General features: G+C 38.1%; 5 protein-coding genes, 1 long non-coding RNA gene and 1 other non-coding gene across 8 annotated transcripts; 2 read left to right on the forward strand and 5 right to left on the reverse strand.

Annotated features, from left to right (window-relative positions):
• Nucleotides 1–8933: 8933 nt before the first annotated feature.
• Nucleotides 8934–11076, reverse strand: LOC139949596 (uncharacterized). The gene is made up of 3 exons (XR_011787558.1): nucleotides 10984–11076; nucleotides 9374–9467; nucleotides 8934–9025 (listed from the first exon to the last, which is right to left on the reverse strand). It is a non-coding gene; the product is annotated as an uncharacterized lncRNA (long non-coding RNA).
• Nucleotides 11077–11886: 810 nt separating this feature from the next.
• On the reverse strand, nucleotides 11887–33195 carry LOC139950160 (cytochrome P450 3A29-like). Its single transcript, XM_071948782.1, has 14 exons — nucleotides 32880–33195; nucleotides 28029–28131; nucleotides 27182–27234; nucleotides 26033–26129; nucleotides 24651–24767; nucleotides 24157–24245; nucleotides 23053–23198; nucleotides 21318–21445; nucleotides 19559–19705; nucleotides 17948–18168; nucleotides 16680–16817; nucleotides 15747–15846; nucleotides 14866–14928; nucleotides 11887–13279 (listed from the first exon to the last, which is right to left on the reverse strand). The coding sequence occupies exons 1-14, from the start codon at nucleotides 32996–32998 to the stop codon at nucleotides 13202–13204; spliced, it is 1599 nt and encodes a 532-aa protein (XP_071804883.1). The 5' UTR covers nucleotides 32999–33195; the 3' UTR covers nucleotides 11887–13201.
• Trnan-guu (transfer RNA asparagine (anticodon GUU)) lies at nucleotides 20591–20663 on the forward strand. Its single transcript has one exon. It is a non-coding gene; the product is annotated as a tRNA-Asn (tRNA).
• Nucleotides 33196–34141: 946 nt separating the features above from the next.
• LOC139950161 (cytochrome P450 3A24-like) lies at nucleotides 34142–62982 on the reverse strand. The gene is made up of 14 exons (XM_071948783.1): nucleotides 62626–62982; nucleotides 59494–59596; nucleotides 58623–58675; nucleotides 56690–56786; nucleotides 55544–55660; nucleotides 55046–55134; nucleotides 53980–54125; nucleotides 50650–50777; nucleotides 49017–49163; nucleotides 47561–47781; nucleotides 45771–45908; nucleotides 44838–44937; nucleotides 44066–44128; nucleotides 34142–42494 (listed from the first exon to the last, which is right to left on the reverse strand). Exons 1-14 carry the CDS (start codon nucleotides 62742–62744, stop codon nucleotides 42417–42419), a joined length of 1599 nt encoding a protein of 532 aa, XP_071804884.1. The 5' UTR covers nucleotides 62745–62982; the 3' UTR covers nucleotides 34142–42416.
• Nucleotides 62983–63085: 103 nt separating this feature from the next.
• Nucleotides 63086–67000, forward strand: LOC139949645 (acyl-coenzyme A diphosphatase NUDT19-like). The gene is made up of 4 exons (XM_071948098.1): nucleotides 63086–63196; nucleotides 63751–64591; nucleotides 64979–65186; nucleotides 65994–67000. Exons 2-4 carry the CDS (start codon nucleotides 63848–63850, stop codon nucleotides 66230–66232), a joined length of 1191 nt encoding a protein of 396 aa, XP_071804199.1. The 5' UTR covers nucleotides 63086–63196; nucleotides 63751–63847; the 3' UTR covers nucleotides 66233–67000.
• Nucleotides 67001–67813: 813 nt separating this feature from the next.
• LOC139949644 (dolichyl-diphosphooligosaccharide--protein glycosyltransferase subunit STT3A) lies at nucleotides 67814–83298 on the reverse strand. Its single transcript, XM_071948097.1, has 15 exons — nucleotides 83175–83298; nucleotides 81449–81568; nucleotides 80613–80795; nucleotides 79846–79991; nucleotides 78628–78825; nucleotides 77804–77995; nucleotides 76894–77050; nucleotides 76127–76279; nucleotides 74967–75049; nucleotides 73868–74032; nucleotides 73152–73340; nucleotides 72226–72342; nucleotides 71334–71436; nucleotides 70651–70839; nucleotides 67814–69521 (listed from the first exon to the last, which is right to left on the reverse strand). Exons 2-15 carry the CDS (start codon nucleotides 81555–81557, stop codon nucleotides 69376–69378), a joined length of 2130 nt encoding a protein of 709 aa, XP_071804198.1. The 5' UTR covers nucleotides 81558–81568; nucleotides 83175–83298; the 3' UTR covers nucleotides 67814–69375.
• A 370-nt stretch (nucleotides 83299–83668) lies between these two features.
• Nucleotides 83669–112037, reverse strand: LOC139950029 (kynureninase-like). 2 transcript variants are annotated; one of them, XM_071948660.1, is made up of 15 exons: nucleotides 111828–112037; nucleotides 111026–111285; nucleotides 110329–110449; nucleotides 109834–109916; nucleotides 108358–108419; nucleotides 106944–107015; nucleotides 105297–105371; nucleotides 94207–94353; nucleotides 92998–93096; nucleotides 91868–91941; nucleotides 91009–91061; nucleotides 90061–90146; nucleotides 89202–89377; nucleotides 87538–87628; nucleotides 83669–86582 (listed from the first exon to the last, which is right to left on the reverse strand). In XM_071948660.1, the coding sequence occupies exons 2-15, from the start codon at nucleotides 111264–111266 to the stop codon at nucleotides 86430–86432; spliced, it is 1533 nt and encodes a 510-aa protein (XP_071804761.1). In that variant the 5' UTR covers nucleotides 111267–111285; nucleotides 111828–112037; the 3' UTR covers nucleotides 83669–86429. The 2 variants fall into 2 exon arrangements, with proteins under 2 accessions (XP_071804761.1, XP_071804762.1); XM_071948661.1 differs by having other exon boundaries at nucleotides 111818–112037.
• Nucleotides 112038–130220: the final 18183 nt, after the last annotated feature.

The raw sequence follows: 130220 nt of genomic DNA on the forward strand, positions 1-130220 counted from the left end.
CTTGTTGCACTTTTGGGCAAAATTTGAGCAAAATAAAGCCTTTTTGCATTTTCAGGCGAAATTTGATAAAAACGCAAGGCTATAGCCTTGTTGCACTTTTGGGCAAAATTTGAGCAAAATAAAGCCTTTTTGCATATTCAGGCAAAATTTGATAAAAACGCAAGGCTATAGCCTTGTTGCACTTTTGGGCAAAATTTGAGCAAAATAAAGCCTTGTTGCATTTTTTAAGGCAAAATTTGATAAAAACGCAAGGCTATAGCCTTGTTGCACTTTTGGGCAAAATTTGAGCAAAATAAAGCCTTTTTGCATTTTCAGGCAAAATTTGATAAAAACGCAAGGCTATAGCCTTGTTGCACTTTTGGGCAAAATTTGAGCAAAATAAAGCCTTTTTGCATATTCAGGCAAAATTTGATAAAAACGCAAGGCTATAGCCTTGTTGCACTTTTGGGAAAAATTTGAGCAAAATAAAGCCTTGTTGCATTTTTTAAGGCAAAATTTGATAAAAACACAAGGCCATAGCCTTGTTGCACTTTTGGGCAAAATTTGAGCAAAATAAAGCCTTTTTGCATTTTCAGGCAAAATTTGATAAAAACGCAAGGCTATAGCCTTGTTGCACTTTTGGGCAAAATTTGAGCAAAATAAAGCCTTGTTGCATATTCAGGCAAAATTTGATAAAAACGCAAGGCTATAGCCTTGTTGCACTTTTGGGAAAAATTTGAGCAAAATAAAGCCTTGTTGCATTTTTTAAGGCAAAATTTGATAAAAACGCAAGGCTATAGCCTTGTTGCACTTTTGGGCCAAATTTGAGCAAAATAAAGCCTTTTTGCATATTCAGGCAAAATTTGATAAAAACGCAAGGCTTTAGCCTTGTTGCACTTTTGGGCAAAATTTGAGCAAAATAAAGCCTTTTTGCATATTCAGGCAAAATTTGATAAAAACGCAAGGCTATAGCCTTGTTGCACTTTTGGGCAAAATTTGAGCAAAATAAAGCCTTGTTGCATTTTTTAAGGCAAAATTTGATAAAAACGCAAGGCTATAGCCTTGTTGCACTTTTGGGCAAAATTTGAGCAAAATAAAGCCTTTTTGCATTTTCAGGCAAAATTTGATAAAAACGCAAGGCTATAGCCTTGTTGCACTTTTGGGCAAAATAAAGCCTTGTTGCATATTCAGGCAAAATTTGATAAAAACGCAAGGCTATAGCCTTGTTGCACTTTTGGGCAAAATTTGAGCAAAATAAAGCCTTTTTGCATATTCAGGCAAAATTTGATAAAAACGCAAGGCTATAGCCTTGTTGCACTTTTGGGCAAAATTTGAGCAAAATAAAGCCTTGTTGCATTTTTTAAGGCAAAATTTGATAAAAACGCAAGGCTATAGCCTTGTTGCACTTTTGGGCAAAATTTGAGCAAAATAAAGCCTTTTTGCATTTTCAGGCAAAATTTGATGAAAACGCAAGGCTATAGCCTTGTTGCACTTTTGGGCAAAATTTGAGCAAAATAAAGCCTTGTTGCATATTCAGGCAAAATTTGATAAAAACGCAAGGCTATAGCCTTGTTGCACTTTTGGGAAAAATTTGAGCAAAATAAAGCCTTGTTGCATTTTTTAAGGCAAAATTTGATAAAAACGCAAGGCTATAGCCTTGTTGCACTTTTGGGCAAGATTTGAGCAAAATAAAGCCTCTTTGCATTTTCAGGCAAAATTTGATAAAAACACAAGGCTATAGCCTTGTTGCACTTTTGGGCAAAATTTGAGCAAAATAAAGCCTTGTTGCATATTCAGGCAAAATTTGATAAAAACGCAAGGCTATAGCCTTGTTGCACTTTTGGGCAAAATTTGAGCAAAATAAAGCCTTTTTGCATATTCAGGCAAAATTTGATAAAAACGCAAGGCTATAGCCTTGTTGCACTTTTGGGCAAAATTTGAGCAAAATAAAGCCTTGTTGCATTTTTTAAGGCAAAATTTGATAAAAACGCAAGGCTATAGCCTTGTTGCACTTTTGGGCAAAATTTGAGCAAAATAAAGCCTTTTTGCATTTTCAGGCAAAATTTGATAAAAACGCAAGGCTATAGCCTTGTTGCACTTTTGGGCAAAATAAAGCCTTGTTGCATTTTTTAAGGCAAAATTTGATAAAAACACAAGGCCATAGCCTTGTTGCACTTTTGGGCAAAATTTGAGCAAAATAAAGCCTTTTTGCATTTTCAGGCAAAATTTGATGAAAACGCAAGGCTATAGCCTTGTTGCACTTTTGGGCAAAATTTGAGCAAAATAAAGCCTTGTTGCATATTCAGGCAAAATTTGATAAAAACGCAAGGCTATATAGCCTTGTTGCACTTTTGGGAAAAATTTGAGCAAAATAAAGCCTTGTTGCATTTTTTAAGGCAAAATTTGATAAAAACGCAAGGCTATAGCCTTGTTGCACTTTTGGGCAAGATTTGAGCAAAATAAAGCCTCTTTGCATTTTCAGGCAAAATTTGATAAAAACACAAGGCTATAGCCTTGTTGCACTTTTGGGCAAAATTTGAGCAAAATAAAGCCTTGTTGCATATTCAGGCAAAATTTGATAAAAACGCAAGGCTATAGCCTTGTTGCACTTTTGGGCAAAATTTGAGCAAAATAAAGCCTTTTTGCATATTCAGGCAAAATTTGATAAAAACGCAAGGCTATAGCCTTGTTGCACTTTTGGGCAAAATTTGAGCAAAATAAAGCCTTGTTGCATTTTTTAAGGCAAAATTTGATAAAAACGCAAGGCTATAGCCTTGTTGCACTTTTGGGCAAAATTTGAGCAAAATAAAGCCTTTTTGCATTTTCAGGCAAAATTTGATAAAAACGCAAGGCTATATATAGCCTTGTTGCACTTTTGGGCAAAATAAAGCCTTGTTGCATTTTTTAAGGCAAAATTTGATAAAAACACAAGGCCATAGCCTTGTTGCACTTTTGGGCAAAATTTGAGCAAAATAAAGCCTTTTTGCATTTTCAGGCAAAATTTGATAAAAACGCAAGGCTATAGCCTTGTTGCACTTTTGGGCAAAATTTGAGCAAAATAAAGCCTTGTTGCATATTCAGGCAAAATTTGATAAAAACGCAAGGCTATAGCCTTGTTGCACTTTTGGGAAAAATTTGAGCAAAATAAAGCCTTGTTGCATTTTTTAAGGCAAAATTTGATAAAAACGCAAGGCTATAGCCTTGTTGCACTTTTGGGCAAAATTTGAGCAAAATAAAGCCTTTTTGCATATTCAGGCAAAATTTGATAAAAACGCAAGGCTATAGCCTTGTTGCACTTTTGGGCAAAATTTGAGCAAAATAAAGCCTTTTTGCATATTCAGGCAAAATTTGATAAAAACGCAAGGCTATAGCCTTGTTGCACTTTTGGGCAAAATTTGAGCAAAATAAAGCCTTGTTGCATTTTTTAAGGCAAAATTTGATAAAAACGCAAGGCTATAGCCTTGTTGCACTTTTGGGCAAAATTTGAGCAAAATAAAGCCTTTTTGCATTTTCAGGCAAAATTTGATAAAAACGCAAGGCTATAGCCTTGTTGCACTTTTGGGCAAAATAAAGCCTTGTTGCATTTTTTAAGGCAAAATTTGATAAAAACACAAGGCCATAGCCTTGTTGCACTTTTGGGCAAAATTTGAGCAAAATAAAGCCTTTTTGCATTTTCAGGCAAAATTTGATGAAAACGCAAGGCTATAGCCTTGTTGCACTTTTGGGCAAAATTTGAGCAAAATAAAGCCTTGTTGCATATTCAGGCAAAATTTGATAAAAACGCAAGGCTATAGCCTTGTTGCACTTTTGGGAAAAATTTGAGCAAAATAAAGCCTTGTTGCATTTTTTAAGGCAAAATTTGATAAAAACGCAAGGCTATAGCCTTGTTGCACTTTTGGGCAAGATTTGAGCAAAATAAAGCCTCTTTGCATTTTCAGGCAAAATTTGATAAAAACACAAGGCTATAGCCTTGTTGCACTTTTGGGCAAAATTTGAGCAAAATAAAGCCTTGTTGCATATTCAGGCAAAATTTGATAAAAACGCAAGGCTATAGCCTTGTTGCACTTTTGGGCAAAATTTGAGCAAAATAAAGCCTTGTTGCATATTCAGGCAAAATTTGATAAAAACGCAAGGCTATAGCCTTGTTGCACTTTTGGGAAAAATTTGAGCAAAATAAAGCCTTGTTGCATTTTTTAAGGCAAAATTTGATAAAAACGCAAGGCTATAGCCTTGTTGCACTTTTGGGCAAGATTTGAGCAAAATAAAGCCTCTTTGCATTTTCAGGCAAAATTTGATAAAAACACAAGGCTATAGCCTTGTTGCACTTTTGGGCAAAATTTGAGCAAAATAAAGCCTTGTTGCATATTCAGGCAAAATTTGATAAAAACGCAAGGCTATAGCCTTGTTGCACTTTTGGGCAAGATTTGAGCAAAATAAAGCCTTTTTGCATTTTCAGGCAAAATTTGATAAAAACGCAAGGCTATAGCCTTGTTGCACTTTTGGGAAAAATTTGAGCAAAATAAAGCCTTGTTGCATATTCAGGCAAAATTTGATAAAAACGCAAGGCTATAGCCTTGTTGCACTTTTGGGCAAGATTTGAGCAAAATAAAGCCTCTTTGCATTTTCAGGCAAAATTTGATAAATACGCAAGGCAATAGCCTTGTTGCACTTTTGGGCAAAATTTGAGCAAAATAAAGCCTTGTTGCATTTTCAGGCAAAATGTGATAAATACGCAAGGCTTTTATAAGCCTTGTTGCACTTTTGTGCAAAAATTGAGTAAAATGAAGCTATGTTGAATTTTCAGGCTAAACATGGATAAATATGCAATGCTATATATAGCCTAGTTGATTTTTTCGAGCAAGATTTGAGCAAAATAAAGCCTTGTTGAATTTTCAGGCAAAATTGGATAAATACGCAAGGCTATAGCCCTGTTGCACTTTTGGGCAAAAATTTAGCAAAACAAAGCCTTGTTGAATTTTCAGGCAAAATTGGACTATGCAAGGCTATATATAAGCCTTGTTGCACTTTTGGGCATAATTTGAGCAAAATTGAGCAAAATTTGATAAATACGTAAGGCAGCCTTGGGCAAAATTCAAGCAAAATTTTAAAAATACGCAAGGCTAAATAAAGCTTTGTTGAAATTTTGGGCAACACTGTGCAAAAACTTGAGCAAAAAAGGATAAATTTGCAATGCTTTTTGTTAAATACGCCATGTTGCATTTTTGGGCAGATAAATTCAATATTTACCAAGCATTATTTTATATACCGTAGCCTTGTTGAAATTTCAAGCAAAATTTGATAACAAATTTGGTACAAACATCAGTTGTGTTCATGTTCATGTTCATATGTTGAAAATTCCAAGGCTGCAACAGGTGTCAGCGCTCCATTCAGTGGAGCTTGAATCTTCCTGGGTTCTTTCATTCAGGCCTTGCTTCATTCATTCAGGCCTTGCTTCATTCATTCAGGCCTTGCTTACAAACTGACACTGTTGACTTAGGTGCTGCTTCATGGATGACATGGTTCCTTGGAAGATGCAGTTGTTTATACCACCTCGCAGTTGGTTCCTACGTAAAAGAAAAAACAATTATTCTTGAATCAGTCTTGTTTTAACAATCTGATTGAACAGAGTATGATTCTAGTGCAATCTTGTTATTAGGTACACCATTGCAAGCATAATTCAGTTTGAGATTTGGCCTATTCATCCTTGTGAGGTTTGTTCAATTAGCAGGGCTACCAACTTGCAGGTCCCAGGATACCAGCCCCAACACCAACCCCTGCACTAAGCTAATCAATCACAAGAACCAAATGCTTATGGTCATGTGAATAACCACCAAGATATTTCTTCGTGTATCTTGCACAGGCATGCACCTAAGGTGATACGCTTTGTTTTACCCATAACAACAGTAGGGCAGAAAAGTAGCAGAAACAATTCACCCATTTTGCCTTATCCCCAGTTCCAGAACTTTTGTTGTCCGTTTGTTATGTGTGGCAAGAGAGACAAGAGAGACTGCCACAATAGTTTATCATTGTATTTGGCTAAATAGAAATGAAAGTATTCTGGGATTCCTACATTATACCCTGGCAGATTATTTATTGGCTGTGGATAACGGCAGAGGTTCTGCGATTCATGGTCAGTGCCTTAATAATTTTCTCCCTTTGTCAAGTTAAGGTTTTATTGGGCAGTTATATTTTCGTAGGCAATCCCTTGATTGGGCAGGATATTTTGGGTTGAATACTGACCTAAAGAGGTTTTCGTTGATACAGAAACCCCCCCCCCAAAAAAAAAAAAAAAAAATAAATAAATAAATAAATAAATAAATAAATAAATAAATAAATAAAAAAATAAAAAATAAATAAATAAATAAATAAATAAAAATAAAAAACAAAATAAGAAGAAGTCCTGTAATATCAAGACTGGCAGCACCATGCTGCATCAAACAACCCATTTTGTGGGTGCAATGTTCATATAAATCAGACCTCACTCTTATAACAAAGGCCAACAAAAATAATTGGTATGAATTAGTAATTACCTTTTGAGTTATAGGCCTACTTCATATTCAGATCATTATGAGCTTGTTACTGGTGCTCTCTTGACATCTTCATGACTGTGGCTTACAAACACTACAAAGAAAAAAATTTTAAAAAATTTGCATCTCAAATTACAAAAATTACAAGTGGTATGTCCAGCAGTTTTCTCAAATGTGGACCTAAAATTGAAAGTCAGCTGTTTTGTTGAATTTGGGCCTAAAAGCGAGAAAAAAAAATCAGTGTGACAGCAGTGTTATCGAAAATGGGCCTAACATTGAAAAAATCACAAGGGGTAGGTAAGTCCCACAGTTTTATCAAATTTGGGCCTTAAATCGAAAAAATTACAAGGGGTAAGTCCAGCAGTTTGATTAAATTTGGGCCCAAAATAAAAAAAAATCACAAGGGGTAAGTCCAGCGGTTTTATTAAATTTGGGCCTAGTTTTCTTGACTTTGGGCCTTAACTTGAAAAAAAAAACACAAGGGGTAAGTCCAGCAGTTTTATTGAATTTGGGCCTAAAATAAATAAATAAATCACAAGGGGGGAGGTAAGTCCAGCAGTTTTATCCAATTTGGGCCTAAAATCAAAAAATTCACAAGGGTTACGTCCAGCAGTTTTATCAGATTTGGGCCTATATTTGAAAAAATCACAGGGGGTAAGTCTAACAGTTTTATCGAATTTGGGCCTAAAATTGTAAAAATCACAAGGGGTAAGTCCAGCCGTTTTTTCAAATTTGGGCCTAAAATCGTAAAAAAACACATGAGGCAAGTCCAGCCGTTTTATTGAATTTGGGACTAGTTTTCTTGAATTTAGGCCTAAAACCGAAAAAATCACATGGGAGGGGGTAACTTAAGTCCAACAGTTTTATTGAATTTGGGCCTAAAATTAAAAAAATCACAAGGGGCAAGTCTAGCCGTTTTATTGAATTTGGGACTAGTTTTCTTGAATTTGGGCCCAAAATCAAAAGAATCACAAGTGGGGGGGGGGGGGGGAAGTTCAACAGTGTTACTGAATTTAGGCCTAAAAGTGAAAGAATCACAAGTGGGGGGGGGGAATTCAACAGTTTCCTTGAATTTAGGCCTAAAATAAAAAAAAATCACAAGGGGGGTGGGGGGGGGGGGTAAGTCTAACAGTTTTATCAAATTTGGGCCTAAAATCGTAAAAATCACAAGGGGTAAGTCCAGCCGTTTCATTGAATTTGGGACTAGTTTTCTTGAATTTAGGCCTAAAATCGAAAAAATCACATTGGGGAGGGGGTACTTAAGTGCAACAGTTTTATTGAATTTGGGCCTAAAATAAAAAAAAATCACAAGGGGCAAGTCTAGCCGTTTTATTGAATTTGGGACAAGTTTTCTTGAATTTGGGCCTAAAATCGTAAAAATCAAAAGGGGTAAGTCCAACAGTTTTCTTGAATTTGAGCCTAGTTTTCTTGAATTTGGGCCTAAAATCGAAAAAAAAACAAGGGGGGGGGGGTAATCACGGGGGGGGGGGGGGGGGGGGGTAAGTTGAACAGTTCTATTGTATTTGGGCCTAAAATAAAAAAATCACAAGGGGCAAGTCCAATCGTTTTGAATTTGGGCCTAGTTTTCTTGAATTTGGGCCCAAAATCGAAAGAATCACAAGTGGGAGGGGGGGGGGATAAGTTCAACAGTTTTCTTGAATTTAGGCCTAAAATCGAAAAAATCACATTGGGGAGGGGGTACTTAAGTGCAACAGTTTTATTGAATTTGGGCCTAAAATAAAAAAAAATCACAAGGGGCAAGTCTAGCCGTTTTATTGAATTTGGGACAAGTTTTCTTGAATTTGGGCCTAAAATCGTAAAAATCAAAAGGGGTAAGTCCAACAGTTTTCTTGAATTTGAGCCTAGTTTTCTTGAATTTGGGCCTAAAATCGAAAAAAAACAAGGGGGGGGGGGGTAATCACGGGGGGGGGGGGCTAAGTTGAACAGTTCTATTGTATTTGGGCCTAAAATAAAAAAAATCACAAGGGGCAAGTCCAATCGTTTTGAATTTGGGCCTAGTTTTCTTGAATTTGGGCCCAAAATCGAAAGAATCACAAGTGGGAGGGGGGGGGGGATAAGTTCAACAGTTTCCTTGAATTTAGGCCTAAAATCGAAAAAAAAACGGGGGGGGGGGGGGGTAAGTCCAACAGTTCTATTGAATTTGGGCCTAAAATAAAAAAAATCACAAGTGGGGGGGGGGGGGAAAGTTCAACAGTTTTATTAAATTTAGGCCTAAAATTGAAAGAATCACAAGTGGGGGGGGGGGGGTAAGTTCAACAGCTTTATTGAATTTACGCCTAAAATTGAAAGAATCACAAGTGGGGGATAAGTTCAACAGTTTCCTTGAATTTAGGCCTAAAATCGAAAGAACCACAAGTGGGGGGGGGGGAAGTTCAATTTTAGCTACATTATGAATTATGAATGTACCTTTTAAGTTATACGCCTACATCATATTCAGATCATTATGAACTTTGTTAATGGTGATCACCTGACATCTTCATGATGGTGGCGGACAAACACTACAAAGAACAACATTTTAAAGGACAACAATAAGTGTGCATCTAAAATAAAAATAAAGGGCAGGTCCAGCAGTTTTAATCGAATTTGGGCCTAATATTGGAAAAATCACATGGGGGTAACAGCAGTTTTATCAAATATGGGACCATATAAAATAAAAATATCAGGGTGCAAGTAGGGCAGTGTTTTCATACTTGAGCCATTAATTATTTTAGTAAAATACATTGCATTGAAGCCTTTTTAGCTAGATGTAATTAATCTGGGCGCTAGCTCTTTTTGATGTGGAGTTCCATTTGCCAACACATCCTTCAAAGGCCAACAAAAACTGTTGTTAAGAATTATAACTTTACCTTCTTAGTTATAGGCCTACATCTTATTCAGATCATTATGAGCTTTGTTAATGGTGATCTCTTGACATCTTCATGACGATGGTGGACAAACACACTACAAAGTAAAGCATTTTGAAGGACAAAATAAGTCTGCATCTAAAATAAAAAATCACAATGGTTAGTCCACCAGTTGTAGCCAATTTGGGCTTAAAGTAAAAGTAAATTCACGCGGGTAAGTCCAGCAGTTTTATTGAATTTGGGCCTTAAATTAAGAATAATTGCAAGAGGAAAGTCTAGCAGTTTATGTTATGGTCTAAAATTGCAACATTTTGATGGATCACAATGGGTAAGCGAAGCAGTAAAAACAATCGCAAGGGGTAAGTCCAGCAGTTTTAGCCAGTTGGGCAAAAAATAAAATTGTAGTTGTGGACAATTTTGGCCTAAAGTAAAAAAAAAATCATAAGTCCAGCAGTTGTTTTCAAATTTGGGCTTAAAACTGAATAAATCGCCAGTGGCAAGTCCAATAATTTAGCCAATTTGAGCAGAAAAATAAAAAACATTGCAGCTTAAGCCAATTACGTCATTTAAAATAATCTCAAATCTGCCAGATCGAGTTTCATTCTCCTTCAGTTTCTAGATAGATAACCTGATGTGGCCATAGGGATTCTATGACATGCCAATACGAGGGAAAACAATTAAATTTTAAGTGAAAATGAAAAGAAAAATTGTTTTTTTGATTGCGGACTATAATAAATTCTGATAAACGTAAAAAAAAATAATTCATTTTATCGTGTAAGCGATGGCATTCTTTATACATATTGCATGCTCCCTATTGGTGTTAGCTCTCATGAGTTTGGGGGAGACTTGGTATTCAGTCTAGGTTTTTCCCTATTGCTTGCATTAACATGATGGTGTGTTGTGTGTGTGTGTGTTGTTATGTATGGTTGTGTTGGGTATTCAGCAACCAATGGGAGCGTTGCTTACATAGGTTTGTGTTGGTTTGGTTTACATGGTTGGCCAATAAGGATTGTTCTTGCAATTAATTGGCTGAAAGTTTGGCAGGAGGATAATTATTGTCACTTTGTCACAGCTTAATTGTGGAGTAGGCTATGTTACATGTATAGTCTGTAAGTGTAATGTGTCCATTGTCCAAGTATAACATGTCTACATTTGACTGATTCGTCTATTATCTCCTGAAACCAAACAATGCTGGTCTGAATCTTCGGATTCTAATCTAGAAGGGTGTACTTAGTAGTAGGGTGTCTTAGGACCACAATGTAATTAAATTTGTTTAATTTAATATTAATTAAATGAGATTTTGATTTATTTTGCACGCCATGTACTAGCTTCTGAATATTCAATAAAATACCAACCAATATCAGTAATAAAAACATGACATCGCTCTACAGTCTCGCATGCATTAGCACTGAAAATGGCGGACTATCCCGTCGCAATGTAAACCCAAAACTTTCAACACACGATTAAGTGCAAGTGTAATTGTAAACAAGTTTGGATAGATGATCAAATCAAATAAAACAGAAATCAATTAGGTTTTGATTGTGGACAATTTTCTGACTATAGTATCCCATAACACCAGTCAAAATTATCATTATCACAATCAAGTAACTCACCATTACACTTTTATGGTAGTCGTGTCTTTGGAAATCCCGTAAAATCTTAAATTTGTTGGACACTAAAGTACCATCTTTCGAGACGTGTTGACGCCGTCCATTTTGTCTTTGAAGAGCTGTGCATTGTGGTGGAGTCACGTGATCATCGATTTCAGAACAGTTGTTTTCATTGGTCAGTCTTTTATCGGAAGTGGAAGTTTCAATAGGCCTACCCCAATACAAATTAATAAAGTAAAAAAATCAAGTTTTGTTTTATTTTATTAAAATATATGGCACAACGTAAATAAACAATAGAGTAAGATGATCAATTGGAAATGCCTTTGATTTTTTTTTGCAGAATTAGAAGGTAGCTTATCGCATTATATGTCACTTTATTTTGGTCTTAAAATCTCAAATTATGTCCTGATTTTTTTCTGAAAGAAGGGATTTGTGTTTCTCTCCGAGGTTGACACTAAAAAAAAAAACCCAAAATGAACAAACCTTTCATTCAACCACTCATTATGACAGCAATTTCGTAAACCATGATTTCGATGCTTCAATCATGGTTTACAAACCATATTTTTTAAATGCCTCGATTTTCATGGTTTACAAACCATTAATTGTAGATATTTATTGCATGTTCATGGTTTATATACCATAATGTTCGATTTATTATGGTATTTTTACCCATCCACCCATTGGGGAGGGGGGGGGGGGGGGGTATTCTTAATTTCCTCTAAATAAAGCCAGGAATTTACGTTTATGTAGTTTGTGATTTGTTTTATTACAATCATCATAAAATATACATCAGGTCTACGCTACTGTAACAAAATACTGTGATCTTTCAAAGAATTTGATAAACAAAAGCAATAATTGTATAGGCCATAAAAGTTGTTTAAAACTAATGAGAAAAAACCTGCTGAATTGAAATTGATAACTCCATTAAGCTCTGCCCTTCATACATTTACCAATCACAAAAAAAGACTCCACCATTTTTATTCTGCGCAGATACATCAAGTGCACTGCCATGTGGGTGGTGTTGACAGAAGGTTGCTACAATATGTACCGATACACAACTTTCACCAATATAAGTTATGGGATAAAACATAATTTGCTTTCACCTGATTTAACTTATTGAACTTTAAAATATTGTGGTAATGATGGAATTCATTCTTTCGGCGAGTTTGACTAAACTAGCTTAACTAGTGTTTTTCTTTTTAACTATTTATAAATGGCATCTGCATGTAAATGTGCATAAATTAACACTGCAAGTAATGGACCATCAAATAGTCACATGGTACGAGCATGGAGCTCCTTTTTATAGCTCCATGGTATGAATACATTGTATTTTTAGCCTAAGTTAATAAGTATTTAATCTGCAAAGGTTGTAAACATTTTCATAAACAGTTTACCAAATTCATATATTCATCAAAAATAGTTTTTAAACTACAAATTCTCAGGCCCGTCTAATCCTTTGATATTCACAATAAAAGTATGATTACATTAATTTTAAGGCTTCATAGAAAACACAAATTTAACTATAATTATCCTGTGATATAAAAAATATAACTGTTGTTGAGAAAACGTGAATTTTAGTGTGCATTTAGATGGTTGATTTCGAGACCTCAAGTTCTAAATCCGAGGTCTCGAAATCAAATTCGTGGAAAATTACTTCATTCTCGAAAACTATGGCACTTCAGAGGGTGCCGTTTATCACAATGTTTTAAACCATCAACCTCTCCAATTACTCGTCACCAAGAAAGGTTATATGCTAATAATTATTTTTAGTTATTACCAATAGAGTCCACTGCCTTTAATAGCTGCGATCATTTGATATTTACACATATGTAAATCTCAAACTTCATTCAAAGGAAACTTAGCATTTGTATACAAATTGGATAGACTAATAATTTGTTCCATTTTCCCTTGGCTGCGCCTCGGGAAGATAGAAGTTTTAACCATAGCACTCGAAGCAGTCAATATTTGTATACTATCTTCAAGCAAACTTGAGTCCTAAATTCTGATTGGTCGATGCATATCAACAACAGTGTGATATAAAACCATATTGGATAGACCATCACACCCTGCGCATTGCACTGTTCTAACTCTTGAGTATTTTCAGCTGCTCGTAGAGTTAAAACATCAATTTGTAATAAAATGTGTGCTCCAATGGATATGTAAACTAATGATTTAAATCAAAATATAGGAGCCACAATAGTCTGGTGCATGGTTCTTGTCTTTAAGAGCGTGGGACTGCAGTCAACTTCACACCATTAGGAGGAGACAGGAATCCAAACTTGCCAAGTACAGGAGGAATCTGCAGCAAGGAAAAAAGAGTATAAATGTTTACATCAAGTGGGCGACAGCTAATAACAAGACGTCATCACTGCTCTATCGGTGACTGTCTTCAGGTCACACATCTACACCCATGAGTTTCAATTATAACACACCTCTTGCTTGTTCTGTATTCTGGTTGGCTGAAAACACGGTCACGTGGGATGAACTAATATAGGCTAGTGATCGCGCGCGAGTGTTTTGCAGGAATAGTACCAGAGCGGGCAATAGTCTTTGAATATAGTGCCCACGATAACAGCGCCCTCTCTTGACTTGAACCGTGAACAACAACTACAAAATCCTTTTTCTGTTCTTATTTGACATTAAAGACCGAGCTGTGTTATTAAACACATATTGACTGGCATAATTCGGTAACTAGTATACATCTATTCCCCCTCGGGCCTGTGAGTGACCAGAAGAGGGGCCTATTTCCCAAGGCCGAAGGCCGAGGGAAATATGTTGCTCCTCTGGTCACTCAAAGTCGCTCGTGGGAATAGACGTATACTAGTTACCTCGTTGCCAGTCAATATGTGTATACTAGTGTTGTTTTTACTTGCACTTATTTTCTAAGCACAACATTCCACCTGTTTCATGCACACCTAGTCTTCACCTCAGCTTTCACATCCAGAAGTGGACTTTGCTGAGTACCAGCGTAGATGTAGATGTAAGGAATAAAAGAGCTGTATGAGGTCTTGAATGTTCTTTTTAAGGGAAGGTACACGTTTGGTAATTACTCAAAACAAATATTAACTTAAAAACTGACTTGGTAACAAGCCGTGGAGAGCTGTTGATAATATAGCATTGTGGGAAACGACTCCCTCTGAAGTAATGTAGTTTTTGTGAAAGAGGTAATTTCTCACTAAAATAATAAAGTTCCTATATAAGCACACAAATTTGTCCAATGAGGGTGTTCTTTCTCTCATCATTTTGTCGCAACTTCGACGACCGATTGAGCCCAAAATTTTCACAGGCTTGTTATTTTATGGTTATGATGGGATCCACCAAGTGAGAAGACTGGTCTTTGACCAAACGTGTACCCTCCCTTTAAACCTTCACGGTCTTGAACGTTCTTTCGCAGGGTTTCGGCCGTGTGATAAAGGACCTCACCTGTTGGTAGTTACTCATAATAATTGTTGGCTTAAAAACTTACCGGTATCTAGCAATGGAGAGCTATTGATAGTATAAAACATTTGGAGAAACTGCTCCTTCTGAAGTATTGCAGTTTTTGAGAAAGAGGTAATTTCTCATTCAAATAAAAAAAGACTTCAGGTCTGCAACCCTTTTTAGACATCTGAAAGCACACAAATTTGACAAATTTGTGCAACAAGGTTGTTTTTCTTTCATTATTCTCTGCATCTTTGATGAACAATTGAGTCCAAATGATCACAAATTTGTTATTTTATGCATATGTGAGAATACTGGCCTTTGACAATCACTAAAGGTGTGATTGGTGCCCACACATTTTTTGTGCTTAGCATAGCCATAGAAACTTGCTAAGTAGTATTTTTCCGCTTTATGTAATTTGGCCCAGATATTCATAACTAATCAAAGCAATGATTTTTTCCATACCTCAGTTTCAGAACATGTCTCAAGGCGGAAATTCTGCAACATGCGCACCAAACCCATCTTCACCTAGAAATACAAAAAAAGAAATTCACAGCAAGACATAAAAATGATGACGATGGTATATCACTATAAAGTTTAATTTATTGTTGCAATAGATAATGCTTTTGTTGTAAGAAAAATTCACATTTATTTCTGATTTGTCAACAACAATACCCAAGAAATGAATGAAACAAGTGCCACCTTGAAGAACAAATTCTACCCACTCGGTCTTTGCTCTTTGTGTATATTGTAACGAACTAAAGTTTGGGTGAGACTGAGCTTGAGCTAATATGCCGCAACGATATAATAGATGTTAAATTTGCATCGGGGATAAAGAATATTAACTTTGGTTTTTACCCATACACCAAGTAACATGCCTGTGATATTTTTCACAGGACTCGGGAAAAGTACTGAGTATACAGTGCTAACACACATCGGTGTATGGGTAAAAACCAAAATTAATATAGGTTAATTATGCTTGGTGCACTGGAAGGATGCCAGTTAGGTTCACGCTATTTCTGTGTAAGATAAGATTGTAGTGATTATTGTTCAGTTGTGGAGTTGATCATGGAGGAAGGAAAAGATGAGTTCTGTGTTATTAGACAGACAAAAATGCCGAGTTCAGTGAGTGAGCATTGACGAAGTTGTTGTCGACGAATGAGGGTGCGTTCTATTAGCTTGCCCAGGTCGACCCCGCGGGCAGACTGGGTTGACCCAGGGAAGCTAATCGAACGCACCTTGAATAAATCAGTGTGTTTCATATAGAATGGAATGTGGGTTCATTTTTGTTTTTCTGCCTGCATTTGGCTTTAAGGACCCATTGACAGTACTTTACAATATCTTACCTGCAGCAGAGCGAATCTCATCCCAACACAGTTACGTGGCCCCACACCAAATGGCAACCAAGCACAGGGGTGGCGATTCTCACGATTCTCAGGAGAAAACCTGAAATTGAAATACAAACAATGATTCACGAGCCAGCTGAGAAAAAAAAAATACTTGTACAAGGCTAGACAAAACAAGTGACTCATGTACAGAGCGCCTAGAAGGAAAAAGTTTTCATGAAGGCACCACGACTTTTTCATTCGCTATGAAATAATATAGCATCTAATTTTGTTTACCTCATTGAAATATCCCTTTTTGTAAAAATGAGTGAAAAAGTGGTGGCGCTAGACTCCCTGAGAATCAAAATGAGCATAGCAATGGAGCATGAAATTTTGATGCAGTGGAGACTTTGATCATGTCTTCAGATGTATTGTGAATAACTATGAATATGCCTGAAAGAACAAGTCTAGTGGGTTGAAATCCCATTATTTTAAGCAATAACACAACATGGATTGCTATCATTTATCAACTAATGTAGCCTTATCAACTTAAAATTAATAATAAATTTTTAATAGTGCCCACACCCAGCAATCATCAGTGACGCTTTGGGCGCTTTAAAATTCAGTATTTTTCTGCAAAATGAGGGACTACGTTTGATTTACAAAAGAGATCTACTCCTTTAAAATAGCACCATGTAATGGTTTACAATATGCAGCCAATCAAACCAGGGTGAACCCCTTTTCTTTTCGAAAAGTGCACTGGGTTCTTTTACTTGGCTTTCGTCCCATCCGAAAGACGAAGCAACATGGTTAAGTGTCTTGCTTGAGGACACAGGTGTCACGGCTGGGACTCGTTCCCGCACTCTGCTGATCAGATACACCAGAGCTTGTCGGTGCTCTTATAATGCCATGACGAGCCACAAAATACACAGTTAGCAAATGATAGAAGCTTACCTGTCAGGGTTGAATTTTTCTGGCTCTTCCCAGATCTCAGGATCGTTATGGATTAACCAGATGGAAAAGAAAACATCAGTTCCCTTCGGAATTGTGAAGCCATCATATTTAACATCTTCACCTGCCTCACGAGCAGAACTGTAATTAAAGGAAGAGAATTGGTCAGAAATTAACTCGTCTAAAGATCACAGATTTACATCAAACTTACATGGTCTAATGATAGTAATAGAAGAAAACATAAATATTTCTATCTGAAATGTCATAATTTGATAAATAAAACTTATGTCCAGTTTGGAATTTATCGCTCAATGAGCTCCAACTCCTATGAGCAAGTTCCAGTGTGCATCATGGTTAACTAAAGGTTGACTATTTTGACTCGAACCCAGGCTGGTCAATCATAGGTTGACTATACTGTGGTCGACCATTTGGAACCAGCCACACAAGATCATGGTTTCTTCACTGGTCTCAACACTCAACAGCATGTTCCATGCTAACTAGAGTAAAGCTGGCCTCAGGTCAACCTTGCGTCAAAAAAAAAAAAAGTCGGCAACTAACTTTTCAGGATCACACTGCGACCTGAGCCTAACTGCGATGATTTTAAGACAATCTGAAACAGTCGCCGCTCGAAAAAAAATAACAGTCGCAAGAGTAGAACAATTTCAACTTGTACGACGTGATCCCGACGGTCGGGAACCTATGCTATGTCAGACTTTTGGCCCCAAACATTAAAAAATAGATTTTTTGAGTGAATGGTACTTCAAAGAGTATCACCCGCTCTGACGAAAAAAAGTTTAACTTTTACTTTTAATGGTCAGGAACCATGACAAAAATTTAAAACGTTTGTTATAAAACACATAAGAATTGGTCATGTGATATATTGTCGGGATCCCGACAAAAACTAATTTTGAGCACTTTATTTCACTGCTACTAATAATTGGCGGACTTTTTCGAGCAATGGCTCAAATGAAAGCTTGTAACTTTCTCGACCCCCATCAAAATACCTATTGAATTTTAAATCAAAATGTTTGGGTCAAATCGGCTAAAAATCTGACACAGCATCTTTAACTTGCTGGAATACTCATAAAATCTTAAAAGTACAGCTATGGTGCTGCTGGCTGCTAGATGTAAACTGAGAGAAAGATAAAAGGTTCAGCCAGCCTATTTAGTGTAGCCCTACAGTCATGGTTGATCACACACTTGATGATGCTCCAAAGAAATAACTCGCTGATTTAAATATCACAGAAACTAAGGGCTACTACAGGACTTACACTACGGCAGGGGGATAGACACGCAGGGTTTCACAAATGAACCAGTCTAGGTAAGTCAACTTGGTGATGGCCTCGTAAGTCAAGTCTTCAGCTCGTGGAGCAATCTCATCAATCTCAGCAATCAGCCTGTCTTGGACTTCAGAGTTGGTCGCCAAGAGGTAAGAGGCAAGACTAAGAGTTGTGCTGGATGTCTCAAAACCAGCTAAGAAGAATATCAAACCCTACACGGGATAATTATAACAACAATTAAAGGGTGTAGTGGCCGAATGGTTTACATGGTTGAGAGCTTCAACTTCAAGATCAGGGTCCTATTTCAAAGAGCTGCAAAGACACTAGACACCTTTCGTAATTGTCAAAGACCAGTCTTCTCACTTGGTGTATCTCAACATATAACATGTATAAACAAACCTGTAAAAATATTTGAACTCAATTGGTTGTCGAAGTTGCAAGATAATAATGAAAGAAAAAACACCATTGTCGCACAAGTTGTGTGCTTTCAGATGCTTAATTTCGAGACCTCAGCTGAGGTCTCGAGTTCAATTCAAACATTTCAGTGAGAAGTTACTTTTTTCAAAAAAAACTACCTCAGAAGGAGCCGTTTTAACAATGTTTTATACTGTCAACAGCTCTCCATTACTCGTTACCAAGTAAGTTTTTATGCTAACAACTATTTTGAGTAATAGTGTCCAGCCGTCGATTTCACAAAGAGTTAGGACTCGTCTTATCTCGAGTTAGGACGAGTTACTCATCCTAACTTAGGATTAATCTTAAGGTCTGCATGCTACAGTGCAGGGCTGGGACTCGTCCTAAGTCATAAGATTAATCCTAAGTTAGGAAGAGTTTTGTGAAATCGACGGCAGTGCCTTTAAGCACAAAAAGTAGCTAAGCATAACAAAATTACTCTTACCAGAATAAGGTTAACAGCTAAACTACCAAGTACTTCCTATTACTTTTGAGAGCTAACACGGCCCGCTACTTTGTCGAGTCAAAACTTGACTCTACTTAATGGCCTGCCATGTTAGTTCACGATGTAAAAGAAAAACCATGCAGTTCCTAGGCATATTTGTTTGGAATATTTTATCCTACCTTTAAAACGTCTTTCTAACTACATGCATTTCATAACAAACGATTTTCAAACACTTTTCATAGACCAACTCACCCGATCAGAGATAACGTGTCCCTTTAAAGACTTTTCATAAAATGGTCAAGATTGAAGGCACTTGACACAATTGGTAAACACTCAAAATAACTGTTAGCATAAACACCTACTTGGTAACAAGCTATGGAGAGCTGTTGATAGTATAAAACATTGTAAGAAACTGCTCCCTCTGAGGTAACATACTTTTCGAGAAAGAAGTAATTTTCCATGAACTTGATTTTGAGACCTCAGAATTAGATTTTGAGGTTCCGAAATCAAGCATTAGAAAGCACAAAACTTTGTGTGACAAGGGTGTTTTTTTCATCCATTAGTATCTCGCAACTTTGACAACAAATTAACTTCAAATTTTCACAGGTTTGTTATTTTGTGCATATGTTGAGATATATTTAGGAGACTGGTCTTTGACAAATACCAATAGTGTCCAGTGTCTTTAAGACATTGGTAAACATTACCTGAGATTTGATCTCGTCTGGTGTCAGGGCCCTTTTTCCTGCTTTCTCACGATGTGCATGCTCCTGTTTTTCCTCCTCAGTAGACTGAGCTTTATCAGCCTCAGATAATTCCTCAGCATCCAGCATGAGCTGCAGGAAGTCAACACTCTGAGGGAAGGATAATACGACCAGAGAGAAACATCAGTAAGTCATCTATAAATGTAATCTAAGCTGGTATGATCTTATTCTAAATTTTTACACTTTTACTATTATTACCGAGTCGTTTTGGTCCCAGTCCAACATGTCAAAGTTATGAGTCATTTGGGCCAAGAACATGTCAAAGTCCTAGGTCAGTTGGGCCAAGTCAAGGTCGCCAGCCATTTTGGGCACAGTCCGGGGGGTCGATTTCACAAAGCAACAAAATTCATCGCAAGACAAAATATCAATGTTACAATAGTTAATTGTATTGTGACATCACACTTAACTTAATAGCAACTATGATTGGTTTGCAGTCTTAGATCTTTGTGACATCGGCCCCAGGTCCCAAGTCATTTGGATCAAGTCCAAGTCCTGGCCCAGTCCCATCGTCATGAGACATTTCGCTTGAAATATGACACAAATTTTTACTCCATTTATGACACAAAAATTTACTCCATTTATTTATTGTAGGGGAAAATATATATGACTCCCTCCTTATAGTCATGATAGCCAATTCTAAATCAACAGAGCAAGAATTTGGCTAACGAAGCTCAAGTCAAGTATGGAAACTGATATCAATACAAACCACAAGGGAAACTGACTGGGTAAATTTTGAATAAAGAATTGACTAGAGTGGGATTCGAACCAAGGCCTCCGGATTAACGTGCTGGGAAGCAGCAGCCAGGGGATCACCTTAAGGGGATGCAACTTTTTGTTTCAGATATCAATATAAATCACAAAGTTGTATTATAATTTAGGTGTGATCCCTGGCTACACGGCAGTTAACGGTTGTATTGCTTCTGACTGGCACTCCCAAACAAAGATATTGACAAAATAGGGACACCGCCAATATAGGGCTAGATAGCTCAGTTGGTAGAGCGCCGGCACGTTAATCCGGAGGTCGTTGGTTCGAATCCGACTCTAGTCAATTCTTTGTTCAACCCCAAAAATCAAAACTTAAACCAAACAAGAAAATAGTCCACGAGTTTTCAAAATTTCATTTAGAGAGGACTTCCGGCGTTTCAGAGATATTTGGGGCCTTTCTCAAACCTCGGCTTGGGTTCCGGCTCCAGCCCTGTCTGATGTTTGAACCACCAACGCATGCAAAATACATGCTTCTCTACAATGAATGTACAGGCCTGAAAGCCGGTTCAGGCGTGTCATGGCTGAGTGGTTAAGAGCACCGGATTCAAGCTCTGGTGTTTGAACAGCAGAGTGTGGGTTTGAATCCCGGTCCTAACACACGCCACTTAAAATTGGGGAGGTAGTGCTCTCTGCTCTACCGGCCAGGCTTCGGACGAATGATACCCAAGCCTACATCCGTACGTATGGACTGCAAAAGGGGTAACTCTGTGTCAGCCCTAGGAGTAGGTGGCAATGGCCTCTGGAAAAAAATAATTGTAGCCCACACCTTGAAGTGGCCTTCAGGCCTTGTGTGTCTGGCGAATTGCATAAAAAAAAATCTCAGCATCTCCAGTGCACGCAGCACTCTGAGCCCAAGCCAAAGACAGAACCCAAGCCGAAGACGGAGCCCAAGCCGGGGTTTAAGAAAGGCCCCTGATTCTATACCCCCACCCTTTACCTTCTTGTTTCCAGTTTTCCGTAGCTCTATAGCCTGATCCATTATGTTCTCAAAGTAGTCCATTGTTTTACGACTGAAGCTGCTGATGTTGAAGTAGTTCAGAATGGGCGAAAGGAAAGACGCAAAAACTAGAGAGGAAAAACAAATAAATTAGAACTTGAATAAGGGAATCAATGTGTGGTGAAGAGGTTTTCAACAAGTGGTTTAATCCCAACGAGGCATGGTTCTTGATAATTTTACCGAGACGAAGTCGAGGTAAATTATCAAGAACCAGGCCTCGGCAGGTTTAAACCACTATTTAAAAACCGATTCAACACACTTTGATTCCCATTTATAAATACTTTTTGGTTAGAGGGCGTAATAAAGTAAGAAACACTGTAAAACTTATCAGTTTCTGAGTGCTTGAGCTCTGTATGTTTCCACCTCCATGGTATGTTCAGTGTACGAGTTGAATGGCATATACGATGTCCGTACACGCGCGTGTTTTCTGGTTCCGTTCGTGCGCATGCGCATTTAGTCTTGGTGCATATTAGCTGGTTTTCCTTTCAAACACAGCGCGGCCAAATCATCGACAGCACCTGCACCGCCCGTAAACAAGAAATGTCTTGCATTAAGACTAGCGCGGACAACCGGTTATAAACACTGGTCATTATCAACGGTTTAAACACCCTAACATGACGCGCTCTCCACCAATAGGAATAACAAAATTGTCTGAGGTATTTATGAATGTTTGTTTAAACCACGAAGATACACTGTTCAAGATTTGAATGAAGGGTGCTACATGTACACGTATGTATGTGCCGTTATGAAAAACACCCATTGGTCAATTCACAGGTTAGAGCTAAAGCCATTATACACTTTCAGTAAACAGTATTGTCTAAGTCCCACACTTCGTGTATCACAACTTAAATATAAAATAACAAACCTGTGAAAATTTAGGCTTAATCGGTCATCGGAGTCGGGAGAAAATAACGGGAAAACCCACTCTTGTTTCCGCGTGTTTCGAAGTGTCATGACATGTGTTTAAAATAAATCCGTAATTCTCGCTATAGAGAATTGAAATTGTTTTAATGTTTTCTCAAAAAGTAAAACATTTCATGGAACAATATTTCAAGAGAAGTCTTTCACCATTACCTTCTGTAAACATTACCTTCTGTAAATTATTTGTAAATCTGTGAACTTTTTGTTTTGTTTTCTGTACCGAAAGTGTATAATGGCTTTAATTGGTTTATGCTGTCTCCAAAGTAGGGCTCGAGAGTAAAAAAAAAAACGCATACATTTATGTCAACCTGAAAGGAACACGTTGCCTTAGATTGGTCAAGTTGGTCGGTGAAAAGCGTTTGAAACCGCTTGTTATGAAATGCATATGGTTAGAAAGATACTATTAACGTAGAATTGAATGATCCACACAAGTATTCTTTTTACGTCGCGAACTAACATGGTCGGCCATTTTATGGAGTCAAAATTTTGACTCCACAAAAAGGCCGACCGTTTTTTTTGGGGCGACAGAAAAAGGAAAAACATGCAATTTCGAGGCATGTTTGTGTGGATCATTATAATCTACTTTTAAATTCTCTATCTAACCATTTGCATTTCATTACAAACAGCTTCAAACGCTTTTCAGACAACCAACTTGACTGATTCAAGGCTGCAATGTGTTCCTTTAAGGTTTCACATGTCTGAATATAGATTCCTATCTAAGATAAAGACATTAAGAAGCTCTGATATTACTTACTAAGTACCAGAACTGCAAAATTGAATTTAAATTTGAAGATATCTTTGGCATTTTGGAGGAATGTGTCATCATCATTCTCTTGGGAGTTTAGGTCGAGTCCAAAGGCGCAACACCCGATGCCGTCAATCAAAAATCCTCCATAGATACTGCATCAAAACAAGCATCCAGTTTAAAGGCAGTGGACACTATTGGTAATTACTCAAAATAATTATTAGAATAAAACCTTTCTCGGTGACAATTAATGGGGAGAAGTTGATGGTATAAAAGAGTGTGAGAAACGGTTCCCTCTGAAGTGCCATAGTTTTCCAGAAAGAAGTAATTGTCCACGAATTTGATTTCGAGACCTCAGATTTAGAACTTGAGGTCTCCAAATCAACCATCTAAACGCACACAACTTCGTGTGACAAGGGAGTTTTTTTCTTTCATTATTATCTCGCAACTTCAACGACCAATTGAGCTCAAATTTTCACAGGTTTGTTTTTTTTTCTGCATATGTTGAGATACACCAGCTGTGAAGGCTAGTCTTTGACAATTACCAATAGTGTCCACTGTCTTTAAAGGCATAATAATCACTACTTTGTAAATGATTATATGTAAGGGTTTTGGTGCTTTTTGTACATGTAGATCAAATGTATGGCAATGACATGGATTCCTATACTCACTGAGAATGAACATGCATGTAATATTGCATCTAAGCTTCATTAGTCTTCAAGTTTAAAAAAAAATAACACAGAGCAATATTTTCAGCTAAGTTGCATGATCAAATAAGTTGTGTCTTTTTGTGGCAATGTTTTACTCATTTAAAAAAAAACCTATAAAGCACCTCAGCAAGTAACATTTTAGAGACAGCTTTCTACAATCATCCTCAAACCATGTAAGTTGAATGTATCTGTTGAAATTGTTTTTTGTGTCAAAAAGTACTCAAACTATTTTTAAAAGTGCATGTTTTGTTTATGAGCTATAGGAATTTGTATTTGACACACTCTCAGCAATTAACAATGTTTAAACAAGATAATCTTTAGCTCTTTGTGGTGTAACGACAGTGATGGGTTATGGGGGGGGGGGGGGGGGGGGGTTGGGAGCTGAAGGTTGAGAAACACTTACTCTTTGCACTGGATGCTTTTGCCCTCCTCATGGTGCTTGTTGACCTTTCTTACCATCGTGTCCAAGCAGTTATTGATAAGGGGAGCCATCTGGTTCAATTCAATCAAGAAAGCAGACTTAATAAAGAGTTAACATTAATATATATTTGGTTTGCAGTATATATATTTGGTTTGCAGGAACACCATGTGTGTATCTTCTTGCCAGGTAGAGTTTGTTCTTGAGAGAGCTGTCTTGCTATATATTCTCCTACAATGGAGTAGATTTATCCGATTGTTCAGGAGACTTCTCAGTTCTAAATTGCATGACTTGTAATCTGCTTTTGTCTGTAAGATCGCAGGATACGACATCTGGCATATTTGAGGGTACTTGCGCTACCTTTAGGTGTTCTTAAAGTATAGAAAGCCGACCGAACGCTGGCGACACAGTACACAAAACGAACAGTCACGGTCTACCAAATAGGCCTACATGGGTATTTGGAACAAAGCTTTACTCACCACTTTCATTTTGGATCCACTGAATGTTGGGCTGAGAATACCACGGACATCTTTCCAATGATCATCTCTCAGTACAGACAATGCTAAATGGAACGGTTTGTTCTCAAGTGGAGATGGCTAAAGTATAAGGATGAATAGTAATAATATCAATATAAGTTATCACACAAGCGCGAGTGGAATACGGAAAAATATAGCGCTTCTGCGTCCCATATCTAACGAGGCCGAAGACGCGCTATATTTTTCGTACTTCCACGAGCGCGCATGTGATAATGTATTTATCTTCAAGCAAACTTGGCATAGAACACACAAGACACAGGTAGTGATAATAGCTAAGCAATATAGGTTTTTATCACCACTTCATTCTTTGAACCTGATTGGAGGATGAGCGCGTACTTGAAGATAATATCTTATATAGCGCACGTATCTACCCAACAAGGTATTCAAGGCGCTTAGTATATATATACACAAACTTTCAGAAAGGTTATTGCAGTGATGAACTCTGAGACCAATTTATGTAGCACCTTATAAAGGTGCTACGGCACAAACAGCAGCCACAGCCAGGAACACCGGGGCAAACCCCTTCTCTTTTCGATAAGTGTACTGTTTTTTTTTTTTACATGCGTTTCACATGGAACCAACGGCTTTATGTCCCAACCGAAGGGCAAAAACGAATAGGGGGCACCCGGATTTGAACCGAGACCTCTCGATCTGCAGCCGAATATTCTACCACTGAGCTATACCCCGGCGGATTGGAAGAGCTTTGGAAGAGCTTTTCAAATTAATAGTTATAGTTTAGTAGTTTAGTTTTCTGTAGTATCATCAAACCAGATATCTGTACAAATTTACCACATTTCAAAGCCATGAGGAATTACCTGTCCCTTTTGAGTACCAAACCAGCAGGACCGGTGTGTGCTTGATGCTGTTTCACCTTTTCACTCTTTTACTGATCTCCATTTCCATTACTGACTAAAGGTTGTACCGTAAACTTGGATGTGATCCACAACAGTATACAATCTCGCATCAGAACACTGGACACTGTTTCGTCATTCAAAAACCACTTAAAAACCCACCTGTTCCCAGTTACTCTTATTGATCGCAACTGAATTGTATTTGTTTTTCATTGCCTGTTGTTGCTGAGCGCCATGATCTAGATGGAATGGCACTATACAAATCTGGTTATTATTATTATTATTGTTCAATGTTAAATGACTTCTGACTGGCACCCCTGATCAAAGATTTGGACAAAAAGAGAACAACCTCCACATAGGGCTAATAGCTCAGTTCTGGAAGAGCCTATAAGAACATTCATCTGGAGGTCGCAAGTTCAAAACGTGCTCAGAGAAAATTTGTCCATGAGTGAAATTAACACTGAAATTATTTACCTTTCGATTGACAAAGGAGGAGAAATCCTTGATGCAAATTCTTCTCACCAAATCGACATCTGCGACCATAATTGTTGGATTTCTTCCAAAGTAGAAACTACACAAAACGAATTCATAACACAACTACAAGTATGGGTAAAAACCAAAACTAATATTCTTTTTTCCCAGTGCAAATTTAACATCTCTTATAATTGTTGCGGTACCCACTGCCAAAACATAGGATTCAAACTGCCTCTAGCTACCGGGCAACCTCGGTAGTCTAGTTGGTAAGACACTGCTCTAGAATTGCAAGGGTCGTGGGTTCGAATCCCAACCGAGTAACATGCCTGTGATATTTTTTGGGGTTTCCCTCATACTATTTCGGGAAGAACACACCATTGTGTGTTAAAGACAATGGACACTATTTGTAATTGTCAAAGACCAGTCTTCTCACTTGGTGTATCTCAACATATTTCGAGACCTCAAGTTCTAAATCTGAAGTCTCGAAATCAAATTCATGAAAAATTACTTATTTCTCGAAAACTAGGTTACTTCAGAGGGAGCCGTTTCTCACAATGTTTTATACTACCAACCTTCCCCCATTGCTTGTTACCAGGTAAGTTTTTGAGCTAAAAATTATTTTGAGTAATTACCAATAGTGTCCACTGCCTTTAAGCACCATATACTCATACTTTCCTAAATGTGTTAACAACCAAATCCACAGGCAAATCACTCTGGGGGGATTCGAACCCACAACCTTTTGTAGAGCAGATATCTTCCACTAGACCACCATACTGGCCTGTTATTGCCCAAAAATATTGTCCACTGTGCATCTGAGACAAAGTGAGTATCAAATGTCATAGAAAAAGAACAGTGTAGTAAAAATGCCAACTAAACTTATTGCATGGACCCATATCTGCCATACCGGAAAACTCTGGAAATCTGGCATTAAGCCCAATGAAGCTTGTAACGGCCCCATAATTAAACATGATTTATTTTGTTGATCCGCTCAAACTAATAGTGCACATGTCCAAAGACCAAGTTTGATTTATATCCCACCACTAAAATTGAACTAGCTACAACCCTGAATACATACAGGTCATCCCTCCATGTGCTGTTATAGATAAAATTATGTAACTTTTATCAGAAATACTTTTAAAAGCTCCTTACCCAACGACCTTTCCGTATTTGGCCAAACAGGTTTGATGGAAGCCGACTATTCCCTGTAACAAAAAGTGAAAAATGGTGAGGTGCACCCGTATGGTATGCTAATTATTCATACCTTTATTATTAGAAAGTGTACTTTAAAGGCAGTGGACACTATTGGTAATTACTCAAAATAATTATTATCATAAAACTTTTCTTGGCGACGAGTAATGGGGAGAGGTTGATGGTATAAAACAATGTGAGAAATGGCTCCCTCTGAAGTGCCATGGTTTTTGAGAAAGAAGTAATTTTCCACGAATTTGATTTCGAGACCTCAAGTTTAGAGCTTGAGGTCTCAAAATCAACCATCTTAACACACACAACTTCGTGTGACAAGGGTGTTTTTTTATTTCATTATTATCTCGCAACTTCGATGACCGGTTGAGCTCAAATTTTCACAGGTTAGTTATTTTATGCATATATGTTGAGATACACCAACTGTGAAGGCTAGTCAATTACCAATAGTGTCCACTGCCTTTACACAAAATAATTGTTAGCATACAAATTTACTTGGTAACCAGCAATGGAGAGCTGTAAAACATTGTATTGTGAAAAAACGGCTCCCTTAGTTTTTAAGGTAATTTCTCACTCAAGTAAAAAAGTTCTGGAATGACAAAAGGTTGTTGGTTCGAATCCCATCTGAATACATGTATGCCTGTGGTTTTTTTTGCTTTCACATGAATTCAGGAGACCGTTGCATCGATAATTCAATGCACACAAACTGTGGAACGGACATGAGCGCTATAAGAAGCCACTATCATTATTATGCTTATTAATTATAATTAGGCTATTTATTATTATTATTAATTACCGTTTTATTGAACATCCAATCCATTGTGTTGCCAATGTAAGGTTTGGGCCATGGTCCTCGTATTCCATTGCGAGCAAGAACCTGGTGACACCACCAATCATACCTGCCAACAAGTTAGAAACAAGTATCTACAGTATAACTAATGCCACTTCACTCTGCAAAGTAATGTACATGCAGCTGTACACAATTTACAATCTTTCTTTTTAAAATTAACTTTAAAACAAAGATGACACGATGTTCCGGTAAGCTTTTCAATTGACAGCTCAAAGACACTGGTCCAGGTCAATCATGGAGGAAGAAAATAGATCCTCCATGGGTCAATCAAAGAATTCTCAGATGGGATCAGATGCCAATTATCTGAAAAGATGTGTTTTAAAGAGAGTTTTGGATGTGAGAAATGTCATCTCTCTTGTCTTATAATAAGACATTGAGGCAGAGAGTTCCAGAGGCAGGGGGCAGTATTTGAGAAGGCACTATCACCATTAACAGTCAAGGCGAGTCCGGGGAATAAAATAGCATGCTGACCAACGTGACCTCACAGACCTGGACCTGACATGCTGCATGCAACATGCTCTGAAGGTAGGGAGGGGCTGAACCTTTGAATTTAATATTAGTAACTTGATTTTGGTACTGAATTTTCAACGTAATTTTCATCAAATTTAATGAGAGGTAAACATCAATTTTCATGTTACTACAAAATACACTATTGCCCTTCTGACATGATGTACTTAAGACACCATAGCCTAATCCGTTCTGTAAATAAAAGACACTCAAATAAAGAACAAAATGGGCGTGTGATGGGCGGCAAAGTTAAGGAATAAGGGACGGAGATTTGTCAATTTGTGTAAATGTTAAGATTGGACCTGAAATCTTAAAAAAATGATCCATATGTTAAATTTTCAAAATACTTATGAAACAATCCTCCTAAAATAATCTTCTATTATAATGGTTTTTGAACAGGAAGGTACAAAAGTTTTAAACAAATGTTTTTTTTCTCTCCATCAACTACGCATTATCTGAATAATTACCCAAGACGATGAAATTACAATGAACTCTTGTCCAGTTGCACTAAAATTCCATCCTGTCATGTAAATTACTTTTTTCTTGAATGAAAACTGTGTTACTTCAGAGGGATCAGTAATTACTCACACTGTTTTATACTATCAACAGCTCCCCATTGATTGTTAAAGACACTGGACACTATTGGTAAATGTCAAAGACCAGTCTCCTCACTTGGTGTATCTCAGCATGCATAAAAAACAAACCTGTGAAAATTTGAGCTCGATTGGTCGTCAGAGTTGCGAGATAACTATGAAAGAAAAAACACCCTTGTCACACCAAGTTGTTTGCTAGGGCCCAACTCTAAAAAGTGTTAATATCCTCATTGCTGTAGTGTATGACAAAGAAGGGGTTGGGTTTTTAGTGATCTGCAGCACAGGAGGATTTAGAAGGCTTTGGGACACTATGAGTTTGTATGAGGATGAGATTAAGAAGGACTTGGGCTATTGGGCTGTTTTTACAAAGGAGGATTTTGAAGGTATCAGGTCTCATGTAGCTTGGCCAAAATAGGATTGTGAAGGTTTTGGGCTCTTACCGGTGGAGACATATTTTTTTGTTTGGCAACTGAAATTTTCTTTGTTAGCTGTTTTTTTAGGGTTCACAGGCATAGTTTATTGTATACCACACAGGCTTTGTAAACACACCATTCATGCCATTGGAATCTTTGGAATTTCTCAACAAAAGAACAAAAAGAACCTATTCAAAATGGCGCAAATATCAAATATAATACACCAAGGGCCCTAACAGAGCTCCTAAACTAAATCATAAACAAAAAAGGATTTAGAAGGATTTGGGATAATATGTTCATTTACAATAAGGAGAAGGATATTGAAGGACTTGGACACTTTAGGTATACGACAACTTCAAACTGAAGAATATTGAAGGATTTGGGCAGTTTGTTTCCGAAGGGTTTGGTCTGTTAGGGTTTTAATGCTTGATTTCGAGACCTCAAATTCTAAACTTAAGGTCTCGAAATCAAATTCGTGGAAAATTACTTCTTTCTCGAAAACTACATTACTTCAGAGGGAGCCGTTTCTCACTATCAACCTCTACCCGTTACTCGTTACCAAGTAAGCTAATAATTATTTTGAGTAATTACCAATAGTGTCCACTGCCTTTAACGTAAGTAAGTTTTTATCTTCACAGTGATTACCAAAAGTGTCCTGGGGTCGATTTCACAAAGGTTTTCCTAACTTAGGACTAGTCCTAGGCAATGCTAAGAGATAGGACTGGTCCTAAGTTAGGACCAGTAACTCATCCTAACTTAGGACTGGTCCTATCTCTTAGCATTGCCTAGGACTAGTCCTAAGTTAGGACTACCTGTGTGAAATCCACCCCTGCCTTTTAACATAATTTTCTTTTAAATGCATATATGTACTTGGGGTGGATTTCACAAAGGTAGTCCTAAGCAATGGTAAACAGATTGTAGTCCCATTATGCAGTATTTTAATGTACGAATTGATACAAAATTTGTAATTAATACAAATATTTTCTACATAAAAGTTCCAATTTATAAACAGACATTACTATTGATTCCAACTTCAAAAAAAAAAAAAGATTTGGAAAAGAACTGTAAAATGACATCATCTACCATCATCTACCAAGTAAACATGGATCAATAGCTGGCCTATCAGAATGCAACCACCTGTGGAGTCCTCTACATATCATTAGCATACAAAGAATAACATTGATTTAATCAAGCCTCTGCACACAGTCTCTATTGACATTGCACAATATTATAAATAGTTGTGCAACAGCACAGCATGCAAATATGATGAATAGCCTAAATATAGAAATGACTGCAGAGGACACTACTTTCATGTGTGAGCCCACTTCACAAGGATTTTCTCTATTTCTACTGATAAAAACGCAAACCATGGGCTATACTTGGCCCATGCTTGGCCTAAGATGATTTTAAAACTAATTCATAAATACCTCAGACAGTTTCGCTATTCCTACTGGTGGAGAGCGCGTCACGTGGGTGTGTATAAACCTTTGTTTATGACCAGTAAAAAGTGTTGAAACATGGGCGTGACACGCGAGTTTGCACCTGTGCTTATAAGACAGTTCCTTCATTCCTATTGGTTGAGAGCAACGGCCGAGACAGTGTGCCACATCACGCGATACGCACGACGCGCACAGAATTCCCTTATAAGGTGTTGTTTACCCGAGGACCTTGACTTGGGTTTAAAGAAATCATTGAACATATAGGCCTAATTTTTGCATTTATTTTACTTTTTGACCATAGTGTTGATGTTTTTTTACCGTAAAGGTATTTATGAATGGGAATCAAAGTGTGTTGAATCGGTTTTCAAGTGGTTTTAAACCTGCCGAGGCCTGGTTCTTGATAATTTACCTCGACTTTGTCTCGGTAAAATTATCAAGAACCAGGCCTCGTTGGGATTAAAAAACCACTACATTAGTTGAAAACCTCTTCACCACACATTGATTCATCAAGTACAGTAATTTTATTCCAATAATTATGGCCAACAGTGTTAGTCAACGAGGTAAAAGAAAAACCATGCTATTTCGAGTGATACTTGTGTATCGTAGGAGGTCCTGTTTTCGAGGTGTCCCTAAAATCGTGGCAAATCGTTTACCTCTCTGTGCGCGATGTAAACACTTCCTAGATAAAAATTGTGTGGTTTTATTTGTCAAGCAAAGAGTCTCCTCTCCCTTGACCAAAACTTAGAAACACGTAAGGCTCCACTGGATATTTGCACTTGTTTATGCAAAATGTTTGGTATTTTAGGCATTTCTACAAAAATATGTCATAATGTTGAGGCCATATAAAATTATTTCCCACCGAAAATATTTCATCAAACACTATTTCAATTTACAATCCATGATGATCAAATCATGTGACTGAATATTTTGCTGAGCATTCTGGAAAAAAAAATACAGCTCGCTTAAAGAAGCCATGTGCCTTAAATCATTTTCTAATATTTTTGGAGATTTTTCTTTAATTAATATTAAAATTTAAACAATCAGCTTGTTGTTTCAATTATCACTGTTAATTTATACACTTGGTAATTTAAAAATTTCATTAAAACATATTTTGAACTGCTGGCTATAGAGTCATACACAGAGTCTGAAAGAACACTTGTAGTCACTGTAGATATTTCTTCCTTGTATGGTAAGACTATGGCTTCACTCGGAAACCATGCTTTTTTGTTTCCTGTGAAAACAGGAAAAACTCAAAACAAATGGGGCCAGTTGAAGTCATCGAAGAATGGTGTGTAGTGTGAACATTTCAATGTCCATCAAGTTTTAATATATGCTTGCATACTTCATGTTAACAAAAGAAGGTAATTAGGGCATCGGTTGATACATGGCATCATTATTTTTTTCCCAATTCAAAGAAAAAGGCATAATAGCGTGAAAACTGGTAAGGGGAGGATATATTCATTAAATAGGCCTTGATATTTTACTTTTAAATTATCTAATGCATTTTATATAACAAACAGTTTCAAACACTTTTTATAGACTAACTCGTTCGAGGCAAGGCAACGTGTCCCTTATTAAGACAATACAATGTTAGAGCATGATTGAATGAAAGGGAATGAAGTGGCAATCTGAATTATGCATTTTAATTTTATAACTTTCTCTCATCTCTGTGTCTGTGTATAGAAATTGAATGAATTGAATAAGACTGTGTACCACGTTATGTCATGAGTTAAATTAAATTAAAAACAATTATAATAATAGCAGTCTCTGAAATTATTTCTTTGATTTAGCCTGTATAAATTGTGCTCAATATCATTGTTGATAGACAATGTTTCGCTCACTTACACAAGAAACAGGATTCCAGCTGAGAGGAGTAAAGTCCATGTTGATGTTGAAAATAATGGAGGTTGCCAGCCGTCTTCAGATGGCAGCAGCGGTGTGGCAGTGTCGTCCAACCCGTCCATAGTTAGAGTGTCGAGTCTTGAACTAGCTTCTGGCCGGTCTATATCTCTCAAACAGTCTCAACAATTGATATGATGTCAGCCGTAAACCAATGCTACCTTTTTAAAGTTAAGTAGGCAGCAAAGTAGTAAAACAAACACATGACATCACCCATCAAACCAAGTCGATTATCGTCAGCGAACGCGACGTCGTCTGCACGTACCAAAGATCGTATAGCGCCGCCTAGCGGCGCAAGATAGATAACTCAACGCAGACGCAGTGCAAGGGGCCAGCGGACGCCATTCTGGCAAGGTTGAGACATGTGAAATGTCCCGGATGTTGATGTAAACAAACGCGAAGAGTGACTGGGTGCATGTGCACGATCATCTGATCTCACTCTTTTTTTTCACATCAGATGGCCAAGAAGTACAAATGAAGATTGTTTTTTAAGGTAAATGTCAACTTTTCGGATCCATTAATGGCTGCCAAGATTATAATAATATCGCCATTTTATATCGGCATTTTATATTATGCTTTTAGAAGAAATTTTGGAACTTCACAGTTACATACATGACTATGATTATCCTTTGATAGCTCCATCCATGGTTTAAACAATTATAATACAATGACAAGCCTGCCTGCAACTATTTTATTTACAAAATTGTTGTCAGTTGTCACAACAAGGACTAAGATAAGACTAGAGTCTCGATAAAAATGAAGGACATACAAATCGATAACAAAACATAAAGGCATCAGAGAACAAAATGTATTTTGGTGTTTAACAGAGGTGTGCAATACACATTTATTATGATGTTTTCAAGATTTAGGGTTCATTTATTTTAGAATACATCTTTACAGTTAAGAATAATATAAGGTTAAACAAATATGACACTCTCTGTGGGATCCACATTAATTAGCAGAGATTACAAAGTATGGTTCCTAATGAAATGCACTTGCATTGAGACAGAGACAAATTTTAAGTGAACCATGGAGGTCCGTGGTAAACTCAAGCCACTAATGAACAAAATATATTAAAAGGTCTCAATGCTCGTGCATGTTAATAAAAGTGAATTAAGACGCTTGTACAAATAGACGGAGGACAAAGCAAACAGCAAGTACAGTACCGACAGAAACTGAGTACCCAGCGTATTTAAAATAAATTATCACCTGGTTAGACAAATTAATAAAGTCTTAAAATTTATCTTTTATCAATCCGCAACAATTTTGTATCCAATCTAACAATCCGCAACAGTTTATTTTTAACAATCCTCAACCATTGAATCCTTAATGAACAATCCTCAACAATTTAATCCTTAATGAACAATCCTCAACAATTTAATCCTTAATGAACAATCCTCAACAATTTAATCCTTAATGAACAATCCTCAACAATTTAATCCTTAATGAACAATCCTCAACAATTTAATCCTTAATGAACAATCCTTAACAATTTAATCCTTAATGAACAATCCTCAACAATTTAATCCTTAATGAACAATCCTCAACAATTTAATCCTTAATGAACAATCCTCAACAACTTAATCCTTAATGAACAATCCTCAACAATTGAATCCTTAATGAACAATCCTCAACAATTTAATCCTTAATGAACAATCCTCAACAATTTAATCCTTAATGAATAATCCTCAACAATTTAATCCTTAATGAACAATCCTCAACAATTTAATCCTTAATGAACAATCCTCAACAATTTAATCCTTAATGAACAATCCTCAACAATTTAATCCTTAATGAACAATCCTCAACAATTTAATCCTTAATGAACAATCCTCAACAATTTAATCCTTAATGAACAATCCTCAATAATTTAATCCTTAATGAACAATCCTCAACAACTTTATTCTTGTAAACAATCTGCAACAACATACTCTTTATCATTATCCATAGAAATAGATTATGCACACGCGCTTAGAAATAGATTATGCACTGTTACTAGTAGCTATGAATTGCATTCTGCGGGATAATCTTGCGCACCTGACACATGGAAGCGAGCCGGTTATAAACACTGCTCATTATCAACTGTTTAAACACCCCGACGTGCTGCGCTATCCACCAATAGGAGTAAAGAAAAAGTCTGGGGTATTTATGAATATTAGTTCTGGTTTATAAAAAAATCTGCTCGTCGTGCCGGTCATGGTGTTTATACTCACAACTTTTGAACAAGGTGGTATCAACATCCATGGCTTTTAGTGGACACTATTGGTAATTACTCAAAATATTTATAGCATAAAACTTTACTTGGTAACGCGTAATGGGGAGAGGTTGATAGTGTAAAACACTGTGAGAAACGGCTCCCTCTGAAGTGGAGTAGTTTTCGAGAAAAAAGTAATTTTCCACAAATTTGATTTCGAGACCTCAGAATTAGATGAGGTCTTGAAATCAACTTGCATCTGAAAGCACACTACTTCGTGTGACAGGGTTGTTTTTACTTTCATTATTATCTCGCAACTTCGACGACCAATTGAGCTCAAATTTTCACAGGTTTGTTATGTATATGTTGAGATACAGCAAGTGAGAAGACTGGTCTTTGACAATTACCAATAGTGTCCAGCGTCTTTATAAAGCAAAGATTTTATGCTCTTTTCAAATGGATAAAAAAAAAAAAAAAAAAAAAAAAAAAAAGTCTACCTGGGTTGGCGCTCGACAAATGACTCAGTTTGCTTGATCGCAGAATTTATTTAAATAATATTCAATGAAAACAGCATTGAATTTGACCTTTCAAATGAAACTTTCTCCTTGACACTGCACTGCATTTTACAAGCTCAATCAAACAAATAATTTTACTTGAGACGATTTTTTACAGAACCTGTAGTTAGTATCAGTTACAAAATTATTATCATGTTTCACCGGTAAACTAAGAATTTATAGTATGTTGTTGTAAGTTTCAACCTTGGTGTTCGTTGCCTTTACTTGTGCATTACTTTTTGTGCTTTCCTGTCTTTTCTCTTTAGAGACATATCTTTGAGCTCTCTGTTTTTGAATTTGAGTGCATATTGGATGCGCATACTTACAAAGATTGCCACTATCCGAGCTCGCATACCTTCAGAACACACCCCAAGCTCTGTGTACTCACTTCGCTTGCAAATGGCATTCTTTATGACACTACTGATCTTGTTTTGAGTCATGCCTTGTCTATCAAACTCGGCTCTGAATATTCGTTCGCACAGAGCACAGAAGTGAACAAAAGAAGTTGTGGGGAGCTTTAGTGCACCGAAGTCAGATTGTGTTGTGTTATATGCCTTGTTATGAATGAACAGTTGGGATGATTCAGTCAGATATGTGTCAGGAGACAGAAGTGCTGCTCTACAAGTATCGCAAGGAGATTGAATTTCGTGCCTTGTCATAACTTTCCTACATAGGTACCCAGCAATGTAAGAAATGGTATTCTGCTCAAATATGTTCAGGGCACTTTGAGTTACAGGTACATACTGAAAGTTGCAAGACACGTTGGTTGATTTACCCTTTGTTCTAGTTTTCTTTGAACTACTTAAGCATTTCAAACTCAACAGATGTGAATCGGAGTCAGGTGCACAATTGGCACCAAGGGCTGGCTTGATGAGTTCAGCCACCATGACCATTCTCAAAGCGTATCTGAACTCAGAGGCTGAAGGGTTGTCCCTAAAACCACCCTTACGCCTGATTGTGGAAAAGGTATTTTCCACAACATCCTGGTTGAACCTTCCTGTGAGAAGAAATTTTACTTCACTTTTGGATTTCATTTCTTCCCACAGTTGAGTCACACAGGCTATGCCCAATGCACAGTATGTTTCTAGACCCTACATAATGAATACTCTTGAGCCATGGAATGCACTCATTGTAAAATTGAAGGTGCTCAGAATTCTTAGAGAGGGGTCTTTGAATTTTCTTCTTCTCCTTAAAAACTTCTGCAGTTGAAAGAATCAAAGAGCTTATCAATCCTTTGTACAAACTCTGCTGTGTAAGCAGCTTCAGCAGGCATTTTCCCCACTGATGTGTAAGTGTAGATGCCTGCAGCAACAGTGTGACTCTGAACTTGGGCTGCTGTTTTCACCCTCATTTTACTGAAGCTAGTTAACTCAAAATGCCCCCTTGTCAACTTTGGAGCCATACGAATTGGTAGGGCGGAATCGTATTCAAAGAACTGTTGAAGATAGGACCATTTAGCACGTTTTTGTTTCCCATCTGTAGCATCAAATCTTACTTCATACTTTAACATGTTCGATCGTGTGTTTTTTAGAAGGTGAGGTGGGTCATACATGCAAAATACCTTCTCACCATCTGACATGAAAAATGGCTTCTCTGTTGAAACGCCCAACAGTCTGAAGGTTTTGACGTTGTTTGATCCTTGATCACAAACAACTAACTTTGGGTACAAACCAATTTCCTTCAATTTGGCCAAACAAGACTTCAACAGTTTAGCCTGTGTGCCAGCTGATGAAGCATCCTTTGAAAGGAAGTATCCAACAGGTTGCTTCCAATGGGAAAGCATGCCCCTAACAAGGAAAACTAGTGCATGATTAGCTACATTGTTGGTTCTGCCAACTTCACCAAAATCCTCAAAACCTTCAACCCTGTCATTGCTTATATCATATGTTAGACCAGCACGGATGCTCATCTCATCGAAAGTGACTACACAGTATTTGTCTCGCTCTTTCATCGAGGAGACTTTGTGCTTCATAACCTCAAAGATGTTTTCATTGAAGCCAGGATGGACTTCTATACTCTGTAGCCACTTTCGAAGAGATGAAACTGAAGGCAAGGTAAATATTCTAGAGCTATGTTGATAGGCACGAGGACCTTGGTGATAGAGAGACAATGCAATGACTTTATCAGTATATGACCATCGCCTACCCCTAGCCTTAGTGCGTCTAGATGAATTTCGGAGCTGTGATGCAAAGAATGACAACACTGGCTCATTCAGGTACTTGGTTGCTCTATTGATGACCTGCTTGACGGTTTGTGCACCAGACGTCATGTTGCTTATCACTGTCTGAAGATGCTGCACTTTCTTTTTCAGCCTGGTGGTCCGTACCCTCTCTCTGCGAAGAGCCTTGCTTTCGTGTGAATTCTCATGCAGCTTAGGTGGAGCGATATCATCTGCTTGTTTGCAGTAGCTGTGGTCAACGTGTGGACTGTGCACATCAGGAGAAACTACGCAAAAAGGAAGATAATTTTAAATAAATTATTTAATTTTTCTTGACTGTAAAAAGATTTTTTGGAGACACATAAAAGACCAAAAGAAAGACAAAATATGAGAAACAAGTATGTCAAAACTAAAAACAAAAAACTCTAAGCCTGTTTAAGTAGGCCTACAAGTACTAGAAACAAAGTTTTAAAAATGCATCTAAGAGACAACTACCTGCAAAATACAATAGTTAAAATGAATGAATGATACAAATACATCTTAGAGACAACTACCTGCAAAATACAATTAAAATGAATGGATGATAAAAATGCATCTAAGAGACACCTGCAAAATACAATAATTAAAATGAATGAGTATTACAAATACATCTAAGAGACATCTACCTTAAAAATAAAATTAAGATGAATGGATGTTAAAAATACATCTAAGAGACAGCTATCTGCAAAATACAATTAAAATAAGAGGTGTTCCGGGCTGTTGGCCCGAACACCTAATGAATGAATATTAAAAAAAAACATCTAAGAGACAACTACCTGCAAAATACAATAGTTAAAATGAATGAATATTACAAATACATCTAGGAGACATCTACCTTAAAAATACAATAGTTAAAATGAATGAATATTTGAGGGGAGAGGTTACCAGTAAATACACCCTTGGCCAGCACTATAATGTTGAATGATACCTGGAGACGTCAATAGAGAGTGGGGCTTGTATACCATAACGTTCGATTTATTATGGTATTTTTACCCATCCACCCACTGGGGAGGGGGGGGGGGGACATTCTTAATGTTCTCTAAATAAAGCCAGGAATTTACGTTTATGTAGTTTGTGATTTGTTTTGTTACAAATTTATCATCATAAAGTATACATAAGGTCTACGCTACTGTAACAACAACCTGTGATCTTTCAAAGAATTTGATAAACAAAAGCAATAATTGTATAGGGCATAAAAGTTGTTTAAAACTAATGAGAAAAAAACCTGCTGAATTGAAATTGATAACTCCATTAAGCTCTGCCCTTCATACATTTACCAATCACCAAAAAAGCCTCCACCATTTTTATTCTGCGCAAGTGCACTGCCATGTGGGTGGTGTTGCAAAAGGTTGCTACAATATGTACCGATACACAACTTTCACCGATAAAAGTTATGGGATAAAACATAATTTGCTTTCACCTGATTTAACTTATTGAACTTTAAAATATTGTGGTAATGATGGAATTCATTCTTTCGACGAGTTTGACTAAACTAGCTTAACTAGTGTTTGTTTTTTTTCTTTTTTTTCTCTTGATGTGGAGTTATACTACTCCGTTTATTCAACAGCAATTATCAGCAATAGCACACATCAATACAACAAGCTCCAATACATACTGCTATTATATAACAGATTAAATGAGCTACAGGTTGTAATACATAGAAATTAAAATTGATAACATACAAACAAGAACAAGAGACATAAATATTTATATATACATTTTAGCGTGACCTAATCACGGTGATCGAGAAAAACAATGGGTAGAAATTATTTTAGACAATCAAGGTTAATAAAACAAAAATAAATAAACAAAAAGGTCATAAAAAGGAACACGGTGACGGCCTTTGGTGAGAAAAGCAATTAGTAATTGAAATTGACATCATCATTAACAGTGAAACACCGCATTATTTCTAGTGTAAATAGTTTCAAAAGATTCTGGGCTCAATCTGGTCTTTTCCATACGGAGAAAGTATTTCAATGATTTTTTTAACTGAATGATTATGTCAATTTCTGCTGGTCTGGAATAACTGTTGAACACCTTTTTGCATCTTATATTCCAGATCAGTCTGAGCAGTTTAGCTACGACAATAGCCTGAACTGGTTCTAAATTATAACCAAGAATTCTATTAGAGTCATTCAAGTAATAGTGTTTGTTACCAGTAATTTTCTGAGCAGTCTTTCCACAAAGATCCAAGCCTCCCACGTGTGGGTACAATAAATAAAGATATGTTCGTGAGTTTCATTGTTAACGTTACAAAGCGGGCATGTTAGTTCTTTAACGACACCTATTTTCAGCAAAACGTCTTTAGTTGGTAGAATTCTATGTCTAAGTTTGTACATAAACTGTTTGTCATCCGGATCCATTAACCCATTTTTCCAATTATTCATCCAAACTGAAGCCCAAGGTAAGTCTTGTCCTAGGTGAAAAATGTGTTTCCATTTAACTTGCACCTTGGGAGAAACAAATTTACACATTATGCAGTTCATATAATTAGACTTCACATTAGTTTCACAAATAGGAACAGTTTTGCTTTGATGATCACAAATGGCAAGCCAGTTACTTGTGTGCACCGCCGGTCCTTCTCTTTTCTCATTGATTAACGTATAATCTATGTGTTTTTCAATTCTCTTCAAAATTCTACCAGCATTAATATGTTTAATTTGACATGCTCTGGCAATATCTTGAAAGGAAAATAGTTCTCCGTGTCTGACAACATCACCCACATTAAAACAACCCACAGATTTTAGAAGAGGGCTCTTTAAAAGTGATTCATCCCTAGTAACCTTGACATTATTCCACAGTGGAACTTCCATGGCTTCCCAAATGCTGGTAAAATTGCATAATAGCTTCCCTCCTGTGTACTTAAAAGCAACGATAAGTTCATGGTAAAACGGGGTGATTTGAAGATTCTTACGAATGTTAGCAAATATGTACCATTCTAAATGATCGTCTGCTCCGGCACATTTCAACCAGTAATCAAAATACATTTTCCATTTACCTTCAGAGGATGGGTACCGAACTAACCATTGAAGCTTAAGACTCATTAATTTACTCTCAATATCCAAAAGGCCCATTCCCCCCAATTCTGGGGGACCTATGATGGCATTTCTCTTGAGTTTCTCCATTTTCCCACTCCAAAAAAATTTCCAAATACGATCATTCATCTTTTTGATCCAGTAGTTGGGACATTCAAGCACGCTTCCCAAATAGTTAACTATTAAATTTTTTAACTATTTATAAATGCCATTCTTTCGACGAGTTTGATTATACTAGCTTAACTTGTGTTTTTCTTTTTAACTATTTATAAATGGCATCTGCATGCAAATGTGCATAAATTAACACTGCAAGTAATGGACCATCAAATAGTCACATGGTATGAGCATGGAGCTCCTTTTTATAGCTCCATGGTATGAGTACACTGTATTATCAGCCTAAGTTAATAAGCATTTAATCTGCAAAGGTTGTAAACATTTTCATAAACAGTTTACCAAATTCATATATTCATTAAAAATAGTTTTTAAACTACAAGTTCTCAGGCCCGGCTAATCCTTTGATATTCACAATAAAAGTATGATTACATTAATTTAAAGGCTTCATAGAAAACACAAATTTAAGTATAATTATCCTGTGATATAAAAAAAATAACTGTTGTTGAGAAAACGTGAATTAAGGAAATTCAGATAAGTTGCATTGTCCAGCTGTACTAGATCAGCTTAAAGCGAAATCATTACTGCTTATTTTTAAGGCAGTGGACACTATTGGTAATTAAGACTAGCCTTCACAGTTGGTGTATCTCAACATATGCATAAAATAAAGAACCTGTGAAAATTTAAGCCCAATCGGTCATCGAACTTGCAAGATATAAATGAAAGAAAAAGACACCCTTGTCACATGGACGTGTGTGCGTTCAGATTGTTTTGATTTCGAGACCTGAAGATCTAAATCTGAGGTCTCGAAATCGAATTCGTGGAAAATTACTTCTTTCTCGAAAACTATGCCACTTCAGAAGGTGCCATTTATCACAATGTTTTATACCATCAACCTCTCCCCATTACTTGTCACCAAGAAAGGATTTATGCTAATAATTATTTTGAGTTATTACCAATAGTGTCCACTGCCATTAATAGCTGCGATCATTTGTAAATCTCAAATTTCATTCAAAGGAAACTTAGCATTTGTATACAAATTGGATAGACTAATAATTTGTTCCATTTTCCCTTGGCTGCGAAGATAGACAATCCAGAGATCACCTCGGGAGTTGTAGTTTTAACCATAGCACTTGAAGCAGCCAATATTTATATACTATCTTCATGCAAACTTGAGTCCTAAATTCTGATTGGTCGATGCATATCAACAACAGTGTGATATCAAACCATATTGGATAGACCATCACACCCTGCGCATTACACGGTTATTTTCAGCTGCTCGTAGAGTTAAAACATCAATTTGTAATAAAATGTGTGCTCCAATGGATATGTAAACTAATGATTTAAATCAAAATATAGGAGCCACAATAGTCTGGTGCATGGTTCTTGTCTTTAAGTGCGTGGGACTGCAGTCAACTTCACACCATTAGGAGGAGACAGGAATCCAAACTTGCCAAGTACAGGAGGAATCTGCAGCAAGGAAAAAAGAGTATAAATGTTTACATCAAGTGGGCGACAGCTAATAACAAGACGTCATCACTGCTCTATCGGTGACTGTCTTCAGGTGACACATCTACACCCATTAGTTTCAATTATAACACACCTCTTGCTTGTTCTGTATTCTGGTTGGCTGAAAACATGGTCACGTGGGATGAACTAATATAGGCTAGTGATCGCGCGTGAGTGTTTTGCAGGAATAGTACCACAGCGGGCAATAGTCTTTGAATATTGTGCCAACGGTAACAGCGCCCTCTCTTGACTTGAACCGTGAACAACAACTACAAAATCCTTTTTCTGTTCTTATTTGACATTAAAGACCGAGCTGTGTTATAACACACATTGTGACTGGCATAATTCGGTAACTAGTATACGTCTATTCCCCCTCGGGCCTGTGAGTGACCAGAAGAGGGGCCTATTTCCCTTGGCCTTCGGCCTTGGGAAATAGGTCGCTCCTCTGGTCACTCAAAGTCCCTCGTGGGAATAGACGTATACTAGTTACCTCATTGCCAGTCAATATGTGTATACTAGTGTTGTTTTTACTTGCACTTATTTTCTAAGAACAACATTCCACCTTTTTCATGCACACCTAGTCTTCACCTCAGCTTTCACATCCAGAAGTGGACTTTGCTGAGTACCAGCGTAGATGTAGATGTAAGGAATAAAAGAGCTGTACGAGGTCTTGAATGTTCTTTTTAAGGGAAGGTACACGTTTGGTAATTACTCAAAACAAATATTAACTTAAAAACTGACTTGGTAACAAGCCGTGGAGAGCTGTTGATAATATAAAGCATTCTGGGAAACGGCTCCCTCTGAAGTAATGTAGTTTTTGTGAAAGAGGTAATTTCTCACTAAAATAATAAAGTTCCTATATAAGCACACAAATTTGTCCAATGAGGGTGTTCTTTCTCTCATCATTTTGTCGCAACTTCGATGACCAAATGAGCCCAAATTTTCACAGGCTTGTTATTTTATGGTTATGATGGGATCCACCAAGTGAGAAGACTGGTCTTTGACATTTACCAAACGTGTACCCTCCCTTTAAACCTTCACGGTCTTGATCGTCTTTCGCAGGGTTTCGGCCGTGTGATAAAGGACCTCACCTGTTGGTAGTTACTCATAATAATTGTTGGCTAAAAAAACAGCTATTGATTGTGTAAAACATTTGGAGAAACTGCTCCTTCTGAATTAATGTAGTTTTTGAGAAAGAGGTAATTTCTCATTCAAATAAAAAAAGACTTCAGGTCTGCAACCCTTTTTAGGCATCTGAAAGCACACAAATTTGACAAATTTGTGCAACAAGGTTGTTTTTTTTTCATTATTCTCTGCATATTCAATGAACAATTGAGTCCAAATGATCACAAATTTGTTATTTTATGCATATGTGAGAATACTGGCCTTTGACAATCACTAAAGGTGTGATTGGTGCCCACACATTTTTTGTGCTTAGCATAGCCATAGAAACTTGCTTAGTAGTATTTTTCCGCTTTATGTAATTTGGCCCAGATATTCATCACTAATCAAAGCAATGATTTTTTTCATACCTCAGTTTCAGAACATGTCTCAAGGCGGAAATTCTGCAACATGCGCACCAAACCCATCTTCACCTAGAAATACAAAGAAAGAAATTCACAGCAAGACATAAAAATGATGACGATGGTATATCACAATAAAGTTTAATTTATTGTTGCAATAGATAATGCTTTTGTTGTAAGAAAAATTCCCATTTATTTCTGATTTGTCAACAACAATACCCAAGAAATGAATGAAACAAGTGCCACCTTGAAGAACAAATTCTACCTACTCAGTCTTTGCTCTTTGTGTATAGTGTAACGAACTAAAGTTTGGGTGAGACTGAGCTTGAGCTAATATGCCGCAACGATATAATAGATGTTAAATTTGCATCAGGGATAAAGAATATTAACTTTGGATTTTACCCATACACCAAGTAACATGCCTGTGATATTTTTCACAGGACTCGGGGAAAGTACTGAGTATACCATGTATACAGTGCAACACACATCGGTGTATGGGTAAAAACCAAAATTAATATAGGTTAATTATGCTTGGTGCACTGTAAGGATGCCAGTTGGGTTCAACAAGCAGGGCACTGGGGGCTGACTTGGTTGAGCCCCCTGGAATGACGTCAAAGCTTTTCGAATGTACCGGGGGCAGACTGGGTTGACCAGGGGAAGCTAATCGAACGCACCTTGAATAAATCAGTGTGTTTCATATAGAATGGAATTTGGGTTCATTTTTGTTGTTCTGCCTGCGTTTGGCTTTAAGGACCCAATGCGGTACTTTACAATATCTTACCTGCAGCAGAGCAAACCTCATCGCAACACAGTTACGTGGCCCCACACCAAATGGCAACCAAGCACATGGGTGGCGATTCTCACGATTCTCAGGAGAAAACCTGAAATTGAAATACAAACAATGATTCACGAGCCAGCTGAGAAAAAAAAAATACTTGTACAAGGCTAGACAAAACAAGTGACTCATGTACAGAGCGCCTAGAAGGGAAAAGTTTTCATAAAGGCACCACGACTTTTTCATTCGCTGTGAAATAATATAGCATCTAATTTTGTTTACCTCATTGAAATATCCCTTTTTGTAAAAATGAGTGAAAAAGTGGTGGCGCTAGACTCCCTGAGAATCAAAATGAGCATAGCAATGGATCATGAAATTTTGATGCAGTGTAGACTTTGATCATGTCTTCAGATGTATTGTGAATAACTATGAATATGCCTGAAAGAACAAGTCTAGTGGGTTGAAATCCCATTATTTTAAGCAATAACACAACATGGATTGCTATCATTTATCAACTAATGTAGCCTTATCAACTTAAAATTAATAATACATTTTTAATAGTGCCCATACCCAGCAATCATCAGTGACGCTTTGGGCGCTTTAAAATTCAGTATTTTTCTGCAAAATGAGGGACTACGTTTGATTTACAAAAGAGATCTACTCCTTTAAAATAGCACCATGTAATGGTTTACAATATGCAGCCAATCAAACCAGGGTGAACCCCTTTTCTTTTCGAAAAGTGCACTGGGTTCTTTTACTTGGCTTTCGCCCCATCCGAAAGACGAAGCAACATGGTTGAGTGTCTTGCTTGAGGACACAGGTGTCACAGCTGGGACTCGTTCCCGCACTCTGCTGATCAGATACACCAGAGCTTGTCGGTGCTCTTATAATGCCATGACGAGCCACAAAATACACAGTTAGCAAATGATAGAAGCTTACCTGTCAGGGTTGAATTTTTCTGGCTCTTCCCAGATCTCAGGATCGTTATGGATTAACCAGATGGAAAAGAAAACATCAGTTCCCTTCGGAATTGTGAAGCCATCATATTTAACATCTTCACCTGCCTCACGAGCAGAACTGTAATTAAAGGAAGAGAATTGGTCAGAAATTAACTCGTCTAAAGATCACAGATTTACATCAAACTTACATGGTCTAATGACAGTAATAGAAGAAAACATAAATATTTCTATCTGAAATGTCATAATTTGATAAATAAAACTTATGTCCAGTTTGGAATTTATCGCTCAATGAGCTCCAACTCCTATGAGCAAGTTCCAGAGTGCATCATGGTTAACTAAAGGTTGACTATTTTGACTCGAACCCAGGCTGGTCAATCATAGGTTGACTATACTGTGGTCGACCATTTGGAACCAGCCACACAAGATCATGGTTTCTTCACTGGTCTCAACAGCATGTTCCATGCTAACTAGAGTAAAGCTGGCCTCAGGTCAACCTTGCGTCAAAAAAAAAAAAAAGTCGGCAACTAACTTTTCAGGATCACACTGCGACCTGAGCCTAACTGCGATGATTTTAAGACAATCTGAAACAGTCGCCGCTCGAAAAAAAATAACAGTCGCAAGAGTAGAACAATTTCAACTTGTACGACGTGATCCCGACGGTCGGGAACCTATGCTATGTCAGACTTTTGGCCCCAAACATTAAAAAATAGATTTTTTGAGTGAATGGTATTTCAAAGAGTATCACCCGCTCTGACGAAAAAAAGTTTAACTTTTACTTTTAATGGTCAGGAACCATGACAAAAATTTTAAATGTTTGTTATAAAACACATAAGAATTGGTCACGTGATATATTGTCGGGATCCCGACAAAAACTAGTTTTGAGCACTTTATTTCACTGCTACTAATAATTGGCGGACTTTTTCGAGCCATGGCTCAAATGAAAGCTTGTAACTTTCTCGACCCCCATCAAAATACCTATTGAATTTCAAATAAAAATGTTTGGGTCAAATCGGCCAAAAATCTGACACAGCATCTTTAACTTGCTGGAATACTCATAAAACCTTAAAAGTACAGCTATGGTGCTGCTGGCTGCTAGATGTAAACTGAGAGAAAGATAAAAGGTTCAGCCAGCCTATTTAGTGTAGCCCTACAGTCATAGTTGATCACATACTTACTTGGTGATGCTCCAAAGAAATAACTCGCTTATTTAAATATCAAAGAAACTAAGGGCTATTATAACAACCCTTGCAAAGATTCTGCCTGCTCATTGGTTTAGAGCGCATCACATGACATGTCTTAGTTTTGCTACACAACGGTTTGCCATGCGCTAGTCCGAAGACTAGCACATGGCGCCGTGCGCTAGTCCGACAGACTCGCACACGGCGTGCAGTACCCAGACGTCCGTTGCGTGTACGAGGATGCTAAATTAATAGTCTGTAACCATTTCGGATTGCACGACACGACATGCAACACATTCAGCAAAAGTGTTTGCAATCTGTATTCGCGTCGTCCGTGGATTGTAGCATTCAGGTCTGTAACTTAATAATAATAGTACAGTATTTAGAAATGTTTGGGGTGTTATAAAACAAATATTGACTGCTTTTACTCGTGCAATGGTTAAAAACTATGACTCCCTCGGTGATCCCCGGAGCGTTCTATTTTCCCTCGGCTTCGCCTCGGGAAAACAGAACGCTACGGGGATCACCTCGGGAGTCATAGTTTTAACCATAGCACTCGAAGCAGTCAATATTTGTATACTACAGGACTTACACTACGGTAGGGGGATAGACACGCAGAGTCTCACAAACGACCCAGTCTAGGTAAGTCAACTCGGTGATGACCTCGTAGGTCAGGTCTTCAGCTCTTGGAGCAATCTCATCAATCTCAGCAATCAACCTGTCTTGGACTTCAGAGTTGGTCGCCAAGAGGTAAGAGGCAAGACTAAGTGCTGTGCTGGATGTCTCAAAACCAGCTAAGAAGAATAGCATACCCTACACGGGATAATTGTAACAACAATTAAAAGGTGTCATGGCCGAATGGTAGTTTAAATGGTTTAGAGCATCAAGTTCAAGATCAGGTCCCATTTTCATACAGCTGCTTGAGCACAAAAAGTAGCTGAGCATAACCAAATTACGCTTACCAGAATAAGGTTACCAGCCAAACTACCAAGTACTTCCTATTACTTTGAGAGCTAACACGGTCCGCTAATTTGTGGAGTCAATACTCGACTCTAATAAATGGCATGCAGTGTTAGTTCTCGATGTAAAAGAAAAACCATGCAGTTCCTAGGCATATTTGTTTGGAATATTCTATCCTTGTTTTAAAACATCTTCTAACTACATGCGTTTCATAACAAACGGTTTTCAAAAGCTTTTCATAGACCAACTCGCCCGATCCAAGACAACGTGTCCCTTTAAAGACTTTTCATCCAATGGTCCAAGATTAAAGGCAGCGGACACTATTGGTAATTACTTAAAATAATTGTTAGCATAAAAGCTTACTTGGTAACAAGCAATAGAGAGCTGTTGATAGTATATAACATTGTGAGAAAAGGCTCCCTCTGAAGTAATTTTCCATGAATTTGATTTCAAGACCTCAGAATTAGATTTTGAGGTCCCGCAATCAAGCATAAGTAAGCACACAACTTCGTGTGACAAGGGTGTTTTTTCGTCCATTATTATCTCGCAACTTTGACGACCAATTAACTTCAAATTTTCACAAGTTTGTTATTTTGTGCATATATTGAGATACAGTGAGGAGACTGGTCTTTGACAATTACCAATAGTGTCCAGTGTCTTTAAGACAAGTGTAAACATTACCTGAGACAAAGACTTTTCATCCAATGGTCCAAGATTAAAGGCAGCGGACACTATTGGTAATTACTTAAAATAATTGTTAGCATAAAAGCTTACTTGGTAACAAGCAATAGAGAGCTGTTGATAGTATATAACATTGTGAGAAAAGGCTCCCTCTGAAGTAATTTTCCATGAATTTGATTTCAAGACCTCAGAATTAGATTTTGAGGTCCCGCAATCAAGCATAAGCACACAACTTCGTGTGACAAGGGTGATTTTTCGTCCATTATTATCTCGCAACTTTGACGACCAATTAACTTCAAATTTTCGCAAGTTTGTTATTTTGTGCATATATTGAGATGCAGTGAGGAGACTGGTCTTTGACAATTACCAATAGTGTCCAGTGTCTTTAAGACAAGTGTAAACATTACCTGAGACTTGATCTCATCTGGTGTCAGGGCCCTTTTTCCTGCTGTCTCACGATGCGCATGCTCCTGTTTTTCCTCTTCAGTAGACTGAGCTTTATCAGCCTCAGATAATTCCTCAGCATCCAGCATGAGCTGCAGGAAGTCCACACTCTGATGGAAGGGTTATACGACCAGGGTGAAACATCAGAAAGTCATCCATGAATGTAATCCAAGCTGGTATGATCTTATTCTTAAAGTTTAGTTCAAACATCTATGTATTACTGAGTCATTTGGTCCCAGTTCAAGTCCTGAGTCATTTTGGCCTAGTCCAAGTCTTTGAATTGAATTGAAGTGAATTGCTTTATTCATATAAAAAATACAAGAAATTTAATAATAATAGTAATAACAAATTCTTACATAGCGCATTTCACAATAACCATGTCCAATTGCACAGCAGCAGATAAAGTATTGAGTAATTTTGGCCCAGTCCAAGTCATGACTCACTTGGTCCCAGTAAAAGTAATGAGTCATGGGCCCAGTCCAAGTCCCTGGGTCATTTGGGCCCAGTCCAAGTCATGAGTCACATGGGCCCAGTTATGCCAGTCAAAGTCATGAGTCATTTGGGCCCAGTCCAAGTCACGAGTCATTTGGTACCAGTCAAAGTCATGAGTCACGGGCCCAGTCTAAGTCATGAGTCATTTGGGCCCAGTCCAAGTCATGAGTCACTTGGTCCCTGTCCAAGTCACGAGTCATTTGGTACCAGTCAAAGTCATGAGTCACGGGCCCAGTCCAAGTCATGAGTCACTTGGTCCCTGTCCAAGTCATGAGTCATTTGGTACCAGTCAAAGTCATGAGTCACGGGCCCAGTCTAAGTCATGAGTCATTTGGGCCCAGTCCAAGTCACGAGTCATTTGGTACCAGTCAAAGTCATGAGTCACGGGCCCAGTCTAAGTCATGAGTCATTTGGGCCCAGTCCAAGTTATGAGTCACTTGGTCCCTGTCCAAGTCATGAGTAATTTTGGTCCCAGTCCAATTCATGAGTTATTTGGACCCATTCCAAGTCATGAGTCATTTGGTCCCAGTCATTGTCATGAATCATGCTCAGTACAAGTCCCCGAGTCATTTGGGCCTGGTCCAAGTCCAAAGTCAATTGGCCCAGTCCACGTCCCGAGTAATTTTAGCCCAGTCCAAGTCATGATTCATTTGGTCCCAGTCCAAGTCATGAGCCATTTTTTACCAGTCCCATAGTCTTGAGACATTCTTTTGAAATAAGACACAAATTTTTCCTCCCCATAAAGATAATAAAAAATCACCCAAAATATGTATTTACTCCGTTTATTGTTGGGGAAAATATATATCACTCCCCCATGAGTCATGAAATCCGATAACCGATTTAAGTCTGGAAACTTAAACCAATCAAGAAAATACTTTTTCCAAAATTCCACTTAGAGAGGACTTCCTGCGTTTGGGGCCTTCTGATGTTTGAACCACCAACGCATGCAAAATACATGCTGCTCCAAAATGAATGTACAAGCCTGAAAACCGGGTCATACTCTCAGCATCTCCAGTGCATAGCCAGCACGCGAAGCCAAAGCCGAAGACGGAGCCCAAGCCGGGGTTTAAGAAAGGGCCCTGATTCTGTACTCCCACCCTTTACCTTCTTGTTTCCAGTTTTGCGTAGCTCTATAGCCTGATCTATTAAGTTCTCAAAGTAGTCCATTGCTTTACGACTGAAGCTGCTTATGTTGAAGTAGTTCAGAATGGGCGTTAGGAAAGACGCAAAGACTAGAGAGGAAAAACAAATAAATTAGAACTTTAATGTTTGTTTAAACAACGAAGATACACTGTTCAAGATTTGAATGAAGGGTGCATCATGTACATGTATGTATCTGCCGTTATGAAAAACACCCATTGGTCAATTCACAAGTTAGAGCTTAATTGGTTCATGCTGTCTCCAAAGTAGGGTTTAAGAGTAAAAAAAAAAAACCATACATTTATGTCAACCCGAAAGCAACCTGTGCCTTAGATCGGACAAGTTGGTCGTTGAAAAGCACTTGAAACCGTTTGTTATGAAATGCATATGGTTTAAGAAAGATATTATTAACGTAGATTATAATTAATAATGCTCTGAGACAAGCAGTTGAGGCTGTCCCTCAGCATCACTTTCAGCATCACTTTCTTGCCATCCTTGGTGACTTCAATGCCCGTCTGGGACTGGGGGATGCTCCTTTCACCTACCATCAAGTTGCCAATGACAATGATAAGCTTCTGATAGAGCTGATTGAGGACTACCCTCTTCTCGCCAATAACACCCAGTTTGAAAAGCGTAAGGGAAGGCTCTGGACATGGTTGTCTCCAACAGGTTCAAAGGCCCAGATTGACTTCATCCTTACCAGACGTAAATGGAGGAACAGCGTACTTGACTCTTGTGCCCACAATACTTTCTCTACAGTTGGTTCAGACCATAGAGTTGTGGTGACAAAGGTGCGCCTTAGTCTTAGATCTCCACGTAAGGCAGCCACTGGAAGGGTTCAGTATGATTGGGGGAAACTCCGACAGTAATCTACAGGAGAGGTACGCCATTGAAGTCCACAATCAGTTCCAGGTACTGACTGAGGATGAAGAATCTGCAACCTGCCGCTACGGCAAATTCATTGAAGCAAATAAAGAGGCTGCAGAGATCTGCATGGACAAGGTTCCTAAGGTGAAAAAGAGGGCAAAAGCCTCAAGGGATCCTCGTGTCGTCATAGCAAGAGAGGAGATGCAAGTAGCCGATAATTCACTAGTAGCAGATTACAGCTGCAACAAACAAGAACAATGTGCTAGCAAGAAAAAGGCTTTAGCTGAAACCTACGACCTTACAGAGGAGGAGGTACTATTCCAGAAAATCAGTGAAGTGGAACAGGCTCACGTTAAACAAAAACATGCATTGAGCTGGAAACTGATCAACGAGATCACTGGTAAAAAGGCATCCAAGCCCCCTCAGATCAAGGGAGACACAGATGAGCAACGGGTAGACGCATGGTATCGTCACTTCAAAAACCTACTTGGAGACGCGCCAGCAGTGCTTGAAGCTCAGGAGGAGGTAGAACAAGTGTTCATTGATCTTGACATAGAGGATAGTCCCTTCAGCCAGGAAGAGTATGCCAAAGCACTGAGCAGTCTCAAGAGTGGAAAAGCCTGCGGGGAGGATGGTGTTGTCCCAGAAGTCCTAAAGCATGTCCCCATCAACGACATTACGTTGATTTCATCAACTGTGCATATGAGAAGGGAGAAGCACCAGATCAGTGGAGCACAATCAATATCATCCCGGTTCCAAAGTCTAGTGACCTCACTTGCACGGACAACTACCGAGGAATAAGTCTCACCTCTTCTGTCTCCAAAACCTTTAACCGCATGTTACTTAACGGGATACGGCCAGTGCTAGACCCGCTCCTAAGGGCAGAGCAGAATGGGTTCCGGCAAGAGAGGTCAACGGTGGGGCACATCATCGCGCTGAGGAGAATCGTTGAAGGAGTCAGACACAAACATCTTCCTGCAGTCATCACCTTTATCGACTTCCGTAAGGCGTTTGACACAATCCACCGGGACAAGATGATGAGCATCCTCACTGCCTATGGGATCCCAAACAGGCTAGTTGAAGTGATCGGGTCAACATACGCAAACACCAGAGCAAAGGTCACTTCACCAGATGGGGTCACCGATTTCTTCGACATCCGAGCTGGGGTACTCCAGGGTGACACCTTGGCCCCCTTCCTCTTCATCATTGTCCTTGACCATGCCCTGAGAAAGGCAATTGGCGGTAGATAAGAAGAGCTGGGTTTCACCTTAGTTCCCCGCAAGAGCCGACGTGTGCCTCCTGTGACAGTCACTGACCTGGATTTTGCGAATGATATCGCATTGGTGTCAAACACGATTGAGCAAGCCCAGGACCTGTTACTGTCAGTTGAGGAGGAGTGCCTGAAAATTGGCCTACAGCTGAACACAAAAAAGACCAAGGTGATAGCTTACAACATCAGTGACCCTCCTGTCCACACGAGGGACGGCACAACTCTTCGTTTTGAATCTGACTTCAAATACCTTGGATCCTGGATCAACTCCAGTGAAAAAGACCTGAAGATACGAAAAGGACAGGCGTGATCCGTGCTTCACAGCATGAAAAAAGGTGTGGTCATCAACGCTGAGTGCCCGGTTGAAAAGATCACTATTTGTCGCAACAGTGGAGTCGGTGCTTCTATACGGAGCTGAGACCTGGACCCTCACCACCAGTATGGAGAAGTCTCTGGATGGTTGCTACACCAGGATGCTGCGTATGGCCCTAAACATCCCCTGGCAGGACCACATGAGAAACTCCAACCTGTATGCTGGCTGGCCAAAGGCCACAGAGAAGACCCGTGAACGCCGACTCAAGCTCGCTGGGCACTGTGTCCGCCACTCGGAGCTTGCCGCTTGCCCAACCATCCTATGGGAGCCCACCCAAGGCAAGGCCTCGCGTGGGAGAAAATGTCTCTCCTTTGTTGACACACTAAAACGAGAAACCGGCTTGACCAGCGCTGAGGAACTTCGCTCCTGCATGCTGGACCGGAACATCTGGAGAAAAATCACTGGGCAGGCTCGAGCTTCTAGATGGCGCTCGACATGATGATGATGAGATTATAATTATCCACACAAGTATTCTTTTTACGTCGCGAACTAACATTGTCGTCCATTTTATGGAGTCAACATTTTTACTCCACAAAAAGGCAGACCGTGTTTTTTCGCGACAGAAAAAGGCAAAAACATGCAATTCCGAGGCATGTTTGTGTGGATCATTATATTCTACTTTTAAATTTTCTATCTAACCATTTGCATTTCAAACCGCTTCAAACGCTTTTCAAAGACCAACTCGACTGATTCAAGGCTGCAGCGTGTTCCTTTAAGGTTTCACATGTCTGAATATAGATTCCTATCTAAGATAAAGACATTAAGAAACTCTGATATTACTTACTAACTACCAGAATTGCGAAATTGAATTTAACTTTGAACATTTCTTTGGCATTTTGGAGAAATGTGTCATCATCATTCTCTTGGGAGTTTATGTCGAGTCCAAAGGCGCAACACCCGATGCCGTCAATCAAAAATCCTCCATAGATACTGCATCAAAACAAGCATCCAGTTTAAAAGGATAATTATAGGGAGTCGTGGCCGAGCGGTTAGAGCACCGAATTCAAGCTCTGGTGATTCTGTGTAGCAGTGTGTGGGTTCGAATCCCGGTAGTGACACTTGTGTCCCTGAGCAAGACACTTAACTATTATTGCTTCTCTCCACCCTCTCCACCCAGGGGTAAATGGGTACCTGCGAGGGCAGAGGTGGTTCTTGTGATTGATTTAGCCGATTGATTTAGCACCAGGCTGTATACTCCCCAGGGAGCTGAGATGGTTTAAGGAGTGAATAAAGGCCCAGTGACCACGGGTAATAATTTGAAGCGCTTTGAGACACTCGTCCGGGAGTGAAAAAGCGCTAAATAAACTCAAAATATTATTATTAATCATTACTTTGTAAATGATTATATGTAAGGGTTTTGGTGCTTTTTGTACATGTAGATCAAATGTATGGCAATGACATGGATTCCTATACTCACTGTAAATGAACATGTATGTAATATAACCTGTTGCAATCTTAGCTTCATTAGTCTTCAAATTTTGTGAAAAATCACAGAGCAATATTTTCAGGAAAGTTGCATGATTAAATAAGTTGTGTCTCTTTCTGGCATTGTTTTACTCATTTCGAAAAAAACTAAAGCACCTCGGCAAGTTACTCTTTAGGGAAAGCTTTCTACAATCATCCTCAAACCATGAAAGTTGAACGTAAATCTGTTGAAATTGGGGTTTTATGTGAAAAAGTACTCAAACTCTTTTTAAAAGTGCATGTTTTGTTGATGAGCTATAGTGATTTGTATTTGACACACTCTCAGCAATTAACATTGTTAAATAAGATAAATCTTTAGCTCTTTGTGGTGTAAGGACAGTGATGGGTTCAGGGGGGGGGGGAGCTGAAGGTTGAGAAACACTTACTCTTTGCACTGGATGCTTTTGCCCTCCTCATGGTGCTTGTTGACCTTTCTTACCATCGCATCCAAGCAGTTATTGATCTGGGGAGCCATCTGGTTCAATTCAAATCAAGAAAGCAGACTTAATAATCAGTTAACATTAATATATATTTGGTTTGCAGTATATATATTTGGTTTGCGGTAACACCATGTGTGTACCTTCTTGCCAGGTAGAGTTTGTTCTTGAGAGAACTGTCTTGCTATATATTCTCCTACAACAGAGTAGATTTATCCGATTATTCAGGAGACTTCTCAGTTCTGAATTGCATGACTTGTAATCTGCTTACTTGTCTGTAAGATCGCAGGACGCGACACCCGGCATATTTGAGGGTACTTGCGCTACAATTAGGTGTTTTAAAAGTATAGAAAGCCGACCGAACGCTCGCAGCACAGTTCACAGAACGAACAGTCACAGTCTACCAAATAGGCCTACCATGGGTGTTTGGAACAAAGCTTTACTCACCACTTTCATTTTGGATCCACTGAATGTTGGGCTGAGAATACCACGGACATCTTTCCAATGATCATCTCTCAGTACAGACAATGCTAAATGGAACGGTTTGTTCTCAAGTGGAGATGGCTAAAGTATAAGGATGAACAGTTATAATATCAATATCTTATATAGCGCATGTGATCTACCAAACAAGGTACTCAAGGCGCTTAGTATATACAAACTTTCAGAAAGATAGGTTATTGCAGTGATGAACTCTGAGACAAATTTTTGTAGCACCTTATAAAGGTTTACAAGGTGCTACGGCACAAACAGCAGCCACAGCCAGAAAGACTGGGGCAAACCCCTTCTCTTTTCGATAAGTGTACTGGGTTCTTTTACATGGGTTTCACATGGGACCAACGGCTTTACGTCCCAACCGAAGGGCAAAAATGAATAGGGGGCACCTGGATTTGAACCGAGACCTCTCGATCTGCAGCCGAATATTCTACCACTGAGCTATACCCCGGCGGATTGGAAGAGCTTTGGAAGAGCTTTTCAAATTAATAGTTATAGTTTAGTAGTTTAGTTTTCTGTAGTATCATCAAACCAGATATCTGTACAAATTTACCACATTTCAAAGCCATGAGGAATTACCTGTCCCTTTTGAGTACCAAACCAGTGGGACCGGTGTGTGCTTGATGCTGTTTCACCTTTTCATTCTTTTACTGATCTCCATTTCCATTACTGACTAAAGGTTGTACCGTAAACTTGGATGTGATCCACAACAGTATACAATCTCGCATCAGAACACTGGACACTGTTTCGTCATTCAAAAACCACTTAAAAACCCACCTGTTCCCAGTTACTCTTATTGATCGCAACTGAATTGTATTTGTTTTTCATTGCCTGTTGTTGCTGAGCGCCATGATCTAGATGGAATGGCACTATACAAATCTGATTATTATTATTATTATTATTATTGTTCAATGTTAAATGACTTCTGACTGGCACCCCTGATCAAAGATTTGGACAAAAAGAGAACAACCTCCACATAGGGCTAATACATGTAGCTCAGTTCTGGCAGAGCCTATAAGAACATTCATCTGGAGGTCGCAAGTTCAAAACGTGCTCAGAGAAAATTTGTACATGAGTGAAATTAACACTGAAATTATTTACCTTTCGATTGACAAAGGAGGAGAAATCCTTGATGCAAATTCTTCTCACCAAATCGACATCTGCCACCATCATTGTTGGATTTCTTCCAAAGTAGATACTACACAAAACGAATTCATAACACAACTACAAGTATGGGTAAAAACCAAAACTAATATTCTTTTTTCCCCGATGCAAATTTAACATCTCTTATAATTGTTGCGGTACCCACTGCCAAAACATAGGATTCAAACTGCCTCTAGCTACCGGGCAACTTCGGTAGTCTAGTTGGTAAGACACTGCTCTAGAATTGCAAGGGTCGTGGGTTCGAATCCCAACCGAGTGACATGCCTGTGATATTTTTTCACAGGACTCGGGAAAGTACTGAGTATACAGTGCTAAAACACATCAGTGTAAGGGGAAAAACCAAAAATAATACAAATACAAGTTTTGATTTAGGGGTGAACCATGTCAACCAAGTTAATATCTTTAAAATTGTGTATTTATTCGCATCAGCGGTACCTGCTGTTAAAATAGGATGCAAATTACCACTAGCATGTAGCCATTAGGTTAGCTCAGTGGTCTAGTGGTTAGAAACCTGCTTTGGTTTGCCAAAGGTCCTGGGTGACAATCTTATTGAAGTGATTCCTGTGGATGTTGTTGTCCAACAGGATTTAGGAAAGTGTTATTATTACATCTGTGTAGTTATTTTGGTTTTCCACATACTATTTCGGGAAGAATACACCTTTGTGTGTTAAAGGCAGTGGACACCATTACATGTACTTGGTGACGAGTAATGGGGAGAGGTTGATGGTATAAAACATTGTGAGAAACGGCTCCCTCTGAAGTGCCATAGTTTTTGAGAAAGAAGTAATTTTCCACACATTTGATTTTGAGACCTCAGATTTAGAACTTGAGGTCTCGAAATCAGCCATCTAAAAAGCACACAACTTCGTGTGACAAGGGTTATTTTTCTTTCATTATTATCTCGCAACTTTGATGACCAATTGAGCTCAAATTTTCACAGGTTCGTTATTTTATGCATTTGTTGAAATACACCAACTAGTGAAGGATAGTCTTTGACAATTACCAATAATGTCCACTGCCTTTAAAGACAATGGACATTATTGGTAATTGTCAAAGACCAGTCTTCTCACTTGGTGTATCTCAACATATGCACAAAATACAAACCTGTGAAAATTTGTGAGATATTAGTGAAAGAAAAAAACACCCTTGTCACACGAAATTGTGTGCTTTCAGTTGCTTTTAGATTTCGAGACCTCTGAGGTTTCGAAATCAAATTCATGAAAAATTACTTCTTTCTCGAAAACTAGGTTACTTCAGAGGGAGCTGTTTCTCACAATGTTTTTTACTACCAACCTTCCCCCATTGCTTGTTACCAGGTAAGTTTTTGAGCTAACAAATTATTTTGAGTAATTACCAATAGTGTCCACTGCCTTTAAGCACCATATACTCATACTTTCCTAAATGTGTTAACAACCAAATCCACAGGCAAATCACTCTGGGGGGATTCGAACCCACAACCTTTTGCAGAGCAGATATCTTCCACTAGACCACCATACTGGCCTGTTATTGCCCAAAAATATTGTCCACTGTGCATCTGAGACAAAGTGAGTATCAAATGTCATAGAAAAAGAACAGTGTAGTAAAAATGCCAACTAAACTTATTGCATGGACCCATATCTGCCATACAGGAAAACTCTGGAAATCTGGCATTAAGCCCAATGAAGCTTGTAACGGCCCCATAGTTAAACATGATTTAATTTTGTTGATCCGCTCAAACTAATAGTGCACATCCAAAGACCAAGTTTGATTTATATCCCACCACTAAAATTGAACTAGCTACAACCCTGTATACATACAGGTCATCCCTCCATGTGCTGTTATAGATAAAATTAAGTAACTTTTATCAGAAATACTTTTAAAAGCTCCTTACCCAACGACCTTTCCGTATTTGGCCAAACAGGTTTGATGGAAGCCGATTAGTCCCTGTAACAAAAAGTGAAAAATGGTGAGGTGCACCCGTATGGTCTGTTATTGTTCATACCTTTATTATTAGAAAGTGTACTTTAAAGGCAGTGGACACTATTGGTAATTAATCAAAATAATTATTATCATAAAATTTTTCTTGGTGACGAGTAATGGGGAGAGGTTGATGGTATAAAACAATGTGAGAAATGGCTCCCTCTGAAGTGCCATGGTTTTTGAGAAAGAAGTAATTTTCCACGAATTTGATTTCGAGACCTCAAGTTTAGAGCTTGAGGTCTCGAAATCAACCATCTTAACACACACAACTTCGTGTGACAAGGGTGTTTTTTTATTTCATTATTATCTCGCAACTTCGATGACCGGTTGAGCTCAAATTTTCACAGGTTAGTTATTTTATGCATATATGTTGAGATACACCAACTGTGAAGGCTAGTCAATTACCAATAGTGTCCACTGCCTTTAAAGGCAATGAACACTAATTGCATTACACAAAATAATTGTTAGCATACAAATTTACTTGGTAACCAGCAATGGAGAGCTGTAAAACATTGTATTGTGAAAAAAACGGCTCCCTTAGTTTTTGAGGTAATTTCTCACTCAAGTAAAAAAGTTCTGGAATGACAAAAGGTTGTTGGTTCGAATCCCATCTGAATACATGTATGCCTGTGTTTTTTTTGCTTTCACATGAATTCAGGAGACCGTTGCATCGATAATTCAATGCACACAAACTGTGGAACGGATATGAGCGCTATAAGAAGCCACTATCATTATTATGCTTATTAATTTTAATTAGGCTATTAATTATTATTATTAATTACCGTTTTACTGAACACCCAATCCATTGTGTTTCCAATGTAAGGTTTGGGCCATGGTCCTCGTATTCCATTGCGAGCAAGAACCTGGTGACACCACCAATCATACCTGCCAACAAGTTAAAAACAAGTATACTAATGTCACTTCACTCTGCAAAGTAATGTACATGCAGCTGTACACAATTTACAATCTTTCTTTTTAAAATTAACTTTAAAAAAAAAGATGACACGATGTTCCGGTAAGCTTTTCAATTGACAGCTCAAAGACACTGGTCCAGGTCAATCATGGAGGAAGAAAATAGATCCTCCATGGGTCAATCAAAGAATTCTCAGATGGGATCAGATGCCAATTATCTGAAAAGATGTGTTTTAAAGAGAGTTTTGGATGTGAGAAATGTCATCTCTCTTGTCTTATAATAAGACATTGAGGCAGAGAGTTCCAGAGGCAGGGGGCAGTATTTAAGAAGGCACTATCACCATTAACAGTCAAGGCGAGTCCGGGGAATAAACTAGCATGCTGACCAAAATGACCTCACAGACCTGGACCTGACATGCTGCATGCAACATGCTCTGAAGGTAGGGAGGGGCTGAACCTTTGAATTTAATATTAGTAACTTGATTTTGGTACTGAATTTTCAACGTAATTTTCATCAAATTTAATGAGAGGTAAACATCAATTTTCATGTTACTACAAAATACACTATTGCCCTTCTGACATGATGTACTTAAGACACCATAGCCTAATCCTTTCTGTAAATAAAAGACACTCAAATAAAGAACAAAATGGGCGTAGTCCTCAATATTATATTAGCATACAAAGTATAACATTGATTTAATCAAGCCTCTGCACACAGTCTCTATTGACATTGCACAATAGTATAAATATTTGTGCAACAGCGCAGTATGCAAATATGATGAATAGCCTAAATACAGAAATGACTGCAGAGGACACTACTTTCATGTGTATACTTGGCCCATGCTTGGCCTAAGATGATTTTAAAACCAATTCATAAATACCTCAGACAGTTTCGCTATTCCTATTGAATTGGGAAAAAAATAATGATGCCTTATATCAACCGATGCCCTAATTATCTTCTTTTGTTAACATGAAGTATGCAAACATATATTAAAACTTGATGGACATTGAAATGTTCACACTACACACCATTCTTCGATGACTTCAACTGGCCCCATTTGTTTTGAGTTTTTCCTGTTTTCACAGGAAACAAAAAAGCATGGTTTCCGAGTGAAGCCATAGTCCATACAAGGAAGAAATATCTACAGTGACTACAAGTGTTCTTTCAGACTCTGTGTATGACTCTATAGCCAGCAGTTCAAAATATGTTTGAATGAAATTTTTAAATTACCAAGTGTATAAATTAACAGTGATAATTGAAACAACAAGCTGATTGTTTAAATTTTAATATTAATAATAATATTGATCGGAGGGTTTAAAGAAAAATCTCCAAAAATATTAGAAAATGATTTAAGGCACATGGCTTCTTTAAGCGAGCTGTATTTTTTTTCCAGAATGCTCAGCAAAATATTCAGTCACATGCCTTGATCATCATGGATTGTGAATTGAAATAGTGTTTGATGAATGTTTTCGGTGGGAAATAATTTTATATGGCCTCAACATTATGACATATTTTTGTAGAAATGCCTAAAATACCAAACATTTTGCATTTACAAGTGCAACTATCCAGTGGAGCCTTACGTGTTTCTAAGTTTTGGTCAAGGGAGAGGAGACTCTTTGCTTGACAAATAAAACCACACAATTTTTATCTAGGAACTGTTTACATCGCGCACAGAGAGGTAAATGATTTGCCACGATTTTAGGGACACCTCGAAAACAGGACCTCCTACGATACACAAGTATCACTCGAAATAGCATGGTTTTTCTACAAAAATATGTCATAATGTTGAGGCCATATAAAATTATTTCCCACCGAAAATATTTCATCAAACACTATTTCAATTCACAATCCATGATGATCAAGGCATGTGACTGAATATTTTGCTGAGCATTCTGGAAAAAAAAATACAGCTCGCTTAAAGAAGCCATGTGCCTTAAATCACTTTCTAATATTTTTGGAGATTTTTCTTTAAACCCTCCGATCAATATTATTATTAATATTAAAATTTAAACAATCAGCTTGTTGTTTCAATTATCACTGTTAATTTATACACTTGGTAATTTAAAAATTTCATTAAAACATATTTTGAACTGCTGGCTATAGAGTCATACACAGAGTCTGAAAGAACACTTGTAGTCACTGTAGATATTTCTTCCTTGTATGGACTATGGCTTCACTCGGAAACCATGCTTTTTTGTTTCCTGTGAAAACAGGAAAAACTCAAAACAAATGGGGCCAGTTGAAGTCATCGAAGAATGGTGTGTAGTGTGAACATTTCAATGTCCATCAAGTTTTAATATATGTTTGCATACTTCCTGTTAACAAAAGAAGATAATTAGGGCATCGGTTGATATAAGGCATCATTATTTTTTTCCCAATTCAAAGAAAAAGACATAATAGCGTGAAAACTGGTAAGGGGAGGATATATTCATTAAATAGGCCTTGATATTTTACTTAATTATCTAATGCATTTTATATAACAAACAGTTTCAAACGCTTTTTATAGACTAACTCGTTCGAGGCAAGGCAACGTGTCCCTTATTAAGACAATACAATGTTAGAGCATGATTGAATGAAAGGGAATTGTGAAGGTACTACTTTATATACACACAGCGCAGTAATATACCGTGACCTCAATACGTCACTAGATGACTGGGTCAATCCAGGTACCTCTCTCCAGTAAACAGTAATCTTGTATATGGTATGAATCAGTCACGTCAATAATAAATCATTACATTACTCCAGAATATATGTCTACCTATATAGTATTATTACAGGAATGAAGTGGCAATCTGAATTATGCATTTTAATTTTATAACTTTCTCTCATCTCTGTGTCTGTGTATAGAAATTGGTTAAATTGAATAAGACTGTGTACCACGTTATGAGTTAAATTAAATTAAAAACAATTATAATAGCAGTCTCTGAAATTATTTCTTTGATTTAGCCTGTATCAATTGTGCTCAATATCATTATTGATAGACAATGATTAGCTCACTTACACAAGAAACAGGATTCCAGCTGAGAGGAGTAAAGTCCATGTTGATGTTGAAAATAATGGAGGTTGCCAGCCGTCTTCAGATGGCAGCAGGGGTGTGGCAGTGTCGTCCAACCCGTCCATAGTTAGAGTGTCGAGTCTTGAAGTTCAAGACTCGAGTCTTGAAGTTCAAGTTGAACTAGCTTCTGGCCGGTCTATATCTCTCAAACAGTCTCAACAATTGATATGATGTCAGTCGTCTACCAATGCTACTTTTTTAAAGTAAAAGTAGGCAGCAAAGTAGTAAAACAAACACATGAAATCACCCATCAAACCAAGTCGATTATCGTCAGCGAACGCGACGTCATTCATGCATGCTAGACTGCACGTACACACCTAAGACTGCCAAAGTTCGGGGGAGGGGCGTGCCCAGCAAGCCGGGGGAGGCAACCATCTTTAAAGCGCGCCCTCTCTTGTTGTTAGATAAAACTTACAAGGTATTGTTTTTCACACACGGTCGTCAAAAAGTGGCTTCCCTTATCGTGGGAGAAACCCGAGCTGCTATTTCATTGTACATTGTACAAAATCTTGTATTGGTAAGCGAATATTAGGGGGATCTATTAGTATTAGGGAAATGGGAAATACTCTATCCCCGGAGATGCTTTCCACCATACATGGGAAACTAACAAGGGGGCTGATGAGGGGTGTGGGTGCTTCGAATGGGGTTGTGGGGATGGGATGGGCTGGCCATGGGGAGATTTTTGGTTGGCATGGAAGGGGGGGGGGGGGCTTATTATTAAATAAGCTTATGTAGATAGCCCCCCCCCCCCCCGGCGTTCTTCCGGTATTTATCCATATGTCCCTTGAAAGGCTGAACGTTGTAGCTGCAATTGCCTCTCAAGTCAAGGGAGATATTCCAGTGCAGTAGTTTACCCCTCTGACTCTGGCTAAACCAGAACTTCCTGGGGTTGAAGTTTGATCTTGATTTGTACAGTTTCAGCTGGTGGCCCCTGTGCTGCATGGTTGACAAATCAAAGAAGTGTTCGGGTTCGAGGCCCATGAGTATCTTAAAGGTTTCAATAAGATCTCAAAGCCGCCTGCACTCCAGAGTGGTCAATTTCACAACAATATGTGTTCGTTTTTTTTCCAGATAACATAGCATCTGCTGAACTAAGCTTCTGAACGGTGACAACTAAATTTTCCAATCATATTTAAGTCACCAACTCCCGTGAAACTGGTCTTGAGCCATGAAGCACTGGAAGGAGGCAGCCACTGTCATCTTAGCTGCCAGCATAAGACAAAATGGACGAGTTAAGATGCCGATAGCAGCGACATCCAAAATACAACCCAACCAAGAGAGTCCCAATGTCGCTCCATTTGACTATAAAGTACTAATGCTACAAAGGACCCATCGGAGCTCATTCTGTGCTGGTGCTCAGGTGTTTCCTGGTGGGGGTATCGACGAAGCGGATTTCTCCCCAAAGTGGATGGAACTGTTTGCTGAAGCCGGTATAAAAACGCTTGCAGATTTTGGGCCGATGGTAAACATCAGTCAACACAGCAGACCGCCGATGATCGCATCGCACAGAGAGTCACCCGTACCCAGTGACATAGCATTCAGAATCTGCGCTATACGAGAAACATTTGAAGAATCTGGGGTACTTCTTGTAAAACCTTTCAGTCATCTTACTACTACTAAGGCACCTTCAACAGTACAGTTTGGACAGCACAAGTTACTTGGGACCCCGGAGGCAGCAAACTTAAAAGTTAGCAAAGAGTGGCGACAGCGGGTGCATAAAAACGCCAGCGCCTTCTTAGACTTATGTCGTGAGTGTAAGAGTCTTCCTGATGTATGGTCATTGGCGGAGTGGTCTAATTGGCTAACACCATCTGATCTATCCAAGAAGCGTTATGACACAATGTTCTATTTGTGTTGTATGGAGACTTTGCCTGCAGCTAATATGGATAACAAAGAGATAATTCAGTCACAGGTACAGACATCAACTGTAATTTTTGTAAAGTTTTTCAAGTTTTTTTCACAATGCCATCTCAGAAAACCAACCCATGCCTCACTATGTAACTGTGGCAGGAGATTCTGTGTCCCCCTGGAGATTCTGTGTCCCCCACCCCCCCCCCCCCATACGGCGAACTGTGTAATAAACAACTATGGATAGCGCCCTCCCTCTTTTAAAGCATCCACCTTCAGTCTACATTAATTACCCCAGAGATTCTGTCCCCCCTCCTCCCCCCATATACTGCGAACTGTGTCCTAACAACTTTAGGTGGCGCCCTCCCCCTTTTGACATGTTCACCTTCAGCCTACAGTAATACGCAATATGGAGACTATCACTTAAATATGACCAATATTTTCTCTCTAGTGGTTAACGCCGAGCCAATCTCTAACGCAGTTTGTTGAAGAGGAATACTTCCTACCACCACCCCAGGTTTACGAGCTTCAACGGCTATGTCGTTTCCAAACACTTTCGGAGTTATTCAGTTTTAGTCAACAGAGGGCGCTGTTAGGGTGTCTACAGTATCTCCCTGTGAGGATGAATTGCAACGATGGTGTAGTTTCACTCTTACCAGGTAAGTATACCCCCGTTTTATGGTATACGATAAAACTGATTGACATTTTAACCCTTTAGAATACCATATTGGTCAGAAACGGTTAGTACCAAAATGCCCAAAGCAGCACAAAAACAGCTTTTGCCAAAATACCCAAGGCAGCCAGAAACAGCTTGTACCTACATGTATATATGCCCAAAGCGGTTGAAATGGCCACAAAACTGACCTACTTCCTCTTGACCAAAAAGGTCAAAATAAAGATCTTGACCTAAGCTGAATTGACCTTGAGCTGACATTTTCCAATGCTTTCAACATGTCCAATGTCAAAATAGTATCATATGGTCATGTTAGTAAACTTCTTTTGACATAGTAAAACTTGTTTTTGACTCAGAAATGTGTAATTAAATGTGAAAACAAATGTGTAAAGCAACTAGTTTTGATATACGAGTCTGAAATTGAATTTTGAAAACAGGGATGTTCACTACTCTTTGTGTGACTTTGATGACTGATTCAGCTTAAAACTTTCACAGGTTTGTCAGGCTTAATATAATTGGTCATCCAGAGTATGGATACAGCAGCCGATTTCACAAAACATTAGGATTGATCCTATCTCGGGTTAGGACGAGTATAAAACTCGTCCTTACTTAGGATTAATCTTAAGGTCTGCATGTTACAATGCAGGGTTGAGACCCGTCCTAGGTCCTAAGATCAATCTTAAGTTAGGAAGAAGTTGGTGAAAGCGACGGCTGGTTTCTGACAATTACCAGTTTTGGCTGCATGCACAAGTACACATGATCTTTAACTAGTGTTTCATTTACATCCTTACAGGAGATTCTATGTATCCCAAGAAGCCAGTCTTTGAAACCATTCAAGGTGAGAATATTCCAGCGCTAGATGAGTCGATACAAGACAACACTGACCAGAACTCCAATCATCTCAATCGTCAGACCTTTGCATTAGGTAGTGTACCAATGTGCCGCTCTATGTCTAGTATAACACACCCACATGGGCACTGTTCGCCATTACCGCTTGACGAATGTATTGATTCAATCAAATCAAAATTATAAAAATTAAAAAGATTGTTAGGATTTCAAAAGACCGATCCATTAGGCTCCGGCCACAACGAGCAAGAACACGCGAGCCTCTCCAATACCTTCGCCAAGCATATGCACACGCATGTCAGACTTTATTTGTCGGACCTATGTTGCGTTGTGATTGGTCAATACGGGAACGGGGCGGAGCTTAATGGATTGGTCTATTGGGTGGTTCTGATAAGAACTGGTGGTGTAGCAGCTCAATAAAACTCAATTCAGCCTCCTTAAGGCTGTGAAGCTTCTACTTGTGAAATAAACCAATCATTAATAACAATAATCAATGTTTCTGATCAGTACGCCTCAAGCTGTCTCCTGGATTTATCTGTTTCTATTCAATATGCTCCAGATTGTCTTTGTCTTCCTTCTGTAGAGAATAGGAGTGTACTGATCAGAGCCTTGAGTTGTTAACCACTTGTTCTATTATTTTGGAAACACCATAACTGAGAGACTATTTTCATGTACAGGGTATTCCTTCAAACCTTACTACTGTAAATTGTATCTCCATTATGCAAAGTTTTAAATCCTTCTAGGTACATGGTGTTGTTATACGGCAAACCTTGTGGGCATAACTACAAGTTTTTTTAATTTAAATATCCATCATTTTCACTTTCTATAACGATTTTCTGGAGAAGTGCACATTTTAAATCCATATCATTATTACTATTATTATTAATAACTATTGTGTTAATGTGAACTGGACCGCTTGACCACAACGTGCTACATATGTTTAGCATGTATAAAGCAAATATTTGTTTTTTTTTAAGTTATATTTTATTATAATTTCAAATAAAACTTATACAAGAATCATATAAACCCAAATAAAATGTATTTTTGGATCATTTATTGATTTAGACAAAGACTGTTGGGTTCCTACTAGCCTTGGTGGTCAGTGCATTAAGTAGGAAAAAGTATTGACAAACAACTTCAAAACAGCAACATTTTGCACTTAAAAATGTTATGCAGATGTCTCCCCTTCCCGATTATGCATCGACTTCATCATGCTGATTTAATAACAGTGGAAACGCACAGTGCTTTTTAAAAATGCAAAAAGTTTAAAGCGAATTTAAAAATGTTGTGTGTCAATTTTTTAACCCAATTTGATTCCGGTCTTGTGGAAAAAAAATTTGGTCCAGTTAAAAATGTGAAACACAAGTCAACAGTAGACTTGTCCAAAAAATCTGAGCCCTGCTGGTGATTTCACCAAACTCTTCCTAACTTAGGATTAATCTTAGGTTTTAGGACGAGTTAAATCCCCTTTCCAAAGACATTTTGACGCATTGAACCCATCCTAAGTTAGGACGAGTTACTCATCCTAACTCGAGACGGGATTAATCCTAGCGTTTCCTAAAATCAGCGGCTGGCTATATATGCCGTGTGCACAGGATTGGCCAATAAGAAACATGGTGATTGTAACCACAGACTTGGGGACATAATTACCATATTCACATTTTCTAAATAATCTGCACATCACAAAGCGACAAGCAATCTAACAATAAAAGATACATTATCAGAGCTGATATTTTTTAATAGCTGTCACACAGAGACTTCTGCTTGACATGATTTATTTTCTAATCAAAAATTTCCGGGGTACCAGTCAAGTATTTAGCTGGTAATCAAGTATTATTGACAAACAAGCTATTACAATCAATGTTTTATAAAAGACCTTATGCACATGACGTCGCCATGTAGAGATCAAACGGAGGCTGGTGATTAGCGATTTGATTGTTTCATTACCCGTAAGATGGCGGATGGATGACGTCAATGCATAAGGTCTATACCTGACCCAGAAGCCAAGTCTGAATCAAGTGACTTACATGTACTACGGCTATGGCTGATGGCTCCAATGACAATATTGAAGCACAGGACTTTTCAGCAATAGCCACCGATGAAGCCATTATAATTCAGTCAATGGCTTCTGACCAAATTAACACAAAACCAACGGGAGTATTCTAGAACAACAGGTGGCAGCAGACTAGCCAGATGCACCCATTGTTCTTAAACATGGCAAGTCTTTAAACTATTTCCCATCGCGTAAGCTACCCCCTTTTAGAACTAATGTTAGTCATTGTTTCAATGATTCAATGAATAAAATTTGTCACCCATAAATGGATTTTTATTTCATTATTGTACAATTTATTGAGGGTTGTTGCATTTTAAAAAGCAATCGTCACCCCATGAAAAGCATGAATCTTCAAGTGGGAAAAACCCCCAAAACAAAATCAAAAGACAAAGTAGTTTTAATACTTCAGAAATAACAACTTAATTTTGAGCCTTCACCAATAAACTAATCATAACTAGGAATAGATCATGTAGATCAATGACTAATTGTTGCAATTGACTGAGCCACCTACGGCATCTTATGATGAGTATGTCAATCATTGCGCATCTTCAAAATATCTTGAGCAATGTTGCAAGCCAAAATGTGTTGACCTTGGAAAAAAAATAATCCAGACGCACTCCAACGAAGAAGAAAAAAAGGAGAAAAAAAAGAGCAAAATTTCATAAAGCCTGCAAGCAAAAAATCTTGCTAAGCACAGAAAAATCTTGCTTAACAGAAACTGGTTACCAGCCAAAACTCCATTAAGTTTGCATTATTGCAACTGGTGATCCACTTATTGTATGCTTAACACAGAAATTCACAAAGCAGTATGTTTTGCTTAATAGCTTTAAGAAATAGGGCCCAGGATAGATTGATATGGTTATACATGATAGTATCTGCCTATTTTCAAATGCAAGTAAAGCAGCCTACATCTAACGCCTACTTGTGGTATGAGGTGGCACAAAAATTTGTATAGACCGTATTGAATATCCCCTTTTTTGCTATGAAAGTCGCCATCTTGTAGGGCAAACCGTATGTGCGTCCAAACGCATACATGTACATCAAAGAAGCACGCAGCGCGCAGCATTCCCGGTTTGATTTCTACGGCACACGCGCACAGACGCCATCTTGTAGGTCAGATATTTGAACGGTGATGTCATATTCAACAGGTCTATACCAACTTTCAAGTGTAAAGCAACAATTTTAGTTTTCACTGCATGGTTAGTTGGAATTGTAAAAAACTTAGAAGTGTAAAATCCTAGTCTATTCTATGTTGCGAGGCTAAAACAAGGAGTAATTACGCGCCACGGTTCTGTAAGTCTTTGACTTTGTAGATGCGAACCAACCAATGTTCTGTAGTGTAGGCTTCTTCTAGAACATCTAATTCAAAATCTTTGTTGCCGATCTCTGCGTTGCGGACACGGTCGTATCCTGTTGGCTTGCCTGAAATACAAAAAACAACACATCTGTAATTTTGGAAACTTACTTGTGCATCTATACACTTATGAGTTTCAATTTAATAAACAAACCGGACCTGCAGGAGAATCCAAAATTGAGGAAGATTGTTAAATGACGAAGTGAAATAAATGTTTGTGTTTGGATGACGTGCCTAGTTTCTAGGCAGCCCAAACTAAAAAAACACCATCCTGACATTTTTTGTTACCTTTTGATATGAAGAATATGGTCACATCTCAAACACTTATTCAGTTGTAATTTCTCTACAGTTCTGAGTTTTCAGTTGAAGCTACGATACACAGTTTAAATTTGATTCATATAACAGCCTTGCCTGCCAGGGAATGGCCCCGAATGTAGAGTGTCATTTTCTATCAATTGTGGAATGTATCAGACAACATCTAAAATTCTATGCATGCTGCAAGTACTTAAGTTAAGATATGACTGAAGTTACTATAGCGAGGTTGAAAATCAGACCTTGTCATGGCACTGTGAAAGTGCTAAAGGCCCGGAGTGTTACTCGCATTTGTGGGGTCTTCCAGGTGTTCCTAGTTTGATTGGCTAAATATTGCGCCATGGCATTTTGTAAACCATTCCATGGTGTTATGTAAAGAAATAGGTCTCTTGTTTCACCGTCCACAATACCTTTCAGGCAATTACTCATTACTGAAGCGCCTTGAGTGTCACTGAGTGACTGATATGAGCGCTTTATAAGAAGCTACTTTTATTTATTATATCATGTACTAATAAATTACTGTTTACCCAACCTCACCACCCTTGATGTTGTCCTTTGTGTTTCCATCCTCTTGCTTGTGGTCAAGCCAGTCCCTTCCCTTCAACCCCCCCTTTTTTTGTCCCCCTATTCATTGTTTACCCCCCTGCTTTTTTATGTATGCTTTCTAACCCCATTCATGTATTTCCACTTCACTGCTTATGTTTCACTTAGTTACCTGTTCATGTTTGTTGTGTTGTCATTTAGCCTTCGAGAAAGACTCTGCTAGGGTCGAAACGTCAGGCCATTAACTATTTTTTGCATTTATACTCTCGGTCCATTTGGTTGGTAAGTTGTTTGCAACAGCTAATTCTATTTTCTCATTATTTATTATAGAGTGAAACCTACCTGATTCTGTGTAGACTTTTCCAAAGCGATAGTAGCACATTTTATACATGAGGCAGTTGAGCAGTGTGGGTGAGCCTTCTCTATCGACACGGAACTCTCCTTGTGGTGTGTAGTAGTCAGTCTCTTTGATGTGACGTCCTGTGTCTGTGCTGCCACCAATACGCACCATCCATAGGAACTTGTTAATATCTGAAATACGGCAAACAATACCCATCATTGATAGTCATTAGCAAGGCTTAGTTGCACATTCCGGAGAAAAAAGTGAACGTGCTGGGTGACGTCGCCGCTTTGGGTTTATTGCATGCTCCATCTGACGTCTGCGCGCACGTACGTACTTGATGTGAAAGATGCTAGCTTCACGTAAGCAAGAAATGACACAATTTCCTGACGTTCACAATCACGCTAAATATGCAGCTAAACCTCCCTCTTATTACAGGACACAATATCCTGGCTCGGAATACCCACTGGACCACACACTAACCTGTCGACTCCCAAAATGGCAAGCGTGACATGGTCACTGTACGTGTCATGCGTGTCATGCGTGTCATGCGTGTCATGCGTGTCATGCGTGCAAGGGGTCAATAAGTATGCACAATGCTATGTAGAAGCAGAACTAATGCGCTTTCTCTTAAAACTTAGCCCCTATAAACTAATGTGTGGCTTAAAGGTCTTTCTATACTTACCATCTGAAGAGTAACCAGTCAGGCCACCAAATATAACCAGCACGTAGTTCACGTCAAGCTCTCTCATTATCTCATATGCTTTATCCTCTGTAGAGGCCATAGCCTGAAATGCATCAACAAAATTATTCAGAAATTATACTTTAAACCTCAATAAAACTACACTAATAAAGATCATATAACTCAGAATATCAAACACTTTCGATCTTGGCTGCCTTGCATGCCTGCTTCTCGAACACGTTGCCGCGTTCTTCTCATTTCAGCTCTTAGCTGCGAGTGATAAGCATAAGGATGATAAGCCCCCCAAATAATTATTATAATATAGTATGTCTGCGATTTATGCTGCAACCGAATAAATCAACATATTGAAAGGCCAGGAAATGCACGAAGTCATTTTCTATCAAACAGACTGTTAATTGTGGAATATATCAGACAATTTTTACAATTCTTTGCATGACGCAAGAACCAAGTTAAGATATGACTGAAGTTACTATAGCGAGGTTGAAAATCAGACCTTGTCATGGCACTGTGAAAGTGCTACAGGCCCGGAGTGTTACTCGCATTTATTGACGTACACAAACATATAAACAATACAAACAAATAAGCACTTATCAAAAACGCAATCAGAAATGCAACGTAGGAACTTGTGACTGTCTCGGACAGTTATTATACATTGAAATACCAGAGCAATAACAAAAAGTTTATCATTTATTGGCTGTCGTCAGTAAAATTGAATTGGCTGCTACAGCTACAGCTATGACTAATGGGTGTCCAATACTTCCAACACTTGATGGCACCAAAATATAGCTTCAGCCATACATGTAGATGTAGCCGCTAATTCGGACACAGCCCAACATACAATGTAGATGAAGAAAATTGCAAATGTGTAATTTACCTGTCCAACACGTGATATATGCGTATTGTTCCAAGTGTTGTTATCCACTAGGATGGTTCTGTTAGCCATGGCCGTTATCTGATACCCATAATCCCACCATGACATCACTTTGGCGTCCTGCAATAACCATCAAATTCACATCAATATAATTCATGTGGTTATACATGTACATGTTCTATTCTTCACGATATCATAATAATAAGACATTTGTAAAGCGCCTAATGCAAAAGGGTCTAAGCGCATAAAAGAAACAATAAAATGAACAATTAGAGAAAGGTACAAGATACAAATAGGCAAATTTATCTTAAAGAGGCTTGCAGTAACAGCATGTGAATAACCCTTTTTGAGTAGAGTTGATTCTGAAAAGAATCTGTGGTTAACTACTCACTGTTTCGATACTGAAAAAGAGATATTCACATGGTGTTTACTTCAAGTAACCCAGCTGATTTTATTTCATGAGGGAGACGGTTCCAAAGGTGTGGGACACATTCCCCAGCAGCAGAATGCACCTTTAGAACTGCTAAGAGATTACTGTCTGAACCAGTGATAGTTTCATTCTGACGAGTGGCACTACTTGACTTTTCTCAGTGGGATTTTTTTTAACACTGCATCGCAGTTACATCTGTGAATGGGTGCAGTTTACATTAATGGACCCTTCCCATGAAATATGCTATTTACATTCCGGCATATGTACAGACCCTGTTTGTTGTCAAACGCCATAGAGCTGTGCACTAAGCAGACGTGAAATCACGTCTGTGCGACGCACCCATTAACCCGTGTACAAAACACGCGATGTTCCCTCAATTTGCCAACCAAAACGTTAGTGCGCACGCGCTTTGTGCAATTTACATATTTCATGGGAAGGGTCTAATGTCTGTGATACAAACGCAAGAATAACATCGAAACTACTTTAATTGAGTGGTCACCTCTTCAGTGTTGTGTCTGAGCCAGTAGTAAGCCTCACGGAAGTCATCAAAGATGATCCTGCCTCCGTCTCCGGCCCTGGCTGATAGGACGATGGATGGAGAGGAGTACGCTTCAGATGTTACCCAAGTACAATGGAAGGTGTAGGTGATTAAGAACATTGTCATCATTAGAACCACAGCCGTCGCAACCTGTAAAGAAAAATCAAGTAGGATAAGTTATGAATCCTAACCCAGGATTACCTGCGACGACCTGTCGCTGGTTTAAATGTATCCCTTAATAAGTTAAAGACTACACGGCCACAGTTTTCAGAATGGGAAATAGGACTCTTGAGAAGGCTATTGCAGGTTTTTTTGTTATTTGGGGGGGGGGGGGGGGTGGGGAGGAAACAATTACCGAATTAGCATGCACATATAAATTTATCAGCAAAATAAATGGTGCATAAAGAAGGTAGTAGGTAATTTTTCTAATTTATTTGTGTAAAAGCAAATTTGGAAAACCGACTAAAATAGGAAGAAAATCATGCCGTTTTTTTTAAACGTTTTGTCATTTGTATTGACTTCCAGTTGGCTTATAAATTTTCTCTTCAGGCAGTGACTTAACAGAATAGGGAAACAATAAACTAGCCAGGTTACTCAGTGAGCATTTTGAATGGTTTTCTGGTTTTTAACTGCAAAAAATCCCACTATGAATCAAATATATTGACTGTATGACTAACCTCGTTCTTGATGGGGTAGTTGGATGCTTCTGCTTTCTTGGACTTCTTATCGCTCTTGTTGATGTCTAGATTCTTGACGTAGGTGGTCAAGATGGAGGAGATGCCAATGCCTGACAGGATACACATGACTGGAGCTAGGACCAACATCAGACGTACCATCACACCCTACGCATCATCAATAGAGCGGATTAATATTCATATCAGGTTTACAGTTTATAGGATTTGAGGCATTGCATGGTGAGGTATCAACCTATACTTGGTTTGCGGTAATACAGTGTGTGTAACTACTTGCCAGGTAGAGTTTGTTCTTAGAGAACTGTCTTTTTTTATTCTACTACCGCGGAGTAGATTTATCGGATGTTCAGGAGACTTCTCAGTTCTGAAAAGAACTGTCTCGCTTTTTAACTACTATCCAGGCGGAAGGTATAAAAAATTGGCCGGAACTACTACTTTAGCTTATAACAGGAATGGGGGATCATAATTAACTTCACAACCGCGGAGTGAGTTCTAGAATTGGTCTCAACATTTCGACTAGCTTACTCTAGTCATTGTCAGGAGAGGTTAATAGTTGGTTTTGAAATTTTATCATTTCATTTCAGATATCAAATAATAAACCACAAGGGAAACTGATAGGGGAAGTCTTCAATAATCTGGGGTTGAACAAAGAAACTACAGCAGAACTGACTAGAGCAGGATTTGAACCAACGACCTGCGGAAACATGCTGGCGCTCTACAAACTAAGCTGACGATCTAGCCCTATGCAGGAGGTGCCAGTCAGAAGTCATTTATTATCTTTTTACAAAACAACATTACTTCAAAGTGAAATAATTCGCAAGATGCTTTTCACTATTGAAAGCTGCTGTAGGCTTTCTACCAAAATATTTTATTGCCATTTACTGTTAAAAGTAATTTCAATTGTATACCTTCCCTCAAGCCCACACTCTGTTGATCAGAAACACCACAGCTTAAGACCAGTACGCTTAACCACTCGGCTAAGAAAAGCCATACTTTCATGCAAAGCTTCAAATCTGTTCTTTTAACTACCAAATTTTATTACTACAATTTTTTGAACCAACAGACACCATGAAATAAATCTTACCGAGAAGTAGAGACTAGTAACTCCATACAGTATGATGAAGATGTTAGCGTCAGTCAGCTTAGAGAAGCAGTAGTACATACCAACTAATGAAAACAGGAAATACACATGGTTTATCACATGGATCATAACCATCAAGGGAGCAAGCTATTTGTGTATATAGTTCGTCATAATTTGGCCCAAGTATATCTCCAAGACCTAGTAGCCCTTTGTTCATCTTCACTATCATTAGCTACCCGACAACTTCACTCTTTTTCCATCGCTCATTTCCAGCTTTCCCCGGGACCCCGCATCATGACACACTCTGGCGATCATGCTTTCTCAGTCATAGCTCCAACACTTTGAAACAAGCTACTCATCCACATTCAAGCGGCACCTACATTGGACACTTTTAAAACATTACTTGAAACCCATCTGTTTGTTAATCTGAATAGTCTGGTTATGGCTTTTGAAAACATAAGTATTAAGCGCTCTATACATGCTGTACATATTAAATAAGGCGTAGTGACAAACCTGAAGGGCCAGTTAAAGACACTGGACACTATTGGTAATCGTCAAAGACCAGTCTTGTTACTTGGTGTATCTCAACATATTCACAAAATAACAAACCTGTGAAAATTTGAACTCAACTGGTCGTTGAAGTTGCGAGATAATAATGGAAGAAAAAACACCCTTGTCACACGAAGTTGTGTGCTTTCAGATGTTTGATTTCGGGACCTCCAAATCTAAATCTGAGGTCTCGAAATCAAATTAAAATATTTTAATGGAAAATTACTTCTTTCTCAATAACTATATTACTTCAGAGGGGGCCGCTTCTCACAATGTTTTATACTATCAACAGCCCCCCATTACTCGTTATCAAGTAAGTTTTTATGCTAACAATTATTTTGAGTAATTATCAATAGTGTCCAGTGCCTTTTAATGACAAGCTAAAAAGTCACTTAAAAAGTTAAAGGGCAAACCCTGCTATAGAAGTTTTGTGTGTAAATGCTATATCAAATTCTATATTGAATTCTGTAACTATAGTAATAAAACAATTTTTGTTTGTCAATAATTACAAATCATGTGTAATGTTTCACAAAGTATAAATCTACAGGTGGCACTACAATTTCACAGGAAAATTTCAAAGGAAAACCCTGAAAAGTTTGGTTTGAAATACTCACCAGGGAACATGAAAACATGCATCTGTAGATCAAAGTAGAATGAACTCCATGTAGTAGGCTGATGCTCAGAGACGGATGCAATGATTGGGATGTTATTCTTAGCATATGAAGGATCCAACAGGGAATAGAAACGACCAGTCCATGGTGAGATCTCTGCAAGAGCAATGGCTCAGGAAAGTAACTTTGTAATACATGTATTCAAGATGGATTACTGGCTTGCTTTCAATCAAGCATCAAAATATCTAAACACTCAATACTTCCATTCCTGTCTGTTAGGCTAAAACATTCTTAAAACCATCTCAGGTCCTTCCTGAGTATGGTGACAGAACTATAATTTGATTTTAAAAGGCAATGTGTACCTTTGGTGTTTTGAAACGTTTGATTGTTTTACAATACAATAAAACTAGCATGTGAAAATTCCATTTAATTTTTTTTGGTGCATGGTGCATATTTAAGATTTCGCCCAAAAATCTGGAGCGTATACATGTATGTCCACGCAGCAAACTAACCATTTCAAATGACACAAATTTGAGATTTTAAATACAGCTATGCGATTAAGTTGCAAACATACATCGTTTAGAGATCTCAAGTGAAACAGGCTTAGGTGACATGCGGTAGGAATGTTATAAATAACTACAAAATAAGGTAAAGTGACTTTAAATTGTGTAAAATAAAAAAGAGCGATACAAAGAATTGGTTAAGAAAAACAAAATCCTTAATTTTTGTTGGAAGCTCTAAGACTCTAAAATCTCTGTGCAAAAGGATACTTCCTGTTGCCATGAGAACAGCCCCAACAGCTCCTACAGTCACACCAACAATGAGCATAACACTACGGAACAGGACATCAAAGTAATGCTGGCTGAGACGAGATCGTACATACTCCACGAAGGTCAGAATCTGACACAGTCCAAACACACCCAGGGCCTAAATGCAAGAGGGAATAGATAACACATTACACTACCTACATTTGGTAGCATTACAGCAATATATGGAATTTGAGGAATTGTATGGCGAGGTATCAATTTATACATTTGGTTTGCGGTAACACCATGTGTATGTACACCATGTGTTTGTTTGCGTTTACACATTGTGTAATCTACCTACTGGGTAGATTTTGTTCTTTTAAGAACTTGTCTTGCCACGCATTATACTACTGCGGAGTTGATTTATCGGTATTCGGGAGACTTCTCTACTACCACGGAGTCAATTTTCTGAGACTTCTCTCAGGACTGAAAAAGAACTGTCCTGCTCTTTAACTTCTACCTGGGCAAAAGGTAGGAATTTTGCCGGGACTACTACCTTCGTTCAGTGGATCGAGGGAATCTTAACTAACTTCACTACCACCGAGTGAGATCTTAATTGGTCTCATTGTTTCGGCAAGCTTGCTCTAGTCATCATCATCGAACTTTGTCTCTCAAAAGAACATAATCTACCAAGCAAGTAGATATACACGTATGGTGTTACCTCAAACCAAACACATTATTACAGGGAGTTGACCAAGTGTTTGAAACCACAACTGCCCACAGAACCAACTTCGTACACACGTGTACTTTGTAGATGCTTTCACCAAACTACACATATTGCAGGCTGCTATAAATGGTATCTGGTATTTCAAACCACAGTAAATGACAGTGGATGATCGCCCTTGTTCAACCCCAAATCACTAAGTTTACTTACAGCCATGTGTTCACTTGACTGCACAGGTTGAAATCCAACAAATGATATCTGCATAGAGAGGATGGTCCCCAGGCAGTAGACAGTGTTGTAGACAACATAGATGCGATGGCTGAATCGACCGGTAACCATCAAGGCCAGTACATGCATTGGGATCAGATTGATGAGGAACACGTATCCACCCCAGGACGAAACCTAACCAGGAAGAAAAACAAATTCCTCGTCAATATTCTCTTGATTAACCCTCTCCTTTGGGTATAAACTTCCAGCAAAATTACCCCACTTTGAAACAAATAATACAACAAATGAACAAAAAGAATTTACAGAAAGCAATTATTAAGGAAAAAGATCATGTTTAAGTGCTTTAATTCTTTAAAATAAACAGAAAAATTGATGTGAGTTTGGTGATGGGGAGGTTATTCCACAGTCCTGGAGTGGCTAAAGGAAAGGATTTGTAGGCAGCAGATTGGAGAGATCTGCTGCTTGGTTTAATTTCAGCAAGATACTGAGAGAAGTGCAGCCCCAGTTTGACTGTGAAAAGTGAAACAAGATGCAAGGTATACTGGTGCATGTCCATTCAAGAATTTATTGGTCATACGCCCAGTATGTTGAATTGAATGCTGTCATCATACAAATGTGACACTAATAAATGGAAGCCCGGTTCATACTTCCTGCGAATGCGAATTTTGACGTCACAAATTCACAATGAATAGTTCACATGAGTTGAAATGTGCTGAACTCCTGCAAAAAGTTCACTGCGAAAAAATGTCCTGCGACTTCAAAACTTGTATGAACCAGGCTTTACTCTATTGTTGTAACATACTAACCATGTAGAAGTAGGCAAGAGCGCAGAGAGCTGCCCAAAACATGGATCCTGTCTTGACAGATTTGATCCACAGAGTGTAAGTCAGCAGCATACAGAAGATGGCTATACCCTCATTGTCATAGGAACCAGCCACTGAACGGGAGATATAACCAGGCACAATGGAGATCATTGCTGCGGCTACTAATCCAGCTCCAGTGTCCTAAAAAAATACAAACAACCACCATAATTAAGCCCTTGATAACAAGGTAATTCTATATCCAATTTGAGGCATTGCACCATAACAATAACAAAATAATAACCAGATTTGTATAGCGCCATTCTATCTAGATCATGGCGCTCAGCAACAACAAGGAATATAAGAAATAAAAACAAACATTTTAAATTCCAGACATGTTGAAAAAGAACCTTGATACTTCGCCATGGCATGTGTGGTCTCCGGTTCCAGTGGCTTCGCAGCTGTTTAAGCGACAAAGGCCTTGATGCAAGGCTACCATTGAGATATGGCCCTCATCATAGAAACATCATGCCAAGCTAGAATGGGTTACCAGCCTAAATACAGTGGGCCGATCTCGAAAGCCCGGTTTTCAGGCTTCAGGTCCGGCACCCTACAGTGTACCTTTCAAAATCACTGCTGAATCGATTGATTACCTATCAGCCTATAGGTTGTTTGCAAAATTCCGGACTAGTCTTGATCTTAAGGAATACAATACAGCCTTGACCCAATATGTGATGCTACTGTATCTATTGATTCCCCTAAGTTGATATAGAAAGGTTTGCGGTTACACCATGTAATGATAATCTCTTCAGAACCACCCCATCTCATTTAGAGATTACCATTAACCTTTCGAACGACCACATGAACTTTGTTTACAATAAGTGTGACCTTGTACATTCTTTGAGTATCCTGGCAGGCAAAACACTACACTGGTCATATGGGAAAGTTGACATTGTGTGTCATAATTTCCACATAAAACCAAGAGTTATGAAAGTAAAAGCTGGACAAGTTCTGAGATGTGACCCCTTTCATCATAGCAAAAGTTGATAAAAATTAGACAGTGCAATCTCCATAAAATAAGATTTCATGTTTTCTTCCATTAAGGTGTGTACAAATTGAGCTTGCAGGAAGTCCAGGCTCAGTGGCTCTTTTGTAAACATGTGATGTCACAGGTCACATCATCTGTTCATATTTCCACCATGCAAAGTTTCAAATCCTACTTACCTTAAGCTGCTTAGCGAGATGGTAGGTCACTAAGGTAGTCAGTGATGAGAAGAGGGGAGCCAGGAACACACAGACATTCCTGACATCAATGGACAGATGCAGGAAGTTCATTGCATGGTAGATGATTGCAGAGGTCACCATTAAACCTGAACAGGAATGTACAGACAAAGACGATTTATAAGCATGATGCTACTATTGCAATAGACCCTATGTACAACAGCAGCGCACATACAAACACAGGCAACTCCTGTCTGCCATTTTGGGCGTCAAGCAGGCAAAAAAAGAACAGACTCCGACACACCATGCAAAAGGAAGAAATGGTAGATGCGCATTGTTTGGATGTGCGTTAACACATGTACTATCATTTTGTGCACGTTTTTGACACACAAAATGGCAGAAAGCAGAGGCGTGTGCACGTGCACTGCAAAGGGTCTGTTGTGCCATAAAAAAAAATCCAACAAGGCTTGATTATAATTACAAAGCTCTCTACATTTAAACCCAAACTCAAATAAACTGGTAAAAGGTATTGATGATAAACTAATACCCCAGGCATAATAAGCTTGCAATGGGTTTGCAAGTAGTTTATGACGGATTTTGTGTGTTTTGTGGATCAGTATAATGCAGGATGGCCTAGTTTGAATGATGTTGAATGGTCAAACAGTAGGAGGGTTAACTGAGATTGGAACTGATATTTTGAATTGTAATCATATGAATATACATGTATAGTTGACTCCAACCCTGCACTAGGCCAATCAAATGTTTCATACCTGGGTAGATGGTTCCCCCAATGATACGCCCAAGAGGGTACCATGCCCGATCATCAAACCAGTTGTGAAACTTGTAGAAACCTTCCTCCGCTAAGAATCTTGTTGTCCGATAGTTGAAGTAAGGATCAAACTCATGGATGACACTTTCAAAGCGCAGCACGGAGAAAAGACGAGTTGAGAAAGCTGCAGGCAAAAAGCATGTAACAGGTAAATGTTTAAAATGAACACTTATCGTACAAATCAGGCACTTCTAGTTTGTATTGGAACTTTGCAAAGGGCACTGCAGCAAAAGCAAAAAGCACTACAGCATTTGCTGTGGGTGTCATGGGTTATTTTTCCTGGTGTAGTTTCGGCGACTATCACACTTACACTCGCCTATTGTATGTGCTGTTTTCAGTATTCAGTATGCGTTTTGTTAGATATATTAATCGTTTCACATGGTTATGTCATGCTGTCCTGTAATATCGTTGAAAAAGACTTCTAAATCACATAAAAAGTTAACAAGACAATGTTTTTTTCATGTCGTGTTCAAAATATAGTGCTGCCATTGGCGCACACGGACAGTCCATAGATATTCCACAGTGTAATACTTCAATTGACCATGTCGAGATTCATGCAATTGTATATTTTTATCCAGGTTACTGTTTTGCAACTTTTAAAACAGTTTGTTTTTTACATTGTAAATATTTGTCTCTCCATAACCAATTATTTTTTTTAATTTGTAATAGTGTGATTTTTTTTCTAATTTTAATCTTTGTATATTTTCCTGTAATTCGACCTCAGGTCACCATAGAAATAAACCAATATTGAATGAATGAATGAATGAATGTACTCACAGAGGATCATACAGAAAGTCAGTATGCAGAACTTGAGCAGGGTTTCTTGTTTCTCTAGGGACATACGCCCCAGCCATGATGGAGCCTTGTAAGCTGTGGTGGACTTCATGGCTGCTTATCCTGCAAAACAAATATACAGCATTTTCAACAGGGAAGCACTCTTTAGCAATTAAGATAAATTTGCAACTTACAACTTACATAAAAATGTATAAGTGATGGGATGTAGTCCTGACTTCCATGGAAAGGAAACCTCACCACTAACCCTCTTAGTGACGAAGTCAAGCGAAATACAAATCAAAGCGAAATTAAGTTGCACAGGAATTTCAAAGAAACAGTGTAAACAAAAAAGTATAATTTTGAAAGATAATTTGTTTTTAAATGCAACCATTATTTTCATTTTTAACTGAATCTGAATGTGATTCAGTTACAAAACAGTCCTAATACACTCAAGTGAGATAATCCTGTTGTTAAACAAACAGTGAAGAAGTTGTGGCAGGATGCAGCCAGTTTTCATTTACCATGTTTACTGAGACTGAAACAGTACAAATCAAGATCAAGCCTCAACCTCAGGAAGTTCAAGTCAATTTTGTTGGTTTGGGTGTTTTGACTTTTGGAATGTATTCTCAAACTCAAGAAGAGAAGCAATTGCAGCTACAAAGAAAGTATGAACACTTTCAAGGGACATGAGGACAAATTCCTTAAAGCCATTATACACTTTCGGTAAACAGTATTGTCCATGTCCCACACTTCGTGTATCACAACTTATATATAAAACAACAAACCTGTGAAAATTTAGGCTCAATCGGTCATCGGAGTCTGGAGAAAATAACGGGAAAACCCACTCTTGTTTTCGCGCGTGTCATGACATGTATTTAAAATAAATCCGTAATTCTCGCTAACGAGAAATTATATTGTTTTACAGTTTTCTCAAAAAGTAAAGCATTTCATGGACTAATATTTCAAGAGAAGTCTTTCACCATATACCTTCTGTAAACCCTGTAAATTATTTGTAAATCTGTGAACTTTTTTTTTTTTTTTCTGTACAGAAAGAGTCCAATGGCTTTAAGAATGTTGGGGGGGGGGGCTTTTATAGGAATTCCTTTTATAGTACCCATTACCTCAATGAGATATCCCTTTTTGTAAATGAGTGAAAAAGTGGTAGCGCCATACGGAAAGTTATCCAGCAGGGCAGGACCACCGTCTCCTCCCATGATGTGTGATGGCATCGGTGGGTTTAATTCAAGTAAGTTCAAGTAAAGTTCACCCAGCCAGATGAAAATCAAGAAAAGGTTGAGATCATTCCCAATGATAAAATAAAAATAAACAGACTAGCACTGTCCAACAATCCAAGACTTAAGAGCGAACTTACTGAATTATATTTACTACATCCATGTAATCATGGAAGTAGAAATCTGCAATGAATGCTTGACTCAACTCTAGCATGTCTAGTGACACCAGCTAGGTAAAGTGGCCGGAAAGACCGAAAAGTGGGATGGGTAGGGAAAGAGAGAAAACAGGTCGGGTTGTCTTTTTAATATAATGCACTGCGGGTCTGCACTCTGCACTGCCACTGTGACTGTCAGGTCAGTGTCGGCCGAAAAGAAATGCGAAGAAATTTGTTCTACAAACACGACAAATTCATTATTAAATATTATCTTTTATTAAACTAAAAATACACTCAAATGAGTATTTGACAAGCACTGCAATATCTGACAGAAATACTTACCTACTGTTCCTAAATTGTAGAATTTCTAAACAAGTTAAATCAATCCACCTGTTGTGGGACACGCCGCTATTTTGTGTAAACGTGGACGATCCACAGACAACCGTCGGTACCCGCTATTTGTGCCTACAAGCAGGAACCAGCTAAAACATTTATCAACAGAGGGCGCTATTTAAAATCCCAGGAATAAAATATTGTTTTTTATTGAAAATTGATAATTGGCGATCAGAAGCTGATGTTCCTCAATATCAATGGCAAAATATTACTAAAACATGCAAAACAATAACCAAAACAGAAAAATGAATGTTACATAGTTCAAAAACCTTCACAACTATTAAAACATTATATGAGAGCAAAGTATGAACCAATAATTTATACGCCTTTTCATGGGCAGCCGCAGGGGCTGGGGAAGGGTAATAGGGGGGGGGAGGGTGAGGGGGGCGGGGGGGGGGGGGCTTGATGGAAGAGTAGGCACATTAATTAATATTATTGTATAACGTTTCTGAGTAAATAATTGTTTTATTTATTTACAAGTGACCCTATCTCAAGTTATAAATTTCTATCAGTTTGACATTGAAATGGCCTCCCCATATTGTTGTAGGGTGCAGCCTGAGAAAGATAATGGACCCTTCCAACATTGAAACCTCTTTGCGCTCATAGGGTAGGGCATGCTCAATACAACTAGTGGTTAGTACCCACTGTCACCTCACAATAGACCTTTATACCAAACTGAGGCTGGAAGAACAAAATAGTCTGGTCCTTATTTGCAAAACGATTATTAGCATTCATTATTGTTATTCGATACTAGGTACATGACCAAGATGGAGGCAGCATGATAAAGGACTAAATATATGACTTAAAGGAAGAATTGTGACAGTTCAATAAGAAGGCACTGTATTTCAACTGAAACTTTCATCTTTCTTGATAATTGTGCCAATAAATCAATATTACGCTGACAAAAAACAATCAATGACCAAATCTTTAAGTATAAAGACCACCTTTAGGCTTCATACATATCATTTAATTAGACATTTCAAACAGTACCAAATGACTTTCCCCTGCACTCTGTTTGACTAATGAACTACAAATAGGTAAATTAAGAAATGGGAACCACACACTTTTAAAAAGGATTGCCCTAAACACATTTTACGGCTCATAAAATATATACAAGAACAGAGGCAGGAAGCTTACTAGCATAACTGACAAACATGTCTGATGAAAAAATGCAACAACGGCTGCAAGACTATTCCTTTTTTCTGCATAATAATTCTTGAATAAATAGCACCCTCCACTATAAATGTAGCCTTTTCTGTAGCATCTGAAAGCAAACAAGTTTGTGAAACAAGGGTGTTTTTTCCTTTATTATTCTCTTGCAACTTCGATGACCAGTTTTCACAGATTTGTTCATTATGCATTTGTTTGTATACACCAAGTGAGGATACAGGTCTTTGACATTACCAATGTTATCTGCACTCTGTATGCTTTATAGCATTTTGGTTGAATATACACCTCATAAAGAGAGATTTGTTTCACAAACCTACCCCTACCAAATAAAAAACCAACAGTTACACATGTTGGCATTAAAATGTAATCATACTTTACTACCATTCAGACTTCACATTATAGAAGTAAACAATAAACTTTGTGGGTTCGAATCCCACCCAAATAATATGCCTTTGATTTTGTTCACAGAACTCGGGTAAGTACTGAGTATACAGTGCTAACACACATCAATGTATATGGGTAAAAACCAAATTAATATTCTTTATCCCGATGCAAATTTAACATTGTAAAACTTTAAAGGCAGTGGAAACTATTGGTAATTACTCAAAATAATGGGTGTTTCTGGTTAGTTGCAGATTGAGCCAATTTGCCCTGTTAAAACCACCAAGGCGTTGGGTCTCATAATTAAAACATAGCTCTACTTTATTTGTGGAAATAATGATTCGTTTGAGCCACAATTGGAAGCATTTTGTGGTTAAATACAAATGATTTAACACAGCATTGTTGAGTGATTAAAATTCATTATTTTCACATCATCAAATAATTTGTAAAAGTGTATACAAAAATATATCATTGTAAAAACCCTAAACTATTTCCAACAATTCTAAAGAAGAAAACTAGTACTTAAATAATTGAAGAATACACTTGTCACCATCGTCACAAGTGAACCAAGTGACTCATGACTTTGTTTGGTCCCGTCTTGTCCTGTACTTTAATGTACAATGTATGTCTTTTTTTTGTCTGTCCGTTCATAGGCTGGGGAACAAAAGCTGTGCTTCTCCCCGGACCTAAATGTTGCATCACTTTTATATTTACTATCATTTTGACCATATTTTAGCACTCTGTATTAAACACTATGTATGCTTTTTGCAACATTAAATAAACGTATACGTATCTATCTCTCCCCAACCCCAAGAGACTTGTGACTTGGACTCAGACTTGAACCAAGTGACTTGTGACATGGACTTCCACCAAGACCCAAGTGACTTGAACAAAGTGGCTGGTGTCTTGGTCTTCAAGTGGACCCAAGCGACTCATGACTTAGACTCCAACATGACCCAAGTGACTTGTCACTATTGGACATGAACCTAGTTGACTCATGACTTTGACTCAGACTCAAACTAAGTGGCTCTTGACTTACACTTCCACCAGGACCAAAGTGACAGGTGGCTTTGTCTCCCATCAGGACCAACATGATTTGTGATTTTGACTGAGACTTGAACCAAGTAACTCACGACTAGTCTAAGGGTGTATGTACTTTTTGTAGGACAAAAATCACAATGTCCACAGATTTACACTAAACTAACACAGTTTGAAGATAATGATAGTAGAAAGCTTCCCTGAAAATATTACATGCTGAGGTGCTGTAATTTTTGGGAAATGAGTACTACATGTCATGAAAATAATTTTTGTCTCATAAGACGAAAATTACTTGAAGCATTTACAAACGTATTTTCATTACATTGTTTTACTCATTTCTCAAAAACTACAGCACCTCAGTAAGTAATATTTGAAGGGAAGCTTTCCACTATCATTATCTTCAAACCCTGTAAGTTTAATGTAAATCTATGGAAATTTTGTAAAAGTACCCAAATCCTTTAAGACGTCAATCATGTGACTTAGACTTCAACAAACCAAAGCGAAAGAAGATTCCAAGTGAAAGGAGATTCAGACTCAAAATTAAACTAATCTAATAAAAACGTGCACATAAAAAATATAGCAATGTATTTTGATTACAGTACTTTTTAATCCAGTTCAATCCAGCTCATCTGAACTGCGAGCCATCTTTTGCAATCGCATACACTTGACAATTTCTCGGAGTATTTGAACAAAACGCCAGACATCTTCGAACTTTGAATAAAGTGGGGTAGGAGCAATGCGGATGACGTTGGGTTTTCTTTCATCACACTGGAAGGAAAATGAAATTATCAGTAAATTCTGTTTTGATTTACATTAAACTTACACAGTTTGATGATAATGATTCTAGAAGGCTTCCCTTAAAATATTACTGTAGTTTTTGAGACACGATTAAACAGTGTCACGAAAACACGTTCTACATGCCAAGATAATTTTCGTTACTTGTTTTACTCATTTACATTCTCCAAAATTACAGCACCTCAGTAAGTAATATTTTAAGGGAAGCTTTCTACCATCATTATCTTTAAACCGTGTAAGGTAAATGTAAATCTGTAAACATTGTGTTTTGTGTCCTACAACATGTACAAAAAGTACCCAGACCCTTTAAGAGAAGTGTTATTTATTTATTTTATATTGAAACTTTGGACACAACTCTTTGTTAGCAGGGGCAAAAGTTCAGAAAAACTGTCATCAAAGCGATGTGCCCTCCATGACCCCACAAAGATGTGGGTGTAGTGGGGAGAGTTGAGGTTAGGGTGTGGTGGAGAGGGTTAGGGTTAGGGTAAGAGTTAGGGTTACGAGGTCAGGGGTCGATTTCACAAAGAGTTATGACCAGTCCTAACTTAGGAGATCCTAAAGTTAGCCTCGTCCTAACTCGAGACTAGTCTTAACTCTTTGTGAAAACCACCCCTAGGGTTGGTTGGGAGCGTTAGGGCTTTTTCCAGGCTGGTATTCTAATGTAACTAAAAGTCAAGTAGGATTTGACACTTTGCATGCTGGAAATATACGATATGGAAAAGTTTGCGGTAACACCATGTAATGACTAACTCTAAATAAGTTGGGGTGGCTCTAATCGTCTTCTGGAGAAAACTTTCTGGCATACTGATCAAAACGTGGAGTTGAAACCAAAAGTTCTTTTCAGAACCACCCCAACTCGATTAGAGATGGTCATTACATGGTGTTACCGCAACCTTTCCATGACTACAAGTTGAACACTTCTACTCACCAGGGTACCTCTCTTCATCAACTGGGTCAATATTTCATCCACATTGGTGTTAAATAACAAAGACAACTGACAACCTCTCTCTGCTACATTGCTATATAACAACACAATTAAAAAAAGAATTTTAGTAATTTTATCCGTTAAAGGATCATTCTTGTTGAATATTTAGTTAATTTAGTTTTGAAAGGCCAGTTCAAATTCTGTAACAGGACAATAGATTCTTAAAGTGCATGTACAAGGGCCACCAACATGAGGAATAGTCTTTAGTAAAGGCATATTTGGCTCTCGGAAAAAAAGGCACTGGACACCTTTGGTAATTGTCAAAGACCAGTCTACTCACTTGTTGTATCTCAACATATGCACAAAATAACAAACCTGTGAAGGTTTGAACTCAATTGGTCGTCCAAGTTGAGAGATAATAGTGGAAGAATAAACACGAAGCTGAGTGCTTTCAGATGCTTGATTTCGAGACCTCTAAATCAATTTCTGAGGTCTCGAAATCAAATTCTGGAAAATCAGTTCTTTCTTGATAACTACGTTACTTCAGAAGCAGCCTACATGTACAGCTCTCTATTGATCGTTAACAAGTAAGTTTTTATGTTAACAGCGATTACAGTGTTAACAGTGATGCCTTTAAAGACATGAACTTGCCCTCATGAAAGACCGAGACTTGCTATAAAGTATTTGCCCAGAAATACTTGTGAATTACCATGAAACATAATTCTTGAGAGTTGCCCTTAAACACTTGCGACATACCCAGAAGTCTAGGGCCCTGCCGAATTGGCGAATACAGCTATAGCCAAATTTCTACATAATAATTTTCGCAACAGCTGTACCTTCCCATTCCAACATGACCTAAACTTGACAAGGAAGACCTTTAGACCTGCCCTGAACAAGTCCCTTTGCCCAGAACACTGCAGAAAGACTACAGACTTCATTTCATTTCATTTATTCTGAATGAAGCCACGGAACCGCAGAAAAGTTTCTTAATCTCTATACTAGCCAAGAATCCAATGGAGAGACCACAAGGAAGGAAGTTTCAGTTTTAGAATAAGGAGTAAATTCCCAGAGCCTTATTCCAGGGAAAACTCATTCAGACAGAAAGGGATGAAACCCAATCAACCGCATGATTTCAACCGCAGGCCCGTATGTTCGCTTTAGAAAGGGCAAAAGCACCAAGGCATTTTGTTCTTTGTAAAGGGCACCTAAAAGGAAATTGTAAATTTTTAATGTAGAATTTCAAGGGCACCAAGGCAATGACCAGGAGGCATGGAGGTAATCGCTTTTGTCAGCCTAGAACTGGGATCTTAGAGATGGAAGGGGAGGAACGATACCACTACACCAACCCGACCACCTCTGACGAAAAGTTTGCCGAAACGTTGAGACCAATTCAAGAACTGACTCCGCGGTAGTGCAGTTAATTCTGATCCTATAAGCTAAAATAGTAGTTCAAGCCAATTTTCTATACCTTCCGCCCGGGTAGTAGCTAAAAAGCAGGACAGTTCTTTTCAGAACTTTTTAGAACGTCCGAATAAATCTACTCCGCGGTAGTAGTATAAAGAAAAACAGTTCTCTAAGAACAAACTCTAACTGGCAAGTAGATGCACACATGGAGTTACCTCACCGTACAATGCCTCAAACCAAATCTTATATATAAGCACATTTACCTTGGGGTAATGATGTCAATATAGATCTGGTCGCCATCGTCAGTGGCCTTGCCGCTCTCATCAGGAGTCTTAGATGGTTTTGGTCTACTAAAGTGAAGCTTAATGAGATACTCCAAGTATCCAGTCAACAGGACAGACTTCTTCCGCAAAGCTGCCATCGATGTCTTGGAGAAAACCTGGAATAAATAAAATCAATATAAATGTTTATCTGTTTACAAAGTATTTCTGTCTGTTGATGACTAAGTATATAATATAATATATTTTTATCCTTTTTACACCGATATGTATTTATAAAAGCACTGAATACTCGGTACTTTCCCAAGTTCTGTGCATTGCTAGATGTGCAACTACTAGAATGTCTCCTGGAGGGATCCCATCAGTCACCAACCTGGAGCTCTATGGTAATATCCCCCACTGAGTGAGAAGACCAAGGAGCGCCTTGCTGGTCACTGTTTACGGCACCCAGAGCTTCCAGCCAATAAAGCCATCGTGTGGGAGCCCACTCACAGCAGGCGCGGCCCCGGAAGACCCACCAAGACCATGCTCGAGACCCTAATTAAAGATGCAGGAGTAATCAACAAGGGGGGGGGGGGGGGAGGAACTAATCAGCTGTCTGCAGGATAGAGTTGTGTGGCGTGTCAGACACAGAGCCCGACTCAAACATGCAGCAACTTCAAAACGTGGGTTGACTGAGTGAGTGAGTGACTGCAGCCAGAAGGCCTTCAGTTCTCATATCCCTGGCCATATATTAAAATTCTATATTTTTTACAAGTCTATACAACAAATTTAAAAAACATTATACATCAATAGAAGGATGTCCACAAGTTAAAATGTGAATGTTGATTAGAAAGAAATCTACCTCTAGGCTAGCCTTGACTGGAATGACAGAAAGGAATCCAGGATTGGAGATTCTGTAGCCAGCTATGCCTGGTGCTAGATCCATCTCTGTAAGCAATAGTAGAATTAATATTGGTCAAATCCATAGAGTAATATATAAAAACTAGAGGGCGCACAAGTGATGACCGCACAGTGGAAAAATTACTCGTTTGTGCTTTTTAATGATCGAACCAAACAGTATTTGCCTACCATGTGTACATGTTAGCTTTATTGTCTGTCTGATGCACTGTGAGATTCTGATTCTGCTGCGTGTCCTTCATTAAAATCTGACAAAATATGCATAAAATAACAAATCTGTGAAACCTTAGCTCATCGAAATGGCAAAAATTGCCAAAACTTGTGTGCTTTCTGATACTTGAAAAAGACCTAAAAGTGTTTCAAATTCAGATATTTTTGTGAAAAACTTACGTTTTTCTCAAAAACCACATTACTTCAGGGAGAGTAGTTTCTCACAATGTTTTACATTAACAACAGCTCTCTGTTGCTTATTACCAAGTAAGATTTTATGCTAGTATTTGCTTTGAGCCGAGCCATCGATTTCACCAAACTCTTCCCAACTTAGGATTCATCTTAGCACTGAGGATGAGTTAAGTTCCGTATCTCAAGACGTAGGACACATTGAACCCATCCTAAATTAGAGCGGGTTACTGGTCCTAACTCGAGATAAGATTAATCCTAGCGTTTTGTGAAATCGGCTGCAGTGCCTTTAAATTATCAAGGGTGGATTTCACAAAGGTAGTCCTAACTTAGGACTAGTCCTAGGCAATGCTAAGAGATAGGACTGGTCCTAAGTTAGGACTGGTCCTATCTCTTAGCATTGCCTAGGACTAGTCCTAAGTTAGGACTGTCTTTGTGAAATCCACCCCAAGAAGTATAAATGTGAAAACAGGTAAACAATTGTTGTACTCACCATTACTCATGTCAAACCGTGTGTTCATCTGGTGGCCCCACCAACCTGTGAGCCTGAAGAAATTCACACTAATAAGAAGCTTTGCTCAATAATTCTTTATCAAGATCTTATGAACCACAAGGACTGACTGTATTGAGTAAGGGGCAATTCAGAATAGTTTTTTGTTTTGACCACCTTATCCATCAAATTTCCACTTACAATGTTAAAGGAACACGTTGCCTTGGATCGGACGAGTTGGTCTTCGAAAAGCGTTTGTTATCATTTTTTTATAAAATGCATATGAGTAGAAAGATGCTGTAAAAGTAGAATACAATGATCCACAAAAACATGCCTCGAATTTGCACGGTTTTCTTTTTACCTCCTCGACTAAAACGGTTGCCCATTAATGGGAGTCAAATTTTTGACTCCCATAAATGGCCGACCGTGTTAGTTCGCACAGTAAAGGAAAACCACGCAATTTCAAGGCAAACTTGTGTGGATCATTGTATTCTACTTTTAAAACATCTTTCCAACCATATGCATTTTATAAAAAAACGGTTACAAACGCTTTGTGTAGACCAACTCGTCCGATCCAAGGCAACGTGTTCCTTTAAATGGCTTCACATTACGCACTGAAAAACAAATTAATGTCTCAAGAGAAATAAATAATTCAGATCAAAGGTTTCCAAGAAATTTTGAACTTTAAAGTTTGTGCGTTCAACATGGGGGTCAACAACATACAAAATAATTATATAAAATAAAGGTGATATGTAACCAATGAAAAGTTTCCGAGATATGTTGAACTTTAAAGTTTGTGCGTTAAACATGGGAGTCAACAACATACAAAATAATTATCCAAAATAAAGGTGAGTAGGCTTACCTTGGGCGTGTATTTGCAGCATGCTTGTTATGAAGGAAAGCACCTGCTAAGGCCCCAGCACCACCATTCAAATACTTGTAATAAAACAGACAAAATACCCCAAAAAAATTAAAAAACATGGTTGCACTGGAATAACATCTATTAAATAACTGTTGGTTTTTAGGCAGCTCTGTCCTTTCATTTAAAAAAATATAAATCTGTTTCACAACAACATTTTAACAGAAGTTAAATTTGCATCAGGGATGAAGAACACTATTTGGTTTTACCCATGCACCTATGTGTGTAAGCACTGTATACTCAGTAATTTTCCTGACTCCTGTGAAAAAAAATCGAAGGCATATTACGACCTTTGTCAATCTATAGCAGTATGTCCTACCAACTAGACCACCAAGGTTGCCCGGTAGCTAGAGGCAGTTTGTATCCTCTATTTTAGCACCAATTTAATAGATACTAAAAATTGTAATATTTCACTTTTTTCTGAATTTTAAATGTTATTCACTCCCTTGGCCATGAGGTTTAAGTTTGTTTGTATGTTTATTGTGTGGTTTGTTTGTTTAAAGACACTGGACACTGTATTTTCAGTATCTCAACATATGCATAAAATAACAAGCCTGTGAAAATTTGAGCTCAATTGGTCATCGAAGTTGCGAGATAATAATGAAAGAAAAAGACACCCTTGTCACAAGAAGTTGTGTGCTTTCAGATGATTGATTTTGAGACCTCAAGTTCTTAATTTGATGTCTAAAATCAAATTCGTGGAAAAATACTTCTTTCTTGAAAACTACGATACTTCAGAGGGAGCCGTTTCTCACAATGTGTTATACTATCAAACCTCTCCCCCATTACTCCTAACCAAGTAGGTTAAAAAGTAATAGTTAAAAAGCAGGACAGTTCTTTTCAGAACTGAGGAGTCCCCTGAACCTCTGATTGTCTACTCCGCGGCAGTAGAATAAAGCAAGACAGTTCTCTAAGAACAACTCTACCTGGCAAGTAGATACACACATGGTGTTACCGCAAACCAAATAAACAAGTAAGGTTTTCTGCCAATATTTATTTTGAGTAATTACCAATAGTGTCCACTGCCTTTAATAAACCTGAATTATACATATGAATATTGTACTTGTTCTCACTTTGTACGTGCACCATGAAGCAAAGTCTACATCCCAGTCATGTAGTTGGAGTTCAATGTTTCCTACTGCGTGGGCCAGGTCAAAGCCGACGATACAACCCTGTAAAATACAAAGTTGAGCAAACAGTCACGGAATCAGATTATTACCAGCCAATGAACAACCCCCCCTAAAAAAACCAAAACACAAAACAAGTAGGTAACTTTCATTTAGAAAAAAACTATTCTGTTTGTTAGTTATGTGTTAGAAATGAAAAAAAAAAGGATGGTCAGTGTGCATGTTAACACAAGTAGCCACTTCACTGCTAACTTTGTTGCTAAATATTTTGATGCTAATTTTTGGAGTTAGCAGGAAAGTTAGCAGCGAAGTTAGCAACAAAGTTTACTATTTTTGCATTCACACGGCAACAAATTTTTGCTGTTAGCTACAAATTAGCAGCGAAGTTAGCTACTAGTGAGGATGGGTGTGGTGAGAGGTCATTAAAAACCATTATAACACACCTCTTGCTTTTTCAGTATTCTGGTTGGCTGAAACACGGTCACATGGGATGAACTAATATAGGCTAGTGATCGCGCGCGCGTATTTTGCGGGGAAAGTACCAGAGCGGGCACTAGTCTTTGCAAATAGTGCCTGCGGTAACAGCGTCCTCTCTTGACTTGAAACATGAACAAACTACAAAATTCCTTTTTCTGTTCTTATTTGACATTTTAAGACCGAGCTGTGTTATAAAACACATATTGACTGGTATAATTCTGTAACTAGTGTCTGTCTATTCCCCCTCGGGCTTGTGAGTGACCAGAAGAGGGGCCTATTTCCATCGGCTCTCGGCCTTGGGGAAATAGGTCGCTCCTCTGGTCACTCAAAGTCCCTCGTGGGAATAGACATATACTAGTTACCTCGTTGCCAGTCAATATGTGTATACTAAAACTTGACAACTCCCAGACAGCCAGTCTGGACACTGGTGTCTGGGTGAGCATTGTGTAACTGGGATGGCATGTGAGCCAGCAGCCGATTTCACGAAATTGTACGCAACTGTGTAAGTCCACTTGCGCAATGTTTACGGCGCAAGTTGCTTCATAAACATTGCACAAGAGGACTCACGCAGTTGCATAAAGTTTTGTGAAATCGGCTACTGGAGTGGTGGAAGTGTAATAGCACAACAAAATACAAGCTTACACTCATCTTTAAACTAAGTTTGACATTTTTCTTTACCTTTTCATGTCCAGCCTTGGTTATTGCCTCCATGTCAAATACTTGTCCGGTGTAATACTGCACGCCTGGTAGTAGAATGACAGCTATACTGTCTCCTTCACGCTCTATTGTATCTATCACATCAGACATGTGCACTGCCTGTTCATCCTGTATAAATCAACCAATAATGTAAAACATTTATTCCTAACAAAACAGTTGCTGGCAGTGTAAGCACTTTATGTAATCCACCACATACATAAACTGAAAAACCTGTAGAAGTTTGAGATCTTTTAAAGGCACGGACACTATTGGTAATTACATGTACATAAAATAATTGTTAGCATAAAGACTTACTTGTTAACGATCAATGGGGAGCTGTTAATAGCATAAAACATCTTGAGAAACGGCTCTCTCTGACGTAGTTTTCAAGAAAGAAGTGATTTTCCACTAAAATATTTGAATTTGTTTTTAAGACCTCAGAATTAGATTTTGAGGTTTCGAAATCAAGCATCTGTGTGTAAGCACAAAACTTCGTGTGACAAAGGTATTTTTTCTTCCATTATTATCTCGCAGTTTCAACGACCAATTGAGTTCAAATTTTCACAGGTTTGTAATTTTGTGCGTTAGTTGAGATACAGCAAGTGATGAGTGAGAAGACTGTGATGAGTAAGAAGACTGGTCTTTGACAATTACCAAAGGTGTCCAGTGTCTTTAAGTTCAGTTAATAATAACACACATTTAGGTAGCTCTTAATACAGGGTTTCTAAGCGCTGAAACGTAAAAGTAATTAAAAACACTACATAATGACCATAACAAAGTAAGTGTACGATAACAAACGACATGTGAGATGAAATAGCCGAGACTGTAATCAAGCTTAGATGGATCAAAACAAGTGGGTTTTGAGGGCAGTCTTAAATGAGTCCAGTGAAGTGGAGGGGTTGTTCAAACAAAAACAAGATCGTTCTGCTCTGCGAAGCAAAACAGCTAATTACTGTTTCTTAGATGACCTACATGTAACAACGTATCAGGAACTATGCAAAGCGGCGCTTACATAAAACACACTAAGCGTTATTTTCATCATTGAAAGTTTCCTTGCAAATTGCTCTTTTAGAACTATACAATTTAGAACGAATCATGCGTTATTTAAATGACTTCCGGAAGTCTGAAAAAAAAAAAAACATAATAATAATAATAATAATAATAATAATAATAATAATTTTTTTATGTTTTTAAATAAACGCTATGAAACAGCTAAAAACACTTTAACGAAAACAAGAGCTTTTTCGCTCTGCGAAGCAAAACAGCTAATTACTGTTGCTGGGATGACCTACAACAGCAAAAGGATTAGCTCAAACCTCCATGTTCAACACAAAAGACAAGATATTTGAACAAATAATGTGCGTTCACGACCTACATGCGCACACCTCTGGTATACACTACCTCAAATACATGGAACTTGAATACCTACATACTTGCAAACACTTTGATCGTCGAGTCGGGTAACACATCCAGAACAAAATTGCAGTAACGGTTACACAGTGAAACCAAATATTTATAATACACAAAGCCATGGCGTCACTAAACTTGAAAGTGGTGAAGCTTTTACTCATCTTTGTTTATCTAATGCCTGATTATTACAAAGCTAGCGGGAGATGTTTCCGTAGAGCTACAAAGGAAACTTGTCCAGCAGGATGGAGCAAGTGGGAAAATCACTGCTACAAGGTTATTGATGAGCCCCTTCAATGGGCTAATGCAAAAAATAAATGCATTGAGATTGGGGGCGTGATGACCACCCCAATTTCTCTGGAGGAGCACGGCCACCTCTGGACCATCACAGATGGTTATATTTGGATTGACTGCACTGATATTCAAGAAGAAGGTGAGTGCCAATTATTTAATTTTAGATTTAGCAATCAATGAAATAAAAAGTGTCTGGACATATCAGATGCTGATTGTACATTTATAGGCAAATCATACTACCGCAGGTCTGATACAACAAGGAGGCAACGAAGGCGATTGCCTCCATGCCCCCTGGTCATTGCCTTGGTGCCCTTGAAATGCTCCAGTAGAAATTTACAATTTTCGCATAGAGTGCCCTTTACCAAGGAGAAAATGCCTTGGTGCCCTTGCCTTTTTACAAAAGCGAAGCATACAGGCCTGTTAATGTAACGACCGTAACGCAAGTTTAATGTGTTGGTGTTATTCAATAAACTTCAAATGTGTTTTTCAACGTTACTTTATTATTCAACCACAGTGTGTATTCCAGCAACCCCGATCTTGCCTGATCTTGGGATACTGTATAGAATGCACAGTTTCAGAAAAAACACTATCTAAAACCCAGACAAACTTAATCGCTGGATTTAACATGACCAACATACCCCCTAATCCACTCTGAATGGCAAATGTTTCCCGTATTTGATTGTTTTTAACATTTAGTTTTCCACTTTAGCCTTTAAGCATGTCGACAGCTATGGTGGAAACGATGGGTCATTAACTGTTGTTTGCATTTAAACCATAGGTCCCTTTGGTTGGTAGGCAGTTTGCAATCAGGGCCAATTTCATGGCTCTGCTTACCGTAAGCACAGAATCGGCGCTTACGGAAGCAGGGAATTCTGTGCTTACGGCAAGCGTATTTCACTGGTTAGCGGCGAATTTGGGCTTCTGCGCGTGTGTACTCCACGTTACTAGGCATTCTACGCTTACAAGGATAGCGCAGAAATTCGGCGCTTGCACGTGAGCGGGGAATCGTGATCGAAAGCACAGAATTCAGCGGTAAGCAGAGCCATGAAATTGGGCCCTGCTCATTCTATTTTCCCATTAAGTTTTTGCAGTTTCAACTTTGATGTTTTATCTCAGAAATGGAGAGTGTCAGCCGTAACGAAAGGATTGTTGGCAATTTGTGACGTTATTGCAATCCATCAATTGTGTTGAAATGTGTTGGGTTGTTGGGCAATCAAAGCATATTACAAATCTCCATTTATTTAAAAATGAGAAGATGAAAAAAGTGACATTAAGTCCACTTTGATGTCTGTCCTTATCTTTAAAGGCACCTGGGAGTGCAAGGATGGAGCAACTGACGTTGACTTCAGGAATTGGGAAAATGGGATGGCGCCTACAAATGGAGCTGGTTGGAATTGTGGTATGCTATGGGCTTCAGTCTGGATTAATTATCCATGTTATAATTTGGCCCCAGCAGTGTGTAAGCAATCAGTGGCATAAAAGTACCAATGATCTACACACATTCATCGATCAGTGAATCAGCACTGCCATCATCTTGCAAACAAGAATCACTTCAATGACACTAGTGATTGATCAAACTAAACTGTTAAAAAGTAGCATAGATTGTAACAATAGAGAGGTTTCCGTTCACGTCAGCCACTTGGATTTTGTTTCACAAAATATGTGTCACTTGAGGGAGTTCGCATTCATCATAGTGTTTTTCCGACAAGCATGACCGATAGAGACCCCGTGTTACACTGCATTTTTATCGTTTTGCTTGCAGATGACTAACAATTTTCTGTCTACATGTATATCGAGCACGACACCAGTGAAAGCAATTCCGTTGGAAATGTTTTTGATCTGGGACAAAAAGACAAATAAAAGTGTGCAAAACAGTATCCGTTTTTCTACAACGCAAATGAGCTCCTGTGACCATTGCTAAAGTGTGTGCAAAATACGATAGTCTCGGATACACGTCACGTGAATACACAAAGTGTTGACATATCGGTATCTGTATGTGTATCCGTAGACTTGCGAAACCTCTCTAATTATGTATGTAAAACCTCCTAGGCCTTTTACCAGTATCACATACAACCCGCCATTAACCCTGAACCTCCATAAAAATCCATTATACCAAAAATTAATGAAGAATTTAGAAGGGCTGAGGGCCTTGGGACCAATAACATTTGCTTTTCACTGTGTCAGGCATTGACAACAATGTGGTGTGGAGTAAAAGAGAAGAGGAGGATATTGGAAGATTGAGGTCACCTGGGCACAATTTCACCCTGTAAGCACAAAAAGCTTGCTAAGCACAAACAAATCTTGCTTAAGAAATAGCTTACCAGCTAGACTACCATAAGGTTACAATTGCAATACGTACATGTACGACTATATCACTGATTATCTTGCCTAGCAAAGAAATTTGCTCAGCAGAATTGTCTGCCTAAAACCACTGAAGACCGTTGGTGATTGTCAAAGACCAGTCTTCTCGCTTGGTGTATCCCAACATACATGTATGCATAAAATTACAAACCTGTGAAAATTTGGAAAAATAATGGAAGAAAAAACAACTTTATACCACAAGTTGTGTGCTTATACACATGCTTGAATTCGATACCTCAGTTGAGGTCTCGAATTAAATTGAAATATTTTAGTGAGAAATTACTTCTATCTCAAAAACTTTGTTACTTCAGAGGGAGCCATTTCTCACAATATTTTAAATTTCCGACAGCTCTCCATTGCTCGTTACCAAGTACATGAAGTAAGTTTTAAGCTAACAATAATTTTGAGTAATCGCCAATAGTGTCCATTGCCTTTAACCTTTATGAATTTGGGCCTAGGATTAATAAAGGCCTAGTGATCGAGAGTTGAGGGAAAAGTACATTAATGTTGCTCAAAAGAGAATATTGATTATTATTATCACATAGTTTTATAAGCACACCATTCAGTCATTTTGAGCTTGTCAAATTAGGCCTAAGGGGTTTTATTTTCAAGGGGAAAACAATTTCATCAAAGCATGTAAGCATAAAACTTGCTTAGCACATACGAATCTTGCTTAACAGAAACTGGTAACCAGCCAAATTTAAACCAAGTTTGCATTGTTGCATCTGGTGGCAAACTCATTTTTATTTGCTATGCAGTACATGTATTTCTGCTTAAAGGCAGTGGACACTATTGGTAAATGTCAAAGACTAGCCTTCACAGTTGGTGTATCTCAACATATGCATAAAATAACAAACCTGTGAAAATTTGAGCTCAATCGGTCATCAAAGTTGTGAGATAATAATGAAAGAACACCCTTGTCACACAAAGTTGTGTGCGTTTAGATGGTTCATTTCATACCTCAAATTCTAAACTTGAGGTCTCAAAATCAAATTCGTGGAAAATTACTTCTTTCTCCAAAACTATGGCACTTCAGATGAAGCTGTTTCTCACTATGTTTTATACCACCAACCTCTCCCCATTACTTGTCACCAAGAAAGGTTTTATGCTAATAATTGTTTTGAGTAATTACCAAGTGTCCACTGCCTCTAAAGGGAAGGTACACGTTTGGTAATTACTCAAAACAAATATTAACTTAAAAACTGACTTGGTAATGACCATTGGAGAGCTGTTGGTAATATAAAACATTGTGGAAAACGACTCCCTCTGAAGTAATGTAGTTTTTGAGAAAGAGGTAATTTCTCACTAAAGTAATAAAAGATTTCTAGCTAGAAGTCTTTTGTTCCTATCTGAAAGCACACAAGTTGACCAACAAGGGTATTTTTTCTTTCATTATTTTCTTGCTACTTCGATGACCAATTGAGCCCAAATTTTCACAGGCTGGTTATTTTATGGTTATGATGGGATACACCAAGTGAGAAGACTGGTCTTTGACAATTACCAACAGGTTCCTTCCCTTGAACAGTTTTATGAAATTGGGCAGATCTGTTTCAACAGAGCAGAGAAATCTCCACTTTCCAAATAGATCGCTGAAAAACCCCAAAGTCCAAACAATACAAACAATGTGTCACTGGGTCCTCAAACATTTATTCATAAATACCCCAGACAGTTTCTCGACCCCTATTGGTGGAGAGTGCGTCAAGTGGGTGTGAATAAACCTATTATTAATGACCGGTAAAAAGTGTTAATTTATGGGCGCGACACGCGACCTTGCACATGTTCTTATAAGACAGTTTCTTCATTCCTATTGGTCGAGAGCAATGGCTGGAACAGTTGTGCCACATCACGCGATACGCGCAACGCCCACAGCATTCCCTTATAAGGAGTTGTTTACGTGAGGGAAGCGGAGGGCTGTACCATTCGTAGCTGGAGGGGTGTTGTGTTGAAAGAAATCATTTAACAATTATAATTTTTGCATTTATTTTACTTTTTGACCAAAAAGTGATGATGTTTTTGACCGAAAAGGTTTTTATGAATTGGAATCAAAATGTGTTGAATCGGTTTTCAACTAGTGGTCTAAACCCGCCGAGGCCTGGTTCTTTATAATTTACCTCGACTTCGTCTCGTTAAAATTATCAAGAACCAGGCCTCGTTGGGATTAAACCATTAGTTGAAACCTCTTCACCACACATTGATTCCCTTATTCATGTACACAAAATGCTAAGTGGCAAGGTTAGTGAAACCCAGTGTATTCAAACAAAACATTTTTGTCTGTAGTAAACATTTATGACAAAATTGAAGTAATTAAACTAATTTAATTAGTTAAGCTTTTTGTAGTGGTGTTATAGTATACAGTATGTCTAAATTTAAATTATTTCAGTGCTATGGTTTTAAATGAATGATCTCTTTCATGTATTCCAAAAGAGCTATTATCGTATGTGCACCATGTAAACCATTACACGGTGTGCTAAGGATTAGAACTCATATTTCAAAATCTTCGTCCCACTCACCTTGCAGTAAAAATAATTGGCGCTTTGTATCCTTTGGAAAAGTAACGTTATACGTTTATTATTATTATAATATTATTATTAATCTCCACTGTCTCTCCAGACAGATGGGTTCACCCCCCCCAAAAAAAAAACTCCCTCCTAAACCAAACTTAAAATATTTTGTCCATATTAAAATGTGTAAGCTTTGCAACACTAGTAAAATTTTATCGATCGCTGTTTTGCAACCATTGGAATCCATGGCAACGCCAAACATAAAACCGGAACACTGCCATGCCAACTCAACTCAACTGGCTGAGTTTATAATTGAATTAGTTAAATAATAAATCATTCAACTCGGGCAGTGATCCGTAAACTTATGAGAGTTGTGCTACAAGTATGTATACAACCTTAAAGGAACACGTTGCCTTGGATCGGTCGAGTTGGTCTTTGAAAAGAGTTCTGTAACCGTTTGTTATAAAGTCGGTATGGTTAGATAGATGTTTTAAAAGTAGAATAAAATGATCTACACCAATATGCCTTGGAATTGCGTGGTTTTCGTTTTACCTCGTCGACAAACACGGTCGGGCATTTATGGGAGTCAAAAAAAAATTGTTAGTTCGCGACGTAAAATGAAACCCGTGCAATTTTGAGTGATACTTGTGTGGACCACTATATTCTACTTTTAAAACATCTTTCTAACCATATACATTTCAAAACAAACGGTTTCAAACGCGTTTCATAGACCAACTCGTCCGATCCAAGGCAACATGTTCCTTTAAAGGTATTATACAAAGTACAAGTTTGGTACAAGGATGAAATCATCATTGTTTAGCCCTAAAGAGACCATTCCTTTCAGTATGATATGATCATCACCATACGCCCATACGAAAACTACATGGGTAATAAAAAACAGAAGTATGGTTTTGTTTAAGAGTTGAACATGTAGCTCCTTTTTTTAAACGGAAAACATTGAACAATGTCAAATGTCAAATGGGTCCCTTTTCTCTGACCTACAATGTACAGGTTGGCATAAAACATAGAGTAGTTGTGGATGGTTTTTCATCCACAACATTTTACATTATTTGTTAACGATCTTCCTGAAAAGTTAAAAATGTTTACTTTATGCCGATGACTAAAAGGTTTTTCGTCAGATTGGTTGTACAGCGGATACTATTTCTTTGCAGGCTGACTTATAGGGAATTCTTCACTGGTCTAAAGTTAACAGTATAACACCTTTAAACGCAAGAGCTTGAATCAGACTAAACAAAAATTATTATTAGTATTATTAAAAATGCAAGTTCAAAGTAACCAAGTTGCCTGGTTGACGTAAGCAATGTAATGGCACATCGCCTGTTTGTAGTAGGCCTACAATCCAATCATGAGATGACAAGGCTCCACTTGGGCGTTATGTATCATCATGTTGCTGTCAGTCGCATCATGGAGCTAGGACCTGTGGTCGCATAGCCTCAAAGGTTTCTTACTTTACTTGCAGCCACTCTTCAGCAAAATCTTTGGTTTTAATTTATATAAGACCATGACCTTCACAATGACATTTTATTGATTCATCTCTGTGTCAGATTTCTCTTGATTATCCGTTCTTAGAAAGCAAAATCTTTTTTCGACTTAAAACAGGGTCCACTTGCTGGGAAGATAATTATGTTCTTTTGAGAACTATACATTCTAATACTAAGGAGAAGATTTTGTGAAATTCGTGAGACGAAAAAACTACTGTGGAGTAGACTTCTCGGTTTCCGGCCGTGGAGTGAGTTCTTAATTGGTCTCAACGTTTTAACTAGCTTGCTCAAGTCATTGCAGGAGACTTAAAACAGACCAACATCAAATACATGTCATCAGGCTGTTACAGGATAATACAATATCGTGTGACTATGGGTTTGCTGCGTTTAGTACAAATTTTCTTGGTTCAAATTCTACTTGGGCACCACACATCTAACGGGAGATGTTTTCAGCCTGCCAAGGTACATGTGTCCTGCCCTCCTGGATGGAGCCAGCGAGAACTCAGCTGCTTCAAACCTATTGAAGAATTTACTTGGCTCCAGGCTCGTCTTGAATGTGAAAAGATTGGAGGTGTTATGGCCACCCCACATTCACAAGAGGATAGAGTGTACTTTCAGAATCTTACAGAATCAGAATCTTGGATCAACTGCAATGATCTTGTGACGGAAGGTAAGCTACAGTTTTGTCAACATGTTTGTTTTGACTAGAAACAGTTAGTAAATTTTAAAAGATTTTGGGTTGAACAAAGAAAATTGAGTAGAGTGGGACTAGAACCAGCGACCTCTATCTTTGAACATGTTGAAAGGGCAAGGCCATTTTCATATTGCAAAGGGCACTTCCATTTGAAAATCTTAAAGTCTATGGGAAACTATTGAAGGGCACCGAGGCCAAGACCAGGGGCAACATGGGCAATGACCTCCGTGGCCTGCGTGTAATTCCAGGCCTGGTAGCAACACTGGAGCAAACCCACCCCACCAAATAGACGTTCTGAAAATGGCATTTATACTGGCCATGTCCATGAAAACTGTGTGTGTAATGTACATCTCACTACAGTTAGTGGTTTATAATTTAAAGGGTCTATGACACTTTTGTAGGACAAAGAACACAATGTCTAAACTAAGATTTACACTAAACTTACACAGTTTGAAGATAATGATAGTAGAAAGCTTCCCTGAAAATATTACGTGCTGAGGTGCTGTAGTTTTGGGAAATGAGTAAAACAATGTCATGAAAATTATTTTAATCATTTACAAACGTATTTTCATGACATTGTTTTACTCATTTTTCAAAAACTACAACATCTCAGTAAGTAATATTTGAAGGGAAGCTTTCCACTATCATTATCTTCAAACCCTGTGAGTTTAATGTAAATCTATGGACATTTTGAAAAAGTACCCAAATCCTTTAAACAATGTTGTTCTATGCTTAAAAAAGTGTTCTCTTCTGCGTAGGTGATTGGGAGTGTGTAGACGGCCCGGCCAATATTAACAACTATTGGGTAAGCGGGGAGCCAAACAATCTTTATGGCGAACAGCATTGTGTAAAGATTTGGTCACAAGGCTGGGATGATGTACTATGTGATGACACATTTCCTGCAGTCTGCAAGCAACCTGCTTATCTGCAGTGATTTACATTGTGTGTTCATGATTTTGGGGTTGAACACTGACTAGAGTGGGACTCAAACCAACGAACTCCAAATTAATGTGCTGGCACTCTACCAACTGAGATATCTAGCCCTACATTGTATTTTGGCGGTGTCCCTAATTTGTCAATATCTTTGTTCGGGTTGCCAGTCAGAAACCATTCAACCGTTAACTGCTGTGTAGCTAGGGATCTCACCTAAAATTACGATACAACATGGAAGGCGAAAGCCAGGGGATCACCTTAAAAGAACATTACAGAATTGGTTTTGCTAACAAATCAGTTGCTGGCAGTGTAAGCACTTAATGTAATCCACCACATACATAAACTGACAAACCTGGAGAAGTTTGAGATCGATCGACCATCTGGTTCAGTCACGAGAAAATAGTGAAAAACCAATTACACATTTTGCATGAATTTTGCATTAGGCATGAATCTCAACCACATGGGGGCATAAGAACAGAAATGTTTTCTAGCGAAGTTCAAAATTATTCAACAATGCATCAGGGGTTGGCCTTAACTTTTTTTCAACTAGCCAGCAGGACCAGTTGGCTTTATTGTTACTGGTTCGCCAGGTTTTTGACTGGCGCCTGAGAACAAACACTTGATTTTGGAGCTCTACAAATGAACTTTGATTGATTGATTGATTGATTGGTCCCTCAATTTTGTTATGGTACAATATCCTGAATTTTCGATTGTAGCAATTAATTGCAACATCAAGTCATACTTTATTTATATTCAGACAGTTATTGTGTTTGTAACTTAACTTAAAAATACAGATCAGATTATTTGTCAGATAAGCATTATTAGAAAATAAATATTTTTTTCTTTCTTCATTTTTACTTAATGGTTTATTGTAAGCAATCAGCCAGTAGAGGGCGCCAGCACAGCTCTGCAGTGGAGCTAGTTGCTGGTGGGGCCCCCTGCAGTAAGATTGGAAAACCTGCTCGTCTAGAGATGTTTTTCTGTGTCTAGATTTGTGTATCGTACCATATATTTATGCCATCATTTACTAATTCTTTTCAACATTTTAACCTTATATTGTAACATTCAAGCCAATCAGCCAGTAGAGGGCGCCAGCACAGTAAGATTGGAAAACCCGCTCGCCTAGAGATGTTTTTCTGTGTTTAGATTTGTGTATTGTCAAGAACTGATGTCTGGAATAAAACTGCCAGGAAGTCGAGCAGAAATACCTGTTTGTAGGATGTTTTTATTGCTCTGGATTGTAGTCAATGAAACATCATCTTTGTGTTACAAGGTACAATCAAAGATATCAGGTTTTATTTTTAAAAACAAAAAATCATACATAATTCTATGATAAATAAACAACAAAATATTTGCAAATAACACGATATGATTACTTACCTTTCTTGATTTGAGCATGACTAGACTTGTCTTAGGATCAAAACCCTTGAGTCTAATCTGTGACTCTGCTATATACTGCAGTTGAGAAAAAGAGAATGAATGGAATAACAGTCAAAAGCTGGATAAAGTGGCCAGTTACGGGACATGAGGTACGTGCAGGTGGCCCCTTTGGATAGATGGCCCCTATGGATAGGTAGCAATTACAGATAGGTGGGCACTTTACCGTGATGGTCACTATGGGTAGCTGGCCACTTTGGGCAGGTTGCCACTACATATAGGTGACCTATAGGGCCCTATTATACTGGGGGCCACTTTGGGCAGCAGCCACTATGGACGGGTGGCCAATACTGACAGATGCCCATAACAGATGGCCACTATGAACAGGTGGCCACTATGGAAAGAGAGGACACTTTGGGTTGGTGGCCACCAGAACACTGGCCACTATGGATGGGTTGCCATTATGGGCAGCTGGCCACTACAGACAGATGACCATTAAAGATAGGTGACTATACTATTGCAAAGAAGACACTATAGACAGGTAACCATTGAAGACAGGTAAGAGAGTATTAGTGGGGTGATATGTTGCCGGGGTGATGAGTGGCTGACAACTCGAGCAGCAGAGTTTTGATTAGGGCAATTTGCCTTTCATCATAGCATAGGAGAAGTACTGAAGTACTCATTCTTACAAAGACTATTATTTGTGTAAAGCCCAATTCATACTTCCTGCGAATGCGAATGCGATATGAATGTTGACGTCACATATTTGCCACAAATAATTTGCAGAGGTTGAGTTGTGCTCAACTCTCTTGCGAATATCACTGCGAAAACACACGACAAATTCACGTCAAATTTGCATAGCCTTCGCATTTGCAGGAAGTATGGACTGGGATTTACCCTACAGTGCTATGTGTTATAAGCACCTTGAAAAAAGCTGTAAAAAGGACGAAATTTGAACCAAAGACATTCGCCATGCAAGAGCAGATCTAGTCTTACCACTAAACCACAGGGCTTTAGACCAGGATTTCATTTTTGAGAGGGCAAGGCCATTTTCATTTTTCAAAGGTCACTTGCATTGGAAATATTTAAAATCTGTGAGAATTTTTTTAATGGGCACCAAGGCCAAGACCAGGGGAACAAAGGCCGTGGCCTCTTGTGTCCTCCGTGTTATTCCAGGCCTGGAGCTTGTGGAAGTGTCGTGGCCGAGCAGTTAAGATCACCGAATTCAAACTCTGGTGTTTTTGATCAGCAGAGAGTAGGTTTGAATCCCAAGCCGTGACACTTGTGTCCTTAAGCAAGACACTTAACCATTGCTTTGTCCTTCGGATGGGACGTAAAGTTGTTGGTCCCATGTGTTGTGTAACACAAAGCACTTATCAAAAAGAGAAGGGGTTCACCCCGGTGTTCCTGACTGTGGGTGCTGTATGCGCCGTAGCACCTTGTAAACCCTTATAAGGTAATAACTAATTGGGTCTCAAATTCATCACTGTAATAACCTATATTTCTGAAAGTTTGTATAATTATACTCAGCACCTTGAGTACCTTGTTTGGTAGATACGTGCACTATATAAGACTTTGATATTATTATAGAGGCAGTTCCAACCCTATACTTTGGCAGCGGGTACAACCCTAGTTTCTCATGGTACTTACATGATCTGAAGGAAATGCATGCTCTTCAATCAAGATCTTATGGCGTTCTTTGGTAGGCTGATAAAATGAAATCTGCATTAATAAACAGAAAAGATATTGATAAGTTAATATTTCAACAAAAATATATATTTAAATATGATAATGGTAAAGAACAGTTTTAAAAAGTGCTGTTATTCTCCTAGTAAGTTGAACAGCATGGACCTATATACTGATTTTCTTTGACTGTAAAAACCATTAACTACTCTGTATGCTTATATTCTGTAATGCTGTGTTTTTGACCGTATGGAAATAAATGTGATTTGAACTGAATTAAAGAGACTGCACCAACAAGTTTAAGATGTTGATGTATAAGCTGCAATATTCTACGTCTCACTACACCAAAAAAGCGCACGACTTTAAACCACATGCCCAGAAGACGTTTGTTTATCCAGACATTTGTGAACTCTCAAGGCACACAGGTGTTCTGATTGGCGCAGTAAAAATTGCACTACACATTTTGATGGCTTGGAAATTGAAGACAAACACTGTCTGCATATAACTTTGTGCGTATGACGATGTGACCTCTGACATCACTTGTGTTTTCGCAGCCAGCTCGAAAGTACACGCAATCTTACCAAGACTACGTCTCTTTTTGCCCGGCAAAACATGACATGTACAGTGTTTTGTCAAAAGAGGGAGGTTTGAATGTAAACATAGGTCTTATCGTCTATACATTTTCTAAATTTTGGCAAAGAGTTTTTGGTGCAGTACAGACTAATGTACATGTGTCTGTGTGTTGAGGTGAACATTCAGACAGTGTATACATGTACAAATGTAGGCCTGATACTTCGCAAAGGCAACAAGGCGATTGCCTCCATGCCCCCTAGTCATTGGCAAGGTGCTTTTGAAACGCTACAGTTTCCTCATTGGGTGTAGTGCCCTTTACCGAGGAGAAAATGCCTTGGTGCCCTTGCCCTTTCAAAATGAAGCATACAGGCCTGCAGTGTACCTTATGTAGCTTGTATGCCCATAAAACCGACATAATGCATAAAGCCTTGCAACAAAAGCATTGTCAGGAATTTAATGCCCCACAAAAATTGAACAGCTTAAAGACTGATCCTTGAATACAAAAGTTCTAAAAAATACTAGCAAATAATAACAATACCATAAATTTGCAGAAAAAGTTAATGGTGTGCAAGAGATTAAATGCCTCGCAAAAATTGATTAGCATGAATAGAATAGTCCCCAAAAATACCAGCAAAAATTTAACAATGCCAGGAACTTGCCCTCATTTTATGGGAATGACCTTGGATGGTGGATGCTGTTTGGTTTGGTTCATAAAAGTGCACTGGACACAGTTCACTGCAGTAGTTGTTCCCTGCTTAAAATAAATTGAATAGTCTGAAGAGAGTGGGAGAGTTCATGATACACTTACCATCAAAAGGTGAATATTAACCGATAAACCATTCATAATTGCCACTTCATTTTCCTTTGCTCCTGCAAAAAAAAAGAAATCAATGTCAAAGTGTAAATCATTTTCATTTAACTGACAAATAAAGGTGACTGATAATTGGACATTTATGAGAAATAAATTTAAACACAAACTATACAAAATACATGATTCTTTAAAGGCAGTGGACACTATTGGTAATTACTCAATTTTTTTTAAGCATAAAACCTTACTTGGTAATGGGGAGCTGTTGATAATATAAACCATTGTGAGAAACGGCTCCCGCTGAAGTAACATAGTTTTTGTGAAAGAAGTAATTTTCCACAAGTTTGATTAAAACCTCAGATTCAGAATTAGATTTTGAGATCTGGAAATCAAGCATCTGAAAGCACACAACTTTGTGTGACAAGGGTGTTTTTTCTTTCATTTTTATCTCGCTACTCCGACAACCACTGAGTTCAAATTAGGGGTCAGCTACATAAATCATTTTCTAAGAACTTCAAGTCGGATGATGTGTAATGTGTACATAAACTTGTGCTAAACTTGTCTCAACTGACTGAAATGGGGGAAGTTTTGTTTCCTCCCCAGAACAATTCTGGAGTGCCCTAAATTGTTTGCAGTCAGTTGAACTGCTGACATGATAATCCACAATTGTTCCATTGTGTCGTGTGCACAGACATACACCAACATACACCTACCATGCTACACAAGGAACAGAAGGCACTGGGATTCATATGCTCAGCATCTCCCTTTTACCAAATTCAAATATGGCAGAAAAGAATGGACAAGCTGTTAATCATTGCATTGAGCTTGTTTACAAGTCCGAACATTCCCAAATTCCAGCATACAATGAACCATGCCAGATTTTGGGCAGTGGCTTAAAGGCAGTGGACACTATTGGTAATTACTCAAAATAGTTATTAGAATAAAACCTTACTTGGTAACGAGTAATGGGGAGCTGTTGATAGTACAAAACATTGTGTGAAACGGCTCCCTCGGAAGTGACGTAGTTTTCGAGAGAGAGAGGTAATTTTCCACAAATTTTATTTTGAGACCTCAGAATTAGATTTTGAATTCTCGAAATCAAGCATCTGAAGGCAAACAACTTCGTGCGACAAGGGTGTTATTTCTTTCATTGTTATCTCGCAACCTCGACGACCAATTGAGCTCAAATTTTCACAGGTTTGTTATTTTTTGAATATGTTGAGATACACCAAGTGAGAAGACTGGTCTTTGTGTCTTTAAGGGCATGGTTTTTCCATTCAAGGTTAACACTTACTCAGATTTTCTCACAAGAGAACGATAAAACCACATCCACAGTGGTTTTTATGAGAACATTGTTGTCCTTTTACAGAAGCACAGAATTTTTTGTCGGAATACCAAACCAAAGTGGTTAAAAAAGAATTAAGAAAAAACAAAAACACCAACTGGTTGGAAAGTTTCATGCCCATTTTAACATACCTACGACCTTTGCCATTTTAGCCTGTATGAGTTCATCTGACATGGCCCACGGCATACGACCTGACATATGACCAAGAACACCCCTGAAATATGAAAAGAAAAATAATGACAAAATCAAAATTATTTTGGGCTGAGCACTACGATATTGTAGAATACCAAACTCAACAACACTACCAATAACCTATTAGAATACTGCAAAGTCATGCCCAATACATACATGTAGCATAATAGTTATAGATATCAATATAAACCACAAGGGAAACTGACTGGGTAAATTTTGAAATGATTTTTGGGGTTGAACAAAGAATTGACTAGAGTGGGATTCGAACCAACGACCTCCGGATTAACGTGCCGGCGCTCTACTGAGCTATCTAGCCCTATATTGGCAGTGTCCCTATTTTGTCAATATCTTTGTTCGGGGGTGCCAAAATAATAATTTTAATAAGATTTTTGTTTAAAAAAAAGAGACGACTGTTGGTAAGTTTGAGGTCTTACATGTTAGCCCATTTGTCCAGTTCTTCATCTATGAGTCCCTTGAGTGATCGTAGTTTCAGACCAAGTGAGTTTCCACACATGTAGATACCATCATCCGCCATGTTGACTAGAGATTCGTCCACTGTAAACAAGACAAACAGATAAACAATTGCTGGCAAACTTGTTGTCAATGATGCCTTTCATTGGAGGTCAAAGGGAAAGTTGCTTCTCTTCAACCATTAGTACAAAGGGGTAACTTCCAGAGATTGACATTGTGCACGAAAAGCCACTGGAGCGCCGCGGCAGCTCAGGGCATTATACTCTCAAGGGAGCTGAGAAAGATTAAAGGAATGTCATTGGCCACTGTAAAGCGCATTGAGACGTTATTGTGAACATGCACTTTGAAAAACAAGCATCTGTTTGTTCAGGCCTGATACTTCATGGAGGTAATGTGGGCGATTGCATGCCCCAAAAAGAAGAAAATGCCTTGGTGCCCTTGCCCTTTAAAAAAAAGAAGCATACAGGCCTGTTTGTTCAATGGGGAAAAAGCTGGAATATTTTATTGAGAACAAGGGCTGACCTACATGTACACTACTGGACATTTCAGGCTTTTTAATCACAAATTGTCTGATTTTTCCCAAGGCAACAAAATGTGAAATCAGACTAAAGTAGAAAACTATATCATGCCTGATAAAAACTAGTTATAATATATCCATACCTGTTGGGATGGTGCTCATCTTTGGTATGTCAAACTCTTCCCTCAGATGTCTCAGTGGGTCGATACGATCCATACACTTAGCAAACTGCTGGTCCATTAGTGTGCAGGCAAAGCCCTTTGCCTGTTGAAACAACTCTTGTAATGGTGCTGATACATGGCCCTTATCATCAGAGACCTTAGGTCGTTTTGTGCTGGGTTCCTCCATGGAGTTTGATAGAGTGTGTTTAGTAGTAGATGACATGATGAGTGGAGTCAGATTTCTGAATAAATAGGAAAACAACAGATGCATGAATGATTAAGGGGTTGTCTAAAGTTTAAAGTGTTTTTTAAAGGTTTTTAAACAAGCTCTTAAAACAAATCACTGCATCATGTCATGGAAAAGGAACACAAATGACACACTATCCAGAATTCACTCCAGTGCAAAAATGTCATGAATCATGAATGAAGAAAGATCATGATTCTCATAATAAAGATAGCTTGACAAAATAAATCAATCCATAAAAATAATCGGAGAATAATCACATTGCCATTGCAAGATATCTCAGGATTTCTAGATAAAAGTAGACAATCTTTGTGCCTGAGGAAGGCAACCTTATTAATTGTTAATAATTATAACGTGTTACAATACATAATAATATTATTACAATACATAATAATATTATTATTTTGTATTGTATTGTAACACGTTACAATATCCGATACGATAGGCCTACATTTATTTACAATCCAACAAAAATAACATGAATAATAAAAGTAAAGAGTTTTTGTTACAAAGCAAAGCAAAGTAAATACCGTAACTCACGTATAACCCTGGTGACGACTGCAGGAGATCTGCTCTGAAAACTAGTGCTGTGAGAGCATGAGACGAAATGAGACTGGGAAAGTCAGAGCATCTGCCCTTACTCTATGCTCAGAGCTCAGAGGTACTGAGTGAGTGAGAATTGAACTTTGACGGATTTTTAGAATAGATCGGTTACCTAAAAAGTGCTCACTCCATCCTCCACACACAGTCACGTACCGCACGTTTTCGGTGTGCGCCCTCTCTTGGCGCGGCGAGACTGTACATAGACTGGCCCCCAGTCTTTATCCGCAAGTCGCGAGGGGGGGGGGGGGGGGGCACCAATATGGGAGCAAATTTTACCGATGCATGGACTTGGAGCGGAGTCCACGTCACATAGGAGGTAGAATTATTCGTGATGCCGGCTCCTTTTATTATGTTGGTTTAGTTTAATTAATGAAGCAAGTACCCTTTCAATGTGTTAGTTGACTTTTTCGACCACATTTTTAAAATTCATTCAATTACTTCATTCATCCGTTAATTCAGCTTCATCAATCATTCAGTACTCGTGTCGTATCAAGTTGTCACTCACGGATAAGATAGCTCAAACATTTAATGCTTATTCCTTGAATTCGATGCAGTTCAAGTTCCTCGCTACTGTGGATGGAATTCCGGTAGAGTGTAAGCGTGCGACGCGCGAATAGCCTCATTCTCCAGAGGCAGATTTACTCGAAATTTAGCAACTTTCAGTAGGCGCTGCGACTTCTTGGATGCCATGAATTAAAGACAACTATTTCCTGAAATGAAACTCATTTTGTTTCACCCTCATGAAATTCACAATACGCATGTGAACCCCTCAATGATACCATTAGTACGACATGATTTTTAACAAAGCACAAATTAATAGCACAATGAGGTGCACGCAGCCCCCAAAACAAGCTTTACTATTGGAATAAATTGTTTTGTTAGTATATTTCGACAATTTGGTGAACACACGTTACGTATTAAAAAACAGTTTTCTATATACTTACTTATTTATTATTACACTTATGAAACTTAAAATAAATACTTTGTGGAACCACTCTATATGACTATTTCACAAACAACATAATAAAACAAAGCAACAAATTACACAATTTGGCTGCAAAATGCTAAACTTTCCAACTTAGGACACTCATTGAAGCACATGCGATGACATAATGTTTTTAATTCCAGTTTGCAGTGCATAAACGCGTACTAAGATGTCACGTGTTGACGTAAGACGTTGTTGTCTGTTTGACTGAAATTAGCAAGGTTTGATGTTTGTAATGTTTTAGTTTAGTTTAATTTTTGTAGAAAGTACCCTTTCAAAGTGTTAATTGGCTATTTCGATCACAATTTTCAAAATTCGTTCAATCAACCGGTTCAGTAATTTTAGCTTCATCAATCACTCAGTATATACTCGTGTCGTATCAAGTTGTCACTCACTTTGTTACAAATATTGAAAGGAAAAAAACACAAAAAAAGCTGATTGGGCTAAGCACCCAATACCTTGTTTCCTTCCTGTAGCTACTTTCTCTAATTAAAAAAAAGAGACTATTTTTCAGTTTTTAAAACTACCCTCAGCAGCATTTATTTGTATCCTAAAGTCTGTGTACATAATGAAATGTTCGTTTGGTGGATTGTTTGGGTCAGTAATGCTGGTGTTGAGTTTTGCCTTTGCATCGCATTGCCATTGCGTATAAACAAACTGAAATGTTCCAGTTTTCTTCCCGCAGTCATTTAAAGTTATGCAATTCATAGACCCTATAATCCCTTTAGGCGCGTTGAAGATCAATGTAGTTTTCTTCTTTTTCCAACTCCTTTGAAAATTGTATTACTGTTTCTTTTGTTGATGCAATGAATGACATCAGTTCCGAGAGAAGTTTTTGTTTGCTGGGAAGCTATACAACAGGCATACAACAGGTCACGACTTATCCGCATCATTGTTCAGTTCATGAGTGAACAGGTGTGTGCACTGCGAGTTCAGCAATAGCTGAGATAGTGATACCACATTCCAATTCAGGCTATATTTATGGCTACACGTATTCTTTTTTAATTCCAAGGAGACCAAAGTTTTTCTAAAGCTTATTATTACACACATTTTTGTTGGCAAAAATACATCATAGCATTGTCATCCTGGTATTAAAAGATCAACACATTTTTCACAACATATTTTGTTTATAATGAGGTTTACAATAATAATTTGATTCCCTTTTAAAAACTTTTCACCCTTTATTAATTATCTGTTAAAAATACTTTGAACCTGTCTCATTGCTTTATTGCTTTCAAATTTTACCTAAGATAAGTTTAACTTGGCATTTCATGTGGTGACTTTGCAACCGAGTACCAATCATTTGCATCGTCACTGACAACTTCCGATTGGTGCCTTTATTTTTGAGAAACTATTTATTTGGTAAACAAGTATCTTGTTTCACAAGCAGAAACTTGAGCATGAATGACAAATATGGTTTGAGAAGAGTTTGCTTGTGAATCTGTGTACAAAAACTACAATGTACACATACTTTAAAAAGTGTTTCATGTGTGTTGACAAAACTAAGGGTTTTCAACACAGAGCTAAACATTTTGTTTGTCCTCTAAGATTTGCAGTAAAAAAATAAATTGAAACAGTATCTCTCTATATTCATGAGAGTTGACTGCCCTACTGAGATCCCTGGTGTGTTTTTGTTTGTGTTGACTCACTGACTCACCCCTCCTGGTCAGGTTTGACCTTGTCTTGAGCTCCGACACAACGTTTCAGGACGACAATATTCCTGATTCTGCTAGGAGAAAAAAATGTCAAGAGAAGTCCACAAAGACGACAATATTCCTCATTCTGCTTGAAGAAAAAACTGTATTGATGCACACACTTTGAGTGCTAGTACAACATTGGCCGTCAAGCATGCCAATAGTCAAAGTCTTTGCCCGCAGTTGTACGGTCTCACCGTCTCGAACACCAGCAAGACGTCATGCTCACGCGCGGCGGTTGCTGGCTTTTGCACGGGGCGATTGGCGGACAGCATGCGGGAAAAAGGGTGAGATAATGCAGCGTTTTCACTTCCGAAAATCAGCCTTTTTACTCGTCCAGTTCCAGCTTCAGACAATTTCCAGTTGGTCTATATAGTTTAAGGCGTCAACTTTAGTCCATGGTTTGACAAACTTTGGCAAAATTGTGAAAAATTGCCGTAAATTGAGACAACGGAATACATACGAGTCGCAAGGTAATTACTTCCGTTATACATGTGTTAATTACGCCAAGTAAAAAACAAACAATTTGCCTTGGTGGACCGTTTACTCATGATTATATTTCTACGCGTGGCGTTTACTTGTTAGAAAATGTAAACAAATTTACATTTTTAACAAAAGTGATGATTTGTTTCTTCAAAAACATCAACATGATGAAAACTTGGGAAAACTTCAGTGTGTTTGGCCTTCGATTTTCAACGTTTACACAGCAAACGCGCACTACATTCAACGGTGCGCGGAAGGAGTTTAATGTTGTACGGTCGCGGAAATGTTGTCCGTGAAATTTTGAGCATGAGAAGCATAGGCCTTTTTTAAAACCACGGCTTCGGCTTTGAATTAGGCTTCAGGCTCTTTCCTCTCGTCTGGAACCCTATGCATGTACATTGTAAATACAGGCAACATGCAACAGAAATTTACTTTTATTATGCGCTTCAGTTTTTTTTCATGGGCAACCATTTTGTTTTTGGAGCTTCGACTACGTAAGGGTGTACTATCGGTTCTTTGCTTATACCTTCGACTTGACATGCTTGATAACTTTATTCAGGCTTCATTTAGGAAAACCCTTATTGACTGTAAAACTGTGTACCACCAGACTTTGCTTCGAGTCCTTTGGAATGATTTTAAGCATCATCTATCTGTGGAAAATAGATTGAAATTCCGGACAATTCATAGCAGCAATTTGTGTGGTTTGCAGTAAGTTGGTTCTACTGACATGTTTGGCCATCGCCCGAGTGCCTGATACCCGGAAGAGTTGGATGGTCATCTTTATCAGTGCTTTTGAGTAAGTAAAAATTGACAGCTTTTGAAGTCACTTCACAACCATTCATTTGCGAGTCGTTCAATCTCCTGAGGGTGACAATAGGGGTGCGGGGAGGGTTCTGAGCGGGGCAGCAACATTGCATGTGGCAGATCAGTTCAAATCCCTGCCGAAAACTTATACTCAAGTAAATCAGTGTTTCTGCTGTATTTTGTGATCATACTTTATTTATTTTGTAAATTTTATTTTTTAAATGTTTTATATTTGTTGTGTATTTATTTATTTATTTTATTTATTTATTTATTATAATATTTGTGTGTTGTAGTTTATTTTAGGTCATTTTATTTTAAAGTTTATTTCAGTCTTTCTTTATTTATATATTTTCTTTGCTTTTTTGTTTATTTTTTTTTCAGGGCTGGGGAATTAATTTGGTAAAACCATACATAGCAGTGTCCATGTACATAATGTACATGCACTCTACACTATTCATTGCGACTATTCCATCGATAGAGGGCGCTTCTGTGTTGCACTTTTGCAATGGACAGTTTTTATTTTTTGACAACGTCTTCGGAGTATGGTACATATTGCTCCGGGATTATTTCTGTAAAGAAATGTGGGGCTTTTGAAGCTATTAATGGTTGAATTTAGCGTGATCGGAGACAAACAATGTTCAAACCCATTTAATAAAAACGTGCAAGTGAGACTATGTATAAAGGAACAATAGTTTTCTGAAGCTGCTGGTAAAACCTTTGCATGATCATAGTTTTTTTGTCAGATCGCTCTGAGATTCATTATCTACTAAGAAATGTAAGACTTCTAGAAAAATCTCTGTGTGATCGGAGACGCTCAAACCGCTCATTATAGTGCTCTAAGTTTAATTGGGGGGGGGGGGGGGAAGGGAACAATTATTCTGAACATACCAAATCTGTATTACTTTGGTGATGTAACCAGACAATCGACTTTCTTGTCCTTATACACGTGCGTTTAAAAGAAATCTGATACTGCACTGTTTTGTAATGCAAATTTAAGTTTTGCACAAATCCAAAAGGCCAACATTCCACAGCTCCACAGAGTATCTAGAGTGCACCCGGGGCTCTTGAGCGGGCCCGGACCCCGTCGGCACAAAGGTTTCGCGCACTATATGCGCTCGCATGCGCCATCTTTGACATATTATGCCCACCCTAAAATTTTTGTCTGGGGTTGGCCCTTTCGTGAAGCGCCCCCATTTCCATGGCTCAAACCAACAACTCTGTAGTCATTTTTAGTTAGGAATGAATCTTGCCATCTTGTGTTTGCCAGCTTGGTAATTAATTGTCTTTTCTTGTTTGACATTTAAATGTTATGTATTTTAAAAAACAAAAATTGCATTGCGATTTTTAGTTAATTATTTTGGCACATCCACCCACCAAAATTTTGAGGGAAAAAAAAGAAAAAAAAAAGAAAGAAAAAAAAAAAAGTCGAAATTTTAAAATGATCTATTCTGAATGACCTTTTAGCATGAAGACAGTAAACGCCGTAGTCAGCCTTCCACGAGACAGATAATAACTATTCAATGAAGATTTAATTTAATGCCTTATTGGTGCAATTAGACATTTCTTGGAAGGCTTTATTGGGGTGCACACGTTATCTGGTAGCGAAATGACAAAAACAAATTGCCTCCATGGCAACTGGTGCGAAGGACGCTGTAAAGGTTTGAAGGCACTGGACACGTTTGGTAATTGTCAAAGACCAGTATTTTTACTTGGTGTATCCCAACATTCGCATAAAATAACAAATCTGTGCAAATTTGGGCTCAACTGGTCTCCTAATTTGCAAAAGAATAATAACAGAAAAACACACATGTTGCACAAACTAATGTGTGTACTTTCAGATGCATAATGAAAAGGCTTCAGCTGGTTATGGATCCGGGGGAAAAGGGGGGTCATTGGTCCGAAGAAGGGGTCGTGGGTCCGAGGAATCACATAAGGTTGTCAACTTGGATTGGAATGGACATGCTCCACAAATCGGAACCTATGGGTTTTGGATCCAGATGAGGTTAATACTGGACTGGCATACGAGATCCCTAGAAATTAGCGTCTCTACTGTTTATGCACATTTTGTTTCAAGCACTTAATTGCCTTTCAACGCATTATGCCTCTTCACATCGCACAGGTTTTAATACAAATGCTCAGTACAAACCAACATCACAATTTCCCCTCTAGATATACAGGTTACCATGACAACGTACCGCATCTTTGATAAGTGATGATGCAAGCCGTATACCTGCGTGAGTTGATGATGGAATGGTTGATGGGCGTGTCCGGTACTTGTTGACGTTTGACAGTGGAAATTTTAAGTGCTTTTATACACACTGGTTAATGAAGATGGCCAGTCAACACACGCAGTCATCATCAATAAATGCATCTTAGTCATGACGACACAGAGTTTGATAAAGTGGTGATATGTCATTGACTTGAGGGGTTTCCATATATAAACATTGATACCATCAATTTGATATCTGATGCTTGCATGATAGCGTTTTGTACACGACACTCCACAGAGCTTTCATTATTTTCTCTTCCATACGCTGCTTTCGTTAGAAGGCTACTAAAATGACTTCTGAATCTTATTGGTACCGGTTAGAGCGAAAGCCATGACTTTATTTGAGGCGAAAAGGTACATCGGTGGTCGCTTTTAGCTTGCAGGTTGTCACCATTAAAAACCTACAGACGTTCGTCTGAGTGCATACAGAAAAAACCGTTGGCAGTGTCACGTATATAGGCGTCTGTTTCTAAGCAACCGTTGGATACCGAGGGCATCTCGCTCAACCTTCACTGCTCCGGAGTGTGTCCTGCTTTTAATAAGGAAACCGCGGAAGATGTCCGTGTTTGAAGTGACACTGTCAAGAATGTATGATCAATACTGGATTATAATTGCTACCAATTAGCTACAATGTCAGTCATCATTATAGACAGCCTGTTTTAAAGATGCTTTCTGCCGAACGATTGAGCAAGCAATCGTAAGAGATCACGTCTTTATTGGTGTTCAGCAAATATACTTTCCAGATGAAAGGATCATAGCATCACTGTCAAGGAATATATTGCAGTAAACGGAGACATAATTTGCAACACTTCGAGTGAAAAATACTTGTCAGATTTTCAAATCGTTGTTTGATTGAAACTTTAAACTCCAAATAATAAAAATCTGATATTAAATTCAACACACTGATGGTTCCCTACAGAAATACGTGTAAAACCACCGATGATGTATTCTGCAGTTTTCTCAAGGACTTTGACTGGGAAAGGAGCAATGTTTGAGGAGTCTACATGCATTTATTTTGAGAGTTAAACATCAAGATGCCGTTTGCAGCGCGGATGCCGGCCCATGTTGCCACTAGGTAAGTTAACCCAACATAACATACAGTGTGTTTTAAAAAATACTTCAAATCCGTTATATAAAGATGGTTTAAAAAGGCACTGGACAATTATGTTGGTAATTACTAAAAAATAGTTTAGCATAGAAACTAACCCAATTTAATTTGTTTAGAAAATGTCATCAGATTTGTACAGGAGTCAAATAATGCCAACCTTCTCAGCAGTCAACATGAAGGGGACGTTCAGAAAAGTCTCGTCAAGGTGGGGGGGGGGGGGGGGTGGTGAGATCGATTTTGTATTTTCATGAAATTGTTTTGCTCCGCACATCAAACCCAAATTTTGATTTTTAAATACTGAATGGTTTCGAATCAATATAATCTATACACTGAAGGGTCCACAGTAATGCCTCAACTATACCAGATAGTGTGGAGCAAAGCTCCCAACCTCAGAGGTTAAGAGCGGCATTTCCTGGCATAAAGGCACTGGACACTATTGGTATAAATTATTAAAAATAATTGTTAGCATAAAGACATACTTGGTAACGAGCAATGGAGAGCTGTTGATAGTGGGGAAAACATTGTGAGAACGGCTCCCTCTTCGTGTGACAAGACTGTTTTGTTCTACCATTATTATCTTGCAATATGTACGACCAATTGAATTCAGATTTGCAAAGAATTTTTATTTTGTGCATATGTTGAGATACATCAAGTGAGAAGACTGGTCTTTGACTATTACCAATTACCAAACTGTTACGTTTTAGTTTATCGAGCAATGAAATTGACGATCGTGACTCACTGAATATGGTTGTCTTCTTTTTCGTTTATTAATATACATCTCATTGCGAATTGGTGCTATAGTTTAGAGTGACCCTCCCACTTCTAAAACAACCGTTTGATTGCCAGCTATTGGCACCCACAATGTCAAAATTGTTTTAGACTTTACATATTGACAAATTCTGAATGGCCCCTAACATCACCATGTTCTCTTTAGCCCTTTATACTAAATAAAATATTCATCCACACGCCCTTCAAATAGTGCAGAGGAATTATAGGTCTACGCCTCTCTTATGCATGAGTACGTCATAATCCAAAACGCAGCACTGCAAGTAGTGGCGAGCGTGCACCCATGCCTAGAGTAAGAATTATTACGTCATGCATGAACATTAATAGAGGCGTATGTATTCCCACAATAAAGAGAAATGTCGAAATTTGATTTTTCCCATTGCCAGCTATTTCTTTGGACCCACCCTTCCAACTACAACTATATTTTGAGAGCAAAATATCGAATCGAAATATTTAAACATTGCAGTTCTAAATGACCATATCATTTGTATGTATTTTAAACTAAAACCTGTTCATCCACATCCTTTAAATTGAGGAATTGTATGCAGTCCTCTGTATAGACCACTGACCTATACTGTCAGTATATAGAGATCAGTGGTATATAGACTCGTCTGTGTTGTTGTAAGCTCATTTTAGGAGCTAAGAATTAACATATTAATACTCGGTATCGTGTCTAGGTAGTGTTGGAAGAGATAGGGAGAGAGGGGGGAGAAGCGCGGGGGGGGGGGGGTTAAAGGCCTATAAACTGGCCTTCATCGAACCATTAGTTGCATTTCTAATACACACACCGGCCTGTCATTTCATCTCGTCTAATTAAGTAGCTTCGGTTTAGAGCAAACACAAAATAACGATTTACGTTTGATGGGGGGAAATGGATTTGGTGCGCGTTCATTTTACCTTATTATTTTTATCTCAGTGAATTGGAAATTCTCTTATGACATATGATTGCGTTACACACAGAGCAATATGATCACAGAAGCTGGCTTATTTAGAGTGACCATCCGAATTTCCAAGTCAAACCCAAAATCAACAGAAGTAATTATCTCTTGCTATAACCACCATCCATTGGAACCATGACACAGGTTACCAGAAAGGGTTTAGTTTCATTTAACATAACAGGCACAAGTACATCTTGCTTCACAAAAACTGGTTACCGGCCTAAATGGCGATGTATTGTTGCAAATTGTGCCCCATCCCACTGACTTTTTTCTCGTAGCAGTATTCTTTGTTTACTATTAACCACTTTGTGAAATTGGGCCCATCATTTAGAGCATCTTGGAAATACCTCCCAAAATAGCTGAGAGTTAAGTTTACTTTTTTTTCTGTGATAGTTTAGCTGAGAAAATGTCACGAGCTCCCGTGACTGGTTGGAAAATGTATCGATGGAAAATATATTTTTAGGGAGCTAATAAACATTATTTCGATCGATCGAAACAATTATTTGAGGGAACGAAATCACAATTGATTCCTTTACGGAATCCGTATCATAATAAAGAGCTCCCAAATGCATCATTTTGAAATGATCCTGAAATGTTTGTTTTCATAGCCTTGGTTTACACGACCAACCTGGGAAGTATAATAGCCGACCGCATTATGTACAATGCATAAGGGAAAGTTGCCAATATACACGGTTCATAGTTAATTGTTCTTATTGACACAGTCACATACGAACGTGAACAAAACCCCGGCCAAATCATTAAATGTTATTTGTTGTTTCTGGAAAACTGGGTGTGTTCAATGTAGTAGTGAATTTAAACGTAGGCCCTTTCCATATCGTCCAATGATGATGTATATAATGTAGGGAAGGGGGAATGTTTGGTTAAAATCTGCAGCTTTCATTTTTTAGAAATGTTTCACACCGAAGTAAATTTGTTTGTAACAAGATATCAGTTTGTTAGCCCCAAATTTTTAATTTGACAAGTTTTACCGCAAAACACTTATGTAACTATAGGTTTTCTCGGCCAATTTCGGCGAATGAGCAGCCAATTTAACCATCAAGCTATTCTATTTCGCGCGAAATCGAATGCTTCTAAAAAGGGTCATTCGATTTCGTTTTATGATTAGTAATATGTAATGTTGCGTCGTTCGATTTAACAAAATAATCATTCAATTTAACAATTCATCAAAGCAGCATTCAAATTCGCAGACGCTTCTTTGCGGGCGTGTGTGTCACGAGAAAGAGTGACGACAAGCTAAATTGAACACTAGTGCTAAAGGAATTTGACTCGACTCAAAACGAAATTGAATGGCTGAATTCTGAATTTGAAACGCAGTAACAACTGGAAAGGCAAAACAAATTAATTCGAACGCACGAAAATGAAACTGACTGCTCATTTGCCGAATTTGACCGAGGTAATTCTTAAAGGTATTAATCTTCCGACGTATAAACATACATTTCTGCGATACCTCAAAAACGCGCTCACTTTTTGAAATTTACAGTTGTAGCCTAAGTTTCATTCCACATTAACCCTTTAAAACAACCAAACACGGTTAAAAAAAACGAGGTAAACTTTGCCTTAAAACACTCAACATGTGTATCTTTGTTATTTATTTGAGTTCGTCGATGAACAAAAGCCCTCCTTTGGACCATGCGTTATGTTAGAAGGACAATTACCATACGGCCCAGTCGATCTGTTGAATCTATGGTTGGAGTCTACCGTAATTGTAGAAACTCTCTCGTAGGCACAACCTTCATGTAAGGAATGTGGAATCTGACATGAATAGTAAACTTGCGGGTACCATCATGAGTAAAATCTCTTTTGAAGGAGTGGTGGCTTTAAAAAGAGCCGGTTTGGTTTCGACGTTTCGAACAGTATACTCTGCTCGTCTTCAGGAGAAGGCGAGTAGAGTATACTTTTCGAAACGTCTAGACCAGAGAAGACAAGCAGAGTATAGTGTTCGAAACGTCGAGACCAAACTGTCTGAAACAGGTTTTTTTTAAACTGTGTTAAAGTTTTATTGCTCACTAACGGAGATGTCGTGAATTCACCAATAATCAAATTTTCGACAAATTCAACAATAATTCACTACTCTCTTAATGTACACCAGTGAAAAAAAAACCAGTCGTTTTGTCCACCAATCGACTCTTGCAAAGAGCCATATGGCGGACCACCCTTTTTAGAGTGAAATGCGCTTTATAAATCTCGTTTATTATTATTATTATTATTATTATTATTATTATTATTATTACTATTATTATTATTATTATTATTATTATTATTATTATTATTATTATTATTATTATTATTATTATTATTATTATTATTATTATTATTATTATTATTATTATTATTATTATTATTATTATTATTATTATTATTATTATTATTATTATTATTATTATTATTATTATTATTATTATTATTATTATTATTATTATTATTATTATTATTATTATTATTATTATTATTATCATTATCATTATCATATCATCATTATTATCATTATCATTATCATTATCATTATCATTATCATTATCATTATCATTATCATTATCATTATCATTATCATTATCATTATCATTATCATTATCATTATCATTATCATTATCATTATCATTATCATTATCATTATCATTATCATTATCATTATCATTATCATTATCATTATCATTATCATTATCATTATCATTATCATTATCATTATCATTATCATTATCATTATCATTATCATTATCATTATCATTATCATTATCATTATCATTATCATTATCATTATCATTATCATTATCATTATCATTATCATTATCATTATCATTATCATTATCATTATCATTATCATTATCATTATCATTATCATTATCATTATCATTATCATTATCATTATCATTATCATTATCATTATCATTATCATTATCATTATCATTATCATTATCATTATCATTATCATTATCATTATCATTATTATTATTATTATTATTATTATTATTATTAATACAGGTATTTTCACCTTGATTTAGAGTGAAGTTTGTTTCAATTTCACTAAAAAAAGAGTGACACAGATTGTCTTTTACTCTCAACAAAGCGAAACTGACACCACTCGGAGAAGAGAGAGAAATGTTCACTCTTTTACAAAAGAGAGTATACAATTAGACGTTTTGTATCCACGTGGGATATACCCGGCATGTATTTACAATTACTCCACGGATGGGTAAGAGAATCACCCCGTTGTTATGGTAACTGTATTTATTTCATACAATTGACTTTCCACGATGGCAATAAATTTGTAGGTTGGGTTATAGAAATTGATGTACTTCTGTGATTGTAAGTGTTTCTGTAATGTTATAATGTCTGTAACCATGTGATATTACATAGCATTGACGTATTGTTGTCATAAATAGCGCAAGTGCGTGCCAAGTACAGTCGAGTGTATTCTGAAAACTTGAGCCAGTGTGTTTATTTTGCGCTTCATATTCACCAACAAGATATATCAACCGACGTCATCATCACTGTACACTAGGTGCAAGTTTGAGCGAGGGACTTTTAGTTGAGTATATCAACCATTGTGCGGGTTTGGTTGAGTAACCAGGTTTTATTTCATGCATTGGTAACCATGGAACATTGACACCACCAGTGGTTGATAAAAATGGTCGCTGATCGAACTTGTCCATGGTTGCGCTGTTTTGAGCGTCAATTTTCGCGTCCTGGTGTATATTTCAGGCCATCATGGAAAGCAGCAGAGAGCATAGCAGGTGTGAGGTTGGTAAAGGGGTCCATCTGTGACACGTATTTAAAAACACGCACTCCTTATTTTTCCGATTCAATCAACTTTTAGTCAGTTCCTCTAACTAATTCTTTTGATAAATCAAGCGCCCTCTACGTCAGGTTTTGGGTGCTCCCACTCGTTAAGGTTGGTTATTTTGACTGATACAATCGACAAATTTTAATAAACGCGTTTCTAATCCGAGGAGATGTTCTTCCGTCTCCATTTTGACTTTGAGAATCTAGCACTATTTGGAGAAAAACATAATACCCATGACTCACAACAAGCCGCTCTTAAAAATAACATCAAAAGGCCCCCTAGCCCCCCCCCCCCTCCCCCCCCCAAAAAACCAACAACAACCCCTAAACAAAACAAACACCTGGTCGATTTGTTGCATCATTGAGTGTCCCCCCTTGTCTTCTTTACGCCACCATAGAAACAGCGTTTCCGGAAATACGGCATTCTGAAAAGCCAGGGACCGAATTAACCCAGATTCAGAGTCGAAGGTATAGACCTAGCCCATTTCCGGGTCAGGTAAACAAAATGTGATTTTAACTCGGAATTTGCAAAGTCTAACTTTGAACCATTTCTGGGTCATTTTGGCAAAGATTCCAGGTTATAACCCAGAAATGAGATAATGCATATAGATAATGCATATAGGCCCACGGCACCAGGATTGATACAAGCGTTGCACTTTACACAATAATCATGATACTAGAAAAACAGATTTTTTGACACATTTCAAATTATGTGTTAACTAACAATGAATGTTCTTCCTTTGAAAATTAACGAAAACTGAATGCGTTACGAAGCGTACAAAAAGTATAGTACAATTCTCACAGGTTGAACACTCTACCACTCTGCTGATTGTTGCGACAACCTGTTTATCTTGTAACCTAAATACTGAACTCGGTTTGAATTTGAAATGAATATTTTTTAATTAAGTGAATCATCAAAACAGACAATGTCTCCTTCAGACCCCTCAAATTCAATGTTTGTTCAATATGCATGCAAAATGCCTTATCTGTTCAAGACAATAGCCCACATGCGTCATTTCAGGTCATTATGGTCTTATGACAATATTTTTCAATAGAGGCGACTGTTTTCCCTCTACACTCTCACCACTTAGTGCCCTTGAATAGTTAATTTACCACTTTCCTTAATTGCATTTATCAGTTCTAAATGATATACTACTCTCATTTTGTATGGGACTGTGATATAACATTTACATACACACCCCTTGATACGCTGCCCATTTTCCTTTAATAAAATCAATAGCTTTCAATTTGTGACGGATCATTTGTAAGAGAACCTTGTATGAGAGGAATTCGATAAATTTAAAATGCTATTCGGAGATGGATGAGAGCGGACCATCAGGACAAGAATCCGGGTAAGAATTACAAGTATTTTCCTCAGAAAAAGGATTAGTGTATGGATTTATGAGTATAGTGAAGGTTGTGATATAGCTTTTGGGATGTAAAGTATTACTATACCGATGTATGTCACTCTAAGTGCATTCACAGGAAAATGAGTGGCTCTGTGTATGAGATCGGATGATCGAAAGATCTTGTTTAACAGCTTATCCTGTATGCAGTATTTGTCAGTTCTGAAACAAGCGCTTAAAGGCACTGGACCCCTTTGGTAATTGTAAAAGACCAGTACTCTCATTTGGTGTATCTCAACATAAAAATACAAACCTGTGATTTTTTTGTATTCAATTGGTCGTCGATGGAAGAAAAAACACCCTTGTTGCACAGGTTGTTTGCTTTCAGATGCCTTGAATTCGAGACCTCAGCTTATAGGTCTCGAATTCAATTCAATTTATTTTAGTGAGAAAGTACTCCTTCGAAAACAACTTCTCACAGTGTTTTAAAGTATCAACAGCTGAGAAAGGTGTAACATTGCCACATAAGTGTGTGGCAGTATATAGTTGTTTTTAATGTTTATCTCTGGAGCAAAAAGGATGTGATCGTGTGATGTGTCATGATCAGCGCAAAAGGGTACATGGTGTCACATTTTGAGCTAGGCAATTTGGTAAGGTACACAAGGAGACATAAAATATGTTAATAATTGCATACGTACATATTATTTGGTTCGAAACATGTGTGTCGGAGCATATGAGTGTCGATACCTAGGGTGTCGGAACATAGGCGTGTCGGGTATAGGAGTGTCGATACATAGGGGTGTCAGAACATAGGGGTGTGAGGTGTCGGGCAGAGGGGTGTCTGAAGCCCCTCCATACGAAATCACAAACACTTTATTCTTGACAACTATAGTTGACCCCTGTACTGATGACTTCACGGTTTGTTTACTGATTTTTTTAGGCTAAGTTCTGTAGCTGGCTAGTGCATTTCTAACATTTTTCGGATCCCTTAATTTCATATTTATATAAAGATCTAACACCCCACTGCAGTCCTTCATCTTTTGTAAATTTTTCATGTTTTTTAATTTTCTCTAAAAAAAAACACATAAAAAAACCCTACAATACTCTTGCCCAAGGAGTAAACAAAACAATATTTAACATTGTGTGGTACAAAGATGCTGATTCAAATTCATGATAGAGTACACAAACCACTGTGCTTTGGCAATCTAGCCCATGCATTGTCAGTTTACATTCGCTTCACTGCATGGATCCGGTCGAGAGTGCCAATATCACGCCCAATGTAGTATGCCGATATGACACACGGCCTACAATTACACTGATTACGGGCCGCGCGTAAAATGTCCTCATCCATCACGTCTCGTGACATGGGCTTTCATTGTTAAAGGCACTGGACACTGTTTCTACAACTCAAAATAATTGTTAACATAAAACCTGAATGGACAGCTGTTGATAGTATACAATATTGTCAGAAACGGCTCCCTCTGAAGTAACGTAATTTTTTTGAAAAAGGTCTGGAGTAATTTCTCACTTAAATATTTGAAATGATTTCGAGTCTTCACCTGAGGTCTCGAATTCAAAAATTTTGAAAGCGCACAACTTAGTTTGACAATGGTGTTTTTTCTTTTATTATTCTCTTTGCAACTTCGACGATCATTTGAGTTAAAATTTTCACAGGTTTTTTATTTGGTGCATAGCTATAGTGTTTTACATTGTACAATAAGAACGACAAAAACAAACAATGACAAACACCAAAACGAGACAATTAACAAAATTATAACACAATAGAAAAGGCAATGAAAAAACCCCAAATGTAATGTTTTTAACAATTTACAAAAGTTGTCCAGTTCCTTTAATGAGGAAATTAGTTCAACATAATGTAGGCTGAGTGAATGTTATCATATCCCGTTAGTCTGAGATATCATTCTCCTAAATATTTACAATTATAAAAGGCAAGGAGCTTTTATCGGATTAACTGGTTGGCCTAATGGTGCGGCACTTCATACTTGACGTAAAAACTAATGAACTATGTCGTTTAGCACTTAGTCTGCCTGATGATAGTGTATACAAGTGGATGCATACATCTGTCATTAGATTTGTACACAAAAAGAACTATAAATATTGTAGTTGTATGGCTTGAGTTTCGTTGAGCACTTGTTTTAAATAATTTATTCTCTGAACGAATTTCAAAAAAATATGAAAAACGAGAATTCATTTTGTTTTTACCCTTTCACCGATGTGTGTTAGCACTGCATACTCCGTATACTTAAACAAACTCATATACATATCAATACAATTGTTTGTATAGATGCCTTGGACAGTGCAAAATGTAAGATGCAAGATTGTTCATCTATCCTGTCATTGATCGGGAAAATACATCAATAAAAGCGCACGAGCGTACACAAATAGCAATGATGACGTCATTTCTGTAGCTCCATGCCAATGACAATGTTTTTTTTATTACACCGGTATAATGGTGATCATGGATAAGAGGCGAGGGTCAGGGATATCTAGAGCTGGTATGCTGTCACTCTGTGCGTTTAGTTGTGACAGCTAAGGCTTGGTAAACATATAAATAAATGCAATAAGCCTACATTAAATCTGGTAGGGCAATGGTATACGTTTTATACCAGCACCAATCCCCTAACAGAGACGGTTTATATGGGTTCCGTCATGTGTACTACACCTGTAATGACCAATCTGATGATTACTTAACACATGGATAGATATTTTAATATATATCTATCCAATCAACCCAAGCAGTTATTTCCATGAGCTTTCCTAGTGTCCGGGCTATAATGTGTATGAGCTTCGTAAGATGTGAACAGTTACATTGGACGTTCTCCTGGCTAGTTAAACAAAATGACGTATCGTGGTTCACATTTTTGTCTGTTCGTTTAAATTAAATAAGCAACCACTCTGAGCAAATTGTATTACGTTTTGCAAAACAAACATCCCATTTGCCATTGCTTGGCTCAAATTCATTTATGTGTTACGCAAAATCAACATTTTACATTCAATCCAAATCTTTTCTGTGATACAAAATTAATTTAGCTTCTGAAAAATCCATTAGATGTTTGAATACTTGATATGTCTTTTTTTAATGTGAAGCTACGTCAGCTGGGCTATGTTATTCTCATGTTAGATTTCTATAGATGAATCTATCGCGTAAACATCTATTCAACATAATAATATGTGTATACCCACTGTTACTCAGTTTACTATACGCACACATAACATATTGGTATACGCATTATTAACTAGTAGGAACTAACTAACTAGTAGGAACTAACTAGTAGGAAGAAACTGTGGACAAGGCGCCTTCAGATCATGGTCTGAATATCCAAGAAGGAAATTACGAATAACCCTTTTGTTTTGCCGTCTCCTTTTCCCCACAGATATCCGGCCCCCGTTTAGCCTGCCTCATTCACTAATTAATTACTTTTTCTCTCTACTACCCAATTGATATTGTCCTTGTGTTTCCATTTTCATGTGGTCAAACCAGCCTCTTCCCTCAACCCCCTTTGTTTCCATTGTTATTATTTCCCCTTCCTATTTTTCTGTGTGCTTTTTGACAATCTCTCTAGATTCACGTATTTCCACTTCACTGCCTTAGTTACCTGTGCCCAATTTCATAGAGATGCTAAGCACAACAATTTGCTTAGCATGAAATTTTTGCCTTCATAAAAAACAGGAATACCAACCAAATTTTCAGGATAAGCAAATAACAGCTGAATGCCAGTAACAAGCAACCAATGGAAATTTGGTTGGTAGTCCTGTTTTTATCAAGGAAGAAATTTCATACTAAGCACATTTTTGTGCTAAACACCTCTATGAAATTGGCCCCTGTTCATGTGTGTTGTGTTGTGTTGTCATTCAGCCTTCGAGAAAGACTTTGGTGTATAGACCTCAATCATGCTGCCCCCATCTTTGGCCATGTTCCTCGTATCGAATGACAATAATGCATGCTAATAATCGTGTTGCAATTAGGAACCAGACTAGTTTGGTCTTCCAGCCTCGGTTTGGTAACATTGATATCAATGGGAGAAATTCAAGGTGGCTGCACCATGATAAAGTTATATAGGGTCGAAACGTCAAGTTGTATAAATTTAACGTCAC

This window comes from Asterias amurensis, chromosome 17 (assembly GCF_032118995.1).
Source record: "Asterias amurensis chromosome 17, ASM3211899v1".
NCBI lineage: Eukaryota > Metazoa > Echinodermata > Asteroidea > Forcipulatida > Asteriidae > Asterias > Asterias amurensis.

Coding starts and splice junctions, on each gene's coding strand:
- LOC139950029 (XM_071948660.1), bottom strand. CDS start 111,266: ATGTCATCTACTACTAAACACACTCTATCAAACTCCATGGAGGAACCC. Junction 108,420..109,833: donor TAAAATGGCAAAGGTCGTAG/GTATGTTAAAAT, acceptor TTTTTTTTGCAG/GAGCAAAGGAAAATGAAGTG. Junction 91,062..91,867: donor GCTGCAAATACACGCCCAAG/GTAAGCCTACTC, acceptor GAATTTCTTCAG/GCTCACAGGTTGGTGGGGCC.
- LOC139950161 (XM_071948783.1), bottom strand. CDS start 62,744: ATGGACGGGTTGGACGACACTGCCACACCCCTGCTGCCATCTGAAGAC. Junction 56,787..58,622: donor AAATACGGAAAGGTCGTTGG/GTAAGGAGCTTT, acceptor CGTTTTGTGTAG/TATCTACTTTGGAAGAAATC. Junction 44,938..45,770: donor GAAAAATTCAACCCTGACAG/GTAAGCTTCTAT, acceptor TTTCAATTTCAG/GTTTTCTCCTGAGAATCGTG.
- LOC139949644 (XM_071948097.1), bottom strand. CDS start 81,557: ATGAAGTCCACCACAGCTTACAAGGCTCCATCATGGCTGGGGCGTATG. Junction 77,996..78,627: donor CTCTTGCCTACTTCTACATG/GTTAGTATGTTA, acceptor CTTCCTGGTTAG/GTTTCGTCCTGGGGTGGATA. Junction 76,280..76,893: donor TGTTCTCATGGCAACAGGAA/GTATCCTTTTGC, acceptor TTGCTCTTGCAG/AGATCTCACCATGGACTGGT.
- LOC139949645 (XM_071948098.1), top strand. CDS start 63,848: ATGAAGCACTGGAAGGAGGCAGCCACTGTCATCTTAGCTGCCAGCATA. Junction 64,592..64,978: donor AAGAGATAATTCAGTCACAG/GTACAGACATCA, acceptor TTTTCTCTCTAG/TGGTTAACGCCGAGCCAATC. Junction 65,187..65,993: donor TGTAGTTTCACTCTTACCAG/GTAAGTATACCC, acceptor ACATCCTTACAG/GAGATTCTATGTATCCCAAG.
- LOC139950160 (XM_071948782.1), bottom strand. CDS start 32,998: ATGGACGGGTTGGACGACACTGCCACACCGCTGCTGCCATCTGAAGAC. Junction 28,132..32,879: donor GCTGGAATCCTGTTTCTTGT/GTAAGTGAGCGA, acceptor ACTTGTTGGCAG/GTATGATTGGTGGTGTCACC. Junction 19,706..21,317: donor GGAAAACTGGAAACAAGAAG/GTAAAGGGTGGG, acceptor TCCTTCCCTCAG/AGTGTTGACTTCCTGCAGCT.